The sequence below is a fragment of the Watersipora subatra genome, chromosome 8, assembly GCF_963576615.1.
Source record: "Watersipora subatra chromosome 8, tzWatSuba1.1, whole genome shotgun sequence".
NCBI lineage: Eukaryota > Metazoa > Bryozoa > Gymnolaemata > Cheilostomatida > Watersiporidae > Watersipora > Watersipora subatra.
This window is the reverse complement of record NC_088715.1, coordinates 55,688,498-55,831,689: the sequence shown is the minus strand read 5'-3', so window position 1 is coordinate 55,831,689 and position 143,192 is coordinate 55,688,498. Positions and strand designations below refer to the sequence as shown.

At 35.3% G+C, this 143,192-nt stretch overlaps 4 protein-coding genes across 5 annotated transcripts in view; 1 reads left to right on the top strand and 3 right to left on the bottom strand.

The window, feature by feature from the left end:
• LOC137401586 (multidrug resistance-associated protein 1-like) overlaps nucleotides 1-20,229 on the bottom strand; it is a 61,019-nt gene extending 40,790 nt beyond the window's left edge. Inside the window, exons 1-8 of the mRNA XM_068088015.1 lie at nucleotides 20,091-20,229; nucleotides 19,803-19,938; nucleotides 16,802-16,999; nucleotides 9,700-9,843; nucleotides 9,263-9,397; nucleotides 8,097-8,219; nucleotides 6,627-6,823; nucleotides 2,513-2,675 (exon numbers count right to left, since the gene is read on the bottom strand). Coding sequence (XP_067944116.1) covers nucleotides 2,513-2,675; nucleotides 6,627-6,823; nucleotides 8,097-8,219; nucleotides 9,263-9,397; nucleotides 9,700-9,843; nucleotides 16,802-16,999; nucleotides 19,803-19,859 — 1,017 coding nt within the window. The 5' untranslated portion in view covers nucleotides 19,860-19,938; nucleotides 20,091-20,229. The remainder of the gene's footprint in view (nucleotides 1-2,512; nucleotides 2,676-6,626; nucleotides 6,824-8,096; nucleotides 8,220-9,262; nucleotides 9,398-9,699; nucleotides 9,844-16,801; nucleotides 17,000-19,802; nucleotides 19,939-20,090) is intronic.
• An 11,094-nt stretch (nucleotides 20,230-31,323) lies between these two features.
• On the top strand, nucleotides 31,324-32,010 carry LOC137402753 (uncharacterized). Its single transcript, XM_068089259.1, has one exon. It carries the CDS (start codon nucleotides 31,324-31,326, stop codon nucleotides 32,008-32,010), a length of 687 nt encoding a protein of 228 aa, XP_067945360.1.
• Nucleotides 32,011-57,313: 25,303 nt separating this feature from the next.
• Nucleotides 57,314-104,299, bottom strand: LOC137401603 (glypican-5-like). Of its 2 annotated transcripts, XM_068088034.1 has the most exons (11): nucleotides 103,971-104,299; nucleotides 83,849-84,025; nucleotides 70,125-70,325; nucleotides 66,646-66,815; nucleotides 65,956-66,072; nucleotides 64,840-65,061; nucleotides 64,174-64,400; nucleotides 62,677-62,697; nucleotides 61,598-61,706; nucleotides 61,154-61,328; nucleotides 57,314-58,324 (listed from the first exon to the last, which is right to left on the bottom strand). In XM_068088034.1, the coding sequence occupies exons 1-11, from the start codon at nucleotides 104,137-104,139 to the stop codon at nucleotides 58,089-58,091; spliced, it is 1,824 nt and encodes a 607-aa protein (XP_067944135.1). In that variant the 5' UTR covers nucleotides 104,140-104,299; the 3' UTR covers nucleotides 57,314-58,088. The 2 variants fall into 2 exon arrangements, with proteins under 2 accessions (XP_067944135.1, XP_067944136.1); XM_068088035.1 differs by lacking the exon at nucleotides 62,677-62,697.
• Nucleotides 104,300-106,344: 2,045 nt separating this feature from the next.
• LOC137401776 (cytosolic non-specific dipeptidase-like) lies at nucleotides 106,345-138,358 on the bottom strand. The gene is made up of 12 exons (XM_068088259.1): nucleotides 138,311-138,358; nucleotides 130,474-130,597; nucleotides 122,995-123,246; nucleotides 121,226-121,387; nucleotides 117,402-117,475; nucleotides 116,977-117,051; nucleotides 116,504-116,637; nucleotides 113,248-113,358; nucleotides 112,494-112,665; nucleotides 108,479-108,564; nucleotides 108,113-108,279; nucleotides 106,345-106,714 (listed from the first exon to the last, which is right to left on the bottom strand). Exons 1-12 carry the CDS (start codon nucleotides 138,340-138,342, stop codon nucleotides 106,667-106,669), a joined length of 1,437 nt encoding a protein of 478 aa, XP_067944360.1. The 5' UTR covers nucleotides 138,343-138,358; the 3' UTR covers nucleotides 106,345-106,666.
• Between the last annotated feature and the right edge of the window lie 4,834 nt (nucleotides 138,359-143,192).

Here is a 143,192-nt window from a genome sequence, read left to right as displayed (position 1 = left end):
TATTGCACATCAAGTTGATATTGCACATCAAGTTGATATTGCACATCAAGTTGATATTGCACATCAAGTTGATAGCGCACATCAAGCTGATAGTGCACATCAAGCTGATATTGCACAGTAAGTTGATATTACACATTAAGTTGATAGTGCACATTAAGTTGATAGTGCACATCAAGCTGATATTACACATTAAGTTGATAGTGCACATCAAGTTGATAGTGCACATCAAGTTGATAGTGCACATCAAGTTGATAGTGCACATCAAGTTGATAGTGCACAGTAAGTTGATATTGCATATTAAGTTGATAGTACATATTAAGTTGACATTGCACATCAAGTTGATATTGCACATTAAGTTGATATTGCACATCAAGTTGATAGTGCACATCAAGCTGATATTGCACAGTAAGTTGATATTACACATTAAGTTGATAGTGCACATTAAGTTGATAATGCACATTAAGTTGATAGTGCACATTAAGTTGATAGTGTACATCAAGTTGATAGTGCACATCAAGTTGATAGTGCACATTAAGTTGATAGTGCACATCAAGTTGATAGTGCACATCAAGTTGATATTGCACATTAAGTTGATATTGCATATTAAGTTGATAGTACATATTAAGTTGACATTGCACATTAAGTTGATAGTGCACATCAAGCTGATATTACACATTAAGTTGATAGTGCACATCAAGTTGATAGTGCACATCAAGTTGATAGTGCACATCAAGTTGATAGTGCACATCAAGTTGATAGTGCACATCAAGTTGATATTGCACATTAAGTTGATATTGCATATTAAGTTGATAGTACATATTAAGTTGACATTGCACATTAAGTTGATAATGCACATCAAGTTGATATTGCATATTAAGTTGATATTGCATATTAAGTTGATATTGCATATTAAGTTGATATTGCATATTAAGTTGATTCACTCGTAGCTGCAATACGTGTGAGCGCTACTCTCACTACCACTATTGGAATCAATCAAATTGTAAGTATGATAATTTTCATTTTTCGCCCCACTAATTATTGACAAAGCTTATGCATTCAATTCATGCTTTCTTTGATAACACCAAAGATCGTTATCCAAACAATAACGATTGAGTACAAAGTAGTAGAATAAGAAAAGTGCTTAGGGTTGTTGCCTCTTGGTTACAAGAAGCTTGGTTTACCATCAATAAGAATCCTTGGTTATATTAACATGTTGCTCAGAACCATACACTTAGGGGATGAATGAGAACACAGCATTACCAGGCTCCAGTGCATAAATGCCCTAATCTATAGCTCAAACTCAGCCAAACTTTAAATGTTCCCTTTCATTTCCACAAATGACTAGATCCAAGGCAACTCGCGAAATTTAAAAATGTTGAGGCAAAGAATGATGATTCTTTGCAAAAAGAGGGTACAAAGTTGATAGTGCACATCAAGTTGATAGTGCACATTAAGTTGATAGTGCACATCAAGTTGATAGTGCACATCAAGTTGATATTGCACATTAAGTTGATATTGCACATTAAGTTGATATTGCACCTCAAGTTGATATTGCACATTAAGTTGATAGTGCACATTAAGTTGATAGTGCACATCAAGTTGATAGTGCACATCAAGTTGATATTGCACATCAAGTTGATATTGCACATTAAGTTGATATTGCACATCAAGTTGATATTGCACATCAAGTTGATATTGCACATCAAGTTGATAGTGCACATCAAGTTGATATTGCACATCAAGTTGATATTGCACATCAAGTTGATATTGCACCTCAAGTTGATATTACACATCAAGTTGATATTGCATATTAAGTTGATATTGCATATTAAGTTGATATTGCATATTAAGTTGATATTGCACATTAAAGTTGATTCACTTGTTGCTGCAATACGTGTGAGCGCTACTCTCACTACCACTATTGGAATCAATCAAATTGTAAGTATGATAATTTTCATTTCTCGCCCCACTAATTATTGACAAAGCTTATGCATTCAATTCATGCTTTCTTTGATAACACCAAAGATCGTTATCCAAACAATAACGATTGAGTACAAAGTAGTAGAATAAGAAAAGTGCTTAGGGTTGTTGCCTCTTGGTTACAAGAAGCTTGGTTTACCATCAATAAGAATCCTTGGTTATATTAACATGTTGCTCAGAACCATACACTTAGGGGATGAATGAGAACACAGCATTACCAGGCTCCAGTGCATAAATGCCCTAATCTATAGCTCAAACTCAGCCAAACTTTAAATGTTCCCTTTCATTTCCACAAATGACTAGATCCAAGGCAACTCGCGAAATTTAAAAATGTTGAGGCAAAGAATGATGATTCTTTGCAAAAAGAGGGTACAAAGTATACAATCCAGAGGATTGGAATTTTGTTTCGTGTATTTGCCAAAGCAGTGAAGCGTATTGGGCGAGCCAACAAAAGTAAACAGACTGAAAGAGCTAGCTGGAATAAAAAGGAAACTACCATGAATGAAAAGCGAGCAGCTAGTGCATTACTTACCACTGCCACAATATGTCCGTAGTGTTTTGCTACCACTTTGAGGAGAGATAGTGATGGCCCTTTAGGCTTTTTAGGCTCTGGGGCTATTATAGCCTCAGTATCATCATCTGTTTCATTGACCACCAGTGGGGCGACTGGGTGAGCAGCCTTGAAAACTTCATTCCTGCAAGGAGAGAAACGTATACAGAAGCAGAAGTGCTGCAACAAAAGTTATAATTTTTATCAAACTTATATTCCGTGTTTGAATCATACCCTACTAAAATTCCAGAGCAGCATATTATTAGGAATGCGTGATAATTATAATTTGAAGCAATGAGTTTGGAAACCGCACCAATAAACTTAACTGTATTTACGTGCCACAAATACATGAATTGAAAGCGTTGTCAGCCCGTGAAAGAGTCATACTCGGATGTAATCTAGATGGAACTCAGGGTTAATAACAACTGTTGAATATCATTTCCCTATTAGCCATGACGAGCCAGAACCTGAACAGCCAGTGTCCGTCATTGGATTGAGCAAAAATCTGCGGAGCTTATTGGAGTTTCTTTGGATAGCCGAGCTTATGTGCCAAGCAATAACACTCCTACGCGTATGATGAATGCTATTATGTTTTATAGAATTATTGGTATTTAGTGCAGCTCTATTGGACAAGATTTACATTGAGGTCATTAACTTTTCACTTAACATTTTTCAATTATTAGTACACATCAGACTGGACATGTGACTATATTTTTTGTAGTTAAAATTCAATTTAAAGATGTGGTTGCGTCAAAAAGGTCGATTTAATGAAATTAAGACCAATAAAAGGCTAAAACATCAGCTACAATTTGATGTCATTTCTGTCTTTGTAGACTAACCCTGTCCAGAGACATGCGTTTGAATGAGGCCATCTTTTAAAAAGCTCAGATTCTAGCGGGTGCTTCATTCGTGACGTAACGAGTGATACATATGAAAAGAGTTCACGAGCGAAAAGTATAAAATCTCTTCATTAGCCAATCATCAGCACAAAATTTTTATATAGGTCATATTAAATATTATCGCTTGTAAAACGGGTTGTCTGTGATTTCGAAGATTCTCGATGTTAGGGATTTTACTCTATTACTAGTCAGTTATGCGCATCGTCTCGTAGTAGATTCTAGTAGCTACGCGCATCAACATCGATATTTAATTTACTGCTTTAATTGACATCGTTAATTTACTGAATTACTGCATCGGCACGTTTTATTGACGAACAACAGAATTGTAACCATGCTTAGTTCAGCGAAGGTGACTCAAAGTTTTCTGAGCGTCAGGTGATTAAAGATTGTGGCAGACAGGTTATGGTTAGAGCTGACAGGCATCAACAGCGTTATGCTGCAGAGAAAGATAAGAGAATGGAGGTAAATTTATCTTTAACTTTGAGTATCTTTTACATATATTCCAAACTAACGGTAATAATTTTAGTACTCATGGGTAAATGAATTTTAGTACTAATGAGTAAAATTATAACTTTTTGCTCTCCACGAATCATCGTTTCATAACTTTTTAATTGTTTCACAACTTTTTATCGTTTCACCTAGCTATAACATTTGGTTAAATTTTCTTTGGCATTTTTAGTTAGTAAATTAGATTGATGATTAAAATTTATGTTCATTTCTCCCTAGTAGAAAGTGAGGAACATCGACTGATCAATGCTCATCTTCAACTCCCAGAAAGCTTCAAATTGTTGGCTTTGCATATTTATGCTTTTATTAATTATTTATTCATTTTTAAAATTACACTGGCAATCTATCTAACTCTCAAATTGAAAGCTCTCAGTAGATACGCGTTAGAACGACATATATATGAATGACATTTGCTTTATTGTCACAGGATGTTTATGTGGTTCACTAGGGGAGCAGTCGTGTCGGTCTTGAAACTCCCATAAATGGGAAAAAGAGACACGAATGTGTGCTGCACAAACCATAATATGTTTTGTTTGAATTTGCTGCAGTAGATTAATTTGTCCTATTATATGAGCTGAAACTATGTGAATGGCCACGACTTGGATGAATGGTGTTAATAAAAACTTTATGCTGCGACGAAAAATTTTTGGCTTGTAAAAGTTATATAATAAAATGATATTGTTGAAGACAATGCAAAACATGATTTGCAGAACATATTGAATACATCATAGCCCCGTTGCTATCTGTGCTGAAATCTTCTCTGATAGATGGATTTATTAAGTGTAATCACAGCTGTATTGGCAGGTACTTCTGCATAGCTCGACTCAACTCCAACGGACTAAATAATAAGTTCAAAAAATTTTATGCTCCACCCTAGTAAGTGAAAACAGCTGAGTCCAAAAACCGCTAACCAGGTGCAAAAATGGCTTTAGTAATCCTTTGCCAGAATAAGTGGGTTAATTGATTTCAAAGAAATTGATGTTGTTTTGCATTCCCTATTTCAGTCAACTCATAAAATCATTTGTTTTGTACTTGAATTAACTAATCAAATGTGACCAGTAAATTTTTTCTACAAATTGATACTGATAATGACTAGATAACGCTGACTATACATGACTTTTTGGGATGCAGTTGGTTTCGCCATATATTCAAACATATTATTTCCAAAGATGGCGGCATGCTTATTTTATTTAGTAGCTAGTTTCCAGTGTGTGTAGCAACTGAGAACTTAACTGATACAAAAGCCGCGATGAAATAAGTTAACTCGACGACCTAATTACTGTAGACCGGCAGAATCGTAATCGGTACTCAGATGTTTACACAGCATTTAGAGAAAGCTAATATGACAAGATTTAATTTCCCCTATTTGAGGTGTTTGAGACATTCATAATAATGTATCTGTAGCTAGATTTAAAATTTTTCCTAGCCAACATGAGCAAATGCAAAATAAAATATATGCCAATAGAGCCGCGTAGGACTAGACTTATCGCAATAGCTGATGTGAATACGAGAGATAGAGACAGGTTGTATCACTCGTTACATCATTTTGAGCAAGTCATTTTGGCCTGAGAATTTTTACCGCAATCAATTTTTTTCGATTTGAATCTTCAAATATCTTGACAATGAGATCGCCTAACACAACAAACGAAATATCAACAAATAGACAAAAAAAATACTTTCTTTTAAAATCAACTCAAATTTGGCGCAACCTCATCTTTAAAAGCTTTATGATTAATAAACCTAAGCAAATACATAGATTTGACTATGTGGGAAGATCAAATATAAGATGCAAATTCCAGAGCTGGTACGCAGACGGCTCTGTAAACGAAAGATTAAGTTTTAGGTTCGTTTAAGTCTTTGCATCAACATATTCCAATTATGCGCTGTTTGAAGAACAACTTGTCATCAGAAAGGACTCCAAAGTATTTTATTTGGTTTAATTTAGAAAGAAATGCCGACTAATCAGAGAAGATCGCAGGTCATAAAATTTGATAAATTGTAGTTGATTGTTGTCCTGAAATGTCAGTAAGTCTATGAAACAAACAGCCAAGTGCATTTTATTTAGTTCTCATTCTATTTAGTTGTTCATAGCTATGATTCACAATGTTAGTGGCTCTTGATTTGGGGGCATTTATATTTAGATTTCTAATAGCAACCGGTGTTAAAGGTTTAGTTTTTAACCAAAATTGCATTAGAATACAAACTGCGCATTAACCGCCCGTGCTAAATTTAAACGGCTGTTCTTGATAAAAAGAAATATCACAAGCACCAGTTGAAATCTTCAAGAATTACGGATCCTTTAGTTGAATGATATATGGAAGAATAAACTATAAGAAGCCTTCAGAATAAAATATTTAGTTTCTGGATGAAGAAAAACCCTTAAAAGATCAAAATAGCGGTGAATGTCTAAGAGCTTTATGATTGGACTCTTTCAATGGCTCGAACAATGGCATTGTTTTTCCTGTTCAATGGCAGCAGTCATGGCAGCAGGCATGTGGCATTAAGTACATGCCCTGAAAGGGCAAATTAACTGGGCATTAATCAACTGGACATTAATTTGGTTAACTGTGACATTCACCAAACAAAAACTATGGGTTCAGATCTGGAGTGTGATCCACATTTCAGTGGTATTGAGGGAGAGGTCTGGGTAATAAAATGGCAATACAGCAAATATCACAGGTCCTGGTTACCTGTGTCTCCAGTCAGCGACAGCTGCCTTCCAGTCGGCCTCGAAGGCGGGTAGATGGCCACTGCTTATGTCACGAGGCCCGAGCTTCCAAAGGTCAGATTGTTCAAGACTTTTCTTGTAACCAAGGACAACAGTCGGAGTGAACCAATCATATGTGATGTAAGCGGAGAAAGAGCCAAGGAACTCTGGACATGTGTCCTGCAAACATGGTGATAACCTCAATCGATACAAAAAGCAAGTCGAATTGGAGGCTTCCACTCCTCTACGATCATCAGCTCTTGTCATTAATAATAAATATATGGTGTGGTAAACCGTAAAACAATTTAATTTGTAATGAGACGTAGGCAAAATGAATAATCTAATCCAACAGTGCAGCAAACACGTTATTCGAATCAAATCAGGGCAAATGCAAGGTAGGTAAGCTTGGTTCCCATATCGATTGCGAGACCTCGGCGGTAATCTTGCGCAGCAAAACGCTTGCGACGCTATGCTCGAAGCCTTCTGTTCACATAAAGCTGCATCGCTAATAATCGTATAAAAAGTGTTCGCTTGCCACACCGTTTCAATAATGGTGACTTTCACCTGTACAGACCATTTTGGGATGGTTTTGCCTGCGGCTCTTCGCGAAATTTGAACAGCGCTAAACTCTTGCGTTGACCGCCGGCAACCTGAGTGGTACTGGGCGGTACCCGACGGGTAGGTTCACATTTCATCGCTGATAGCCGCACGGTGCTGTCGCCGGTGTTTGAAGCTTAAATGGGAACCAGGCTTAAGTAGCAATAACACAAACATACTTTCCTTCTCTGTTAAAACAAACTACATACTTAAAGAAGAACCTACACCAAAATTTAGATTTTATAAAAAATTATCAGTATTTTTCAATCCTTTGCGACTGTTTTTGATGTTTGAGGTGATCTTATTACCAGAATGTTTCAAGATTAAATTGATAAAACTTGATCGCAGTTAAAACGCTCAGAAGAAACATTCGTGACATAATGATGTCACTAGTTACGCTACTACCTGTCTCTCTTGTCAACAATATAGGCTATTGCGTTCAAGTGGTAGCGTTCCGCTGGTCTCTTTGCCGAAGTGCAACTATAGATGTCATCACTGCACTTTCGTTTGAATATGAGCGTTCAAGTTTTTACAAGTTTAATGTTTAAACTCCTGGCAGTCAGATCACTTAATACATCAAAAACAATCGCATGTCGTAAAAAAATACGGATACTTTTTAATAAAATCTACTGGTTTTGTCTAAGCTCATCTCTAAATCTAAATATAGAAAATAGATAAGGAGGCAGTCTGGAGTTGTGAGCAAGTGTATTGTCCTGACATAGCTGAGAAACAAGAAATGATTAGGTTGTTATAAACGGTAGGCTTCCAAAAAGGTCTCCAAGACCTCAAAATCTAGATGGTCTAAATAGATTGAGAACTAGTTTGATTCATATAGAAACTGTACTGTGGTACACACCCTGAATCTCTCTCTCGTATCCTCGCTAGCATCCGATATGCAGGCCATTATGACCTCCACAAGCACAAGAGTAAAGTAAATGATGGAGATGGTAAACTGGGCTGTATCCTCTACTTCCTTTACCTACGATATGCAGAGGCTAGTTGTGTCACCAAAATCTGAATAATGATGAAAGGATTTGTCTGGTGTTCGTGAGACGATATACATCAATAATACAATTATCAATCAATTATACATCAATAACTGAGAAAGTCAGCATAAAGACGAGATTTGAAGTGCTAAGATATGGTTTATTATGATGCTGATCAACATATCATCACTGCTCCCTGTCTGCAATAAATCAGAATAGTAATGACATCGCACAAAAAACCTTAAAACGGTTTATACGCTTGAAATTGGTATTCTCAATCTATAGATCTAAATCTCGGTGTTTGTCTTTTTGTTAAACCCTGTGTCCAGTCCTGTGTCTAATAATAACAATTAAAATCTAGGGATGAGAATATCCGCACGGTACAGGATTTGATCTCAGGACCTTCAGATCTAGAGGCAGCGAACTTAACCAGTAAACTACACGGAACACAATGGATTCATTGGTCATTACATTGGTTAAGATATTAATGCTCTTGCTTGGGGTTAATAACTAGCACTGTTGACTGTAATGATTGTTAAGCTGGCCCAAAACACGGGAATAGTTTTAGTAAAGATTTTAGTAAAAATCTAGCTTTCCAGGTAAGTTACTCAAATTCATTAGGTAAATATTCTATTACCCACGCTACTCTATGAGACATTCATGACATTAAATTCACTATAGCACCAACTTTCAATTATGTTTCGACAGCACGGTCAACATTTTTACACAGGAATTTGTTACATTGGTTAATACATCATGGCAGTATGCATAATCAAATCTTTGACAGATTATGAACTAATGAATGTTTGCAAATTATGCATGATGCTTCTCTCGAGCTAGAAGCGTCTTTTCAAAAGTTACAGCTACTATAATAAGTATCATTCAAGTTTTAAAAACAATACAGGAAGGAATATAATATATATAATATATATCTTGAATAAATCTTTAGAAATACATGTAACTTTGTCAGCAAAGGATTGATTAAAGTAACAGATAAGCAGCCTGTTTCTGTCCACATCCACTGGAGTTGTCTTACCTGGGTGACATGAACTATTTGTGAGTATAGCGGTACAGCCGAGCCCAGTGCCCAGAGGCACCAGTATATCCAGAGAATCCCACTCGTAAACTGACCCCTCACCCTGTAGTACTGCACGAGGAGAGCAGCGACCAACTAAAAAATAACATAGTTTCAGTTTGTTTCTCACCAAATAATGGGTTTTTTATTACATGTTTTGTGTACATATAGTGTGTTATGACATATACCAAATTGGACTGTTTCTCATCTCACATTTTTGACAGCAAAGGCCAATTCAGCTCTACCTTACCAATAAGCAATTAAGGCGGCTACCGTTTATGACCAACTGGACTTGAGGGACGGCCTCTCAAACTATGAGTGATGAGGGGCGTGTCTTAATGACTGACTGAGTTATAGCCAGTGACTATCTATAGAGATCCACTGAGTAGACAGCTTACCATAGTAACCGCACTGAGTGCAGAGGTGAGGTACGCCACCGGAGGAATGTAGAGATAGCTGCTGGTGTCAGTATCAAAATACCGCACAGATGCCGTGTAGCCAAGGTCAAACAGTGAAGCGCCCGCTAGTAGTACGGCGATTATCTTAAAAGAAGAAGACAACAATTAGGAGCACAGGCTATGCAAGGAAGATAATCTTTACTATCATGAGAATCGTGTCTGTTCGAAGCCAAGGCTAAAAGAGTTAAAAGAAAAATTTCCCGACATGAGAATAGAACCTGGGTATTTTGATGCCAAGCCTAGCGCGCAACCATCTGTGCCACTTGATCATCTTCCAGTCTTAACTGAATAGGCTAATTGTGCACATACTACACATGACGATCATTCACGGCGCAGGAGGCTGTCAGCGTTATAGTTACAAATAAACTTCATACCTCATCAGACAGTCGCTAGGGATACTTATTCCTCACAAATTGAACTTTTTGTGTCAAGGAAAAAAAGAGACAATTTCCCAGAAAGCTATATTTAAAAATATGTATTTTTTTAAGACTAGCTATTTAATTACATTAGCACATGACTAAAAGAAAATATGCAAACAGGAGACAACTCCTAAAGTGCATTAATGAAGCCTACCATTGGAGGAGAAGGGTGTGCCAACCTGCAATACAATGGGTATAGAATAAATGCTTTCTCAGCATAAATGGCAATGAAATGTTCTTTTGTTTACATATAAATAGATATTCATATATAAATGTCTATATATCTACCGTATAAATATATAACTTCATTTCAAATAAATGGTATTAACAAAATATTAACAATTATTAACAAATATCTATTGGTAACAGAGTTGAAGCCGCAAGTGAGCACCAGACTATAATGCTGAACCTGGTACAAACACTATAGGAAGTATCTGCAAAACACCAAAGCCTATATTGATGGAAAATAACAGGAGGGGAAGCCATACTTAGAGCAAAGAAATAGACATGCAAGGGAGATAATATTCATCACCAGATCGATAGAAACAACATGTCGTACATTATAGAAAAACAGGGTTAATGCCAAGATTACCCGGATATCCCTCAAACATACTTCTCTCGAGTACACACGAAATACATCTTGCATGAAACATGCATGCAGAGAGCGATAATTGAGGCATACACAAATCCATAAATTCAGAGTTATCCTCCCATGTACCTCTAAACGACATAACATTAATGTTATTGATTAGTCAATAAATTCAATACAAGGATTCTAGCATCAACTAAGCACACTTGTTATACCGTAACGTAGCTGGCTATTGTCAGTTACAAATATTAGTTGTTCGTAAAGTATTTCAGACTAGATATTTTAATGACACACCAATACATGCCTATACAATAACCAAGCAACAGAACTGCTATGATTCCATATTCCAGTACCGTCTTTAGTGCTAAAAGCTCAATCGACTCGTTCATTGCTAGAGTCTCGCTCTCTTGTTAGCCCATCGCAATAAAATCATCACAAATACAAAACTGACAGTAATATTAATGAGTTTGTATAAATTTGTATTGAAACGAAAACCAGAATGACAAAAAATTGTTTCAACTTTGATAAGATAAAATAAATCCGTTTTAGATAATTTAGATCCATTCCACATAATGCACGGATTGCAACTTGTGCTAGGCAGGGCAGCTGTCAACGATGCACTGACACGTAGGAGCATATTAACTGTCAGCAGACCATATCCAACTCGGTTCTAGTGCGGTAACAGTTTTTTACCTCGTACAGCTTATGGCCGGAATAAAAAATCAGTTTGACTTAGAACAAAAATAGATATTTTTATATTAAATGCAAATATTATTATATACTAGTACAAGTACCCTGGCGGTACTGTGTGTTGAGAGAAATAGGCGTGTGTAATAAATATTTGCACAATCATTCTTGGTTGTGGCAAGGTGATCGAGTGGGGCAGATGACATTTGTATATTCGACTTCGAGTTTCATGCCGAGCGATATTTTTTCTTAAAGCTCCAAGTGTTGCTTTGGACAGACAGAGTTCTTAATTATAGCAAAGATTGTTATTCTTACTTATCAATTTAATTAAACTAGGAAAATGTTCAAACCTTGATTTCGACAAAAATGCGAGCTACACTACAATATTTAAATGCGTTCATCATCTCACACAATTTCTATACTAAAATATTGATTAAAAACTAAGCCTATAGTACTACAAATTACAACACAGTGTTTTATGGTTTATCTCTATTGCTCCATTTTGTTTCTTCCATAGTTGCTGATGGGTGAAAAAAATTCATTAAACTGAAAGTTAAAACTGAATTCTAAAAGTGATTCCGGCGTAGCAATATGAGTAGTACGTCGGCCAGTAATCTTTAATATAACTAGAGGCGTGGCCTTCTGTTCGAAAAAACTTTGAGATTAAAAAGATATTGCTTTCAATGGGATTTGAACTCTCAGCTTTTGACTTGGTAGACTAGCGCTCGGCAACTGCATCAATCACCGTGCTGCATTTCATTAGTTATTATGCCTGACGATCTCTCACGAAGCATTCAACTGCCAGGGTAGTAGTGAAAAGCGTCATCAAATTGTGGGGTGCCAAATAATTTGGGGTCAAAGTAATTCATATTGATGCGATATAATTGACGCGTCCATATTGACCCGATTCCGATCCAACTTCGTTATTGCCACCTTTACCTCTCCAAATCAAAACAGAAACTCCTAAACTTGTGAGAAACAGACGATTAAAACCCAAACAAAGAATGTGTACCCCACTACATACACCCTATGCGGAGGGAATCTAAAAAGTCTGATAAGGGAGACCGTAAACATTACGATGCAGTGAGCAATTCTAGGTCATGAATAGCTTTTATTAAGAATGATAAACTGTTTGCAGAGTCGCACTAGTCTTGGCTCAGGTGGAAAGGTGACGCTACGCTTGTGTGTGCACAGTCAACACAAAGCAAATATAACTTGGATCAAATACGGTAAAATCTGGGTCACCTGAAATAAGCCAATACCGGATAAGTGCTAACACTGACTATAGAGAATTATGAAAACTGTAATAATTTGCAAGGGATGTGATGGAAACACCAATATGTATAAAATATATTTTTATAGAAAAATATGAAGTTCTAGATTGCTAAAAGGATTTTAATTTTACTATCAAAAGAGGGTGATGTTTACTTTTCAGAACAATAAAGAGAAATTTCCAATTGCTCAAATATGCTTAATCACCACAATGATTGGCACTCTGAATTCTGGACCATTCTACAGAATTCCTTGCAAAATTCCCTTCTACTTTACTAACCACTAATCTGCAATTACTAGCGATCATAGGACCTTGTGATAGTTGAACTAGAATTGCATCATGCTCAGTCATTTTTATTCTAATGCATGATTGCTCGGTAAGGAGGTCTTTTACTTTTCAAAAATTCTTTGCTATAATACTGTACGTCGTATTGCGAAAATGTGTGCAAGTATAGACTGTACTTGCCAATAAGTATAGCAAGCACTGACAGCATCTGCCAGCGGATATAAAAAATGTAAGGTACATTTATAGATGGCATTAATCAAAGGTGCTTTTGGATTGGTTAATATCAAAGGTACCCATTCGAGGTACACATCATGGGTTTGTCTTTCAATCGTGTATGAGAAACAGCAACTTCATTCTGATTGTTGTACACGAAAATCGAGTTTGGTATGGTCTTTTGACAATCGACAAACTCACAAATAGCGATACATCAGTAAGTGTTTACAGCTGGAGATCTTTATAATTGGTTCAATTTCGGTATGCCACAAAAATGATCAAACGCTTTCTGGATTCAATGTATGCTAAAAATATTCTGATGAATTCATTCGCCAATCATTGATAGAGTATTTACCATGTCAACTGCAAGTCAATGAATGGGGTGTGTAGAAGATAAATTCTAGTTGATGTATACATATGGGACGACTGATTGCTGCATGTCCCATCTGATGAGATTCTTTGTATGTTGCCTCGAGTACCAAAACACGCATATATATGGTTACATTATACCAATGTATTCTTACTAATATATGGGTGCATGTGTATATAAAATGTATTAAGAACTATAAACCTTGAAAACTATTTATTGCTTAAAGTTTCATGGTTGTTACCATTCATCAGGTATAACTGAAACTTCAGTTATACCTGATGAATGGTAACAACCATGAAACTCGTGTGCGTGTACAAATATAGGTGCACAATTATATGTGCATACAGGCGCGTGTACATAGATGTGAACATAAGAGTGTAGGCCTACATATATATATATATGCTTACGCATAATTATGTATGGACATAAACATGTTTGGACATATGTGTGTAAAAAACATGGATATAATGTACTGTGTGCATGCCATATCCAAAGGCAGAAGGTAATAAAACCACTCGGATTTGGTTGGGAATGAAATGGTTAATTCCGCAACTATTTAAAAATAGTGAATATAGTGGTTTTTAATAGATACACTCACAATATTTGTTTACAAGGAGTCCTAGCCTTACAATAGGTTTTGCAGCACTTGGAATTGTAAAGCTAGACTGAGTTTTAATACATTCTCCAAACGCTTATCAAGTAGTACTCATAACTCTCAACTACTATTGACTCGTACTCGCTACTCCCGACTACTATTGACTAGTACTCGCTACTCCCGACTACTATTGACTAGTACTCGCTACTCCCAACTACTATTGACCAGTACTTGCTACTCCCAACTACTATTGACTAGTACTCGCTACTCCCAACTACTATTGACTAGTACTCGCTACTCCCAACTACTATTGACTAGTACTCGCTATCCCAAATACTATTGACTAGTACTCGCTACTCTCAACTACCATTGACTAGTACTCGCTACTCTCAACTACCACTGACTAGTACTCGCTACTCTCAACTACCATTGACTAGTACTCGCTACTCTCAACTACTATTGACTAGTACTCGCTACTCCCAACTACTATTGACTAGTACTCGCTACTCTCAACTACTATTGACTAGTACTCGCTACTCCCAACTACTATTGACTAGTACTCGCTACTCCCAACTACTATTGACTAGTACTCGCTACTCCCAACTACTATTGACTAGTACTCGCTACTCCCAACTACTATTGACTAGTACTCGCTACTCCCAACTACTATTGACTAGTACTCGCTACTCCCAACTACTATTGACTAGTACTTGCTACTCTCAACTACTATTGACTAGTGCACACTATTACTTCTTGTTAGCCTTTCTAGGTAAATCTGCATACTAAGCAAGATTAATGAACTATTCAGCTTGTTTGTTTCATCATCAAATCACCAGGATTGGTTCAGCCCGGCAAAGAGACACGTGTGACACTGGAAAACCCTGAGTCTAGAAATAACACATGTGAATTGCATGGTTGCTCTGAAAAACATTTAGGAGTGACATTTTTGTTTGGCAGATAAAATACATCAACTAAAGGCAAACACATTTGGGCCGAACAACATTACATAATGAGCGTTGCCAAATAACAAGAACTATGAATGAATCGATGCAAGTAGCGAGATTCAACTTCAGAATAATATAAACTGATTGCAAATGAATATATTTATTTTGTTCTGCATGATGGCGTGTAAGTATTTATTTATAGGTGTAGAGCTGAGCCTATGAAACATAAGTGGCTAATTATACAAGTTGAACATGTGGAGGATTATGTTAGGCAATTAAAGGTTGGTTCACACTGTATCAATGTATGCTGGCGTTGATGCCACAATACTTCGGTGATCATCGACGATAACAATGTTCAAACTATCACAAACCCGTCCACATTTGCATCAGCAAATACTTGGTGATGCGTAGTTTTTTTTTTTTTCCGCGAAGCAACCTCGATGTTTTCGCGTGCTCAAATCAAATAATAGGCCCGCAGCAACTATCATAAATGGAAATAAATAAATCACGCTATCCATGACCGTGAATTACTACCGCCGAAATGGTTCACAATATACAGTCTGTCGTCGATGCTCGGTAAAATATGGGAAAGTTTGACAGCTGCAAACTTCTCCGGCATATCCGCATTGCTTCGTCGATGCTATCGGCTCGGTTCACATAATCGATGATGAATGCCGAATGAAAAGTTTTTCAAAGCTTCCTAAAGAAAACTTTGTAAAGGCTGGTTGGCACTATATCGCCGAGATACGGCGACATAGTGTGAACCAGCCTATAGAGGTTAGAAACTGCAAAACAATTCAATTTTGCATAGTCATTGATGTCATCATGCTTTGCAAGTACAGTTTGTCACACATAAACCACCGACAAGCTGTTGATAAGGACGATGGCTGGCTGCCAGCAATGCGATTAGCAGAGCACTAGATGGAACAACGGCTTATCTTCACTCATAATTCATGCGGCTTTTCTGTACAGTATGTTGAACAGTGAACAAGTAATGCAGTACTAACACAGAGTAGTTCTGTAGGCCTAAATTCTATGCATTCCAGAGACCATCCTTCATACTAAATAAGCCTGTAAATCAGTAGACTGTATAATGGAAAGTACATTCATCCCTTGAGTACTATTCACGTCTTGGCAGAGCCTCAAAAGCAACCAAGAACCATCGACTTTATAGTGAGTTGCCACATGAACTCAAACCAAAGAGTATCGATGAAAAGCATTTTCAGCAGACATACAGCAATAATGTACAAAAAAGCAGAGATTGTATGGGCTAACATTAAATGATCCAATGGCAATTGCCAAAAAATCGTTGCCATCGCAAAAAGTAACATCTTTTGTCTGTTTTATTTTCCGATTTTACATGCTTGTGATTTCATTTTCAACTGATAGACAACATGAAAAGCTGATAAATGAAAAGTAACCACCAAATTTGTTACTAATAAATGACACATCCGATTGGGCTTATCGTCTATGTCTTAACATAAAAACACAGTCGACTGATGATTTTTATTTTTCAAGGGTTTAGTTTGAGATGCGGCGCCTGCCTTTCAAAAGAAAATTTCTAACAACAAAATATTCTAAGCACTATACATTACCTAGTAAAATTAGTTCCAAAAAGACATACCCGCTCTTTCTCAAAACATAGAGACAAAGGAAAAATTACATACAGATTTTGTGGCTGTAAAGCCGGTCAGGTTTTGTCTGAGAGAGTTGTCTGCAGATGCAAGATAGTAGAGATAGAATGGCAGAGTTAGCCAAAGGAAGCCACATGGGACCCATGATGTGACCGTCTGCTGGAAGCAGGTGGTGAAGTCCGGCGCAGTGTTGTTTCCCTCTGCTGTCGTGTTCCACGTTAGAGTGGTATTCTGTAAATAAATATATTACTTCGTTGGCAATAATTTCATTCTGGAAAGAAATGTTTTTTTTCAAATTATACCACACAGCAATAATAAAGCAAAAAAAAGGTAACAGCTAGCCACTAAAATCAAACAAATGGCTTTCTCTGCTAACAGAACAGATATTAGGTGGAAGATTGTTAAAGCAGCTAGCAATGATATTTTTAAAACAATTGGTACATGTTTTATGCAATTGGTTCATATCCTGTAAATCAAGGTAGCAATAATATTACAACAAACAAGTAAATATGGGCAAACTTTTTATCAAGCGCATCAACCCTAGCAGGTAGAGTTGTTCATGGACAACAGATTGATTTACAAATGATGGGGCTTTCAAAGATAGGATTTGCTGTAGCATTGCTTACTTTACTGTGGATATATACTCCGTAAGCTTGAGATGCAATTGTTGTGATCAATTCGTCTGATCACATGCTTATACCACTGGTCTATAGCAGAGTATTTAACCACTTGAAATCTTGGTCAGTATGGAAGAACTAATACTTGGTCCGTTAAAAACGGACAAACGTACAGTATGCACAATTTTACCGATTTTGTGTTGGCGAGTGTGACAAAGCTATTTTACAACTGTTTCTCGTCTTACACCAAACCAAGTTTGTCGGCTGGAAGCAACTCTAATAGCGTCCTGGTGTAAACCGCCCAATTATGTCTATTTGACCCTAACAGATCACTTCAACTAAATCCACATGAATGGTTAGCTTGTTGTTTACACGTAATGATTTTGACAGCGAATGATCATAGATTGTCAAGTTGCTTACAGAACCTTCTAGCATAAACGGACTTTGCCCAAACATATTGATCACTTTACAAGGCTATCAGCAATTACTTCAGTAAATATTCACAGAAATACAACTTTCCATTGATGAGAGGTATCTTTGTGCTAGCTAATATTCCGGTGGCCGGAATATTAGCTAGCAGACTAATCAGAGTAACACTGGATAATCTGAACTCGGAGAAGCCCAACATCTAAACCTTATCAAGCTTGGATCACATTATCTTCTAGAATATTCTTGCTATCGTATACTGGACTTAGACATGACCAAGACTGACTGCTGGAGTTACATCATCATTATTCAGTTGTCCCTCTCAGACTATGTAAACTAGTCAATAACTGAGACTAGGTCAGGCCGATACAGAATAGTTTTGTAAATTGCTATTATATAACGGAGAGACCAGTTGTTTGCACTTTGACAGAATGGCTGCATTTGATTTAGCGTGTTTACTTGGAGCTGTCGTATTTACTTGGGGGCTGTCGTATCGGCATTTTTTACATGGGTAACAGCGATCAACTGAGAGTTATGTAACTCAGCGCTTAACACTTCTCGACCCAACGTTGTAGCATCAGATTATTAGCTCATAGCAAAGACAATATCTACAGATATATCATGTCTGTGTTTAAGAAAATGTCGCACCAGTTCGCATGCAAAGCAGCAATACCCCACTTTTTCCAGCAACCACATCCTACTTATCAGTCGCTAGTAATGCTTGAAATGGCTACAAGTGTCTGCGTAGTTGTGAGCGCAGTTGTGATAAAATGATAAATGCAAGACGGGCTACAGGCACTGGCAGAATGTTTGTAATCATAAAAACTTCACCAAAATTAATGTTAAGAGTTTGGTTTTAGACTACTTTGCAATAAAAGGGACCCTAGATAAGATTCAACTGGAAAAATGTATACAAATGTCAAGGCTAATTTTAGTAAATAATAGTGAAAATTAATAAAGGGCTGTTCATGCTGATAATGTAAGTACCAGCTCTCTTCCTAAATCATGTCTTAACGGTTAATTCTGTTAGCAGGTTTTTTGTTTTCAAGAGCTGTCGACAATGATAATAATAATAACAATGAAAACAGAACTCTAGTTTAAACAAAACTAACACAATAACAATAATAATAATAATTAAATAATAGCCAAAATAAAACTAGAGATTGCGTTATCAAAAAATAGCAATTTTATATAGAGTTGTAGCGAATGCTTGATCACTTTGTGTCACCAATCACAAGGATATGATGCCCCTCGCAAAAAAGGTAAACCTCGAACATATATGCTTTAAAATTCCCGCTTGTGCTCCCAATCCTTGAAACTATAGCAGTTAGTTTGGTTTTGGCAGCCCATTGTCTAGTTGACACTCATTGTGGAAAAACTATGCATGTTACACTGTTGTGAAATTTGCAAGGAACTCAATCCAGTGCATCAATCATGCATTTAAACCAAATTTGAGCTACGTAAGTGGCAAAGACAAAACTAATGAGAGACTACTTTATTGCTTTGAAGTAATATATGCTTATACAATCGGTAAGTGTGTGTTATGAAGCAGTTGCAATCTCGAGTGTGTATCAGTTCTTTGTGATGTGAAAAGCTTAGACATCTAAGGAATATGCCAAGAAGTATTCATTTGTTTGCTTGTCTATGATGAATATTTCTTTAGCGTAGTACACCAATAACCAAACTCAACACTTCAAAAGATTGGATTCTTATGACACTACTACATAAGCACATACTAATCCCTCTCAACCTTTCGTAATGCTAATTTTATTGCTAGTTGTCAATTTGCAAGACCAGCCCTGGAAAAGAACAGATTAGTAAAGAAATTATTGTTTTCCTTATGCTAGCTGATGATAAAACAAGTTGCAGTTACAGTCACCATATAACGTCCCTTTGCAAGGATGGTCGACAAAACATGATTATGCATAGAATATCTAGAATTAGTTTGTTTATGGCCATGTTGAACTCCTATTTAGGACTGCAATACTCACCCAAAACACTGAACCGCAAAATGCTGTAAAGCCATCTTCAAGTGTCTTCTGGTCCATCTTAAGGTCGCAGAGGAAGGTGTTTTAATAAACAATGTTTATTCGATCCAAGTCATGTTTCGAATACGTTGCGTGAATGCTGCAAGTAAGAAAAAACGTATAACCAATTTTTAATCAACAGTGAAGAATGCATAGACACTCCTATAGACAACAAAGTTGTAGACAGTCTTGTAAATTGAGCAAATTGTCACGAATCTACCTTCGTTGTATTTACCGCATGACACTACTTACACTAGAATGTTGGGTGTGTAGAAAAGTGGACTGCGTCTTGCCTTCAATTATGCTCTTAAATACCTTACTTCGCGTTGTTCTTGTCTGCAAAAGTAAAGCACTGAATCCGAAATCGCCGATTGCTATTGAAGATATTCTAGCTCAGAATCTGACCGCTTCGCGATCCAGTAACTCACGCTGAGTGACGATAGCCGCTTATATAAGAGGATGCCGGTTGCGTCGCTACTTCTATGAAACCTTTCAGTGTTCGTCACGTGAGGGAAAGGCGACGGATTTTACTTTGGTTCCTAATCAACCAAATAAGTCGTTAAGGTCTATTTTGTAAACCTTACGATAAATCTTAGGCTATAGTGGCTATTCGTGCGAGGATTTTTCAAAGATTTTAGCATTTCTGCGTTGCAAAGTTCTGCGCGTTGTGGTCTTAGTATTAACTGCTTCACCGTTGTTATATAGTCAACAAACTGATCATGGCCTTCATTTGCCTACCCCCAAAATGCACAAAGTTTGATGTATTCAATTTTTGTCATTACATTATATGCATTTTATGCCTCGTTTGCTTTCATTATGTTATTATTTTAGAACTGTAAAAAATTTTCAAAAATATCCTCTTCATTTCAAGCTGCGCGCACGTGTATGTTTTATATCATTTTAATGAAACTAGATACTGGTTGTATTATCGGTGAATTGCTATTTTTCTACGATCTTTTGTGTTAGACAAACATGTGATTGTGAAGTTTTTAGGCTTCATAGCCACACTGCGGTTCCTGATTGCTCCGTAGCATTCATTTTTCCATACATGGAAAATAACATAAAAACATTCAAAATAGAGCTCTTTGTTTTAGTTTTTGTTTGAAAAATACAGTTAGTTTGACTGAGCTGCGAGCTGACACAAACTTTTTTCACTGTGAAGAGAAGACAAGATAAAAGGTTAGATCTCTTTGTAACGTGAAAGCAAGCAATGCCATGGAAGACTCATTTGTTTTGTTTTAAACACATGCACAATCCAAGAGAAAAAACGGCTTGTTTGTCCCAGCTATAAAAACCACTGCATTATTCAATTCTTTCTGGCCAAGAACAATCGGAGACATTCGTGACAAGCCGACAACTATGTAGAGTTGTAGATGAGTGAGGTACTTGCAGGTGTATTTTACTTATTTTTTCCACTGTTTTACCTTTAATCTAAACTGCAAAATATTACTAATACAAATACTAATTAATACTAAAGTGTCATGATGGTCAGAAAATATATGTATAGTTATGTAGTACGTCTTAAAACAATATTTCAAAGCGATTGCGTCAAAAAGGTTGGTCACAGCACAGAGTTTCGACGCTGTTGCCTCATTTTGAGGAGTTTAGTGGAAAAATTTCTGATCTGAGCATAAGCCATTATTTGTGCATTGAGCTATATCAAGAGCCTATAGAACCTTATTTTAGTAAAAGAGGCATTATGTTAAAATAAATTTCTTTACAATTATGGTAACCCTCACAAGTTACACGATGTTCTAGGTAAGAAACAAAAACAGTAAAATCCGGTATGAGCACTCACTGCCAATGGAGTGCTGCATTAACGTGTGTCTACTTACAACAGTTGCAGCAAAGGCACTGTCTTTCTTCCACTTATTTGTATACTGCCCAATTCAATATTCAATAATACTACCCAATCCACTGTCTTTAATCACTCGCCATAACTGCCGCATCCATCGGAACTGCTTTGTCCTCAGACACTAATATAGCCTGAGGCCCACAATTCCCATTATACAACATATCCTTTCTTTTTTTTTGAGTCACACCATAACTGCCAATGAGCCCACATAGTAACTCATCTTGCTTGTGACCTTGCTTGCTTGTTACCTTACTTTGTTAGGGTTGTCTCCATAGGCTCTGACTTTTCTGGCCCCGGTCCACTGCCAATTATACTCTCTTCTATAGCGCCAGCACCATCGCCAGTATGCTCTCTATTCTGCATCACCCTGACTACTGACACCACCAATATCTCTTCAGTTACCACCATCACTACCAATACTTCTATCATGACCACTGTCACTACCAACACTGATTAGCCTGGAGCCTGTTGGTTTTGTCAATAATGACTCCTCAACCTCATCTTCTATCTCTTCTGTTTTAACCACGCTCTCCCCAATGGAGGCAGGTTTGACAGGCATCTCGTAGAGAAATTCCTCCTGGGTCATACCCCACTGCACAGGAAAAGTTCCACAGAGCTAGGTATTGTTATAGGCCCAGACCTATCAATCCCAGCCTGGTCCTTGACTGGTGCAGGTCTACTACCGACGGACATCCTCCAAACCTCGGTTAACTGCTGTATAGCTAACCTGAATGCCTCGGCATTCACCCACCAGGTGGCTATTGCCTCAAACTTGGCTTTCAGCCAAACCATTTTCTTCTCGGACTTCCTCTGTACCTCTTTTTTCTCTCTCTCAATCTCTGCTATATTTTTCTCTTAACCATCTCTGTTCAACATTCCATTGCTGAACACCTCAGCTAAAAAAGAGCATACCTTCCCAAACATGGATACGGGTCGAGCTATTTTCTTAGCACCTTCACTCATTTCAGCATGACTGATTTCCCTATTATGCCTCATTGACACTTTCATTTCACTGGTTTCTTGGCCTGTCCTCTTTTGACTCCCAATCTTGCCACCGCTGTCTTTGTGCTGGTTTTCGATGTACCTCTCTATTACTTCACTTCCTCAACTGGTTCTACTAGTCCATAAATTTCGACCTGTACAGCTTTTTTCAACATTGTTCTCCTTGTCAGACTTATTTCTCAGGCTTTGCAATTTGACATCATCTGAAACATGGCAACTTAACTCGGCGGTAGTGGGTCTCCACAAAACAAGCTATGTAGTTTAATACCACTAACCGCCTTAACAGGCTCAACATTGCTTTTACATAACGCATTTACAACAGCCAATAATTTCGGCTTATTCAACTCAATTATGCCCAAAAAGTCTGTTCTCTCTCTTTTCACCACACGAACCTCAGCATCCATAGACCTGTGTTTCCTTTGCACTAAATGTTATTATTAATTCAAATTCATGATTTTTAGTTGGTTTTCTCAGTTTGTATTAATTGTATCATTATCAAATCATCTGTTTTGCTACGATTACAATCTTTTTACAGTTTTAGTTTACATACTTGCTATTTATTCCACAAATGCATTGATTTGTTGTCTTAATTTATTTCAATTGCTTTAAAGATTTTTTCCAACTTTACTACATTTTTCTTGATTCTGATTATAACACATTAATTTATAGGAGTTATGAGCTCTTACCTTGCATTCCACAATCATTAAATAGGATAAAATAGGTTTCTTTTCTTTATTTTTGACTTGTAAATTATTTGTTTCAATTAATATTAAATCTTCAATTTGATCTATTTAAAACAACTTTGTATGAATATTGCCTATTTTTTATTTAATATTTATTTTACTATGGATATAGTATATTAACATGCGCAATTTCCTCTCCTCAACAGGCTAGTATTGAGTTTATTACACAGTGCTCACTTCGTGTATTAGCTTCCTCATCTTTCCTTCAAATACAATGACTTTCTGATTCGTGATTGAGTTCACATTTTGGAACAAGCATAGTTACATTGCTACTTTACTGTAGGCCTACTATAGTGTAAGAATATAAGTATCAGCTATTCCTCACTGTCTTATATTCAATAAATAATTATTACATTTATAAAATTTTTATAAGTTTAGAAGTTTATTATATAAGTTTGTAAAGTTCGTTTTATTACTTTTTTAGAGTTGCATTTTTTAATCATAATTTTGAATATAGTTTTTAAGTTGAAACATTGTTAGTTTTCCTATCGCTGTTATTATCAGCTAGTTGGTTTCCAATCGTCCTTTATTATTATTTATCAGTTAACCATTTTTTCAGCTAGTGCCCTAATACTTTTCAATTAAAAAATACTTCCATATTCTAGTTATAGTTTTTTATTTTAAATTAATCAGTTAAACACGTGTGTTCTTGAAAATTACTCATAATCTAATGCCACCAAAGAAAGGAACCTGCAATCATTCACCTTTTGGGTGGTGTGTTAATGACATATGTCTACAAATATTCAAATCCATAAATAAACAGCTTCGTATAAAGGTTAAAACACTAAATTTTGTATGTATTAAATAAGAATTAATTTTCTGTGCAAAAACGTTTTTATTACCCGAGTAACACCGGGTTTTCATCTAGTCTGTCAATAAAGGAAGCATAACTGTCATTAGCCAAAATTCTTAGCATCAGAGACATTCTGGCATTTTTGTTTCTCAGCTCCATGGGATCAATTTCCAAAAACATTCTCACCCCCATAACGCTCTGCTTACCTCTCATGCCTGCTATAAATCTAACTGCCTCTCTAGACACCATCCGGTGATTATTTCTGGTATACCAATTAGAGCGTCCTAGACCTAGCGCCTATATTCCAGTAGTGGTCTACACAGAGCGAGGTATTCGATCAGCCTTAGCACCAGAGCGTTAAACAAACAAAATCTGAAACGGTTCATTTTGTAGAGGTCAGAGCAAACTGCGTCATAAAAATCGTTTGGCGTTTTGTCAAACACTAACATCTTACTAAACAACAGAAATTTTGTTTATATAATTCGTAAAAATTATTTCCTCATTGGCCGACAACTACTAGAGGTATGTGTGGTTCTTTAAAGTGCAGTATAGATGTCTATAGGAGTTGTATGAGTCATATTTACTTTATCAAACATACTCGTTAAATAAGATAAATTATAATAAGATGGGAATGAAAAGATATGTTTGAAAACATTACTCATTTATTTCCTAAATTTTATTAAATATTGTGAAGAATTTCATAGAATATATCTTATTTGATCATGTGATTTACGTGCTTGACTTGACATTTGACAAACTCAAAGTTATATTTATTCATTAGTAAAAACATTTTAAAATTTTTAACATTTTAAACTTGTAACATTTTAACTTTTCTCTTGACTTTCGTGGTTTACTTTAAGGTCAAATCTTCATCCATCTTCAATTAGAATCCTTCATTTCGTGGATGCCTGTGTGGGTAGAAGTTCATGGAATGAGCTTACTAGAAGGCTGTGCGTTTAGTTCCAGTACCACTCACTCTGAAAATCATAAGGCGTGAGGTAATCGCTATTACACGATTATATCGTTTACACGATTGCCAATATCTTTTCAAATGCAGACAATTTTCAAATTGTCTATCTTAAAAAACGCCACCCAACAATTAAATCGCCATATCGTGAAGCTCTAGTTTTTATTCAAAGGCTTGTCCAATGAGAGTACATGCTCTAATACTCTACCTGATAGGGCACGTAACATGTATTATAGTTTGTGACTATGGCAACAAGCCTTAGAGAGAAGTTACTGGGAGCTCCACCAGCCTGTCAGGCGGCTAGAGAGGATCTGAAATACTGTATACTGGAGAGTGATTGCGTCAAGAAGGTCGGTCACAGCATCATAATTTTCAGAATTGTTTCTTTACTTATCGACGTACGATTGTAAGCGGGTCTTATGGTCACTGCAGTTGGATAGTAACAGCCTCATCTCATCAACTTTAATACTCATAAAATGAATATTTTAGTAATGTTTTTCTAAAGCGCATTTTGTTTCATAGCTTTTATCTCAAATCAATTCATATTGTTGGCGTAAGGTCATGTGTTGAAATCAAATATTATCAAAATAGTTAGCAAATTCACTCATTCACAATGTCTACGCTTCAAGAAAAGTTTACCGTAGTGCATCTTTACACGGAGGAGAACATGACAATACGAGAAATTTCAGCAAAATTAAACATCCCAGATTACTGTGTTAACTTTGGGATGTTAATTTTGCTGAAATTTCTCGTATTGTCATGTTTTCCTCCGTGTAAAGATACACATGTGTAACATGATACAAGGATGCAGATGCATAAACATTGTGAATGAGTGACATTCTCTCAACAGCTTATAGCCAATTTATACAAAACTGGCCAAATTGAGTATTCAAGTTACGCAACAATCACGGATAACATGCCTTGAGAAGATACCAAACCTCTTTTGAAGTTCATTCAAAACTTTAAAGTGAATCTGAGAGATGAACTAATCCTCCAATGAGTGAGTTGGAGTAAACCTCTTAAAGTTTGACTCACAATGAAAGTTGTTTGGTAAATGGAGAGAGTATTAAAATATTCCTTTGAAACAAGATTAGTTGGGTTCCTTAGAGTGTAAGGATTCTATCACTACATAATTATGCATAGTTACTAGGTGTTAAACTACTAAAACTTATAGAAAACATATTAAGTAAAAATTTGGCGATTCAACAATTGCGTCCCAACTATTTTGTCCGGCATTCTATATAATATTTCGATGTTTTTGACCGAAGTGTTGGCATTGGATAATTACTATGGGATTCTATATGACATTTTCGCTTTACGATGCCAACACTGGAACGAATTGATATCATATGGGTCCACTGTACTGTGAAGATGTCTTAAAAACTTGTAACAGGAAAAATTAAAAGTAGAATTTAGCTGACATTATGGCAGCACCCGTAAGACTTATGACCTTATTAACAACTTTTCATCAACCGTAAAATTTCTTAAAATATCACCATTCCTTTTTAATTGAGTATAATTTTGAATCTCCACGCTTGTAGAATTCGGAGAAAACAAAACATAAATCAAATACTGTAAAAAGTTTTTTCACACTCTTTCAAACGTGATGTTTTAGAGCTAACTGAAGAGGCAATGATTGCAGTACACTGAGTCGGATAAAGTGCGTATATTTGGTATGAATAAAAAAACAAATAGTCTGAGAAGCTATTGCTGCTGAGAGGAAGCTGTATAGTTTTGTCTATTTCTGAGACTTCATTATTCATTTCTATGAGTTGTTGTTCTATCAGCAGCCATTTTTTATTTCTCAGTTGGTTAGAAGGGCCTTCGGTATTTCATTAATATCTCAAGAACTAGTCGTCCAATCGACTTCAAACTTAATAATCATAATGAAAATGTAGTACCTTACGCTTAAAGCGACCAAGGTTTCATAATTCTGCGTAAGTCGGAAGAACAAAAAAAACGAAGCAACACTACAAGCTAAGTTTACTCAGGCGTAGAATTGGATGGGCAAACAACTCCCGATTTACTCCCAACATAAACAGCTCTCCAAATTATGTTGGGCTCCAAAGTATTAATGGCACAGAGCGATGGCAGTTTTACTCGTAATATTTCTAACGCCGTATACATATGCAATTCACAAACTTGTTGACTTGGTTGCTTGTCAGATGAAGAAACCATCAAGTCCATAATTTTCACTGCGCTAGAATGCAGCGTTTTAAAAGGTTCCTAGTTTAAAAGCGCGGTTGTTATTTTGCTTATTAAAGGAAAGAGTCTAAAGGTGGGCTGCCTTGGCATCAGTGAGATTTTAGGACAGTTTTGGATTTCCTACACGTAGCCATAGGGTTACGTGTGACAAGATAACATGGAAACTGTGTTGTAATATCTCATCGCTCAGTTCCACATGTATACATGAATTTGAAGTTGTCTTCTACTTGCTGCTTTCATCAACATGCAAATGGTACGGTAGTTACTCTATAGGTTAAACATGAATGAATTCAATCAAGGCTTTTTAGTATACACCGTGTGCTTTTTTTATACAACAAGCGGTCAGCTGTTGTAGCCCAAAAACCGAAATGTTTTAAGATCTCAAGCCGTGATTTTTGCTGATGAGTATTTGCCACAGCTGCTTACGTATCATCAATGAGCCTTACTGGACTCAGTTGTTGTTTACAAGAATTAGGCAAAATCTATCATCTTTCTCGTAAGTGTGAGGGTATCCAAACTCCTCACATAAGGAATTCGGAATCACAAAATTAGCTGTTATAAGACTAGTGTCATTGCTGTGTGTTTAGTATAATCGGCATTGAAGACCTCACATTGACAAAGATCACAGGCTAGCTTATGATTAATTCTATAGTTGTGAGTTACATATAGGATGAACATTTGAGATTATATAATTTATTCACCTGGTTTTCATACACAGGACAAGTACACACCCAACCAGTGTCTGAAGTCACAGGATGGTGCGGTTTTGCCGCTAGAGTGCGCCCAGTTAAGGGTCGCCTTCTTCGAGTGCAAGCGCTCTATAATCGACATGAGAACTCGGTTTAGAGGAAGGAAGGGTGACACTTATGAGGACGCCTGACAATTATATTTACTATTTATTTAGGCAATCAAGATAGTGTCTTTCTTATTCTATGCTTAGCCTTAGCTCCAGTTCAAGGAAGCATTATTCACTGTTCTGGAAACGCAAACTTGTTTCATCCTGTTTTGGCAACTTGACATTCTTGTTCGGCCGCTGCCAAGGTGTAATAATAACATCACATTTTTATCAGTCATGTTTTAATTACGGAGTTTTCTTCCTTCTGACATCAATTATATTCATTTTTTTAGTTTTATGCCTTAACTACATGAAACATCGTCTTTGCTCAGAGTCAAGCACCTGCCTGTTGAAAAATTTCATGTTAGTTGTTAAATATTATCAAAAACTAACTGTCTCATTCTTTGTACTAATTATATTATTGTAAATTTATAAAAATCTGTCCTCAAAAGATTGTAAACATAGCATCTTTATATATCAGTTATATTACCAAAATATTTAGATGATCTCTGACCTTTGGCATTTTAACTGTGCAAAGTGAATGGAAGATGTCATTGTGCGCACATTGATTCTTAGCCTCGCTTCTAAAATTATTCAAGAAAAAAATAGAAGTTTCTCGATTGAAACAACTCCTTTATTTCATTATTTAAACACCCGTTTTCTGGCTGAGAGTAATGTTTTACAGCAAGCTCCATCACCAAGAGTAGATCACCAATTATTCTCTTCAATGATCAGAAAGAGAATGTATTTAAACGGCTTCATCAGTTTGTCGAGTATACCCTAGGACACATGTATTCGCCTCATCTAACTTTCGCATTTTCGCGGAGTCATTCCCTCGCGAAAATTTCATGAGCGAAACTAAACTATCATAACGAACGATCGAAAACGTGAAACTAAATAGCTTTGTTCATTGATAGTCCAAGAAACAAATGGCAGCAAGCGATCAAATTGCATCATCGATATCGTCCACACAATTCTACCTGCGGTTCACAATTACAAACTAGTCCCAAATTGAAAAAAATTTTCTTGCCAGTGAACTGAACCTGAGGAATCTAATTATGTTTGTTCCAATGCATTTATTTTCATATTACTATATTCACTCATCAGAGCTGCGAAATTAGTTGCAGCGAAATTTTTCTCTGTATGCTACTCACGAAACTAAATACTAGCGAAATATAATGTCCTAGGGTAGATAAGGGTTTATCTTGTTTGCGCAAGATTGCAGTTTGCAAAACTTTGACCTCCAGTGTTGCCAAATATCCTGCAGAGTGACACGTTTACACATTAGAGGTTGATGCTAGCTTATGAGAAGTGTAGCCAGAGAATATTACAAAGATTCTGCATTAGTAATTGTCATATCTATATTTTTGTCAAACCAATTTTAAAGAAGTTGTCCCTCAGTTCAACCATCAAGCAGGGATGTCTATATACTCCTCATATTACTACCTATGGAATATTTTGTAACAGTATGTGGATGGAAATATGGATAACTTAGCTTTTCTCACATCGCGAATGCAGCTGGAAATTGTGTGTTTGTCATATAGATAGATAGATAGATAGATAGATAGATAGATAGATAGATAGATAGATAGATAGATAGATAGATAGATAGATATATAAATAGATAGATATATAAATAGATAGATATATAAATAGATATATAGATAGATAGATATATAGATAGAGAGATAAATAGATAGATATATAAATAGATAGATATATAAATAGATAGATAAATAGATATATAGATAGATATATAAATAGATAGATATATAGATAGAGAGATAAATAGATAGATATATAAATAGATAGATAAATAGATATATAGATAGATATAAACATTATTTACATTGGTCAATGCTGTTTAGAGCAAATGAAAGAGACAAAAAGCTGTAGAATTAAGGAAAAGGAAGTAAATTGTAGAAAGTATAGTAAAGTGTAGAAAAAGGAAGTAAATTAGGTGTATTGAAAGCGAAAGCTCTTTTTGCATAACACTGTTCTACAATGTGAATTGGTGCAATGTTGGTGTCTGGTATAAGATGTTGTGTCTTTTTGGGGAAGTAGCAATGCAATAGACGGTCAGGCGGATTAGAGATACGATTAGAGTATTTTAAACAACAAATATTGAAAAAGACATTTAGCTCCTCAGCATTAAGGCCATTTAAAAGGCTGTAACTGTCCATATCAGGTAGCATAGCCATGAAACATAATTTTTGAAATCATTCTAGTTTTTTATTAGTTTTTGATACAAAGGCATCAGCTTGGAGCAGCATAAGACAAAATGGACAATGTAGGATTTTTTGTAAAAGATTGATAGACCCTTTTTATTTTACACTTAACTTTCTGAGCTGAATTAGAGCATGAGTTGATTGTCTAGTTTTGGAGATAATAAAGTCGACATGGTATAAGAATCATAAATTATTATCTATTTGTATGCCCAGAAGATTGACTCTGTCAGTATTTTTAATCTTAATGTTGTTTATGGTGATAAAAAGGCTGCAAGCAGTTTCCCAGATGATAAAATTGTTGGTTTGTAACTTAACAGTATTTGTAGTATATCCCGGATGTGACGTCAACCGAATATGGAATGACAGCACATGCTCAATGGAGGGGGTTTTTGGATACTGGCGGTTAACTTGTATGGACGTGCACTAAGCCTGGATAGATACTTATAAAGGTATACTTACTATACAATACTGCATGGTGTCAGAAGTTGTGAACCTACTAATACAAACAGTCACGGATAGTGTTTGAATTGAAATTAGCTGCAATAATTGATTATTGATACTACTAATAGGGTTAAGTTGGTTTGCTGGAACCACTTAGAGGTAATATCATAGATTGTAATTGAATTTGCAGGAATTCATAGGCACTTGAAATACTCGTAGGTGGTTTGCAGGAACCATTTTGATAAATTATGGCGGAGGCAAGAGACGACAGATTTGTACAACGCCTGGATTTTAAGGACAGTAGCAAGTTATCAGCTTCCTGGAAAACTTTTAAGTCCCAGTTTGCAATAGTTAAGATTGCTAAGAAGTACTCCGAAATGACTTAGGAGGAAAGGATAGCAAACTTGCTACTGTTAATGGCTCCTGACAGTGTGAGAATTTATGATCAATTTACATTTGATTCTTCACAGACAGACAAAAAGAAAACTCTAGTAAATGTAGTAAAATTCTTTGACGCACACTTTGAACCTGTTAAAAATGTCATCTATGAATGTGTCAAATTCAATGACATGAAACAAGGAAGTTTGTCGACCCACCAATTCATAACAGAGGTTCAAACACAGGCTGACAACTGTGACTATGGAAACATGAAAGATGAGCTTATCAGGGATAGAATTGTTGTGGGAGTTAATGATCATAAACTGAGGGAACACCTAATTGATATTGATGATCTTACTCTACATAAGGCAATTCAAAAGGCTAAGCAATATGTCACGCACCACTCTTCAGTACTGCAAATGAATAGTAGTTCATCAGCAAATGACAATCTAGATGAGGTTAGAACTCGCCCTAGACATTTTGTACATAATAAAAATGAATCATCGGCCGATCGCAGGAGTAAATGTCAATACTGTGGCAGAAAACAGGCACATTCTAAAGACAAGTGTCCAGCTAGGAATGCTACCTGTTTTGTATGCAAGCAAAAAGGCCATTTTAGTAAATCTGCAGTGTGCAAGGGACGTAGTCTACATAGAAATGCAGACGAAGTGGTAGATGAAGAGCATCAGCTAGGTGGACTGTATCTAGGATCGGAGTCAGAATGACTAGGCATTGACACTTTAGACAATAATGTTATCACAAAGACACCCAAGGCTTGGTTAGTTAATGCTAAAGTAAATAAAACTCCAATAACTTTTAAATTAGATACAGGTGCAGCTGTAACTGCCATACCAGATTTGCTAAAATATTGTGTGTCAAGATTAAATGTCACAGAGAAGGCACTAAAAGGTGCTGGAAATCACAATCTTAAAGTTCTAGGCGTTTCCAAGGCTAAAATATCAGCTGGTTCATATACCATACAGGAAGATGTATATGTAGTAAAAAACTTGGTGACACCATTACTTGGTAAGCCAGCAATATCAAAATTAGGACTTTTGAACCTGTTAGACAATATTGAAATGGAAAATGATTGGATTTCTGAATTTCCAAAGCTCTTTAAGGGACTAGGAACAATGGAGACAGAGGCAAGAATTATTTTAAATGACTCCGTGTCACTTTTTGCACAGAGTGTACCGCGAAGGGTGGCAGCAGCAAGGAGACAGCCTTTACTGCAGGAATTGCAGAGGATGGAATCTCTTGGTGTCATTGAGAAAATAGAAGCACCAACTGATTGGTGTGCGCCTTGTATTGTTGTGCCGAAGAAAAATGGAAATATAAGACTGTGCATTGATTTCACAAAATTAAACAAGGCAGTAAAATGAGAATTTCATCCATTACCGAATGCCCAGGAGACGCTGAGCGAACTGGGGAATTCTAAATTTTTCAGCAAGCTTGACGCCAATTGCGGGTATTGGCAAATGAAGTTGCATGAAGAATCTCGAAAGTTAACATCCTTTATTACTCCTTTTGGAAGATTCGTCTGCAAACGTTTGCCTTTCGGTATCAGCTCTGCTCCTGAAATATTTCAGAGGGAGATGCAGAAGATCTTGAGTGGCTTGGAAGGCATAGTTTGCCAAATGGACGATATTTTAATTCATGGTTCAGACAAGGCTGAGCATGATGGAAGATTAAGAAATGTAATGCAAAGACTACAACAAGCAGGCGTTACTCTAAATGACTCTAAGTGTGAGTATGGTAAGAAGCAAGTAAAGTTTTTGGGTCATGTTATCGATAAGACAGGGATACATGCAGACCCAGAGAGGTCTAAAGCTATACTAAACTTTCCAACACCAACAAACAGAACGGAGTTACAGAGGTTTTTTGGCATAGTGAACTACTTAGGGAAGTTCTCTCCACTTTTAGCTACAAAAACAAACCACTTGCGTCAACTATTAGGAAAGGATGCAGATTGGATATAGGGGTTTCAACAAGCTGAACAGTTCACAGAACTTAAAGAGATCTTGTCCTCAACACCAGTTTTAACTCCATATAGTGTGTCAGCTGAGACCATGATAAGCGCAGACGCTTCAGCTTATGGTATAGGAGCAGCTATACTCCAAAGAGTTGAAGGTGAATGGAAGCTGTTGCATATGCTTCTAGGGCGTTAACCACTGCTGAGAAGAGATATGCGCAGATTGAAAAAGAGGCGCTAGCAATATGCTGGGCCTGTGACAAATTCCACTACAATGTGGCAGGCAAAGATATTGTGATCGAAACTGACCACAGATTGCTGTTAGCTATTCTAGGAGAGAAGGAACTTGCCAAACTTCCGATCAGGGTTCAAAGGTTCAGACTAAGGATGATGAATTACACATATAAAATCACATATACTCCAGGAAGGAAGCTAGTTTTGGCTGATGCCTTATCTAGATCTCCAGTATTAAGTGAATGTGTTGTCCAGGAGTTGAAGGACTCTGCAATGGTATTAGAGTTGATGGACTCTTTACAGATTTCACCTGGAAGACTGAACAGAATAAAAGCAGCAATGCTGAAAGACAATGTCGGAATGATGTTGCTGCAGTTTACCACTGATGGTTGGCCATCAAGCAAGTACTTACCAGAGATAGTACAACCTTTTTATACGTTCCGAGACTACATAACAGCAATCGAAGGAGTACTGTTTTATATGAACCGAGTATTCATTCCGGAACTAGAGAGAGAAAAGGTTCTCTGGGAAATTCACCAAGGACACCAGGGTGAAACCAAGTGTATAAGAAGAGCAGCAGAAGTCGTCTGGTGGCCAGGTATGTTCAGGGAAATTAGGGAAATGGTCAAAGAACGCTCAAAGTGTGAAGAGTTTTGGAGGAAACCAAGGGAACCTCTTAAGAGCACTCCATTTCCAGAACAACCATGGTTGAGATTAGCAGTAGATCTTTTCGAAAAAGATGGTGCTAATTACTTAGTGGTAGTAGACTACTATAGTCGATATATTTCCGTGCATGAGTTTAAGGACTCAACAGATGCCAGGAAAGTTGTACTGGAATTAGAAAAATTGTTATGCATGATCGGGATACTGAACACCATAGTGAGTGATAATGGTCCGCAATTCATTGCAGACAGCTTTAAGAAGTTTGTTAGTAAATGAGATATTGAGCACATCACGAGCTCCCCCAAATTTCCCCAGAGTAATGGAGAGGCGGAGAGGGCTGTCCAAACGGTGAAAAATCTAATGAGAAAGAATCTCAATATACAGGCAGCACTGTGTGCTTATAGAGATACACCTTTTGCCAATGGATACTCTCCTTCTCAACTACTATTCAGCAGATCGATGAATTCGATGGGATTGATGACTGGAAAAAAAGTTGATGTGGAAAGATTGAATACATTTGAACAAGACAGAAGGGAAAAACAAGCATTCAATTATAACCGCCGACATGCTGCTAGAGATAGGAGCCCGATATGTATTGGTCAGAAAGTAGTGATGAGAGAACCACAGAAAGCAACCACACCAGCTTTAGTAGTTGCTGCACAAGGACGGGAAGTAGTAGTAGAAAATCAGCAACAAAATCTAATTAGGAGAAATAGATCACAAATAGCTAGAGCGCAAGATAGGTTGGAAGATAATGCAAGTGAAACTGAGGGAGTTCCAGAAGTTCCTCCAGCAGCTACAAACAAAGAAGTTGAGCCACCACTTATAACATCGCAATCAGAGAATGTCGTATCAAGTCAGAGCAGAGTGGCGGTTCAACGGAAAAACTCTTTGCCTCCAACCATTCAGTGTAAAAGCTTGTTGCCTTCAACAACTCCAGAACCAGCAAATATGGCTAAGCGTACTAGGTCTGGGAGGATATCTAAACCAGTACAAAAAGTCAACTTATAGTAGATGGTATTAACAAATTTCTTATATGATTTAGATATGAAAACATTTGTGATAGGAAACTCCATTGTGAGAGGATTGTTGGATCCTGAGTGGGAGACCATCAGCTTGAGTGGAGCAGACTGGGAAGATTCAGAAATTTTCGTATGTTTTTAATAATTGTAATAGGTTCGAGAATTCTATTGTATACATACACATAGGCCCAGTGAGACTTTCTGAACTTGTTCTTAAAACTGGTCAGGTCGAGTGTCACCTGCGTAGTCGCCGAGAATTATCCAAACCAATAGGTCACATTTTTAGAGACTGGGTCAACTTACTAACACCCTACAGAATACACCCAGTTGTGGGCACAGTTTATCCGATGTGCTTTACACGGTATAACAGATATCGGGGAGTACATATTGACTCTAGATGAAAAACTTATTTTGATTCACTGACAAGAAGAATTAAAGGGATGTCGGTAGTGGAAAATTGGGGTATAGTTGACTTTAATGTCAGCAATGATACGATAACACCGTACATGCATAGGAAAGTGTATACCCGACGAAGAAGACGATATGTATTTAGAGATGACTTTCTGACAGACGGAGTACATCCAAGTAGCAGAATTGTTAGTGACTGGAAATCAGAAATACTTAGGGTGAATCAGATCAATCAGGAAACCCTAGACCTAGATGGTCATCGTCAGAGTCGATGGAGGTCTGTGTAATTGATGTGTGGGCATCAAACACCCAGTCTCATTGTAAATAGTAATTAATATAGTGCACAGATACTGATTGTATATAGTTAATATATGTATAGACACAAACTGTAAATTTAGTACTATTGAGAGTGTAGGCACTACTCATAAACCTTGTACATAGCGTGGCCATACAGTTTTTAAAAAAAAGAAAAAAAAAGCGTAATGTTATGAATGTATGTTGCTTTTTGTTAGATTTGACAATTTGTTGTGTCCGTTATGTTAAATTGAACAATTGAGTAGATGACGTTGTGTATTACTGTCAGACACGTTTAAGTAATAAGCTTAGACCGTATGCATTCATCAATGGATTATGATACTGCTGCGGTCTGTTGTTTTGTTTATTGCAGGTGTGTTGGCACCTGTGGAGGAGACGGAAAATGGTCTTAGAGGGAGGATGTAGTATATCCCGGATGTGACGTCAACCGAATATGGAATGACAGCGCATGCTCAACGGAGGGGGTTTTTGGATACTGGCGGTTAACTTGTACGGACGTGCACTAGGCCTGGATAGATACTTATAAAGGTATACTTACTATACAATACTGCAGTATTCAGAGACATAAAGTTCTGTTTACACCAAACATGCATAATCTGATGCATGCTGTGGTGGTTTGTGATGAGTATAATATCAATATCAATGTAATATTATAATAATACTATTAATTTAGTATTGTTTGACTCAGTGACCGACACTCCATATTGCAGTACAGTGTTAGACAAGGTAGTGCCACCCGCATAATTTATATGATTCACTCTTTGCTTGAGGTCATGCACAAAAACATTCCATAATTAAGGATCCAAAATGGTTCCTTGGGTACTCATCTTGCAGTGTTCATATGATAGTAGAGCCTCCATATTTTATTCTTTGTATATCGTATTGAAGAAACTTTTTACAATCTTCACCAGGATGCTTTGGTACCAAGCGGGAGCAGTTTTTCCACAGCTACATCAGACAACATTTTGTCAAAAGCCTTTCTGAAATTTAACAACAAAGCTTGTGTCACCAATTTGTATTCACTATTGATATCATGGCATATATATCAGACTAGCTATGCCACCCGGCATTGCCTAGGTAATAGAAAAGTCTTTGGACAGAAAATTGACTTGTATTTAACATATAACAACATTTGCCATTCTAACTTTCAAACTACATATCATGAGAAAAGTGTTTTGTCTTATAAACAATGAGAAGTAGTGAGAGTTTTGCTATTAGCCAGTTTAATAATGTGAGCGAACCGCTTCTCGTGACGTTATGCTATGACCTGCGTCATACTACGCAAAGCAGGTAAGTATTTGCTCTAATATAATGACTTATATTGGCAAGCTAACAATTTGATTTCTGTAGTCTAGCGGGTAAGGTGTCAGACTGGCAAACGGCAGGGTCCAAGATCGAAGCTTCCTCGGTACGGAATATTTATTCCAAGACTAAGATCTGTAGCCGGACAATCAATCCTACAAACATACGACAAACTTTAAGAAATATATACATGTATATAGATGTGAACTTGACTAGAGCATATGTAGTTAATTGGGTCAAGATGTGACCCAATTGGTTATCTAGTGTAGGAGGACCTTCTACAATGAGATGGGAAATTTATTCCAAGACAGAGCAGAAGAGATATTAAGTATTTGACTTTATTTCCTGTATCTCTTCAGCTTTTTCCAGAATTCTGTAAATATATCATTTTGAAGAATATCCTACTATTTATGATGTCTGTCATTGAAACAGCAAAAAGATGGGCATTGTTTTTGCTTACCTCTCTGTTTTTTCATTTGAAGGTATCAATTACATCTAAATGTTAAACATGTAAATATTTAACTACATATAGGATGTGTGTGGTCTTTGTGGTGTGTGAGCTATCCCTCAAAGATCGACTATAATATACTGCTTAGCTTGCTGCAAGCAGACGTCGTGTGCCGTATTGTCTGAAAGGCTCTGTTCCACAAACAATGGCTCTATGGTCTTGGATAGACATGTCTGAGTCCAGTGGCAAAAGAACCTCGATGACTGGAGACATGCCCAGTGGTAGAGAGCAGTTTAGAGAGAGCGGTTGGATATCATTTCTGACACCACTGTTGGCCTTTCTGGGAATTGAACCCTGATATGTTGTTTGATGTGATGTACAATAATGTACAATAAGAATACCAGTATTATAGCAAACTGGGTCTTGAAAGATCTTCACTGATGTATTGATCTTAATTTTGCCATGACACCGTCAAAACTAAAAATAACAATGCTCAACAATTTGCAAATGCGCAATTTATAGGCATAGAATACGATTGAAAGCTGACAAAGCAAAGGTACATGCATATTCATAAAAATGCGCCAAATGACACGGCAAGACATTGAAAGATACTAACATTATCTCAAGCAGGAGGATCGAAAAAGAAAATAAAACGAAACATACTCTCAAAGCACTTCGCCAGCCAAAGTAACAAAATTTGACCTCTCTCTACTGAGGCTCACCACAAACTGGGCAACAGTCCAGGGTTTGCTTACAAAAAACTTGCGTCTAGCACACTGCCGACGTGTTAGTGTGTGCCAGTTACAGATGTACCTTAGTCAGCAGGTCAAGCATACTTTAATAAGAGCTGTTTGTAATTTCCCTACAGCTATAACCTTTCTCATATAAAAGATAAACATTGGCATGGAACAGACTTCAATAATAATATTCATAATATGAAAAATACTAAGAATGTTATCTGAAAAAATAATAATATTAATGAAGTGAATAATAAGGAGACAAAGGGACTGATATCGGTTGCCCAAGATCAGGCACTCCCCAGTAAGAACCACAAAGAGTCTATAATGAAGGAACAGGGAGATGACAGGGAAGTAAGAAGGGGTGGATGTGTTGAGTAAGGAATGAAACAGTCGTGCATATAATTAATGGGTGGGAGAAGCTGTCACAAAGCGAATACAAAAAAGGCATGGTCATATGGCTTTAATCACACACTGAAAACTATGCAAGCGCTATGAATTCCAGAAAAGTAAAAACTATTACGGGTCCCAAGCTCAGCGGGGATGGATAATGACAAAGTCAAGATCATTTGGGGAATTAAACATTCTCACTGGCAGGGTTACCAAAGTCTGAAAATTTCATTCTGTGGTGGTCGATAAGTCGAACTCGAAGGCTATAATTATTGATATACGTATCTGTGGTAATATCTGTGAGCAGACAAAGAAACCATAAAAGAAGGCAAGGTATCAAGACCTGGTAGTGGAACTCATCTAGGTGTATAAGGTGAAGGCAAAGTAATACTGATAGTGTTTGTAGTTTTCGGATCCACATACCAAATTACAGATCGGATGGCGCTCTTTGGAGTTGAAGTGAAGAAATTCGGTATAGTTCAACAAGTAGCCTTGCTCGGATAGGTGAATATACTCCAGAAGGCCTTTTTTATTCAACTTAGTGAAATGTGGGGGATGGCAGAAGTACAGACCATTTAATGCTGTGACATTAAAATAAAGAGCAACAATGATAATAATGAAAATAAGAATTTATTTAGTATTTTACCCTCAAAATCTGCTAATTCATTCCTATTATCAGTGCTAATCCAGGCAGCTTCCATCTTTTGCATACCACTGCATTGCATGAAGTATGGCTTACTAAGTCTACTACTTACTGCTATACATCTTCTATTAGAAACTGTCTATTATACATGTAAAATCACCATTTCCTTATTTTTGATATCCCTAGTAGTTCATGAACTAACATTTTTCAAATACTAGTCTGAGGGTTGTGCTAGTCCAGGGGTGACCAAACTATGGTTCATGGGCCAAATGTGGCTCACTTGCTTATTTGGAGTGACCCACTTGTTTGTGCTAACTTTTGCGCATGAATTGATTCTTGAAACTCGCTGGGTTTGTTCTGCATAACTTATGTGCTGTATAATTATTGTAATCATCCAAAACTTCTGCATCATACAACTAAATTTTTTGCCCATATATGTTTATACATGTATTAAGACTATATAAATACTGTACTCTGCATTGCATCAGCATGTATTAATTGTGTTTCATCACCTCTTCCTGCATGAGTCATTTGGTAATGCGCTTATAGCCATACATGTAATTGCATCAGCATTTCATTGGTTAATAAATTCTTGTAGTAATTTGCCGACAAATCAGTTTTATTTTATATACATGTACTTCTATTTATCTGTATAGGGACATATCGATAACAGATAGCGCAGAGAAAAAGCAAAAGTTACAGCTTACTATTCGAATTTTTAATGATGACTGGACGATGGAGTTTCTTTTCACACAGCGTTATGCAAAACCTCAGTGCTTGATATACCATGATACAGTTGTGTTATCAAAAAAACTAACTTTCAGAGACACTACAATACTGAGCACAGAGAGAATTTTGATCAAATGTTGCCGCCAGTTTCTCAAGCAAGAAAAGGTTGAAAGTTTAAGAATGACAATTATGTCAAAGACTCTAACGTTATAAAATATCACTTCAATGGAGAAGAGACCTACAGAGGCTTACTTATGTGCGTCCAAATCGATTGCGAAGCAATGGCACCATACAGTCAAGCTGATCTAGGAAAGTCTTGCAAGTTGGAAGTCACAAAGACAGTGTTTCCTGACAAAAAGACATTGTTGACAAGCTGTAATCAGTCCAGTTATCTCGGCAAACTTTTACAGATGAAAGAGCTGATGACCTGGTAGGCTGACTACAGGCAGAAGAGCATAATGCACAATATTATTTGTTAGCCTTTGTGAGTCAACAGGTATTTTAGATGTGGCACAACTAGCCATATTTATCAGGTAAATATATTTCTGTCTTAATGATTGGTTACGTGAAAATACAATTGTGATGTTATCTTTATCGACATAGTTATGAAATGCAAAATTTTAAATTGCATTGAATACAGACAGCTACATCATATGTTAGCCGATTGTAAAATGGAATTTTTGTTTTTTATATTTAAACGACCTTGGTTTGTAGATACATTAATGGTGAAAAATTTGTAGAAGAATGATTAACTATTAAAATTGTTGGCATTGGAGGCACGACAGGATCTACACTACATACAGTTACTTTGGAAAAACTAAGAGAAGCGGGACTGTCTCTTACCCTCGTGTTTCTGCTACCAGTTATGAGGCCCCAGCAATAACTGGCAAGCACTACGTTTCCATGACGCGCTTGACACGCATCATGGAGATTTGGAGTTGTGCGAAAATTGCGTTACAGTTCGAATTAAGTACTTCTATGGACATTCGCATGACTCCGGAATTGACTCCAGCACCTTGTTAAAAAAAGGTAAGGATTTGTACGATATAAGGTAATAACTAGCGACGCAGTTAGAGATGCACGTGTTAGCGACGCAAGCACCTACAGCTCGATTGAGAAAAGACGAACAAAAGAATTAAAAATGTTTAAAATGGAATAGCTGGCATGTAATGTCAATGCGCAACATTTGCAAAAGCTATCTCCATTATTTACAAGCATGATGGATTTGATAGAGTTTTGCGAATCGCAAAACTCGCTTAGCTTGCGGATTTATGCCATTTCCATGATGCAGTTAACTCGCAGATTGGCTCAAATCTGTGAATCATGCGCTTTGTGGAAACCTAGTGGTTGAGCTGAGATTGTTCGGGTGATTGACAGCGAGTCAGCCAAAACTGCTAGCCTTTCATTGCATAATTCATTAAACACTAATATGCGGTAAGATCAATGGAGATTTGTCATGTTGATGACAGATGCAATGAAAATGGTTTAAGGAGCTTCTCCCCCACATCAATCTGTGTTGACTCAGTAAAGAAAATTCGCTCAGCAGAATATGGCAGTTACGAAAAGACTGGTTGCGTTTCTTGAACCACGTGGTTCAAGTGCTGAGATATTTGTTAACATTCGAAAAAGTGAGGAGCGCATGGCTGATATGGCTTTCCTGGTTGATATCTGTAGCCACCTTAACACACTCAATTTGAAACTGCAAGAGAAGGACAAATCAATAGTTGACCTTCATTCATCTGTGAAGTCATTTGATTTGTAGCTATCATTATCCACATGTGACATTTGAGCAGATATGCTGCACTTTTCTTGCCTCAAGTTATTGCGAGATAAAAGGGAGGAAATTGATATCCAACGCTACTGTGACCATATCAACAACCTGAGTCAGGAGTTTTCAAAGCGTTTCAGTGACTGACAAGATAGAACGGTTACCTTATAAAAGCGTTTTTGATTGCTAGAATATATGACGATTGGGCATTGGCCATAGGGGAACTTCCAATTTTCTTGTTAGTGGCTGCCATGCAAATGAACTAAGTGGCCTACTTGCTACAGAGAATGTCTTGGCCCCAGAGTTTTGGACCAAGGCTGCAACAAAGGCATTGTGTCCTAACACGTCTCAACAAGCACTTTGAGTGGGTACAATATTCTAATCAACATATCTATATATGCAAGTCTGCAATTTCCATGATGAACCTTATAAAATCTAGGCAACAATCTGTCGTCATACAAAACTACTTTCATCAACCAATAAGACTAACATGTATCCATATGGAACCAGACCACAAAAACATTTTGAGTGCTAAAACCCATCCTAGTCATTAGAATTTTGGTATAAGCCCATATTTTGTGTGCACCACACTAGTTTATCTATAATTACATATTTTTGAGGTATTCACATGTAAATACATCATGTATAGTAATTTATATTCTGTTTGAAAGTACAAGTAGAATAAATATTGTTCATTACTTATGTCACACTATTGTTTTACAAGTGAAAATGCATGTAGTTATAAAAGCGGAAAACTTCTGGCCCCCCTAACTGTTTGATTTCTAAAATTTACCCCGATTTCTAAAACTCCCTGTGCAAGACAAAGTAGTACTTAATTCAAAGGAGTTGAAAGAAAAGAATGCAGTTATATACCTATACAAAACTGGATTAGTTAACTGTAATTTCTTGTTGAAATAAATGATAATTTAACATCTACTCGTTTATTAAAAGTATTCAAACACTTTTGCTAATCTATATATATATACATCTCAAAGTTTGCTGTCATAATCATCTGCTGCCGTTCGCTGTCCGTCCAGCTATAGCGATTAAAATTCAGCAATGAAAAATTTGCATCACAGAAGGTTTGATCTTGGAACATCCCATTCACATGGCAACAAGCTAACCCATTAAGCTATACCGGATTCAATGGATTCATTGGGTGATATGAGTCATTGTCAGGGTTAAAAGACGCATAGTGCAACATCACTAAAGCTTGTTCTCACTGTTGTTATTAGTAAGTTTACCGATACGGATACTAGTTTACTCAGATTAGCATATGTAAAATAAACAACCTGCCACTGTTTATAAGCTGTTTTTAATACTGGTGCAACATCGGGCATTCGGTTAGTCTTTACTATAATGAGAGTCATGTTCATCTGTCCAAAGCGGTTGGCAGTTGGAAATAGGATTGCAACGTATGGGATTCAAATGCGTGATTTTTAGCATGGTAACAACTACACAATTTGACTGCACGCTGGCATATATATATACATGTATATATATATATATATATATGTATATATATATATATATATATATATATATATATATATATATATATATATATATATATATATATATATATATACATGTATATATGCTCTATCTAGTTATCCCGTTAATTAGTTATGATAAGTATTTACAGGCTATATATCAAAGACAACTAGAGAGCACATTGACTCACCAAAGTACTTAGGCTTGCGACTTGTTGCAGGGCTCGTCGGTACGTCTACCTCTGAGTGTTGTCCAACTTCAAGTCTGTGGAGTTCACTGAGATTGGAGCTGCAGGTTTCTTATTCTAAAATCAACCACTCAGAGGCAGTATCTAGAAACTGGTAGGCTGTCTTTACCCTTATTTGAGCCATAAGGGATCCAATGCTGTGTGTCTTTCAAGGTTAAATTATTCATTCTTACATCAGCATTGGTTCCGTTGAAGTATGTATAATTAGATGGTAATACTTAGTTCATAGGATATGCCAGTCATGAATCGTGGCTTTTGTTTCGGAAGGGTAACTGCGTTAGCTATAGCCTACTATATATAATTTGTAGTCCTTTGTTTCTATGTGCTAATCAGGTATACTAATTTTGCACATATCATATATATATATATATATATATATATATATATATATATATATATATATATATATATATATATATATATATATATATATATATCTTCACAGTCTGCATTGATCCTAGATGCAGACTGTGCAAAGATGCACCCGAGACCATCCAACACATCATCAGTGGATGCAAGCAGCTAGCAGGAAATGCATACACTGAGCGGCATAATCATGTCGCAGGTGTTGTGTATAGAAGTCTATGTGACGAGTATGGCCTTAATAAACCACAACACTGGTGGGAAACTCCTGGTAAGGTCAATGAAAATGATCGCGCTAAGATCCTCTGGGACTTCTACATCCGGACTGACAAGCATGTCCTAGCAAACCAACCAGATATAGTGGTGGTGGACAAGGAGAACAAGAGAGCTACTATAATAGATATAGCAGTACCCAATGACTACAATATAAACAGCAAAGAAAAGGTAGAAAAATATCTCCCTCTTGGAGAAGAGATTGAAAAATGCTGGGATGTAAGAACAACTGTAATCCCAGTAGTCATTGGGGCACTGGGCGCAATAACAACGGCGCATAAAATGTGGCTTGCCCAAATACCAACAGCAATCAACTCAGGTGAGTTGCAGAAAAGTGCGCTACTGGGAACAGCTAAGATCTTGAGGCGAGTGCTCAAACTCCCAGGTCTCTGGTAGGAGACCTGAGTTAGAGCAGAAACTACCACCCATACGGGTTAGCCGGGGTGAGGAATCAATATATATATATATATATATATATATATATATATATATATATATATATATATATATATATATACGGGACAAATAGTGCAGTTGGTGAGGTAGTGGGACAGTGATCATTGGGTCCTAGGCTCATACCCCAACCACTGAACTTTTCTGGCAGGTCCTTTGACAAGACCCTTGCCTGTATATTGTCTACAACCTCTATGATGAGTGCAATAGTTAAAGCCATGCCGGCTCGAATGTTGCCCAGTCCAACAAGGGCTGCGCTGCCTTTAGCTGAACCAGGACAAGGCAGTGAAAATTGGCTACTGGCTCAAAAACGGATGAGTGCTCAAACTCCCAGGTCTCTGGTAGGAGACCCGAGTTAAAGCAGAAATTACCACCCATATGGGTTCACTGGGGTGAAGAAACAATTTCTTTATATATAGCTTGTTTTCTGTTGTCTGTTTGTCTATTCTCAATAGAAACAAACTTCCAATTAAACAATTTGCTCAAAAATATACATGTGGTTTTTTTATATCTTTTCAGGTTTTAGGCACAAAAATATTTTGAAGTCATTAACCCTAAAGGGTCTCATGCCCAAAAATGACACTTTTTTAAATGAAAATGATACTAAATGTGGTTTAATAAAAAAATGTTGGCCAGAATGGGGAGTTAAACCCAGAACACTCAGCTTACTATACTAAGGCTCTAACAAACTCAGCTCATCAGTCACCTATCAAATCTTCAACATAATTGTGCCATTTCCTTCAGTAAATTACCTATTTCAGATTCTTCAAGATACTTCTAGAAGCTTCCCGAAGCTCTCACATTTGCGGCTTCATTTATAGTTTTTGGTTGAATTCCTATTCCCAAAGTCAGTTTTACCATGTTCATAAATGAGTTTCAAGGACAACCCCTCTTGTCGCTAGACTACATTTAGAAGATTCCAGCTTCTCTCAAGGTCAGATGTAGGTCAGATACCCTATAATTGAAAATTCAAAGAATCTATTAATTTATGCACTGGGAGAAAAACCAAAAATATTGTTCATAAGGAAGTACATACAGCCTTGGATTCACATCTTCAAATATCATTTTAAGTTTCATTTCAATAGAAATTATGATTTTATAGTCAGATTAAATTGTTAATTGTATTAAAAATTATTGTAGAATATGACGTGGTTGATGAATAAAGTTGAAAAGTAAATCATAACGAATTTCATTTCATAAAAGTAATCCGGGCAGCACTGGGTATTTCTGCTGGTGTAAATAATTGGATGTATGGTTATTACATCTGAAAATATCTCACGACGCACGAGATTGTCTGGGTACTAATTAATAATAATTTTTAGATATCAGAATGTCCCAAGAGGTTCTCATAGCTATCAGCTATTAACAAACTTTTAGGTTATCCAGATAATTGTATTCAGATAAATGCATTTAACATAGGTAAGTGCATTTAAGATAGGTAAGTGCATGGTTACCATAGGTAAGTGCATGGCTACCATAGCCAATCATGAAAAAATATGCCTTAATTGTGCAAATGCTTCCAGATGTGGCTGAAAAAAAGCATTTTAATTTGGTACTGTTCGCAGGCTGCATGTGTACAAACACACAGAAGTTCTATTTTATATACATTGTACATAGAGTAGCATTCACCAATATTAGATTTTTATATATTTCCAAAAATAAGCTAATGGATGAAAATGAGCTATAATTTTATATTGATTAGAAGAATACCAACTAGGACAAAATGTAAGTAATACAAATAGAAGTTTGATAAAAACATTGATTAATGTTTTTTTGTATATCTAGAATTGAAGTGGCAGCATAGCCTATGCTAATAAATATTAAAATACTTAACGGCATCGACTACATTTCTCTCTCTTTGCTAATGAACTCTATCTGCTGCCACTTCGTCATACATTTACCTGCTGCCACTACATCATACATTTACCTGCTGCCACTACATCATACTTCTACCTGCTGCCACCATATCAATCTCTAATAGTCGCCACTGTATCAAACTGCTATCTGCCGCTACACTTCCAGATACTGTTTCGATTTAAAGCAAAGGTTTGAGCATGAGCAAGTTTTTGCTAGTGCTTATCTGGATGCATTTAAATCAGTCGATTGCTGATTATCATTCCTTCTACAATGTCACTCGTTTAGAACAACGTCCTCCGTTAAACAGCATCTATCTGCTACGTTTAGACGTGGAACTGACAGCACCAGTAGAGAGTGGCTGGACAATATTAATGCGACCTTGCTGTAGAGCCAATGATATGTCGATTGAGGTAGGTGTATAGAGCCGATGATATGTCGATTGAGGTATGTGTACTGAGGATCGTGTCTCCTCGATTTCTTGTTTGGTTTATGGCAAACTTTGGAATAACTATGAAAGTTAGACTAATGGGTACACTGGCAGTCATGTGCATCAGACGTGATCATCATGTGTAATAAGCATGCGCATAATGTGGCCGAGTGGTGCAGTGGTTAGCACGCTTGTCTGTAAAATGAAATATGTGAGTTAAATTCTTGCGTGGAGCAATTTTTTCCTAACGCTCCTAATGTGGCTTCGAACGGCTCCTATCACAGAAAATATTTATTTATTTACAGAAGTCAGTAATAACCTTTCCGTATTTTTAAACTAATATCTTGACAGTCTAGTGTGCTGTGAGACATCTTCACGCCTTCCGATAAAGCACAGAGAATAAGTGTCTTCACAGTCATTCATATTTGGCTGTTTGCAAATCCTGCCTGATGAAATATTTTTTCCAACCCTGAACTGTGAGTTCAGATAGACATGACACTTATTATAGTAAATATCTATAGATGAGGACTAAAGTACTTCAGTGTGTGTGAGAGCGTTCTAGCGTAGGTACGTCTCTCTCGTCTCATGATTTTATTCGACGGTTCGGATGAGATATTCACAAGTTTTCTTAGGAGGGTACTGAAATGGATTTTTAATGTCTAGCTCAGGTTTTCTGTCAGAGTTGTCTTCCTTTACAAAGGAGACAACTCTAGTTTCCTGACATCATATTTATGTGACTCAAACCACCAATCTACTGATGAGCTGCCATTTTAATTACTGAATCGCAGCTGCTTCTTGTAATTCAGTGCTATTTGTTAAAAAATACACCAGATTTCTCTGCAACATCTTCCACCGTTACCCTTCTTTCAGACTAGACAAGACAAGATCATTTGCTATTTCAATCATGGTAAAGGCTATTACATCAACATGTTTACCTGATCTCGCCTCATCATATATATTTATCCTGCCTCCTCTAAACAGTTTTGCCCATTTGTAGACATTTTCTGGCTAAAACTGTCTTCTGCATAAACATTCGCTATTCTCCAGTAAATCTCATTTCAGCTACCAAAAAATTGATAACTGGTCTTGGTTCAATTGTGGAGCATGTAAATGTATTTTGATCAGCCATATTGACAAACCTCAACAAAGGATCATACGACCACATAATCTCAAAAAAAATAAGTGAGCCTTCAGTAGAGATTACACAAATATAAAAAATAGGCCTTAGCTAAAAATAGATCTTTTTTTATAAACAAATTCACCAAAATTATTGAACGGCACTCGTATGTTCTCACTCACTGTAACTTATTGGTAACTCTTAAAATTTAAAGCTCTAGTTTCATATAAGAAAATTATAAATGTTGACTATTAACAACAATAAACAATTACGCCAATAAAACTGATAACATATTAAATTTGAACATACGTACTTTCATATGCTGATGCAACTATGCAACTATTAATAATAATATTTTATCAACCGGTTCATAGAGGAAGTTATGAGCTTACTGTGATAGAATCAGAGCAACTCATTGTAAACTTTTAACTTTATATTTATGCCTCACGTGTGAGAAAAACAGCTAGACCAAAACAAGCATTTCTTCAAGCGCACTTGTACCTGATACGTTCCAGGTGCGTTCCAGATTTGTATCTGATGCATACCTGTTACCTACCAGGTACATACCTAGTATGTATCAGGTATGTATCAGGTATGTACTAGGGAGGCTACATATCTGGTACATACCAGGCATGTTCCTGATACATACCTGATATGTACCTGATACGTGCCTGTTGCGTATCTGGTGCGAACCTGATACATATCAGATATGTACCACGTATGTACCAGATATGTAGCCTACCTGGTATGTACTAGGTGTAGCAATAAAATATTTTGCTTGTCTCCTTCAATCAGCTTTCTAGCTTTATACACTATAAGAGTGTATTGAATGTTTCTATTTCTAAACTTGAGGGCATAGTTCTTTAGCCCGGGCTTCATGCAATTCATGAGAGAGCAATGCAAACTCGGGGCACAAAGTTTCTGAGTCATTGGTGATCCATGTTATTATTTCTGCCAATGAAAATTAGCCCCGAAAAACTACACTTGTGTGATAGTGTGCAGCCAGAGATTCTTTAAGATCGAACAGCTCACCAATCGAGCAAGTAAAATTTCCGATCTTCTGATCATGAGTGCTTCTCATTTCATCTTAGACCAGACTTTGTGAAGAACGAGACATAAAGTCATTCTAATGGAAGCAAGTGACTGAACCAATTGCTGATCTGAAACCAGATCACACAACTTCTGCATTATTCATACATCAATTTTATACCGATATCTAGACAATTGTTTAATGTTTTGCTATTATTAATAATGTATTATTTGTTCAAACATGCTTATTAAAGATGAAGCATCTGCAAGTGTTTTACTGTGGTATAAATTTACTAGCATCACTTTCTACTTAGGCCAGTAATATTGAAAAAGACAAACATGCCCTATTCTGCAAATACGATCATTTTCGTTTTACCTATGCTTGTAAGCCTGTCTAGGACTATGAAGCAATCCTCGCTAATCGAGTATGATGTCTGCAGAGGTTGTGAGTGTTTTTTAGAAGAGTCTTACTGCACAAACAATGGCTTTATGATCTTGGCTGGACATACCTGGGTCTAGTGGCAAGGGAGCCCCAACGACTGGCGACATGCCCAGTTGCAGAGAGCAAATTTGAGGTGGGATGGCATTCCGGTAACCACCATTGGCTTTTTTGGGAATTGAACCTCCACCTGTTGCTTGTAGGTCAAACGTTTAAGACCTCTAGATTATGGAGGTTCTCTATTAATGCGTCAGCCAAGTTTTCACATTCACTTAGACTATGTTTTAAAAATGTCAATTGCTACCTCTCACAAGTTCACCATATTAGACTAACTCGTTTATGACAAGTAGAATTTGTACAGCTGATAAGTGTGTTACCTAGTAACGGAATGCTGTTTCAAGCGGTTGTGTGTAAATATCACTTTCCACAACATGTAGTGGCTTCAAAATTATCAGAACCTTCATTACCTTTGAGGAGAACGAGTTGGTTCACCGACTTCAATTATGTACAGCGTTTGATAGGAGTCCCATGTACATGCATTATATATAAATCAATCACAAAGTAAATAATTACAGAATAGTAATTACTACAAACTTACGATATAAAAATCCATAGATGTATATGCAAAATAAAATAAACCTACTCCTTGTGCTTGTTGTATTTGTGCTTCTGTGTGTGTAATTTCTATGTGCTGCGGGCACACCAGTCAAAGCTGGAAGAAACACCATCACTCAAGGCATTATTAGCGGTAGGACATAAGGTCTACAGCTACTGCAATCGCTAGTGAGTATAACTTTAGCCAGCCGGATACTCAAGGTTAGGGTTGATACTGTGTCGTCGATACTCAAGGCTAGGGTTGATACTGTGTTGTCGACACTCAAGCTAGGGTTGATACTGTGTTGTCAATACTCAAGGCTAGGGTTGATACTATGTCGTCGTTAATCAAGGCTAGGTTTGATACTGTGTTGTCGATACTCAAGGCTAGGGTTGATACTATGTCGTCGTTAATCAAGGCTAGGTTTGATACTGTGTTGTCGATACTCAAGGCTAGGGTTGATACTGTGTTGTTGATACCGATTATCCGATATACTGCTAGTATTTAAGCAATATCTAGGACTAGGACTGATACTGTGTTGTCGATACTAAAGCCTAGGGTTGATACTGTGCTGTTGACACTCAAGGCTAGAGTTTATACTGTGTTGTCGATACTCAAGGCTAAGGTTGATACTATGTTGTTGATACTCAATTGAGGCTAGGCTTGATACTGTATTGTCGATACTCATTGAGGCTAGGGTTGATACTGTGTTGTCGATACTCAAGCTAGGGTTGATACTGTGTCGTCGATACTCAAGGCTAGTGCTGATACTGTGTTGTCGATACTCAAGGCTAGGGTTGATACTGTGTTGTCAATACTTAAGGCTAGGGTTGATACTATGTCATCGTTAATCAAAGCTAGGGTTGATACTGTGTTGTCGATACTCAAAGCTAGGGTTGATACTGTGTTGTCGATACCCACAGCAGTGCACATCCTGCTGAAAATCTAAACTCTGCGGCATATATATTATATTTCCTAGTAGAATTAGCATCTTCTCCTTTGTTCGGCGATTGTTAAACTTCTGGCCCTTTGATTGGTTGTAGAATATAAGCAGCCATAATAGTAACAAGTTTTCTTATCTTTGAACAAAATTAATAAGCTACATAATAATATAAAAACTATCATGATATTTAATATAAAAATGTGGGAGTTGCCAGTGAAGTTGAACAAATGGGCGTAATGTTATTGTCGTCTTTAAACAATCATTGTTGGGACTTGTTGGTGATATTTATTTGTTGGGTATTGTTAGAGGTCTCTACAACAACAGACCCTTCGGTTTTTCGCATATACGCAAGGTTTTCTGCTCACTCCACCTGCACAATCTGATTACAATAGAGCAGGCTTTTTATTTTAATTGTTTGCAGAAAGCAAGAATCAAAATATATTTAAATTAAGACGGCAAATGATCTTTTGTAGGCTGCGTATCCAATGAGAAAGGAAAACCTAGAACTACAGAGGCACTGCGATCTATTGAGCTGTCGAAATTACATGACAATCAGTGATACGACAGGACAGTCAATTCATACACCTCTTTTTATCCTTTTTATAACGTACTCTGCTCGGTCTGCGTATTTCGAAGGCCCAGCGGTATTTGAGTTCAGTGCTGAGTTTGGTGCCCCTTTAACCTTAGCTTCAAGATCGACTACAGAGGGAGCCTCTACTGCAATGACTGCTTCACCTAAAACGAGTGTCACAAATACGAAAACGTTCTTTGATGAGATCACTGAACCTGTCGATAGAGCAACTGTTCATAACAGTCCTACTATTAATGAATTTTTAAAACCTCAATTATCGTCATCTAGTAGTAACCGTACTAGCAAACCTCTTTCACAAAATGACAATTTTTTTTCTACAAGCCGGTTAACTAATTCAAATAAATTGACCAGCAACTCTATACTAACCTCTGCAACCTTGAATGCTGACTCTAACTTTCATCTCGGCATGAATACTTCTGTGACATCCTTCAGATCATTGAGCTTTTTAAACAAGTTCAACAGAACACACACTACTTCAACGATGAACTACACCATAATGGTCACACCAGTTATTGGAAATGCCATAACTTCTAAGTCTATGAGTAGGGCTAACAGAAGCAGTAACGCCACTACTTCTGGTCATCTCGGTGTTACACAACATAATGCTAGTGCTGCGGCTTCAACTGCTGCTACACTAATCACGAGGTTAGTAGTAACGTCTTTTAAAATTAGAACTTGCAAAGCTATTGAGTCTACCACAACAACTCACAGCATTTTGGCTACCTTAGCTAAAACCAGAAACATTACAGCGAGCCCAACTTCAACCTCTAAACCCAATACATACTTATCTTATAAAATTTTAGTGCTAGTGTTTGTTTTCTTAGCAGCATTAGTTCTACCTTGAACACAGAGTTGCCTGAACACAACTCTGATCAATTCCCAACCCCGATTGTAACAACTCCGATTGTTCCTGAACTGATCAGTACCACAGAATCTAAGAACTCTCTTGGCAGATCTAAAACTACTCCCTCAAGAAAAAATAAAGGTTAGATATGAAGTTCTATATTTTTATATAGATTTCGTTCTGGTTCAGGAACAAAATAATTCAATTATTAAACACTACTTGCAAAAGTCAGTTTTATGAAAATCAGTTTGATTTGTGATTAAAGATAGCAATTTATTATTTAACTTGGTGCTCTTGAAAAAGTTTTCTATAGTACTCAATTGCTAAGAAACTAAGTCAGCCTTCAAATGCTTTTGTTTTAATTATATTAAACAAAGATATAACACAACCAACTTTAGCGAACTTTTTCTCATAGCAGAAAATTAACTTCATTAGTCAAAATGGAGCCTTTGAGGCAGTTATCTATTGATTATCAAAACTTTTAATATGTGGTAAGTCATTATGTAAACTATGACACCATATTGTTAACCTGCGCTGTAACTCTCAGACCAACAGCTTAATAAGAATGCAAAGAGTTTTGTAAAATAAGCTTATATACTACCTTGTTGAATAGTTATCTCTCTCTTTGCAAATGCCTAATTTATTTCTAGTATGAGTCTTAAGATATAATGACAGAACATTATTTGCTTAAAAAGTGTTCGCCGAAGTCTCTTGTACACATTTAAAATTTAAAACTTAATTTAATTTAAAATTTGAGAAATAGTATAGGGTGTCCCAAAATAATATATACACTCTTTGACTCTGAAAAACCAATATAATTATTTTTCGATTTCAGATCTGATTGAAATTTCAACTTTTATAGAGATTTTATTGAAATGTCTGAACATACTGCAGGTCCCTGTTTCACGAATTGTAGATAACTTTGAGAATCCTGGGATGTTCTTTTTTGTGCTGAATGTTTCTTTTCTCTTACACTAGATGCTCCCATAGTTCTTGAAGTTATCCATAATTTAAAACTTGATGATCTGTCGCCATAGAATCTCAATCAAATCTGGAATTTGAATCAAATTTGAAATCAAAAAGTTTATTATCCGTTTAAAGTCAAAAAGTGTATACATTATTTTGTGTTTTTGTTATAGTCTGGATTATTACTCTGTATAGCGATTATCAGAGGTTCTCATACGACAAAAATAATTTTTAAAATGTTTGCTAGTTGAACATGCAATGAAGGCACAAGTGGCCAAAGCATAAAAACTTTACTAATCGTACATAAACTCCTGGTTCAAACATCTCCATTATACAGTCTCTCAGCAACACTCTCTCTTTCTCTCACTCTTTTACACACGCACCCTAACACACACGCACCCAAACACACACGCACCCTAACACACACACATACGCATACGCATACGCATACACATACACACACATACACGCACACGCACACTCTCACACGCGCACACACGCACACACACCTCCTCACATGCACATACTCTCATGCGGATGAGCACTTGCACGCACTTGCGCACACGCGCATGCCCTCTCGCTCTCTTTTTCTCTCTCTCACTTTCTTTTGTTCTCTCATGTTCTCTCTCACTATCTCACTATCTCTCTCTCTCTCTTTCTCTCTCTCTCTCTCTCTCTCTCTCGCTATCTCTCACTATCTCTCGCTATCTCTCTCTCTCCGCGAGTGAGGACACACTTGTTTGAGTGAGATGAGTTCCTTAGTGTTGTGAGTGGAAGTTGAAACGCAATATGAGCTGTGCTAGGCAACATGAGTTTTAGTAAATAGCCAATGTATCTGGATGTCTTCTGACAAAGTCAGCAATTGTGATGCCAACAGACTAGGATTTTACAATCTACACTGGGAGTTGCCTGCACTACTCACTGGGAGGTTGCCTGCACTACTCACTGGGAGGTTGCCTGCACTACTCACTGGGAGTTGCCTGCACTAAGCACGAGTATTTTGTAAGTTTATATACAACTTCTAGACTTGCAAAACGTAAAAATAACATCTCAGAGTAGGAATTGATGCAGTCAAACCTTTACATATAGAAATGGCTTGTTCTGAGGTATGAATGTATGTTGAAATTATTATATGACGAAGTAAAAATTCTTGCAGGGATACACTATGATACATATAATTAGTTTTACAGCTTAAAAAAACCATCAATCACTTTCATAGATGCTGCAGACAATAACACAAATTATATTAAAATATATAGAATATATTATACACATAAATCTTATTTAATGATGGTAATTCGCTCTACAAAACTTGTGAATAAATGAAATCATTGTTAGAATGGTTAGGCCATTTTTTCATCATTCAGCAATGTGGTATCTTTTAATTTTGAAAGAGGTTTACAAGAATTGAATTTAAAAATAGTTTAAAACTCCACTCAGGTGTAATCCTAGACAGCGTCTTACTAATGCAGAAAGATGCTGAGAGAGAGATGAAGTGAGAATTGCTGTGGCCTTAACCAACTTACCATACTCTCGTGATAGCACGATGTTAGGATCAAGCGTGTACTTCCATCGTAATCACAAGAGATTTGTGCTAACCGAATATTATGCAGTTTTAAAGTTCATCATTGATCCGATTTGTTGTTGTTAACCAAGTTGTCATTAACCGAGTTCTCGCTAAGTGAGTTGTCGTTAACCGAGTTCTTGCCAAGTGAGTTGTCGTTAACCGAATATGACCAGTGAAACAGCTAAACATAAAAGTAAATTATGATTAGAAAACTGACTACGTCAAACCTTAAAAATGCTTCAACAAAAGTATAGGCCTAAGGCTAAGGCTTTAGAGGTTGGGATGATAGAGACACCAGACCGTACTCATACTTAGACCGGATGAAGCTTAAACTAACTTAAGTTATATATTTTTTATCATTTTTATATATTTTTGTTTTAATTGTTATCCACCTTTTTTACCTTCAACTATACTACAAGAATTTTTGAAAATTGGTTGTTAAAAGTTATTTTTAGTGTAGAGCAAAATATTTGCTGAATTTTTTTATCATTTGTTTAGAAGTTTGAACGTTGAGGCAGTTATAGAAACAGACTTGACTGTATCAGCAAAAATTTTATCTCGCTCAAACACTGTCGACTATATTTATTTTAATTACTATTTTGTTGATTTTACTGTCATAACAAAATTTTTGTAAAGGTCATTATACCAAAGATATAATACTTTAAAATCTCAAATCATGCATTTTTCATAATTATGAAAATAGTTCAGAACCGAAATTTCACATTATTTGCACTTATGACCTTAAAAGTCGGTGTGAATTCTCAAATTCGATTTTTAAATAATGAGAATTCCGTGGTTAACTTTAAAACTCTCGCTTTATCGCTTTAAAAATATCGCTCTCTGTTATATATATAATACTACTCTGGCAATTTAGAGATCGTCAGATGTGTCGACAAAGCACAGAAAATAAGTAACTGAGTAATAATTCAGAAACACTCTAAGGTGATCTATTGGTGAAGACGTTGGAGTGTCGATATACCGAGCTGAATGTCACGGGTTTTAGTCTCATCGAAAGCTAGCTTCTGTCTCAACCTCAAACCTTGGCGACAAATGGATGAATGGTCAGACACACGTATGCTGATACGTGTACTGTCGAAAGGATATATTTTTGTTTTGCTTAGTTTTAGATGTATGAAAATTTTTGAGATATTTTTCCTTTGCAGAATAGACAATAAAGCTCAAAAGAAAATGCAAAGAATCAATGTTAGCTGGCATTGAAGGTGTGCGATCTCCTTAACTTATTGTAAAATTACTGTATTCACGAACCGTAAACTGAGTGCAATTCATTAGCTCTTTCACTGCCGCATTAAATTCCGACCTAATGATTATTCTGACCAAATTAATTCAAATGGATTTTGGAAAATCCGATATACTGCTAGTATTTAAGCAATATCCAATAAATAAAAACAGACATCGTTTTGTTGTAAAATGCATCTTATTTAGAACAAAATTTTCTACAAGATAAATATAAAATTGTTCAGTGAATCCTATTCACGCAAAATTTCTGACGCTTTTTTTGCGTTGATCGAACGAGGTGGGTTCCTATTGTCATGACGAAAGCAATCTAATTTTCCCATTTTAAAAACTAAGTAGAAATTTAATTGCCATGCCGAAAGATTTTTTATTGGTTACACGTGATTGGTAACAAGGTCGTTCCATTAGATACAAAATTTGATTGGTTTAGCTAATGTGCGGGAGTCGTAATGAAAAGAAAAGTAAAGCCCTATTGATTAGTCGATACATCGGCTTACTGTCTGTGGCTACTTATATTACCACGAAAGCCGATACATCGGCTTACGGTAGCAGAAGAGTTAAAAAAACTAAAAAACTTGTGAATACGAACCTAAAGTACTACAGTTGCTGTACAAACTTGAAACTAAAAAGACAACTTTAGTTTTTTTCTATTTGAAAGGGCCAAAGAAGTGAGTTTAGGAAGACCTTTGGATAGATCAGGAAATTTACATGTATTTATTGTTTATAGAACATAAAATTTCTATAACATAAACATTTCCAAGTCTTAGGAGTGTCTACTGTATATGGGATGGAAATTAGATTTTAACTGTTGTCAAGGCAACCAGCTAAACATAGATATCAAATTGGTTTGTAATTACTTGTAAATGGTTTGTAAATGGAAAGTGTTCAGTATTTTAATCACCATGCTACAGTGGAGTTTAAAGTGAGGCAGTTTGAGGTAAGTTTAGACAATGTTAGTGTATTTACTAGCAGATATAGAAAATATGATCTACAACATTAGTCAGACCAAAATGTATAGCGTACTTGGTGGGTGCACACAATAGAAAATTTATATGTCTCAAAATACGCAAAACACAAAATATAATAATTTATTTTCATCACGGCAAATCGATAAAAATGATTGATTTCTTAAAGAAGTGCATACAAGTGTAAATGTTGAAGTAACAGATACTAAATAATTTTTACACGTAGTAACTCGCTTGTTAGTGCAGTATATGTACATAAGCAATGAAATAATTAGGTGAGAGTGCTTAGTATACTTGGATTTAAAATGGAATTTTAGCCCAAAATTTGTGTGTTCTGTACAGTCAGCTTAAAATATAAAATATGGTAAGTGTCAGCAGGTAGGAGGCTCTGAAAAGCCTAGAAAAATGTGAAAATGTGAAAATTAAGCAGGATTACATCCTAAAAATACAATAAACAGAAAATAATGACACTCAAAAATAAAAAGTTAGTGTCATGATGTTGGCCGGTGATAACAAAAGATAGTCTCACACTGTGGTTTGGCAGGTAAACTTGCAGGTAAATTACTTGATCTGGTCAAGTATCAAAACATCGCAATATATTGCACAACATCATAGGTAAAGGCGACTGGTTCTTATTGTGTTTAGTTAATGATATTGTCTGCAGTTGCCGCTCACTCGGATAACTCTACTGATATGTATAAAACTGACGCATCTATAGATGCATTCATAGATGCATTCATAGATGTCTCAGTGCTTAAAAATAAAAAGGACTAGAAATGAGTTCGTAAGGATTAAAAGAGTTGAAAATGTCAAAGGTTGAGCGCTGGAAGCTGCGACATTTTTGCCCTTCACTGGAGTGTCATCAACTGGTGGTGCCCTCGATGTTCGTGCCAACCTTTTAAGAGTCGTCTGTTCTTTTTCAACTATTTCTATGCTGCTGTCTGGGTTACCATTTTGGTAGATTGTAGACAGGCGGCTGGTGACTGTAACAATGATTGGGTTTTACTAGAAATTGCAAAAGGTTACTTAAATATTGACCAATAGCTTTTTTAACAAACTGAAAAGTAATTTTACAAGTTATTACTATCATAATTATGTCTATCATATAATTTTGTAATACAATAATAGTATAATATAATATAATGCAAGTATAATACAATTAGATAACATGTGATGAGGTTAAGTCATTTTTAATAATTTAAATCCTTTCATATTCTTTCCAAGACAATTTGTGACATCACAAAAAATCAGTATTTCCTTAATGTTGAAGTTATTTAGTATAATAATATTTCAAGGTTTAAAATTATGAGATTATTGTGGAAAATTAAAATTTTAAAGTCAATAGAAAGGCGTTTAAAAGTTGCTATAACAAATACTACCTAGTTATATAAACCTTCCAAATTAATCAGTGATTACGCTGCCAGAAATCTGTTACGATGACATTTTATAAAAAAACGAAACAAAGAGCTATGTTAAACTGAGCTTTATGAGATTGTTATTGAGGAGACAACTCTTTGGTTCATTGTTATTTTTTACACATGATAATTTAGGTTAGCTCAATTTTTTCCGTTTGCCAAATAAGGAAATTTCCTCAATCGCAGAGTACATTATAGAATTATAAAAAGTACAATATAGATTAAGAGAAAGTACAATATAGAATTATAAAAAGTACAATATAAAATAATAGAAATTACATTATAGAATAATAGAAAGTACATTATAGAATAATAGAAAGTACATTATAGAATAATAGAAAGTACAATATAGAATAATAGAAAGTACATTATAAAATAATAAAAAGTACAATATAGATTAAGAGAAAGTGTAATATAGAATAATAAAAAATACAATATAGAATAATAGAAAGTACAATATAGAATAGTAGAAATTACAATATAGAATAATAGAAAGTACAATATAGAATAATAAAAAATACAATATAGAATAATAGAAAGTACAATAGAGAATAATAGAAAATACAATATAGAATAATAAAAAATACAATATAGAATAATAGAAAGTACAATATAGAATAATAGAAAATACAATATAGAATAATAGAAAGTACAATATAGAATAATAGAAAGTACAATAGAGAATAATAGAAAATACAATATAGAATAATAGAAAGTACAATATAGAATAATAGAAAATACAATATAGAATAATAAAAAGTACAATATAGAATAATAGAAAATACAATATAAAATAATAGAAAGTACAATATAGAATAATAGAAAGTACAATATAGAATAATAGAAAGTACAATATAGAATAATAGAAATTACAATATAGAATAATAGAAAATACAATATAGAATAATAGAAAGTACAATATAGAATAATAGAAAATACAATATAGAATAATAGAAAGTACAATATAGAATAATAAAAAATACAATATAGAATAATAGAAAGTACAATATAGAATAATAGAAAATACAATATAGAATAATAGAAAGTACAATATGGAATAAGAGAAAATACAATATAGAATAATAGAAAGTACAATATAGAATAATAGAAAATACAATATAGAATAATAGAAAATACAATATAGAATAATTGAAAGTGCAATATAGAATAATAAAAAATACAATATAGAATAAGTTGCAAAAAATCTTAGTGTATATATACATTTTATTGGCATTGGTAGTCATCAACAAAACGATATTTTTTATTACGTGCCAAAAAAAGAAAAGAAATTATAAGACAGAAATGGTGGATAGAAATAGGTGGATTCTCTGAAGAATTTCAAGAGATTAGCTTGGTTTCTACGGCTGTAGTATTTAGTGCTACTACCGGCAGTTGAGAGCTTGATGCGTTTACTTTTCTAACTCTATAGGATTATAGTGAGTAATAATAGAACTAACTCCTTTTTGAAATTAACGCTAAAACAAACACGAATCAAAATTACACGGCTATGTTGTCAAGGCAACCAGCTAAACATTGACATCAAATAGGTTGGTAATTACAACGCATGACCAGTCATTGTTCACCTGGTAAGTGTCCATTGGTTTAGTCACCATGCTACAATGGAGTTTGAAAACGAGGCAGTTTTCAGGTATGTTTACAGAATAGATAGTGTTACTGTACTATTTACTAGCAGATAGAGAAAACATAATCTATGGTGTTATCCAATGAGTGTATGGAGCAAAATTAATATCAGTGATTATTCCTTCAGCCGGGATTCAGAATGAAAAGAAGTTGGAACGAAACATTTTAATTGAAATATTTATAACCAATACCTCGATAGAGTGCTGACTTGACCTTAAAAATGATTTAATGTGTAGTTATGTGTAATATAAAATTGAGTGAAAAATAAATAATATTTTCACACAGTGATTTTAAAACATGACCTTCCACAACTTACTGAATGAGATCCAGATATTGCATTTTCTGCACCTCACTGAAGAGTAGATAGAATTTGTAAGAATAGATGGTACCAAAGTTAGTTCTATGTAGATATGTAAATATGGAAAATTATGCACTTTCAGTATAAACAATATGATGATGCGTATAACATTTATCTCTATGATTATGTGTTTTGAAAGTACAATTTTAAGCGTTTCTTTAATTTAAACAAAATAGCATCCAATTAATGACTTTGAAAAAAGTAGCTAAAAGCATAGCACAAATGCTATGAGGCCATCATGGAGGTTTGTACTCACAGACTTAAGACTTAAACGCTGCTTCGATCTGCTTTTAAGTTTTTATTTATTGAGGTCAAGGTCGAGACTTTGTGCATCAGCTAATGGGAAACAAAGTATTTTACTGCCACCAACTTGTGCAGTTCAGAGACATGGCTATTACCTGAGTTCTGGTGGTATTCATTCTCTAAATTATAAGGTCTTCTCGTAGGTACAGAATCTCCAACATCTCCTTGCTCGTCATCTTCTGGTTCATCATCAGCCATATCTCCAGAGCCGGAGCCTTCAAAGTCATTTGTGTCTTGTGGCTGTTCTTTTAAAAATATCTTAAGAACTTCCTGCAAGCAAGACCAAAATGATTAAGGGATTTGGTGCCAAAGTAATTTCTTTTTTTTATTTATGTAGTTTGATTTGTTCTATTAAATACCTTCCTCACTAATCAAACCAAATACTGTCTGTATGGAAAAACTGTTTTTATCAGGCTAGTAAATTGAATCATCCAATTACAATGCAGAATCACATAACTATGTAATGTGATTGGTCATTCAATTTTAGTTTATCAATTTTTGATCTGAGTATATTTAGAGAAAGAAATGTAGTAGCTTACAGTTCGAATTTTTTTGATTTGCAGTATGAGTTCCGAGACTTCCTGATTCTTCTCCGGGTACGGAGCAAACTCGTCAATAAACTCCAAGTACTGCTTCTTCTTGTTTACTCTGATTACAAAAAGAAAGATTTTCCAACTAAAAATTGTATTAAATTATATATAAATAATATTTTATATTTTATATTATATGTATATAATATTACATAATACAATATGTAATATTATAATTAGTTAATATTTTTTTTAATATTATTTAATATAAAATTGAAATAATGTATTTAATATATATAATGTATGTATATATAATATATATGTATATAATATTCCCTATGAAATTTATAACATTTTAGTAAATATTATAAACAAATATGTTATATATACTAAAGTGTTATTTAATAAAAAATTAAAATAATGGATAATATTGAACAATTTTCTAAAAGGTTTGTTATAGCATTTCAAAAGAATATCATGCAGCATTATGCATTCATGAAAAATATTTGTAGTGTCATAACATTTATTAAGGAAAGAAATTAAGCCTTAATAAAAATTATTTTGTATCGCAATTTAATGTGTTAGTAGTCTTTTGCTTGTATAGATTTTCAAAAACTCACATTGAGTGCTAGTTAAAGTTTTATCTGAAAGAAATCTGATCAGAACTCGAGATGGCGTTCTGGAGCTTTGGGTAAGTAATAGCTAGCTCGTACATTAGATAAGAATTGACAATAAAACATGGATTACTGTCAACTTTGCATCATTTATAAGCATATTCATGAGCAAGCAATTCCGAATTCAATCAAATGATAAAGTTGTTAGAACAATATAGTTTTACCTGAGCAATGCAATAAAAACATATAAAGCTACAATGCAAAAATAATTCTTATGAGAAGATAACTCTCTAAAGGCCATAAAGCACAAATAAGCTTAATATAGTATTTTATAAGCAAACATATTTAGGCTACCAAAAGTCACTAAACAATATAAGTTTGCTTTGCTGTTGGAGTTGGTAAGAGACCGAGTTAGGACAACATCAAGCATGCAAATGAATGCAAAGCAAAGTTTTAACCATGGCTGCTACTTACTCATCCTCAATCAGTTCAAAACTGCCAAAGAGATTGAGCGGTCACTTGCATAAATCTTGAGGGGCAGCATTGCAATACCACATTACACAGTTTGATAGCATAACACATCCAAAACAACTTTGTATACACAAGCGAGTTCCTTGATTCTTGACAACTTTCCATCGACTGCGACAGCACTTTAGAATAACTTTTTTTTGGACTGAACAGCATTTTGAAGCTCTAAGCTTGGAGAACTCAATAAAAAATCAGATGAAAATCAGAATATAGTAAATAATTTTTTACACACTCTTTTAAAGATGTGATGTTTTTAAAGGGGATAGAACCTGACAGGGTGTGTATATCTGTTATAAATAGAAAAATAGATAACTTTAGTGTACAGCTTTTGTTGCTGAAGAGAAGCAGCTTTGATAGTTTTGTCCATTGTTTATTTTCATTACTAAAAATTTCAATCAATATGTCATTAGAAACAGTTGTTTTGTCTGTTGCCATTTTTATTTCTTTGTTGATTTGGTGATAGCTCAATAACTAATAGTTTAATCAATTTAAAGCTTTGAAATTATACTGTAAATATATACCACAAAAAGTAATCAAAATTTTGTAACTCTACGTAAATCAAGTTTGAAACTTAGGAGCCTAGTTTGCTCGGGCGTAGGATCAGATAAAATAAATTCCCCAAATTATCTTGAACCCAGGCTTTAAAGTGCTAAATGGTGGCACCAAATTAAACCCAATCATAGAATTTAAAACATATATATTTGAAAAATAATTAAATGTTGGCTGCATCGCTTAGATTTACGTAACGTAAGTAAAAATGGCAAAGGTAACGTGACACCATTGCAAGTGACCAACTAAAAGCTCGCTTTTTCAGATGTTCAACACTGCAAAAACAACAGTGCTTATGATACTAGCATCTTTTTAGTAAATAGTTTCAAATTTTGTATTACTCTTATGAGATATGACTAGTTTTTCACCTGGCTTTATATAATTTTTAAATAAAATTTGAAAAATGTTTTTCTTTAACCTTCAACATAGGCTCTGCTTTTTTGCACAAGGAATATATAAATTTCAGATGGGCTCACCACAATTGTCAACACTGATACTTGAACTATCGCCTGGCCTATTTTTCTACTTACAGCTTGAAGCCTGATCTTCATACACTCAAAAGTTGAATACATAAAAAAAGTGGAGAAAGCTTGCCAAAAAAATTTTTGTTGCTCTCGAGCAGATATTGGGCCTGAATATTTTTTCTGTAGACTTATACATTAACAAATGTTAACCCTTTTTCTCGTCCAAACCATATTTACGTATGACTCGCCTAAAAAAAATCACTGTTTATTTTATGACCTATGCAAAACATATGAAAAAAAACTTTTTCTTCTAAATTTTCTTTGCTGAAACAGCCTGGCTTGAATTTATGTACCTTTCCATCAGCCTTTAGATCTACAAAGAAGTGTTGGTTCTATTTTTTTCATAATATTATAAATTATCTCCACATACCTTTCTGTTAAACCCTCCCAGCAATCAGATGAAGTTGCCAGTTCATCAGCACAAATGGATGAATGCAAAGTTGTAAAAAAGCCTTGAGTTTTTAATTCAAGGTTAACTACAAGTTTGCGCAAGTCTCCTGTGAAGTCTCCTTCATAGCTTGTGGTCTCTGGTTTTTCCCAAATTTTTATTCTGTTGTTTGTTGGACTCATCTTGGGTGTCCCGCAGACCGCTTGCAACTGTGGTGAAACAAGCTATGGCATAAGCTAACAAACAAAAAAACAGTTGATGTAGATCAAATGTTGAAAATATGAAAAGGAAAATGTTGTCTCCTAACTAGGTGAAAAGACAATTTGTACATGTAACTGTATTTTTCAAATTGCTTTTCCTCAAAAAACTATTTTATGGCAATGCTAAAATGTTTAGCTTTAAAAAGAAAAATTGGGATTTCGATTTTTGCTGCCAGTTCTGTAATGAAGCACGTTATCCTATTATCGCTTCTATTCTATTATTTATTTATCTCAAAATTTATTTCAATCTCTATTCTATATTTTAGTCTCTATTCTATTCTCTATTTTAGTCTTTGCAGACTCGCTCACATTTGGGTATATGACATTATGTAACAAAGTGAATTTCTTAGCCATTTGGCATTGAAGGGAATTACATAATGAACCTCACCTGTTTCTTATAAACTGGGTAGCTTACAATAGCCTCATCTAGATTTGATTTAAGTTCAGTGTGGAAAGAGTTGAGCAAAGTTTGAAGCTCGACACGAGAGAGAATGTATTCGGCCAGAATTTTCACGACCTTCCTGTGATACTCCCAGTTGTTGCCGAGTTTGACAAGTCGGTCAAGGCAGACAAGGAACACATCCTCACAAAACAACTGGCAAGGTTTCAGCTGTAAAACAAAGGTTACAAGAAATTGAGAAACATGATTGGTTATGTTCAAATTGCGGTCTGCCTAATTCCTGATGGCGCATAGTTGCTTTCACTGTTACTGTTTGAGGCCCCTACATCTCAGCCTCCATGATAATGCTTAAATAAGACATCTCATGGGTTTTTTGGGAAAGTACTGATTTTTTAATTGCCTTCTCCAGCCTTTCTGTCAGAATTGGTCTCCCTTACCACTTTCAGACCAGACATTTTCCTGACATAACATGGCAGAGCTCAAACCACTGACTGCAGAGTTTTAACGGGGCTCTAATTCAATTTTGTGTTTGATCACAGGTGTAACTTGGCACTGGATGCTCTTACAGACATCCCCTAGCAGGGCTCATACTACTGCCCTACTGCTTAAGATACTAGTGTATTAACCACAGCTCCTTTAGCTACACTTATTACATTCATTTTATTATTAACACCTTTATCATTGCTTGTACTACTTTTTAATCTTAACATTTCGGAGTTTTCTCCCTATTAAACGTTTAGTAGCCACAACGGTACAAAGTTTCTGCCACATAGAGTGAATAACTCCAAATAAGAAACAATCAAACAAGTCTGTTGTGTACACTTTCACATAAATGTATAGCAAAATATTAGCAAAGTTAAAACAATAAAAATAAAAATTAATGGTACATAGAATATAATCTTTGCAGGGTAAACCTCTGCATGCATTAGATTTTTTCAGTTTTCCTTGAAAATCTGGTTTCAGCAAGAATTCACTATGCGAGTCTCAGCTTTGGGCACACAGTTTGGAAAATGGCATGATTTTCTTTACACACATCAAGCATTAGACACACCCATGCAGCATGCATGCAAAATTTAGTAAGCTGGTACTATATTACGGCCTTACCTGCGTGTAGCCATAACACTTCTGACAATGGTTCAGCTTGACAAGATCCCGAAGGCAATGGTCAGATACCTCAAAGTCTCGAGTGTAATACAACGCCTGAAATGTTACTTTCATAGCCTACAAAATACCGAAAAAATGAAGCATTTTTATTAAATCCAACTCATTAACTACTAATTTAGAGTTGCTGAATTTGTTCAAAAAGAAAAGACAACTTCTAATTGCCTAATCTTCAGCGTAATCTTTATTGTAATAAGAGCTGTGACCATCTATTTGTTTGTCTGAAGCCGCATTTGATAATTAAGAAAAAGTTTAATGAGACATGATTCGATCTTTCAACCTTCAATTCGTTCATCAAAACGCTAACACCTGCCCTAGTCAACCACCTTCCAGCCATTCAGAATAATTATATATATAGTGATTGCACCTGATTGCCTCACGACACTAGACAGCCAGGTTATTAGTAGTTTGTAATTAGCTAATTGGACAGATACACAGAAATGACATTTTTAAAAACAAACAATCGTGTTTGGTTAACCGACATGCAGCAGAGAGAAATATATTAAAATTTTAAACTATAAATACTGGCTCTGGGCATAAACCTAGACAAGCTCTAGATACATCGAAATGTTTCTGGATAGAATCTATGATTTCTGAGATTTCATAGAATTATGGACAGAATCATGAATTTACCTCTGAAAGGTAGCTTGATGCCACTGCTGAGTAATGCAGTGACGTGGCTTGGTTCTTGAGGGAAGATGGGAACGGTGAGGGACGTATTGCTCTTATGTTGTCTTTCACACAGGCTGCGTACTCAAGGTCAGGCTCTTGGCTGCTTCCCGGCTCAATAGCTTCTCTCAGAACTGCAGCAAAGTGGTCTATTTTTACAGCTAATACTAAATGAGATCATAGCTTTGACATCTCAAGTCCTTGTAAGTAGTATTGACACAGCGAATAACTCTTTATAAAACAGGAATCTTTGTAGCCGTAACCAAATTCAATTCTTTACTTAGACAACACACAGAATAGTATTTAATACAAAACCCTACATTACAACAATAAAAAGTATGAATCGTTTCAATGAATTTTGTAAGGCTGTAACTACATCTACAGTGCACCCCCGAGATACGATGTTAATTCGTTCCAGGGTTGGCATCGTATGGTGAAAAATTCGTATATCGGGGTATAGAGACCATTGTAATTAAACAATGCAAACACTCCCTGGTGAAAATCGTCAATTTTTTTCATAAAAATGTGTACATATTGACAATTAGCAGCAAAATAGTATGTTAACTTTAGTAATTATAGTTACCTACAGTAACTGTATTGTATTTAGTGTATTTTAATGGTTATGATCTGCAATAAAACGCAAAATTATAATGTGTGTACCAAATGCATAACGTACGGTAAGGAGTTCTTGCCTTCAAAAGGTACGCATAACATAAACTTTGAATTCACTTCAAGTAAGTTTAGCTTGCTAAACCTACACTTGAAACTAAGTTTTAGTATGTATCAACTTTTTATCACGAAATTTTATCCTTCAGCAGTTCATATCTTCACTTTCACTATAAACTTTAGCCTATCTGTTTGAAACCTTTTTCAACCTAAATCAATAAGGCCGAGCGATGCAGTTATAGAAAGCGGCCCCTCGCACACTTGACCATTTAATGGCTACCGAAAAGAAAAATAAAATTTTATTTTCTATACAGGACGTACATACCTTTGGAGTAACGTGGCTTTAGCTGGTACATGTAGCGAGTAAAGCAGAGATGAGGCAAAAGCGTATCAATGCTAATTATGGTGCTGTGCACTTGACAATAAATTTAAAACGTAATGAATTGGAATTTTTTAGTAGGCTAAAGGAAGTTGTCCATTCCTGTCCAATTCTACCTTTTCTACGAAAAAAATTGATGGTGCAATGCAGAAAATTGCTAGCTAGCGCTTGTAAAAGGATCCAGAGAATGTGGTACAGTAGTTTGTCTTGTATGAAATGTGCAAAAGAATCAATGTAACTATACATACAAAGTTTGTACGTATTTATACCCTAGGGGGGGACAGGGCTTTAGCAAGTTTCAGAAAGTAATGTGGATGCTTCAACTATCCTGAGTAGCTAGTTATATGAGTTACATACATACATACGATGAATTGTATTCACGTAGAAGATAACAAGCCCATATGCAAAGACATGGTTAAACAAGAGAATAAAACATAAAACCAAAAGGAAACAAATAAAATGACTAAAATATGAAAAACATGCCACACAAGAGATAAATAATATATATTATACATGCATTGTTTTAATGTACCAGTCCACATCAGTAAATTAAACACTTAAAATATTTCTGCGAATGTGGGGTTTTCCGTATCTTCTACATCCTTGCCTTTACTAAATGGTTGCTCCTTTTGAATGCTGATCGCGTGCATGACCTAGCTCATTCAAATCTTCTGTCGGAAGCTCTTTCTTGTGCTTGCTTTAATGGAGTTCTTGTTTTAATAATAATTGCAAATGCTGATTGGTTGCGATCATATTCCTTGACAATGTTAATAATACGGGTCCCTTCTTATTTACGACATCCAACTTCGTTGACATAGAAATCAATTTTCCTTCGTTTTGTAACGTTTGGATCGGTCTCAGATTCCATAGATAACGAATTAAATATAGATACTTGTAGTTATATACGTATGCTGACTTGAAAGTTTATAGCAAAAGCTATAATAACGCTATGAATATTATCTCTCGCTTGTGCATTTTACACGAAATTTTCCACGCGGATATGAGAGAAGTCGATCATCGTGTCTCTTCTAAACGTTCTAAGAATGTTTTCGGCAAACTATATTTCGGTGTCTTTTTTATTTCGACGTGTGTTATGAGCACACCGACGGCCAAATTTTAACTCGGGCGAAACTTTTCTCAAATTCGTATGGTGAAATAAAATTCGTATAGCGAGGTGAAGATATCACGATGTTTGACTTCGTAAGGTGAAAAAATCGTATATCAGGGTAATCGTATCTCGAGGGTGCACTGTACATGGAATTAATTCGAAATTTTAAAGTATAACTAAGAATTTCATTGGTTTGTGAAGATGTGCAAGCTATTGTCATATAAAGGCTGCTTTTTTATAATAACAAACATTTTAACAATAATTTGTCATCAAATGGCACAACAGCTACGGCGTTTGAATAAGCAACATTACAAAATAATTTTGCTATATTAATATACACCATAAACTTGTGTTTTGTTGAACATGGTAACTAGCACAAAAAGGGGTCAATTGACAAGACTTTGCTTTACATTGTTACAGGCCAACCAATCAAATGCTGAATTTGAGTACATTCCTTCAGAATGTACGGACAGAAAAGATAAAATGGAACGAAACAAACAAGCAAGTGTGACAATGGTATCAATGCTTTATAACAAACATATATGTATACATATATGTATACATATAATGTATTCATATATGTATACATATATGTATACATATATGTATACATATAATGTATGCATATATATATTTGAAGAAAATATTAAGAAGAAAGTAAACATTTAGTAATTGCGCCACAAATTTGTTTTGTGCGATGCAGTACAGACAGTACAATGTGATATTCGTGATATTCACACTGCAAACAGTACAACTGTGTCATCAGTCGCGGTTGTACTAAAAAAAATATATATATACATATTTTTTGTTACATATAGTACAATTACATATAGTATGTGAGTATAAATTTATATATATATATATAATATGTATATAAATTGTATATAATCTATTGGTATATCATATAGTATATTAATATATTTTAGTATGTAATATACTAATATTAATATATATTATTCCTTTATTGGCATTATTATAATTATTTGGATGATTTAACTTTGGTGAATGTATTTTTATTTTATAGATTTTTCTAACACTCGACTATGTTTTTCGCGATCAAGAGATTGTCTGTCGCGTTTTGGTGTTAAATATATTCACTGAGAAAAATGATAGTATTGCGATAAGTTTTAAATAATGAAACAACTGGCCTCTGCATAATAAACCACAGCTGCTTTACAAAATCGTTAGTAACAACAAAAGTACATGTAGATGTAACGGAGTTGTGAAAGAATCTCAAGCCTTGGAGTTTTCCCACTAAAACCAAAGAAAGGGTAGCATAACTCCACTTACCATAAACAAATATATTGTCCACAAGTGTATCCATGGCGGTGAATATGCTTGTTTCTCTGTCATACGAGATGAGAATTCTTTCCAAAACTCCGTAGAAATCAGCAATATGCCCTTTGCCGCTTTCATGGTGCAAGTTATAGGCATTTCCCAATTCATACTCGGTCATTCGTTTCGAGATGCCAATCATTCTTTCAAAGTGATCTATAAATAAAATACCATGAATTTAAAACCTAAGGAATTTTAGCTGCATAGCTCAGTCATATTAGGTTATAAGCACTTTGCTATTTAAAATATTTTGTATCATGCAAATACTACCCTTTTCTATCCAAATATGGACTACACCATCAGACTATATATGGCAATCATAGAGCAATTCCTACCTGAGCTGTTCTATTAATTCCTATTTCGTAACACCAGCATACTGCATTCACCATCATATGTTTCAGTTTATGAACTTCTTGTTACTATAACCTTCAATTCATCATCACAACTCCTCCACAGTACTATTATATATATAATTTATTTATTTAATTTATTATATGTTAGTATCAGATTATCAACTTTTAAAACATGTTTGTTCAGCTTAATAATTCTGTCTTTCCATTCATTTTTGGCATGCAATAAAAAGCATCATTTTTTTGATGATCGCTATACCAACAAAAAGTTATACTCACATACTATATGTAACTGTTGTTATATAATATCTGTGATTATACTTTGGTTTTATTATATATAACATAATATATTATGTTTAGAAAGCTTTTAACTAAGTTTGTCCTAGCAGTTGATATTTGTAAAATTGACCAGTCAGATGTGGTCATACTAAGCGTTTAATAAAAGCATCCATTTTTATCAACAAATTAAATATAAAAAATCAGATATTTAAATAAACCCCATTTGATGTTGTTTTGCAATATGTTTTTCTTTTTTTTTAAGTGGAGTGCTTTATTTCTGCAAATATATCTGACTGATGCTATAACAAAGCATGATTTCTTGTTCCATTACCAAATAAGGTAAGATTTGAGTGCATAGCGCTGAAGCTGTATAAATAATAGATAATAATAAATAATAATTCTATTCAAAATTATCTTTTAGATAACGAAATATGTTTGCATTTTTATTATTCTGCTGAAAACCGAATAGCGATGATCAGTGAGGAGAAAAAATGTCTTATTTTTTTAATGTTTTGACAGAGAGTTTCAATATTGTTACATCATCGAAACTACATTCAGCATTGAAATCTTGAACAGCGTGTTGTCTAAACATTTGTTTCAGGATTAACATTTGACAGATTTGTATGTTTTAAGAATAAAATAAGCTTTACAGACAAAGAAAATTAGTAATAGAAAAAATAATTAATAAAAGGATTTGCCTGAGCATGTGACAGCATCAGCAACTAAGCACAATTATTGATGAGAAGGCAGCTTTTGATGTTTTAATTTAATCTATGCCTTAATTAAACATAATTTTATTCCTTTATTGGCGATCAAATATTTTTAAACAGAAATGCTCTCCACGTTATGCCATGCAAAAATAAAGAAAGTGCAACAGTTAGCCAATCAAATCAAATGAATGGTTTGACATATCGTGTGTAGAATACCTTTCTCTGTTAAGAGAATAGATATTTGGGATTATAGTTTACTAAAACATATTCAGTAATAATAAATAACCATGCATATCAGACTTTGGCAAATAACAGAATAAATACCCTTAATTTACACATCGACCAAAAAACAAAATCAAAAGCTGCTTACTTTAAACAAATTTTCTGATTATGATCTTTTGCAGCCAGTTAAGGGTTGCTATCATGGATTTTTACAATCTAATATATCATACAAACATTAGTTTAAGATGTTTTTGTCTAAGTAGCTGCACTTTGCCTAGGGCAAGAAAATTGATTTTAGAATAACCCCGAGAGCAGAAAGATATCCCAACAATCCTTTTCTGTAAACTGTATCTTTTATTCGAGACTAATTTTGTTGTATTTCCGTAACGTCAGCGATTACTTCCAGGTCATTAAAGCCTCATTAGCGCAGATCATTAGCGGTAAAAACAATAAAGTTGTTTCTCTTTAAAATGGATTCCTCAGCAGACAGAAAAAGTCAAAAACAATTCAAGAGATAAAGACAAAGCCAGCTAATCAAATAAACATAAGTATGGCTACTAATTAGCAAACACAAAGCTATAAATACTTCTCATCGTCTCAGATCGATATCTTAAATTATTGGGTAAACACAACTCATCCTAGTGGACAATTATATATATTGATTACTAATTATGCACCAGCCTAGATATCTTCAGCCTTGCTATTGTTTTTTCTATGTGCAGCCCCATTAGAGAAACTCCTACTTAAACTGAGAAAATAATTTCAAGGTTTCGTAACTCCCAACTGGGTTACAGGAATATTATATGTCAATCCTAGAGGAATCCTTTTAAGGTGCATATGCAAAATCTCTTCTTAAGAAAGTTGCTCTAGGGTCGAACACGCTATTACATGACATTTGAAATCTTTTATCATCTTTCTAGATAATGCCAAAGGAGCTTTTAAATAGCCTTTTCATTGAAGACTTAGAGCTTTGTGCATTTTAAAAGGCAAACAAAGGAACATTTTCTGGAAATAAAATATGTTTGATAAAATGCCGAAGGGTATGCGTTACACGATACGCTTTCAGGTCAATTGTATGGCTGTTTGATACCTTAAACTTGTCTATTTGTGCATCAAACATCTCAGTATTTCGCTTGTGTACACATTGAACAAGTCAAATTGATAGTATCATTAATTCTGTTAAGCTCAATTCTAGATATAAAGCGACAGCAAACACGAACTCTGCAAACAGTGCTTAATAAATTCATTGAGATGCCAACTGTTGGCGACAGCAATTGAGTGGCAGCAATTGTTTGTCAAACTGAGTTATCTTAACATATAAATTTAGTCTTTTCATATCAAAGCAAAAAGTTTGCACCTACACTGCTCAAAAAGATCTCTCATTAAAAGCTTTCAGCACTTAAAAGAACCCTGATAACCTTTAAAAGCTTTTTATTTCCTTTATACTAAAAAAGCTTTTTTAATGTTTTCACAAGTTCAAGTATTTTATATTGTTTTATGCAAGCAACACTGCAGCGATCCTGTTTCTTTTCAGACATTTTTGGTCTTGATTTCAAACTTGTTGTTTTTTTAAATTGCAAGCTTGCAGATTATTTATAAAACATCTTCTTAAACCCGAAATATATGCTTGCTGATAATCAATTTATAACTTGTAAACTTTCGCTTTACATCACATTTTCATATATTCAGATTATCATGACAATAAAAGTGTTTTTGTTAAAATAAATTATAAAAGAAAGCAGAAACATTGTACAAATAATAGCCGCTTGAACAACAAGTTTGTAGAAGACAGTCGACGGACATTGAACAAGCAGCCCGCATTTTGCTTGCAAACTTACCTAAGAAATTGGCCTATTTAGTTAATGAATGGGAACTTGTGTTTACTCTTGCTGTATTGTTTCAACCAAAATATGAACAACAGCGATAGACTGAGTGAATGCATCATAGTGCAGGTATTACCATTTTGACGTCATCTAGACAATAGAACGCCCAAAAACATGTGAAAACCAATATAAACATAACATATATTAGCATTATGCAGCATTATATCTAGAACAATCTTATATTATAAAAATTTCTTTTTTAAATACTATTGATTTCCTATCTTACTAAATATCCACACGGCCTGATTTGCTTTTATTATCATTAGTCATTGAAATCAAGTTAAGATCAAATCGGCTACAAGACGTTATCCGAATAATAGAAATAGTAATAACTAGACCTTGATCAAGATTATCCGAATAATATTATCAAGATAACATTATTTAGTTACTAGTGATACTGAAACGGCAAACGAATACCTTGTTCAAAAAGGGCCGGCAGTTAGCGCTCAGAACAAGGTGCTCACCAGTTTATTTACAAAAGGTCCAAGTTAGTGCCTTATCATGAGCAGGAGCGGTAAAAGTCCTTGAACCCGAATACAGCGTCGAGGTGGCCAGGTTATGCTTGTAACATGAAGAAGTGAGATAAACTCAGACGTATCAGCAACATCAAAGTTGAGATTTAAGAAGTAGCTGTGTCAAGGACTGCCAATGTTTGTATTGCGATAAGCAACCAGGGTGAATACAATATACAGTGTCGTGTGACAAGTCACAGCTGGTCGCTCCTTCTCCGATCACATACCATGATTTAGTGAGACTTGTATATAACTAGACATGAGTCTTGGACACACTAGATAAGTTTCTTATGTTTTGGTGTAGATAAAGTAACAATTGAAGGTGAATTTACACCCTTGAAGTGATGCAAATAGAAATAACATCAATATAGAGCTAAGACATCAAGCTTTAATTTGATGTACTTTCTGTTTTTGTAGGACTACCCAATCCAGAGATGTAATAGTTTGAATGGGATCTTTGCTTGGAGCACCCGTATTCGAGTGAAAGTGTGATTATGATGTCTATAGTTACACTTCAGCAAAGAGACCGACAGAATGAGATGCGTAACGCTACAACTTGAAGGCAATAGCCGATATCAACTATAGCAACGATAGCAGCTAGCGACATCATTTCATGTTTAATTTTCTTCCGAGCAATTTAACCGCGATCAAGTTTTCTCAGTTTTAATCTTGAAACATCCTGGTAGTCAGATCACCTCAAACATTAAAAACAATCACAAATGATAGAAAAATACTGATAGTTTCTGATAAAATCTACTATAAGTAGAGCAAGTTCACCTTGAAGGCTTTATGTGGTTAGTAATTTATGTTAGTAATGCAGTGAAGGGAAGGTCAATTTAAAAATGGCTCAACAACTGGAAGTTTTACAGAATTTTGTTGTTTTTGATATTATGTTAAAGTCCAGATATAAAGCGACAGCAAACACGAAATCTGCAAACAGTGCTTAATAAATTCATTAAGAGGCCAACTGTTGGCGACAGCAATTGGTTGGCAGCAATTGTTTGTCAAACTGAGTTATCTTAACATACAAATTTAGTGTTTTCGTATCAAACCAAAAGTTTACATCTACACTGCTCAAAAAAATCTCTCATTAAACCTTTTAGCTCTTAAAAGACCCTGATCACATTTAACACCTTTTTATCTTTTTACCAAGAAAGTATTTTTTAAATGCGGTCATTTTAAAAAATTACACTGAATTACTCATTGTTTTGATAAACATAGAGGTTGCCAGGTAACCTATTGTTGCGGATGTTCCGGAAAATGTTTTTGAAGTTATTGAGTTAACTAAAAGCCTTTAATTGTCGAACTAAACTATTGGATTACTGGTGAAGCGTGTTAAAACATAGACTGTTCCTCGTGCAGACAACTCGAAGCTTTCAGGAATCTCTGCTTATTTCATTCTATTCATTGCTGCCGTAAACAAGAGACTATTTCCGTGCTTGACTATTTCCCATCTGTTAGGTTTTTAGAGCGTAGTGCTGAATGGATGACAAGAGTCGTGAGCAAATGGAATAGGCATATGGCACTTGTTGTCGATACGCCGTAATAGAGAGAGATTTCCAGCTACTTGACCTGTAATCCCTTTGTCTCGGCTATTTGTACAAAACCTTATAGCATTAGCATATGGACCTGTTTGGTTAATAATAGTCATAATGCTAAGTTACAATATTGTTTCAGGCTATCTATACCTCCATAAGCATAGATCCTCTTATACGGCAGGAAGTCTTATAGTAATACTGAGTCAAGGTGGCTAGATTTTTTAAATCATTATGTTTCATGATGCGGTTATGTTACTCTCAAATTTTTATCGAATTTCACACGCTTGCGAAGAATGGAAACGACACTTGCGAATGATGTGCAATAATATGCCGAAATAGCTATTCCATTTTAGTCATTTTCTACTCTTCAGTCATTCAAATTTCAATTTGAGCAGTTCAATTCAGAAGATAATTCTCAAGTAGTAGTTATACTTTTCATCAATTCCCAGCACTCCATTCAGATATGAAAAGACATTTAGATTAATATCTCTGATAAAAGAACTCAATGTGCAAAATCACATCGCTGAAAAAGTTCAGAAGAGGCAAGAGATTTTCAAAAGTTTACCAGAGCAGCTTCATAGGAACAGAAGCTACGAACAGCTGTAAACAAATGGAAAATGCTAAAGTGACAGAATTCCTTCAATTTTTTAACAGAAGTCAACAAGGTCATAAGGTCAACAAGTATAACAATTGAAACACTTATCACACTGTACCACCTCACACGCACAATTCTAGACACACATAATCTGAACAATGGAAACATAGTGTATAAGTACATTACAATTAGCTTAACACATTCTCCAGGTTGAGAGTAGCTAGTCACAATTACTTATGAGGCTCTCAATTCTTTACGCTTATCAGATGTGAATTTGATGTCATCAATTTGGCAAGAACTTTAAATCAATATTGTTCATCTTTTTTATTATTATATCACTTCATTTCTATTTTAACTTAATTTAAATTCACCTCCTTGTGTATCGGTTCATAATAAATAATTTTGCAGGCTTTACATTACGAAGTTTAGCATGCACTTAAACTAAAATCAAAAATCAGGCTCCCATATACATTGCAGAGTAAAAAAAATTTGGAATTGAATGAGAAAAAACACTTGCTGTGAACTTTGAACCTAAGGAGACAGTCAATCTAGTCTCATGCATTACATGTGACTTTAGAAATAAGAGAACCACGGCTATTGGTGCTAGTTTCAAGTATGGAACAGGGATTACTTATTTGAAGGTGGCCGCTGGTTAAAGCCTGTGTAAATTCATACAACCATCAGCATCTGTTAGCTTGTAACTTATTGGAGAAGATCGGTTGACCAGGAAGACTTAGTAAACAGATGGTTAACCTCGAATAATATCAGAATGAAACCAGCATATCTTCTAATAACAATAGATATGAAAGGTTTAATAGTAGCTACTCAGACTCTCTGGAGATGATTTTAATGGCGTGTGCTTATGTCGGCCAAATGGGCTTTTAGTAGAGAATATTTTATTTCAAGTCATGAACTATTGTAAACCTGACAGTAATGATTGAGAAATTGAGGCATATATAAAGTTGAAAAGAAATATTCAACTGAAAACATCACATTATATTGCTTAGTAATATGTTATGTTACATTAAATTGCAAAATATTTCACAATATTATAATTATATTATAATGTTATATAATATAGCTAAAGTGTTTAAACATTTCAGATTTGCAAAAACTGGTTGGCAGCCATCTCTGCTCATTACTTTAAAAAACTACCACCATTTTTGAAACTTTATTCAAGTGAAACGATATATTGTACTGCCGCTGCTTCAAATATACAGAAATATAAAGATGATAATCAATCTGCAGCTGACTGCCCATTCTAAGTCTTGGAGCCTCAGAAATCAGCCACAATTATATCCCTGGATCTCTACTGCAACTTATTTGGGTCAGAGTCAAGTTTCAATTTTAGAGGATTGCTGAGCATTCTTTCTAATAATCGCTGGATGGCTTTGATGTTTTGTAGACTTATATAATAGCGTAAAGAGCAAATGATCTGAAATGCACTGAATGCACAGCCATCAAAAACTCTTCGCATGATCAAGTTGCTGATGGCAACTATTTCAGTGTCAGGTGTAGACAGTTTTTTGTTGTTAGAGTGCGAGGGTAAGATTATATTTGGTCCTTTGATGTTCTGTTATTACTGAGTTGGGGTTTAGTTGACGCAGGAAACTTAGACAATTTATGAAAAACTTCAAATTACTGAGCGTATGATGCATATAATAAAGCAGAATAAAATAATATATAACTAAATAGCTTACAACATAATATATATAAACATATAATATATAAATAACATAATACGATGTGATACAATATACTATAGTGTTTAATATAGTAAAAGCGGGGTATGTCTGTCTGCTCAAAACCATGATTAGAGGTTTGAGAAAAGATTTCAGCATACTGGATTTGAACTGCCTACCTTCAGCATGTTCACCAACACTCCAATAACTCAGCTAATCAGCCACCCACCGGGATTCCAGAATAATTGTGTGTATAGTTATTACACTTGATGATTTCTCCCAGCTCACTAGACTTTCAGGATATTAATATAGTATGATATGGCATTATAATATAATGTCATATGACATCTACTGTACAGACATGTATAAATTTTACTTTGCCCTTGCGTGTTTGTCTGCCAGTCCTCATGAATTTTGTACATTTTCATATTTTTTATATATAAAATATATATATTTTTTTCATCTAAACTTCATGCATATGCTCCGTACCCTCCGCCACGTCGCTTAAAATGTTTGGTTGGAAAACTCTGTCTGGTTTCTGAGAATCAGCCCCTTAACTCTTTTGCTACTGTAAGCCGATGTATCGGCTTATCAATAGGGTTTCACTTTTCTTTTCATTACGAAGCCTACACATTAGCTAGACCAATCAAATTTTGTCTCCAACGAAACAACTTTGTTGCTAATCACATGCAACTAACAAAAAATCTTTTTTATAAGCAATTCCATTTCTAAATCTTTTCAAAACTGGAAAACCGGATTGGTATCGTCTGGCAATAAGAAATCCACCGCATTGGTTTAATGCAAAGGAAGCGTCAGAGATTTTGCCAGAGTGGGATTCACTAAACAATTTTATACTTTTCTTGTAGAAAATTTTGATCTGAATAAGATGCAATTTACAGTTAAAAGAAATCTGCATTTATTTTCAAAATATTTTATAAATACTAGCGATATATCAAATTTCAGAAAATCCGTTAATATTAATTTGGGCAGAATAGCGACTTTAGCGCAGTAGTGAAAGAGTTATACAGTCATCTGGGGCCATCTGATTGAAATTAAAAAAGGGCATTCAATACAATATACTACAACACAAAATGTTACACTGTAATTTAATAGAGTATAAAATAATATGAAACAATGCTCCCTACTACTTGAACTTATAAGTAATAAGAATATTCAATATTCAATATAGGAAAACAATATTCAAAACGTTTTGTTTGTACAATTGATCCAAGTGATTGCATACATTGTACACTAGTAGTGTGTCGTTTGTATCTTCTAAAAAGCTCTAAAATATGTTTTTAACATTTATTGTATTTTTAGAGAAGACAACGACAGATCATCAGTCTAATAGGCTATAGTATCAGCTTTATGAAAAAAGTTTACCACCTCTGACTCCTTATTATTAAATTGGATGCAGAGTGCATACCCACTTTTTAAACAAGCAACACCTAAATTATCTTGTTAATGACTTGTTGAGCAAACTTGTCAGCCTGTCTAGGCACTGGCATGCTCCAGACAACAAAATATTCACGTGATAAGGAGACACTCTAGGTGAATAGGCAAAAGTGAGCTGCAGACATGCTAACACCAGCTGCAACCTTTCAAAAGTGTCTCAATTTGATTTTTTTAAATAAACGGCTGCACTTGGAGAATGAAGTGCCCAGCTGGTGAATGTTTAATATTTCAACCATGCTGCGACGCTTGCACCAATTCATGCGAACAATGGGTGCTTGAACGGTGACATTTGTTTTGGTCTGCAACAGACTATTGAAAAACCATCGTGTATGATTCTACTGAGCTTTGAGTCAGAACTAGTTAGTCTTTCGATTAACCTTTGTAATTCACTGTTGTCTTTCAAACGCAAATTCAACATATTTTTTACAATCAAGTTTTTGTGTTTAATTAACAGACATCAAAATCAGCATATTCTTTTCAATCAAAACTTCTTGCTTTTTATTAGAAGATTTCAAAATCTTTTAATAAAAATCAACAAAAAAGTTTTTTTCTATCATAATCATCTTGAAAATTATTGTCTCTAAATGATTGCTGCTGTTACGGGCTTATTTCTTTCGGAAGTTTTACAAAATGCAAAATATTTGCACGGTGTAAGTCGAATCGGTATAAAAGTTGAACTTCCAAAAATTTTTAGTAGATTTTATCGGAAGGTATCGTTGTTTTTTATCAATTGCAATTGTTTTTGATGCTAGAAGTGATTTGACAGCCATTTTTTAAGATTAAAATCAACAAAACTCGATCACAGTTAAAACACTCAGATAAAAAGATGGGCGGGCCTAAATGACATTACTAGACAGCGTCTGCCTTTCTCGTTATCGATATCGGCTATTGCGTTCGTTCAAGTGGTAACATTATTTATCTCTATTTTATCAGTTTCTTTGAACTATAGCTATAGAACGAGCAACTATAGATGCCATCATTGCACTTTTACTAAAATCTGAGCGGTTTAACCCCGATCAAGTTTTATCAGTGTTAATATTGAAACATCCTGGCAGTCTGATCACCTCAACGAAACCTGCAAATACCTTGATAAATTTTTAGTCATTCAAAACAGCCAAACAGGTTAAGATATAATCAGGTGAAACTCGTGATTAGATTGTTAATGCAAACTATATAAAAACCTGAAATATTAAAAACAGACGGATGCAATGAAGCGGGGTTAAAAAGAACGCAAATGTAATTGTTTTGATTATATTCGTGTAGTTTTATACCTCCAGAATTAAATCTTTAGCATTAATCTGTAGAAGAGGTGAGTGCAGATAAAAATTGATTGTTCTTTTGAATAGAAGGCAAGAATGTAAACACTGTAATGAGTGCATGACTAATTGGCAAGTTGAGAAGAGACTATCTGTCTGTAGCTGATCATTTATAACTGCGGCAATGTACAGCAGGTGATAGATCACTATACGTGTATGTTTATATTATAAATATTAAAACTGTACTACTGTTGTTAAGATTTAATAGATGCATTAAATTAAACAGGTCAAAGCTTTTGATCTTGTTTAGGGTCTCGAAAACTTCCGCTACATAAAAAATACTTGTATGCGAATATGTATTTGATGATAAACTGTTTCGAGAATCATAATGCGAAAAACATAAAATCAGATTTAGTGTATTAACTAAAAATGTACTAACACAAATTTCAAACCTTCTCTGTAGTAGTGGGTATTGTCTATTCATAGGTAAATAACCAAGTATTTGCTATCTCAATCATAATGGAAAATAATAAAAAAATTCAAGAATTACCAACATGACTGCAATATCGATACTTAAATGGTCTGATGGGAGTATAGGTGTGTAGATGTAACGGTAAACTTACACCATTGAAGTGATGCAAATGAAAATAATATCAGTATAAAGCTGAGAAATTAAGCTTCAATTTGATGTAACTTTTGTTTTTGTAGACCTGCCCAGTTCAGTTTGAATGAGATCCTTCGTGGAACACCCACATTCAAGGAAAAGTGCTATTATGACAGCTATAGTTGTACTTTGGTAAAAAGACCAACAGAATAGAGACGAGTAGCGCTACAATTTGAATGCAATAGCTGATAGCTGGTATCAATATTGAGAGAGAAACAGGAGCCATATTGAGCACATTTTTTTCTTATGAGCGTACTAATCGCAATCGAGTTTGGTCGATTTCAATCTTGAAACATCCTGGCAGTCAGACTACCTCAAACATCAAAAACAATCACAAACCATAGCAAAATATTGATATTTTTTGATAAAATCTACAAAAATATATTATATGGTTTTCTACTATATAATAAACTCAAATATGCAGCTATGCCCACTCGGACTGATTTGGTTTCACTGATAATCACATACAAGCTAGTCACTTCTAAGTTGTATCTCAACCTTTTGATATTATAGCTTTGATATTAATGTCCTAACATGATGAATAATAAAGCAGTAATTGTTTCCTCTGTGATTCTGCAGCAAGCACCTGAACGAAACTGATACTCCTCCCAGTTATCCCATGTACGGTGTTGATAATACTTCAGCATTATGCTTGCTATCGCCTCATATGGCAAAGTAAATTTTTGATTTAATCTGATCCAAGTTGAGTTCACATTTTGGTCATTAAAAGTAACTCTTACTATTGTTTTCATCTTTTTCCAAAATTATTTTTATAGTAATATATAAACATGTAAGATGTGGAGTTATCCATAAACCTTTTAGCCAAAAGTTCGATGTACATGCATGTATGTAGAGGGTCGGCTAGCAATGAGTGCACAACACTAGAAGTATGTAGCTTTTTGAACAAAGGTGTAGCGGCATAGTGCAGCTAGATAGCAGGGAACGGCTAAGTAGTACGCAGCAACTATGTAGCATGCATTGGCTGCATATATAGCATGATAGCTTTGAACAGGTGAGTAACACAGAACGATTGTAAAGTATAGGGTTGCTAGGTAATATTGAAGCACCTCCTTAGCTGTATAACACAGCAGCTATGTAGAATAAAACAGCTTTACACCATGGAGTAGCTATGCATTGTTGTTCAGCAATATAGCATGGATCAGTTATGTAGTACACAGTAACTATATAGCATGGATCAGCTATGTAGTATTGTGCAGCTATATAACATAAAGTGGCTTTGTAGTATTGTATAGCTATATAGCATGATGCAGCTATGTAGTATTGTACAGCTACATAGCATGGAGCAGCTACATGTATATAGTATTGTACAGTTATATATATATTGAAACGCTATATAGTATTGTACATCTATATAGCTTGAAGCAGCTATGTAGTATGATACAGCTATATAGCATGAAGTGGATGTGTAGTATTGTACAGCTATATAGCATGGAGCAGCTAAATATAATTACACATCTATATATACATGGAAAAGCTATTAAGTACTTTACAGCTATATAGCATGAAGTGGGTTTGTAGTATTGTACAGCTATATAGCATGAGGTGGATGTGTATTATTGTACAGCTATATAGCATGAAGTGGATGTGTAGTATTGTACAGCTATATAGCATGAAGTAGATGTGCAATACTGTACAGCTATATAGCATGAAGTGGATGTGTAGTATTGTACAGCTATATAGCATGAAGTGGATGTGTAGTATTGTACAGCTATACAGCATGAAGTGGATGTGTAGTATTGTACAGCTATATAGCATGAAGTGGATGTGTAGTATTGTACAGCTATATAGCTTGAAGTGGATGTTTAGTATTGTACAGCTATATAGCGTGAAGTGGATGTGTAAAATGGAGCAGAAGAGAACTGGAGCCGTTACGACTAAGTCGTGCTCCATTATCAGGAAAGGACTGCCATTCACTGATAATAACTTTCACCCTCTCACACCAGCTAGCACCCGGACCTCTATTTGCTCTTGTCCTAAGATAATAAACCGATATGTATTCTCCTAAATACATACTCTTGCTTCTGTTTAAGTTACAGCACTACTTTGGCAAATATAAATGTAGAGCTCGACTAAATTTTACTATTGTTCTAACAAACACGAGAGCTTGTTTAAGACTTTGAAGTATGGATTACCAAAGGACCTGCATTTTTTCTATGCAAACAGATATCATAAAAAGTTGTTCACACAGTTCATTAAGAAATTAAATCGCATCTCAAACTAACATACGCTGCCAATCATACGCTGCCAATCATACGCTACACTGACTGAAATGACCCTAGGTCAGGATATCATACTAACATCCAATTGTCTTGTCTATTCAAGTGTGTTTAAAAATCTCAAAAATTGTGCAATTATTGTGTGTAAAACTGCTAAACTAAATTGCTTTTTTGGAGTTGTCTACTAACTTCTGAACAACATTCCATTTGGATTATAAAATTTCTTACCGCTTTATGTAACTTAAATTATTACATTTTTAAAAAATTTACCAGAAATATTGCAAATAGATACTCACGAGCGAGATATCTTCCAGGCTCCATTTGAGTGATTACAGGAGAGGTCTGGTCTGTTAGGATTTTTGTGTACTCCTCCTGAGCTAACAGAAGCAGTTCATTCTCCGTGTCATGCGTGCAACACGACTGACGTTGGGAGGCTGAGTGGTTCGTGAAACGGCATAGCTCAAGGCTTCCATCTACAAATTCATGCAGATGTGAGTTAAATTTGATACCCTGCGTTGAAATACATGGAAACTTAGTAATTTGGCTTAACTCAAGCTTTTAGTTGTTGTTTGCGTTAGTTACCAAAATAGACACAAAACTGGGTGAAATGAGGATGAGTTAAACTTGATAAAAGATTGTTCCTGGTTGGTTTTGGAAGGCCAGCCTATTAACTGCAAATCAAAATTCTTAAGGCTAATCCTAATCACTCCCTGTTTTTTTACAAAAATCTTCAAACTTCCTTCCCTGCCATGACATACATGTACTACACTGACTAGGGCCATGTTTAAAATCCAAGCATATGAACTGGGCACCTAATAGGCACCTGTCAGGACCTGTCACACTGGTGACCTTTTTTGAGAATTCAACCTAAGTCTGTTGTTTGTAAAACGCTCCAAACCACTATGGCAGCTTTCCATAAAGATCAGGAATGATTTTTTCAAATGCAAGAACTTGTACGAATGACTCAATGCGTCATTTGGTAAAATATTCTGCAGCTAATTATGCTCGAATAGCGTTTCACTGCCTGCACAGTCATCTGATTCATGTGTGTTTGCTCGAGTCTTGAATGACAATCGTGTCTCATGTTTGTTTGACGACCGAGCACTATGCAAACATCGTGATTGTGATTTGCCAACCTGCTGGTCTTTTGTTTTACGGCGAGCTGTATCTCGCGAAAATGGAGATAGGAATTTGGTACAAGCCGTACTATTTAGAATATGATTAGTCAAACAAAGCCATGAACTAGACTGAACTGCTCATCAATCAGAGTGATTGAACGCACATCACAGGAAACCAATTCAGTTCTGTTCCATAACTAGTTTAAGTTGGGAATGTCATTTATCTTTGCTTATGTTGAAGTTGAACCCGAGATGAAAACTGATTTGAATGCGCCGGCTCAGAGTTCGGTGTTCTATCTTGTAGTGTTTACAGATTACTTGCTCTCGACATGCTCATGCATGTTGAAAAACAGAGTAAACTAGAGATGACTTCATATTTTGTTTCTAAAGTTAAGATTCAAGTAATTCACTCATTCGGATAACCAAACAAACCAGGGGACAACTTGACATCATAAATAACTAAAACGTAAACAAGTGTAAACAAAGAATCTCCTAAAATCGCGGTGTTTAACAAAAAATAATTTTACACGCAAATAAACTTTCAATAAGCAGTCGATATTTTCATTTTTCAGATTTGTTATTATTTATTATTATTATTATTCTCATCAGATTATCGGATTATCAGATTATCGGATTATCAGATTATCGGATGACCATTCAATGTTTTAACAGTTTTATAGGAAAAGTACAGAAATAGTGGTACAACAGAAAATTTGGTCACAGTCGTGTCGTATGTACTATAAACAGTCACAACGGTGCTACTTACGATAAAAAATTTTGTTTTATTTCGTTATAAATAAGTTACAATCGTAGTTAATGAAATGGAGCTGAAAGTTTGAAATGATACTTTACAGAATTAAATAGCTTTTTTGTATCTGGAGCAGATGTAAACTAATATGTCTTGCCTTTTGGTGAATAGTACACAGGAAGTGCTCATAGATATAATAGCAAAGGAGCTGGACGAGAAATAGTTTATACTTATAGATAGCATTACCCTTTTCGGTCATTGTCTAAAATGCAAAACATGGTTATCTGATTTGATTAACGCTGCATCAAGGGCTAACGGCAAAAGGTTTGTCATTATATCTATAAAAAACTGTGCCCCTCGCTGACTGTACTAACCGCTGACCTAGCTTCACCCTAAATGAATTTTTATAGTATCAGTTATGATGTTTGCATGCCAGAGGGCAATACACTCTAGAACTGGGGTCGAAATCATTGGAGAGACAAGAAATTATAGATGCGATGTTATTCTAAGTAGGACAATGGACTGCCTCAGGGTTTTTTTCTCACTTCTCTCCTAGAACTGCACCCTCTAATCATATTCTCCTCCTACTTCAATAGCACATTACACTATCGCTCCTCCGGCTAAAGTTTACTAACTTTACTCATGAAAATATTCATATAGCGAGTGATAAGCAAAGGTCCGGTTACAAAATATTTTCAGGTGAATTACACTAAAGGAGACAATCGGGAAACATTGATGGATGATTATCTCATGCTGTGATTAGCAGAGATAAAATAAATAAAGATTAACAGCCAATCCCGTCAGAAACATGATACGACAGACAGGATTCTGATCAAATATTAGGTAATAGTCTGCGTTATTCATCGACTCTGAAAAAGCCCAACAACATATCTTTTATAATGTCACATCGCAGCATAATCATAAAAAGCACTTAGGCTAAATTGAAAATGTAAATACTTAATAATAATATTAAAATATATATTTTAATATATATTAGATATATATTAGAAAGTATTATAATATAAATATTAAAATACTTTCTAATTTGATGGTGTATTCTATCAAAAACTCACAATGGGACGTTTTCTGTTATTTTTTCTTTGCTATCTGATACCGAATTTAGTAATCTACTAAACGCTTTAGTTCCAAGTAGATATGCATATGTTGGGGGCATCAATACATAGCCCCTCAAACACCTCCACATCGGTCAGGTTATCGGTTGGAAGACTAGAGAAGACAAAGTAGACATACTGTAGTGGCGGTTTACTAGACATTTATTTCACGGAGACAATCTGTCTGAGAAGTGCAGGAGTCGAATACTAGTACTAAAGTGTACACATTTAGTTGTCCCTAATGTTTGACTTGTAAGAGCTACTGTGTAAGGCTGAAAAGGTACCAAGCCGTTTAAATCTAAGTTATCTCAGCATTGAAGTGTTCTCGTGAGACGCGCTGCAAAGTGCCAAAACTCTTTTGTGTCTAATGCTCTTACATAGTTGTTAGCAGTTTGCTGAGAGCCTAATCGCTAGCCGTTACCTATTGTGTACCCAAATGAAATTATCATTTTGGATGAGTAAACAGCGTTATTGAAATTGATCTAGCTCAGCGATGGGAAAGAATGGATGCTGAAATTGATGAAGATCAAAGAAATGAGTCTTATCTACCGTATATTCCCAAATCTATCTAGGCTATTGAACAGTGAGAATTTTAAATTTCAGTTAATCAGGTTTTCTTAACACATAACACGCAAAAAGAGTGCATTTTTAGACCTTGATAATTCAAACCAGTACTGCAAAATTTTCGCAATAATTTGTTTTATACTGTTAATTTTTGAAATGTTACGGTAGTTTGTCGTAGTGTTTAGCCAACGGTAGCGCGTGTATTGTTAGAGCGAAGACGAATAATGGATGTGAAACTATAGCGATTGGTAGAGCTATTGTTGCAGGTAGGCTCAGGAGGTCCTCCATAAGCGGGCTGTCCACTGACCACAGCAGTGATTTTATCTCCAGCTTCGGCTATCTCAAAAAGAATTTCAAGCCCTAGATAGTCGGCGGAGGTAATACTACCCCACGGGTGGATTGCAAAAAGAACCAGTCAAATCAATAAATCAATTGAAAAATGTGCTGCAGATTGTAACGCAGCTCAGGAAAGTGTCTGCGAGATAAGCGATCGGTATATAGGTTGCTTAAAGTGTCTCACCGTTTACAGTCTGAACTGTATAGATAGATTATCTCAAAACTATAATTTTATATTTTCATGTTACAAACAAACGGTTGCAAATAATTTTGCTAGCTATACGCTTGGGAAGCAGTTCTTTATTCATATATATATATATATATATATATATATATATATATATATATATATATATATATATATATATATATATATATATATATGTCATAAATACTAGAACTAAAGCCATTCTCCTTTCGTTGTTAGCTTTTTTCGTATTATTATACATTCATCGTGATTTTTACTATTTCTTATGTCTCCAAGCAGTTTCATCTTTGATCACGATTACGAACTACAGTAGCAGACGCTCGTTGACGAAACTGCGATACAAACTTGAAACTACCCCATTTTTCCTTTTTACGCGACGCAACTGGATAGTAGTCTACTCATTCAAGCTAAAGTTAGATGGTCTGGAATGTTCTGCAATATTCTGGAATGATCCAGGAAGATTTTTTCTCACATGGCATGCCTAGCATCTCGAGCCAATCTGTTTCGCTTCTGAATAATCCATGCATAGTGATTCACTACTGCAGAACTCTTTTTCAGCATTATTTTTACTAAATACAATATTTTTGCCAAAACATTGAAATATTTTAGTATCAAATATTTTTCCAACATTATGTTCTCATTGCCTGTTATACCAGACAAGTATGCTAGTAGACCTGTGTCACATGACAGGTGTGATAGGTATCTGCACAATTATCCTTCAATGTAGAAAATGGGTGCAGATTTTGCCAAAAATCCCGGGCGATCTTCTTGTCTCAGGCTCTTAGCGAGGCTTCGAACGGACGAACAGACAGATGAACAGACAAACAGATGGATGAACACAGCTCTTATTATAGTAAAGGTTTTCCTTATATGGTTGCTAAGCATGGGACACACATTTATCTCTATAGAAGCATGTATAATGTCACAGAGTGATGAATAATTAAATGAAACTATATTTTGATGATTCCAGAATATGTTTAACATCTCCTCCCATTCATCAATCGAATGCAAGAAATGATAGTTTATGCATAGCTGCGTTAGACCAAGTATCCAGAGGTTTAAACTTTCCATAGAATAAAGCCAAGGAGTGAACTGTTTGGTTAGGATGACACAAATCACTGTGAGAATGCACCGGAACTGGTTTTAGCTAAGGCGAGATATTTAACTGAACTAAGGTGGCTCCTATTGTATTGTAATGAACAGGCCTTAGTGAATTTGAAACGCAAAAAAGGCAGTTCAAAAAACATAAAAGAAGTGTTTGAAATGACTACGATTTCATCAATCCAGCTGAGAAGGTCTACTTAATATTATATGCCGTTTGTGTTTCTATGTTTTGGAGATTGGAATTTTCTGACAGCTTCCAATGAATAAAACCACAAAAATACAATGATAATAATCTTAGGAAACTTGACTTTTACAATTTGCTTTCTCAAATTAGCAAATAGGCTGAAGCTGCTGCCTTTTAGATAGCGGCTTCTGTTACGAAGTTAGTTTGTAGCCCCATTCTGCAAACTTTGAAGCTATCACAAAACTGGCAATAGATGAACTCTATAAGACAAGTAGTTGCTGTCAGCCACTTCCCGCCACTGTCGAGCTACTGTTGATCAGAAAAAATCTTTTTTGATTTTCTTTTTATTGGTACGAGTACCCTGACGAGCTGCTGCCTTTTAGGCAAATAATAAAATAAATCATAAGAAACTAAATAAATAAAAATAAGAAAAGATAATTAAAGCTGCTGCCTAAAATGCAGCAGCTTTAATTGTATTTTATTTATTTATTTTTTCTTTTTTATTTCAGTAACTGCTTCAATCTTTAAGGTAATGGGAGCAGTGTCTGTTCGAAACCACGCTTAGAGGTTAGAAAAAATAACGCATCATACAAGTATTGATCTCAGGTAGTCAGTTTTGCAGGAAGGCGCACTACCAACTGCACCACTTGACTACCTTGCAGTTAGCAAAATAATTATGCACACACTTATTACACATGATGGTCTCTTACGGGGCACGAGACTGCCAGGATACTAATATTTACTATAATGAGATCCGTGTTCGTCTGTCTGAAAAAATGCTTACAGGTTCAGAAAAACACTGCTTTTAAAAGGATTTGAACTAATGACTATTGAACTGGTAGACTGACAGTCTACCACCTGCACTAATCAACCACAGCACCATATTTTGGAATAATTGTGCCCACACTTATTCTCAGGGCTTTATTGGCACCCCTGATAATCTCTCACAGCACCAGGCTGTCAGGGTACTCGCACCAGAAAAAATAAAATCAAAAGTTTTTTTCTGACTAACAATAGCTCGACAGTGGTGTGATGTGGTTGACAACAGCTACTTGTCTTATAGATTTCATCTATTGCTAGCATTGTGATAGTTTCAAAGTTCACGGAATGGGGTTACAAACTAACTTCGTAACGGTTCAAGATAAAAATTGGGTTTCCTAGAAAGGAGGAAATGGAGAGATCGGTAGGCGACGTAGAAGGCAAGCTTGAATTAAAACCTTGAGATCAGTGTACTGCTGACAGCTTTTGGCGTTACGGCTGATTGAAATCAGCTTTGGTTAGTCTGGAAGTGGTATACCGCAGGTTGACATATTTTATGATATAATTATTAAGCTAGCTCTTGAGTCAGTTGAAGAAAAGTGCCGGCTTAGCAAATGATGACTGAAGTTAGCAAAAGTGAGCAAAATTGAGAATATGCAGAACAGTATCAGATATGTTACAGGATTTATGTTCAGGCATTTTCAGGCATGTAGTAGCTATGTCTACACCAAAATGGTATGCATAGCAAAATAACAAAAATGTATATGGGGTGTGTAATAAGGATTTGTTTAAGCCTGGTTCTCATATCGAATGCGAGACCCCGGCGGTAATATCACGCAGCAAATCACTTGGCAGCAAATGTTTACAATAAGCTGCGTCACTGGTGATCACATAAAAAAGGCCATTCCGTCTCTTGCGTTGATCACCCACAACTACCAGCGGTACTCTCTGCGTAGGTTCACTTCTTACCGCTGATAGCCCTGCGGCGCTGTTGTCGGTGCTTGCTGCGTATACGAGAACCAGGCTTTAGTTCTATGTTTATCCATCAACCTGCAGCGATACCTGGCCAACACCGTAATTGTTATACCGATTGATTTTTAGCAACTTCAATAAATGAAGTTTTTAAAATGCACAAGTCAAGTGATCGATTATCATAACATACAAACATTGAAATCTTTACTATAATAAGAGTCATGTTTGTCTGTCTGTTCGACTGTGTGCTAGAATCCATGATTGTTGGTTGGAAAAAAGATCCCATTGTAGGTGGTTCCAACCTGCAACATTTCGCTTTGTATGCCACTACTCTAAATACTTCACCAATCAGCTACCTTGCCACTTCAGGGAATAATTGCGCAGATAGTTATTCTCTGCACTCTATCGGCACGCGCACAACATTCTCTCACACCACACTAGACTTACGGGCAGTACTAGTATATATAAAGATCTTGGACCATGGCTATTGCTGATGCATCGCCATGCACACACCTATTTACTGTCAAATGATTCTATCATTTCTGGCTGTTACGTACCATCGCGTGGCCCCATCTACCGTAATTCTCTTAAAATGTCAATTGACTTCCAAACAACGCATGTGACATCTTTATTTAATGCCAAGCTTGTTAGCTGATCTCTAGAGCTGGTCACTACAAAGATTTGCCATCTTTTGATGCAGTTTTTTAGAAGTTGAGAGAGTTTTCCAGGCATCTTGAAGACCTGTTTTGAAATTTTAATTACTGTTCTGTCTGTGGTTTGTAATGTTTAGCATACAAAAGCAATTAAGAATGTCCAAGCTGGACTGCTGGGGTGTAACGTATCATCTCTATCTACAATATAGTCTAGGTGATCAATAGATTCAATATCATGGAATAAGACATTAGCAACATTAATCAAAGCTTCATTTAGTTTATGGTTTTGCTGAGCTGATTTGGCATGTAGTGGACATTCAGCTCAGGTTTTGATCTGAAAACTTGTGAAGAATAGCTAGTAGCTAATTTTTAGGAAATAAGGCTATTTATTTACTAATCTGCCTTATGCATAAAACAATTCAATTCATATCAAACTTGCTGTAGATTGAGTTCCTTGTTTATGCTTGCACATGTCGAGGCATAATCCCAAAAAATAACTACAACCATATTACTTTTATGTCATAGTCACAACATATCTCTGTTGTTAGCTTTGAATATATATATTTTTTTAAACTTAAGCCTTTAATTGGTATCTACAAATAAAATTTATTTATTTTCAAAAATTATTTAATAAAATCAACTTCGCCATTGTTTACACATCCGCGTAAACGGTTTGAAATTTTGGGCCAGTTTTGTCCAAAATTCACACGCATATTCTTCATACTTTTTGCCAAGCTGCTAAAATATTAGAACTCAAAACTCTATCTGGTTGCTGTGAACCAGCCTCTCATGTACCAACCTGCTGACTATCTGATTTAAAGTGAAAAACATCACGGACTTAGCCTGGCTAACAGCCAGTGTTTGTTAAGGGAAATGAATAATTTACAAGTCGAACTTGTCTGACATAATTATTTTCATTATTTTTAATCACCTTAATTATTTTTTATTTTTATACCTTTCATGATAGTAATTATTATTCATAGTTGCTATCCAACGGCTCATTTTAATGCAGGCAGAAGACTATGTAACCTGGAGATAATTTGATGCCAAAAATATAGTCAGTTCATCCAACTTAATAGCGAGTTTGTGTCTAATTCCTTTGTTTCTTGACCTTAAGGTAACAGCAATTCATTCCTGTCATTCTTTATGTTTAGCCATTTTATTATGATAATCAATTTGAAGTTTCAGTTTTAAGTTTACACTGTCGTATCAAATGTAGTGTATCTTATTGTATTAAATTATTTTGAGCCATATTAAATTTGTATGAAAAGCTGGAAAAAAGGGTTCTGAATCTATATCTTCTATTATTGTTCGTTACTCTAACAGTTGAACTCGATATTACCAATTCCATTTATTCAACTATCTATACATTAGATGGTTTAAAAAATGAACCCTGCTGAACAGACTTCCTCAAAAAATTAAAACTTTTGTGTTATGGGTTGGTTCAGCAGTTGAAAGATTCCATAAAAACCTATTTTTTTAAGCACGAAGCACAGAAAATGCAGAACCAATGCAACTTTTGTTTGTTTGCTGCCTGAAAACAAATTAAACACTGCCCAAACTATTTACACTAGTTTCACTACAAATGGAAATCATAGTAACAGATATGAAGCCATTCGGTGGCTTGGTGGGGCTGATTTGATTCATCAAGCAATTACCATAAGCTATTAAACACTTCCTTTCGAGTATCTGTCTCACATCACCCTCTAAGCCAGCCACTCGCCACGCCCGGCAGGTTTCTGTCAGCGCACTCCCTTTTCACTACTTTCAAATGAAGAGAGGGTTGCAAGAATAAGCCAGAGTAGCATATTGTTTTAATTCGAAGTGATAAAATCCAGAAACAAAAGACCCGAGTTATAGGGTGGCTGCTGCATAAATTGGAACAGGAAACTCTAGACACGCTTTTATGCTCTAAATTAGCTTATTTTGGTTTGATATCGTCTTCCTGCGATACACTCTTAATGAAGTAATTAAAGTTCCTTTAGTCGCCTAACAAAACATAATTATGCATTCGTCATAAATAAATACGTTCAGTGTCTCTTTGCAGCTTGTTGTGCATTTGATTGCCGTTTTGTGTCTCAAAAATGAACAATTGAGACGGATGCTAAAATCAGCTTCTTCCAACAAACAGCTCCGACTTTACTCAATGGCAGATGAAAGGCATGAACAAAGCTTTTTAATCACTTGTTAGAATTTAGAGACTTGGTGTGAGCTTAGTTTCAGAGTTTCAGACCAATCATAAATCAAGTGATCTATAGGACTTTTTAGACACTGTATAATGGGAAAGGCTTTCAAGCAGAAATAAAAGTACTAGGCTACCACCGTGGTTTTAAACAAGCATCGTGGTTGATGCCATGGAACAACCAATGGCTGTTTTAGTTGAAGTTAGTAAGTGATAAATTAATTGATATTTTAAACTCAATGTGAAACTACCGGAACCTCCTACAAGTTGTAGGCTACAACTCGATATACAAAACCGTAGTGAAAAATGAAGGAGTTTTTCAGAATTTTTTGGCAAAGATGAATACCTAGCTTTTATTATAGTCTACTCCTTAAATTATTATTATCTGTACATTGCGCATACACGAAGCGATACTTTTTAGTGTTGCAAAGGAAATCCATTTTTACACTTCCCCTAAATGAAGTCTGATCTTAAGGAAATCGATTTTTTGAAAGAGACCACATTTAAGAGAATGGCGTGACATTTCTACTTTATTTCACAATTAAATGCATTTGCTTTATTTTCATAACCAAATAGTGTCAAAAATGTCAATGATCTCAATTGCTATGGGGACAAGCTCCGAGGTTGGACATTTCTTTGTGGTCTCTTCCATAAAACTCCACACCGAAATCTACGGCTGTTGATATAGCAGGAAGACAGCTGTATTAGCATTGATGGTTAACTAATCAGCTATGGTCAGAATAATTAACACCTCTATGAGTCAGTAATCAATTATATATTACAAGTTTCTATAGCTAGAACTCTGTGCCCTCGTACACCTTACCACAGTTCAATCTTATCAGAAAAGAATCTAAAAACACACGCTGCCATTTATAATACATGAATTTACAGTCGTGATTGACTGAGCAACTACCAACACAACGGTGCACCTAATCTAACAATCTAACAACTCCTCCTTTGTACTCAGTAACACTGTACTAGTCAGCTGCGCCTTGGCTAGTTGCCATTTTGACGATCTCAGAACTTTGGCTAACGTGCTGCCAAGAGAGTCATATATATTTGCAGCCATGAAATATTGCTTCCAAATGAATAACAAATGGCTAGATAGTGCCCATAGACTTCAATATCATGCTTCTGCTATAACATACCATAATATTTCTATTTGAACCCTACCTTTATTTGAACATCACCTCTAATAGAACACTAATATAGGGGAAGGGCTGAAAAATACAGCTCTTTTGTGTTCAAATAAAGGTTTTACAACAAGTCTAGTTGTTGACTTAAAGTTGCAAAATTTTGACCAAAACAATGAAATAATAAGCCAAAATATTTTACACATGAATGTTGCAAAAGTTTAATGAGCAATAAAACAACCAGATATGTTTGGTTGAGCACTTTCACCTACCAAGTGCTTCAAGATACAAATATTCATCTAGTTTCTCTTGGTTTCTTAATTTACAGCTAAAGAATTTGTTATGTCTATGTCTATGCTTGCTAGAGCTCATAAAATCAACTCAGTATAAGCATTGTATATCATATTCATACCTACATGTATGTATCTATCGAAGATTATGAAAAACACCAAATTTAATTTTTGCTCTTCGACAAGTTAGAGGGTCTGTTACTATAGCTTTCTGTAGGTTCCAGAAAAGTGTTACTTCAATGCTTCAAGAAACAGTACATAAATTTATTTCAGTGTCTTTTGGAAGTCATTCATGTATTACTGCGTTTTTCAAAAACATATTACAAGCCGATCTGAAAACTGACTTTTTACAAAAGGAGGTTGATCGTGGACACGGAGATATGTTTGTCACGTCTCTAACAACCAAACTCCAAACAGTGTTTCATAAAGACTGCTTACCGACAACGTGCTGTCGAGCTTCATGGTATAAATGCACTTGAGAGGTTTTTAATGCTGAGCGAACATTCTCAACATGCAACAAAAACACCATTATAAACACGCTTGAAGTGAGTTGCTGGTGATGTGAATTAACCTATATATATATTTACCTATAGTTATAGGCAACCGATCACACAGTTGTCGGTCTACTCCAATATGCCTGCACTCATGAAAAAATAGATTAAAATTTCGTTTGCTCATTTTTGTGCCACGGTTCAAGAAAAAAACTATAAACACAAAATTGAATTAAATATTACAAACTGGTACAAAGAATAAAATAAACTTTAATTACTATTGTTTAGTCGTTTTAATTTTTGATAATGCAATAAAGCAAAATATAGCGATTTACATTATCTAATTTCAGTGTTTCGACAAATGAGGTTCAGATTTATAAAAGCACGTTGCAGTCCGAATCGGTTAGATCACAGAAAACCAATTGCTCTCTAACCATTTCCATGAACATTTCGTTGTAGTTACGATGCAGTTGGCCAGATCTTTGCTTAGATTAACCAATCAGAGATGTAGATGCTTACTGTTTCATAGTAATGCTGAAAGTAGAAGGATGTGTTTCGTTATGCTTATGTTTATTTATCTAACCTCTTGACCTCATGACCATTATGTTAAGGTCATTAAAAATAATCTAATTAAAAATACTGGACATGCTGAATATTTCGATTGGGTTAACTTTGCTAAATTTTGGTCGGACTCAACAAATGGTACGTTACAAAATGTTGGTTTAATAGATAAATTGCATGCTAACTCCTATTGTGATTTTCTGTAAAAGTCTAACAGGGAAAATTAAATCTTCACATGGCGCTGACGTTCAAATAGAGTCTGGCGTTGTATTTTTCAAATGGCTCGTCAGAAAGATAATTTAGCCCTTTCACGGCTGAGGCGAATGTCGCCTGTATTTTGCCCTCAATTTCCGGTGGAGCGATATTAAACCTGGTGTAAGCGAACACAATAGATAATGATGCTTATTTAGATCATACCTCCTAAAAAACTCTCAATAACTTCCTAGTGTGTTTTTTATATTTCTACTGGTTCATTTCTATAAATAAAACATTCAAATCATCGCCACAACAGAACAGCTGAGCTAACTTTCACTGATCACATCAACTGTTAGATTTTTATGACTAGCCATAGGAGTGTGATGAAAACAGCTGTCTTGTGTGACAAATAGATGCTGCCAAGTGCCCAATTAGTTAAACATCAAACTATCCTACACGAGAGTCATCACTTTAAGGTCACTTCAGCGTAAGAAAGTCGAAAAGGTCTGTTCAATGTTCAGGCACCTCACTCCTTAGACATACTCCTTTAGGGGTATGCATAATGTTGCTACTGTTACCTGAGTATTCGTGACACTCAACAGAGAATCAGATAGTAATGATGATCATAATGATCAAAGCCATAAATTAAGTTTTTATAAGCAGAGTTTTGACGATTTTGAAAAGATCCCAATATTATTCATTCTTTACTGTTTAAATGTTTAAGATTTTAGTTCAAATCAAAACACTTGTCATTTTTCAAGTGGGTTGGATAGAAAGTTCAACCGATTTTACTGTGAAATCAGCTACATGTAGTTGGTAACTAACTTGTTCTGTTAAACTAACTACTACAGCTACCCTTCAGACTTTATAGTGGTAACCATGGTTGTAGTTCATTTCAAGAAAGATCAGCCTCCATCACCGATAAACTAATTTTATGACCTCTACTCAAATTTATCTGTAATTGATGATATGGAAGTTCAACTTTAAATGGTGAAGACAGCCTACTTTGTTGTTGAAAGAGAACTTCAGTCTGATTCAGAATAATTTCTGGAAGGCTACACCTGGCGCTATCAATCACCTGGTTTTCACTGACCACATGTCTATTCTACTATCTTGTTGTCTCGTTAGATTCGGCCAATTTCTTTTTATGTTCATGTAGTTGACCCGCATGAAGTCACGCTCACACCATCCAGTGGTTGTTGTGGGTTGTACCTCTAGATTGCAGCTGAAGTTGGACTGTGACATTTAAAAAAAATCACATGATTGCATAAATTAAGTTCAAGAAATGTTAAAGTACGACTACCGTTGACAAATCTGGTTGTGACACTATAACACTATGAGAGTTGAGGGAATCACACTGATGTTTGTTAATGATCTTTGTCATTGTAGTTGCTAGTAGCTTGTCTGGCGATGCTCAAGATTGCTTCCATTTTTAATCAGATGCAGGGGGTGTTTAAAAGGCTGGTTCTTAGACAGCAGATGGGTTTGAAACCAAATAGTTTAGCAACCTTGAGAAAACGCATGGACCATATTTGTGGAAAGTTTGGATGACATCAGCTAAAACGTGTGAAAAGGCATACTACTTATGCTGACTAACATATGCATCACATAATGAAAAGTGGGTTTTATCAATATAGATTAAAGTCTCTCAACTTACAATAAATTTAAAAATGACAGAAAACAGAATGATGATCCTGATTATTTATATGAACAATAACTGCATGTTCTTGCTTCAAATATGACCTTGATACTGTTTCTTTGAAAAATGAGGACCAAGTCGGAGTTGATTTCCATACAGTCAGAGTAGATCAATCCAGTTCTATAACTAGTTCACCATTTTAAACACCAGTTTCACCAATCAAGTTCGCCAACTACTAAGCTACAAAGGCCCTTCTAGTTGTTTATCATTATTGATTTATGATATATTTGACATATAATGACATGTTTTATTTTTTGATATATTTAAAAGTTCCATATAAGTACTTAAGGCTTAAATTTTAAATTTCTGTAGTCAACGTTTGATACAAACAGGATATCTCTCATATCAGTTAATGGAGAGAATCAGTAACTTTTTAATGGCCCTTTCATATAATTCTTCAAAGGATACCTTCAAAGAGAATGCCGTCCTTTGCAAGGTCAAATCTTTATAGTTTTGTTTTTGCACCTGAATTTAGCTTTATTAACTACATGGACCAAAAATAGAATCTTTAAGCTGACAACTTGGGTGTAGAATGACCTCTCACTCTGGCATCTTGAGCTGTTTAATCCGGTAGTAAATTAAACCAAACTTATGACCAAAAACTTACCTGTCCTATAATAGCAAAGTAGAGTAAAACTATCTTGTTTTTTAATAGTTATTCAAGCAAATTGTTTTCAAAACAATTTACAGATGATCAATGCTATGATTGGCTACATCGAGCTTATAAATTAAAAATGTAAATTATTCTGAATTTATAATCAAGTCGACTGTATATTAAATATCTGATTAGAAAGTTGGTAAATGATTATGATTATTCCCACTTCAGAGGAATACTGTTCACATGATATCACCTATTGTTAAGGTCCTTGGATTTGTCCTCAACGACATCTAGATAGTAGGCTACAGATAACTAGCAGAAGAAATTGTTGCATAATTTATTTATTCTATTTCCAAATGCTTCCAGATATCGAGTAGTCAATGAAAAAAGATCTGGATGTTTGAGAACCTTAAAGGGTGCATGATAAAGTAAAAACACAGATTTAGCTAAGTTTCCTCAAAGAAGATATTTCCAATTAAAAACTGAAGCAAAGGTGAAGGTGAAATTTTGAGCATATTTGAGACTTTTTAGCTAAACTCTGTGGGTGATTTGATATTGATTTCCAAAATCTATCAACTTCCATTAAACGATCAACTACATGATCACCTACACGGATCATCGTGACATCGGAGAATCATCGTGATAAGAGATTTCAAAATTTAGCTGACACGCTACACCGTCTGTTTTAAACATTGATTTATGATGGCCTATTCAGCTATTAACTGTTGAAATACTTCATATTTCATAAACAAGTGTTTCTCTTTGAGTCGATGCCAAAAAACTCTGTTCAGAGGTATGTTGATAACTCTAGCTGGCAACATCTACTCTCACTCCCGTTCACTAAAATATGACGCTAGTCAAAAGGTGCGAACTTATAAAGCAAACACATGACGTTTTACATTACATCATGTTATTATTGAAATTATTAACTTTCCTGTGTATTTCTAGTCATTTTATTACCATCAAACAACTGAGTTCTTTTTGTTATCAATTTTGGGGCTACAGGTTTATATAGACAGAACCTCAATCTGAACATTATCTAGAACTTTTGCATTTCTGCCAACTTATATTAAATCAATTTTGCGTCCGTCGCTGTTACAAGTTGATAACAAATTAATCATTTGAACGGAATAATTCCTGATGCAAATCCTGTTACTTCATGAAAAGGTTGGTCAAGTGGCTGGCAACTTGAAAAGTTTTTGCAAGAGGTCTGCATCACTCTCTTTCTAATTAAGGGTGTCACCTGTTTTAGTTTATGTATCGGTATCGCCTACCAAAAACCTACAAACATGGAAATCGTATGCTTCCTTTACTTGTTTGCCAATTACTAAACTGTTGTTTGTGTTTTGATGTGAAGACTAGATGGGAAAACTCAACATACATATAGAAAATGGAGATTGCCAAATAGCTGCGGTTATGCGCAGTGTCGGATTCAGCTGTTTTAGTCTGATGACAACTATAGTTTTATTTTATCAATCAAAATTTTAGCGTCACAATTTTAAAATTTTAATTTTAATTTAAAATAACATAATTGGTAATTTAACAATGTTTATTATCAATTGCTGTGTCTTCCAATCTTCTATAAAATGCTTAAACAATTTTATTTTGTTTACTGTTAAATAATATAACTACTTTTTCATATCACTATATAGCCTGTTATGTAGTTAGTAAAGTAATTGCTATAATTTGTAATAAGCGACTCTCTTTTAAAAAGCTTATTACTTAAATCAGACACCCAGAATTTCTTTATCAAACAGAAATGGTATGACTTGCTAGCCTTGGGTCTAATTTCTTGTGAAGTTGTCAATAACGGGGTGTCATCTGTCATGCGCAGGAATGGTTTAGTTTTTATTTCAGTAATGTAGATGCAACTGATAAATTAAGTTTTGTTATTAAACGATCTATTGTTGGCAATTTAGCGCAATAGACAAGCAAATGTGTCAGCCAAGGCAATCTCTCTCTATACAATAATCTACTTCCTGTGGAAGTACTAGACTCCTTTCATTTGGGTTGATAGAAGAAAATGATGGCATGCAATTTCCAGGATTGTCAGCGAGCTGATCCTGATGATATGGCATGGCGACCTTCATAGATTAGCTAATCAAATATTTAGTAGTCATTATTTTTATAATAGACAAAACTGATTCAACTAGAAAAAAGAGTGAGCGACGCCGTGTAGGTGTCGCTGGCTCCGGGTCGCTGATAGTCTTCGTCATTTTGAATAAAAAAATTCTTTGAGAAATGATACCTTCATTGTTAAAATGATGTGAATTCTTCAAGTCATTTAGTTTAGCAAAAGTTTGTCTGCAAAAGTATCCTTATCAAACTATCGGGAGCCATCTAAGGAGAAGAAAACGTGTAAGTCTAAACCGAAATTGAATACTTTTCTTTGCCTATCGAGCAAGACGTGTTGTAACGACGTTGTAATGATATTTAGAGCTCTCAAAAGCCTCTCAAATACTAAAAATAAATAAAACTTACAAAAATATATTAAAAACTATATTTCTTTAAAAGCTTTTCTACAATGTATTATCGTCAGCATAAAACTACCTGGCAGTCACACTCTGACCTTGACCTTGGCAGCCAACAAGCTTTACCAGAGGAAACATTGCAACAGAAACTAGGATCTAGACAATCTTAACGACTACTATGATTTATAGCAACTCAGCTATATGTAAAAAGCTTACACCAGACGTTTCATTTGTATTCGCAGTCGAATGAGTCACTGAAGGAATATGCTATATAGAGGACCAAAAAACCACTTCTTTTGTGACTCAGAGAAGTCACTCTTCTTTATTAAGTAGATCGAAATGATAAACCAGTAAAAGAATAGCATGTTTGGTTTCACCTGGTTGCAACTTTTATAGAATTATAACAGTTGTATTTGTGGGTTTATTAACACTTTAGCTGCCGACAGCAAATACATGTATGTGTTCTCAATTGATTAAAACATTCACGAGTATATCTTTGGGCTCAAATCAATGCAGTTAAATTTTTAGAATGTGTTTGTGCATCTCAGATTGTTTATACTTATATATTTGCAATAAAATGCAGCATAATATATTCATATTATATCTTAATATAGCATAATGTAGTTATCTGTAAATGCAAAACACCAAATTGATCTTCATTTAAAACATTTTGGTTTTAAACGCTTCTTGTCTGACCTGCTCATAAGCCTGGTAGAACGAGATCAACTTCTTCACAGCTGTGTAAATTGAATGGATTGATGCTGAGGTAAATGAGGTCGCAAATTGGCAAGCAACTTTAGATTTACTCACTAAATAGAAAACAAAACTCATAAAGCTTCACCAAGATTCATCAAGTTTTGCCTTACAAAGTTACAACTTTCTAAAAATAATTCTGGCAATACGATTTTGCAGCAAGTAACTTATAAAAGTTGGTTACTTGATCGAAACAGCCATATACACGTAATGTTCTTTGTAGCCCAGTTGCTACCAAAACATCAGCTGTATTCGAAGGATATGCTTTTTATCGCAGCTGCGGTTTAGGTTTATGCTGGTAGCTGGACTATTAAGGTGTACGGAAATGTTTTAGAGCGAATTAAGTTAGCATTGAAATAAATGAAACTATTTTCGGAAACCAGAGCAAAACTAGCTTGGCAGCGGGCCGCATACGAAGATTTGAGACCGTTTCTTAGTAAATACACAGACTTCTTAGGTCTTTGTAGCGTGCAGTCATTGCACAAATAATAACGTGAGTGATTCAACCCAAATCTTGTCTAAAACATGTCGAAGAACTCAATTTATCGGATCGAATAAACAACTAAATTTTAAAACTTACATTCTGATTCCCGATAGCGAATAATGGGTCGACTTTATACATGAGTAATACTTATAGTAATGCAATTTTTGTTTTAAAAGTACCTATTGACTTACAAATGAGATTAGCGTTTGCATGAGTATATACGGTATTTAGAAACTAAATATCTCTAGTAATCCTAATCTCTTGGCTCTCTAATTGTAAAGAGCCAGGAGACAGATATGTGACCGACATACTCTCTCACCGAACTTATTAGAGGGTTTCACGTTGCTGGCTAAAATATCACAGACATGAATTGGTGTATGAGAGATAAGGTGTCAGAGCATGAAAGGCATAATAAAGCTAATAGTGCGGAAAGCTCACACATGGGCGGCCATCTTTGATTCTGTACCAAGCAGACGGACCGTAACCTAGCAGTGGTTAGGACAGATTTAATCATAGGAAAACAATGTCAAGTAATTAATAATGGGTTTAGAAATCTTATTGAATGGTAGGAGGGCATCTGTATGCACTAGAAAACCTCAAGAAAAGCTCATAAGACAACCATCGCCTTTGACTGAAAAATTGCTTGCAAGGATAATAGCGAACTAGACACAAGTATCTGAAACGCTGGCGCAACGCTGGCACGCTGTGGCGTTAACCTGGATATGTAATCAGTTTTATCACCACTCTGCGACCTTAATCATTACCAACAACAAATATTATTTCACTCTAGGGGTCCTGGATCTGGGAGAGCTGCTGCCTCTTTTCTCAGCTAACCGAGGCCTTCTAAACACAACTTTCAGCAAATGAGCAACAAAAAATCTAGTGTTGCTTATCATCACAGCTCCTTCACAACTAACAAAGTAGATGCAGGTTTAAAAATTCAAAGAACTGCCTTGATCTTTGCAAATTTTCACTGTGTGGGTCTCATTTCCAGCACGGAACGGTGCAGGACAAACACAGGTTCATGAAACAAACGCAAGAAATATAACTATGAGATAATTTCTACAGTGTGAAAAGGAATTAACAAGACTTGTGCATAAATGATTTGATCAAGCTAATTAATTCAGATGGTACATTTTGCGAGAAGTTGATTGCCGTACGCAGCGGATAGGATGGGTTGAACCTTTGCAGCCGTCAGATGAGATAACATTCCAGCAGAACTTGGCGTAATAATTAGCTTCTACACACATAGAGCTATTAGCGAACAATTGTTACTATGGGCAACAGGCCCGAGTTACTAATTAAATGTCTTCACATTGCCTATAAGGTAAGTTACAGTAGTGGCAATCACATATTTGGCAAGATATGTAATATCCAATTTATCGCTAACTACAAAAATGCTTGAGTTATCTTGAAAACTTAAGTTTATCGTTTGATGAATGTAAATGTTAGGTGAACCAGGCATATGCAGAGCTAACAAATCTTTATACTTCAACTTCAATAAGACAGTACTTACTAAAATATATTACCAACCGACTAACAATTTATTTTCCTAGTTGAAAAACATGAAAATTGTATTAATGATCATAAAAAGCTCATCAAATCTAGCTTCTACATAACTTTTTATAACTATGAACTAATTGTCATACTAATGGCATTGCGAAACAAGTGCAAGTAAATTCAATTAGTTCACCAGGTAGAGTTACCAGTTCTCTTTCGTCGTTGTACTAGAAGCTCAGATGAACTTTGAAAAACAAGTGAAACTGGGTATCTTTTGTAAACCAATACTCTCATACCACTTACCGTATTCTGGCGCAGAAGTTATTGTTGCCGCTACCTTCGGCTTGTCAACTTGAAAGCTTTCCTTTACCGCTTCACATGCTGGTGGAGGTACTATTTTACGCCCTTCAGTTAAGATTGCCACGGCAGACAACAACAGTAATAGAGAGCAGCATTTTTCGTAAGTTGTCATTGTCTCCAAATATGACTTCACTATGAGCCAAAATGAAGAGCAATATGTATTGTCGTTAGGAGAATAGTTGTCTAATTTCTTGGCAAAGAGTCAAGGTGATCGAGCTTATGTCAGAATAATGTTTAGCTCACTGCAGCTTGTCCAACAACGGCCACCACACTACCCCACACAGCTTTAAATGGATACACAGAAGCAATCGTGTTATACACGTGCTTGTCTAGAAAATAAACAATAGCTGGGGTCACATGACCGTTGGGCTGCAAAAGCAGCCAATCAAAGTGTGCAATAGTGGAGGCAACTCCAAAAATACGTTTCCCTGTATAACAAAAAATCCCAATGTGATGGTTTGAATAATGAATGCGAGTGAGACAATAACTCCATACGAGCTCTGGGATAAACCCAAATAACCTGCTGCAATAAATGGTAATAAATGAGTAGGACTTTTAAAGATAAACTTACACAAAATTTCAGTAGATTTTATTCAAAAAGTATCAATATTTTTTATTATTTGAGATTGTTTTTGATGCTTGAGGTGATCTGACAGCCAGGATGTTTCAAGATTAAAATTGACAAAACTTCATCTAGCTGAAACTTTTAAAAACTAAAACTTGTAAACGTATAAACTTGGCTTTTATATAGATGTACATTTTCTGTACTTTCTGACCATTACTGGGTATTCTAATACCGCTATTCATATGTATCCATGGTGATATGCACAACTTCCCTTGTTTCTATTATTGATTGAAATAAACTCTTTCTTTTAGTGCAGATAAGACAATTCCCACAGAATCTAGTTGGTTTTAAGAGCCACTCAATAACACAAACTTTATTATCACGAATAGATTGAAGCTCTTTATAGTTTTTGTTTTTCCTTTTTTCACAGAACCAATAGCATTGCAAATACGGTCCATTGTAAGTTGAACACTTACAATGAAAGTAAGACACACTTGAAGTAGGAAGCATTCACAGAGTTAGAGTACTTCAGGGCAGGCAAAACTATTAAAGCATTAAGCGGTTTCTTCAAAGAGTTCTGTAGCCAGTTTTTGTTATCTGATTTGGCATTCAAGTGCTGATCCATTGAAGTCAAGGCATATGGTAATGACGCACCATGTACCAGGTATTAGTACAATGAGAAATCTTATAAGCTCAAATATTAATCATTGTTACATATCGATATCATATTTTCATTCAACTTTTTCTGACAGATCTAAGCTAACAACTGGGTCATTACTTCCATCTAATGCATGACACATATCTACAGGAGATTAATCATATGTTAGGCTCTCACTCCAGCATTCACACCAATTACAGACACAAATCAATGAACCAGTAAGCATTTTCAGTCTAAAAAACCTTCAACAGAGGCCACCTAATACAGCTTACAGCTCCCATCGGAACTGATAAAACAGCGATATCAGCTGTCATTGAGCAGCGAGGTTTTCACTAAGGTTTCACGCAGTAATAAAGTAGCGACACGTCTCCAAATGGCACGGCAGTACCTTCATAGAAATAGCAAGGTTGTTGAGCGTCGAACTCTTAGAAAATCCCGTCGCTATTCCGTGTGGCTGTTTGGAAACAAAACAACCGTCGCAACGACAACGTCGCACTTGTACATGAGCGCAATGTGCTGCACAACTATCACTTTACTATAGCACCCTATGGAAAAACGATCTGCGTGTCAGCCCGGCGCAGCGTTTAGGCACTGGCACCACTACATTATCGCTGTATAGAAACTCAGCATTGCTCTAGCTTGCTTAAACCTTATTGGCAACTCCTAATGGGGAAAAACAAAAACAATTTAGACACTTAATACTCGTAGCTTGAGCATCTTTGGAAGCCATTTCAGAAATATCAATCTTATAGAACGCAAACAATTCATTAATTTAAAGCGATGAACTGTACATAATTACGGTGAAAAGGGAAAATAGATTAGTGGCTAAGTAATATAGACAACTAGCGAATGGTCAAAGGAAATCGACAAGGATATGATGTCTTTCAGAAAGCTTTGTAAGGTCTGAATAGCGACGACATATAATGTGTCAACACGTGCCGCTATTATAAGATAGTGACATCTATTTTATGAGCTTTATTACATGGTTGGCGATGCATAACAAGTGATAATAGCTTACAATGGACGTGTATATGAGTGACAGCTGTGGGCAACAGTTGACAGGATTTGCAAGTGCTCTCACGATATATCTAGCATTTGCTTAAAAATTACTGTTTTATTGCCAGACACAGATATAATGAAACTTTGCTATAGGTATTATGCAACACATTGGACATTAACGCAAGCATCATCCCACCAAGATGCAAAAAGTGTGCGATAACAATGAAGACATATTTTAATTAAATTTAAATACTTAAAAAACATCATGATAATTGACATGACAATTGCTTTAGATAAGATAGAGTTGGAGTATAAATGTTTATGTATATCATGTAAAAAAGATGGTGGAGACAACCCTGATGGAATATGTCATTTCTTTGCTTTGTGCGTAGACAGCGCCCTTGTAATTTCCTCCTTTTACTCAAGTCTGCTGACTTCCTTGAAATAGGCTGCAGCCAACTTCATCTAGACAAAATTGAAAGAGAGTTATGCCTTATGTGTACAACTTCTCTTTCCAGCCCTTCCATCCCAACAGGACACAACTCCGAGTAGGCCCACTGTGTACTGACATTATATAGGTGAAAGTATTATATATATAATAATATCCTTGAATGAAACACTTTTTTTCAAAATATATGATACAGTAAAAACTATGACGATGTAAATAATCCGTTCCGAAAACCCCTATATATACGTTATAGAGATTTGACATTCTACTAACAGTAAAATACATTTAAATTTCCTAATATGTTCCATGATCGGCCCTTCAGTTAGAAAAAACAAAAACATAACTTTTCAATTTAATGACTGTACAGTAACTGTAGTGCTATCGGTTTGTATCAACAACTTTTCTCTTTTTTCTCAGCCTTTTCATTTGGCGAACGGTTCAGGATTACGGTAATTTTACATTAAGTTAACGGGGCACGCCCTCAATGACAATTCAAACCAATTTTTTTTAACATTTTTTCAACGCAATACAAAGTCTATACTGCAAAGAAAATAAGGCCAAATATTGTATACACATAAAATAAATCAAAACAAAAGTATATATTTACTGCAATGAGAGCGGTGTATGTCTGGCATGTATTTGTTTGATATGTCTGTCTGTCCAAGGCTAAAGGCTAAGGTATAAGATTGCTTTCAACCAGATCAAAATCATGACATTCAGCTTGGTAGACCAACACTCAAACACCTGCACCAATCGTCAGCCTTGAGGTGTTTCTGAATAATTGTACAGCTACTTCTTCTGTACTTTATCGACACACCTGACGATCTCTCACGACACACTAGACTGCCAGAGTACTAGTATATGTAATATATATTACTATAGTCATTAACTCTCCAGAGTGCAGCAAAAGAGAAAACAGTATTTTCAGGCCAACTAGAGAACTCTCAACATTAAAATCAAAAGCAAGAAGTTCAACCGACTTGACGCTTTACAGTGTATCAAACTTTTAACATAATACAAAAGCATAAAACACAAAGCAAAAACTTTACATAATCTCTCCACTTTAAGAGGAATTTATGGAAAGAAGGTTTAGGTTATAGGAGTGTTTACTGTATGTATGTATGTATGTATGTATGTATGTATGTATGTATGTATGTATGTATGTATATATCAACCTACTCTATTTGATGACAAATAAAATAATTTGTTTGTAATAAAAAGTTTGGTAACAGAGTGTGATATTGTATACTTATGACATAAGTTGCGTCTCTATCACACGTCATATAAGGAATTGTCTGTTCCCTACCCTTATGCATCTATATGAATACTTCTATTGAGCATTTAACATATATAAGTTACATTAGGAGTTGTCTACCCTTCAGATACACAAATCTACTCCGTTTGAGTCTACTTACCCCATTCATATAATTCTTCAAATCAAACTTTTCATTCTGAGAGTGAGCTCCATCATCACTTAGCCCGAATGGGAGAAGAATAGTGTTCTTCCCCGTGGCTTCTTGAAGAGTAAGGGTGACTGGGATAGACCCCCCTTCCCTTGTCATATCAGGCTCCATGCCATGCACTAAAGATTTAGTGATACAACGCAATGGGTATAACAATATAAGCAGAACATGAAAAGTTGTTAGAGTTGACCAACTGAGCCTAGCAAGAGAGATCAACATCTACTCAATATTTGTGGCAGAGTCTTGATTACTAATCGACCATGTTTATACCACTTAGTGTTCAAGCAAATATGTGGAACAAACAACTCCAACTCTCACCGGTATAAACGGCTTTCTTGGCAGCCTCATAGTGAGGATGATCAAATGGGCTGACCCAGTGCCTCCCTCCAGTAATACTTACACACCTAAAATTAAATAAAAAATTGAAATTATGTTCAAAGCATTACCATGAAAAGATAACTCCAAATCATATCAAGCTATACCAACTTTTGTCAAGCTTTGTAACCAACTAGGACAGTAGCAGAGTGAAAAAATTAACATGTGATTTCATTTGTAGTTGAATCGGGAGTATTTATGTTGAAATTGATTATATGTTGGTTAAAAGATGTGATTGCGTCAAAAAAGTTGATCAAATCAAATTAAGACCAATAAAAGGCTAAAACATCAGCTACAATATGTCATTTTTGTCTTTGTAGACTAACCCTCTCCAGAGATATGAGCTCTTGAAAGAGATCCTTTTTTGAAATGCTCAGATTCAAGCAGGTGCTTTATTATATATTGAATAGTATATAGTGAACGATTCAATATATAATAGTCCACGAGCGATAAATATAAGATCTTTTCTTTAGCCAATCATCAGCACGAAATTTTAATATAGGTCATAATATATATTATCGCTAGTAAAACGCGTTGTCTGTGATCTCAAAGATTCTTGACGTTAGAGAATGTACCGATTAAACGTGTTTTATTGACGAACTACACAATTTGAAAATAGCTTCAAGTTCGAGCGAATGTGACTCGAGGTTTCTGAGCATCAGCTGGTAAACGATTGGAGTAGACAGCCTATGGTTAAAGCTGACCAGCAGCGTTATGCTGCTGATGAATATAGAATGGAGGTAAATCTACCTTCAACTTTGAGTCTCGTAAATATTACCTTCAGTTTAGTATATATATACATGTATATATACTAAAGTTAAGTAATATTTTTATAATCATGAATACATATACTAATTAATAAAATAATAACTTTTTTGCTATTGCCAATCGTTGTTTTATAACTCATCTATCGTTTCACCTAGCTTTAATATATGATTCAAAACTTCTCTGGCTGTTTTAGCTTGTAAATTACATTCATGATTAGAAATTATTTTCCCTCCTCACTTGTAGAAAGTGAGGAAATTGGATTGATCAATGCTCATCTTCAACTTCCAGAAACAACGCTTCAAATTGCTAGCTTTGCATATTTATGTTTTTGTTAAGCATTTGTTCATCTCGTAAGTTTACACTCGTAATCTATTTGACTCCCAAATTGAAACATTACCGTAAATACACTAATTGAAAGAAATATCTATGAATGACATGTATTCATTACATTTGTTTTATTGATTACAGGATGTTTATGTGGTGCCACAAGTGAAGCAGTTGTGTCAGTGTAGAAACTGCCGTACACGAGAAAGAGAGACATGAATGTGTGCTGCACAAACCATGATATGTTTGGTTTAAGTAATACAGTAATACATTTTGACTACAGTAGAGTAATTTTTCCTATTATATCAGCTGACACTATATGAGTGGCCAGAACTTGGATGGATGCTTTTAATAAAAACATTTTGCTAATATGAAAATCTTTTGGCTTGTAAAAATTATATAATAAAATAATAATGTTGAAGACAATACAAAACATAATTTGCAGAACATATTGAATACATCATAGCCCCATTGCCACCTATGCTGAAATCTTGTCTGATAGATGGATTTATGAAGTGTAATCAGAGCTGTATTGACAGGTACTTTTGCATAGCTCAACCCAATTTCAGCGAATCAAATATCAAAAGCTACTCAAAACATTTCATGCTCCACACTACAAAGTGAAAGCAGGTGAGTTGAAAAACCACCAACCAGGCGCAAGAATGGCTTTATTAACCCTTTTGCCAGAATCGATGGGTTAATTGACTTCCAAGAAATTGACGTTGTTCCACGTTCACTATTTTGGTCAACTAATAAAACCATTTGTTTTGTACTTTAAAGCACATAAATTACATAATTTTTTTATTGTATATTTCAATACATCAGAGTCTTGGCTTTCGAATGAGCCTATATTCAATACACAAAGAATAATAGAACTATGAAAAACGGGGTGTCAAAAGTACGTCCTGCAAAAAAAAACACTTGGTTCAGGTACTCAAAATGTGGCGTCATAATTCTCATTTAGCCTTAGGTCGTCGATCCCTTTCGCTGCCATTGAGGCTGCGTTTTTCTGTGACAATCGGTGCTGTTAAACCCGGAGAGCGCCAATAATAAACTAAGATTCTAGATAATCAACAATGCCCTAACGCCCGACCAATACAAACACATGTTCTGGGTTAATTAATTATGCTTCAATAAATGTACTGTCGTTGATAAAGGTAATGAAATCACATCGATTAAATTATGACCTGCGGTTGCGAACCGCACTTATTCACTATGTTTCCATGATGCGCAGTGCTTCGGAGTTGCGCTATCTCCGAATCATGGAAACGGCGTCTTCGCACTGAAATCACTGCGAAGCCAGTGCAAATTCGCAGCAAGGAAACAGCGACTGCGCAGTGGCTGCGCATAGCTCTCAGGCCGTGGAGACGGATTCTTCGAGGGCCATAAACTAGTACAAAGGTTGTCCTGCTAATCTTGTTTTTTTTCTATTCTTCCGATCTTCTTCCACCTAAATTTAATTATGGTCTGCATTCACGAGGATGATGAGGTGATTACTTTCCTGGACTTTGTTATCGATGCCAACACTTTTCGAAAAATAGGTGGCAAGTCCTAAATTAACGTTTAAATAGTATATTACTTGTAAATATACTATTAAATATATAAATCTTAAATATATTACTTTGTAAAAAGTGTGTTAAGGTTTGTAAAACCTTAACACAGTCTGAAGTACTTATCATAGAAATAATATGTACATGGAGAACTAATGACACCGATTCCTTTGTTCGTTCTCTGGAGTTGTCCTACCTTCGCCTGCCACTAGCGTCATTATCGTCACTTTCATAGTTGATAAATAAGCGGTAAGAGCACACAACAACGAATATGAGAATTGTGACGTCACAATTTGAGACTATGCCAGTAAACTTTTTCGCGGTAGAGCTCTGGGGAAATCCTATAAACACCAACCATAAAAAAATGATGTAATTTATGTGCTTTAATTAACCAACTAATCAAATGTGACCAGTAATTTTTTTTCTACAAATTGATACTAATAATGACTAGATAATGTTGACTATACATGACTTTTTTTAGGAATGCAGTTGGTTTTGCCATATATCGAACATATTCTTTTCAAAGATGCGGCTTGCTTATTTATCTAGTAACTAGCTTCCGGTGTGAGTAGCAACTGAAAACTTCGCTGATACATTTTTAATTATCCTTATTTGAGGCGTTTGAGACATCTACAATAATGTATCTCTATCTATTATAGATTTAAAATTTTATTTTAGCAATCATGAGCAAATACAAGACTTTTATCACAATAGCCGAAGTGAATACGAGAGATAGAGACAGGCTGCTTCACTATATACATCATTTTGGGCAAGTCTGGGCATATCTTTTTCTTCCGAGTGTTTTTACCTGATCAATTATTGTCGATTGTAATCTTCAAATATTTTGAAAATGATATCGCATAAAACAACGAACAACATCTCAACTGATAGACAAAAATCGATACTTTCTGTTAAAATCAACTAAAATTTGACGCAATCGCATCCTCAAAACTATACTATAGAATGACTAGAAATGGCAAACGTGATAATGAACAATGGACACCAGGATTGGTGGCCTTTGTGAATAATTCCTTCAAAGCTATCTGAATGGATGATAGTTTGTAAAAGTAATTCGTTACGAAAACCCTAAATCAAACATTTTTTACAAATGAACTAAAATTGAGACCTAAGTTCAAGACGCAACAAAAGTTCTATCATTCTTGCTGAAGCCCTTTTCCAAGTATAACCCAAAAAGCTAATTCAAACATCATTAAAATTAAAAAACTCTACTGGTCACAGCTAGAGAAATGAAGTTTATAGGATATAGTTAGCCGATGCTATACATAGAGGAATATCGAAGTAAAACCTGAACTCACTGCATATCATTCGGTGACCCGCGGACGGCCCACAAATTAGCAACATGTTTTTTCACGAGCTCAGCTACTCTCTCAGGGGTCATGTCTGGAACAATGCGGATAGAGAACTTCCCAATGACCTTGGATGGAATGACAGTTTTAAAACCTGTCTCGTAAAAGGCTCCCTCGATACCTGTAGGCCATTAAATTGTATCATCTTGTTGTTCAATAAAATAAAACACTTGTGCATAGTGAACATCGAGTATTGAGACAGCACAGTAACTAACAGAAGATAACTAGTAGAAGAAGGTACTAGTAATATTGATATCAGAGAGAAAATCTTATTACTGGATGGAATAAATATCTTAACCAAATAAATGCAATGACTCTGGTTAGATTTAAGTATCACAGTAAGTTAGTTGATATTCAACTCGCTCTAAAGATATCCTTGCGCTGTAGCATCGCTCCTTTGAGAATACAATGATCTCTCATCACCTTTGAGTGTCACTTTAACTACGTCAACAACTTTAACACTTCAATAATGCAAATCTATTACGAGTGACACAGAGGAAGGGGGGCAAGGTCAACATAAATTCAAGCTAATTGCCTGCAAGCTTCTTAGATTAGAAACGAGGACTATCTTCTGTTTATCATAAGTGATGGTTGACAAGCTTGAAAAACATTTTAAAAAAAAGTGTCTAAAAATTATTGCCAATTGTCAACATGGAAGGTCAGATAGAACATTTCAGAATCTATTAAATAGCAAATGACTCACCATGCAGACTGAGACTGGGGAATCTCCAACGATGTTGAAGCACCTTCTCTTTGCTGGGGTGCATCAGCTTGTTGGCTCCAACATCTTTACGGAAGTCCTCAACGTCAAACTCTGACAGATACAAGACAAGAGTTCAGTTGAGGAAACCAACTTGCTATTGGAGAATTAGACAATTATAGTTGACAAACTCGTATATGAATCCTTTTCATCTTCATTTCAAACAGCAATGTTATAACAAGAGTAACATGGTTCTTACCTAATAATCACAAGTAATAAACGAAAAGAGATTGAGTTTTTTCAGAGGGTGCAGAGTATACATGTACTAGCTGAATGCTTGGCGTTGCACAGGTATTAAAAACAGCTTAGAAACAGTGGCAAGTAATGTAGTTGCTATTGGCTTAATTTGAGTAAGCTAGTATCTATCTTGCTAAACCTACTAATAATAAAAACCATGAGAGCAAGCATTAGTGACGTTACGCGTAATGCAGAGTCGCTCTGCATATTTTAACCCAAATAGTGACTCCTATCACTTTACGAATCCATTGCATCTCGAGTAGCTTAATGGATTAGCTTGTTGCCATGTGAAAGGGATGTTCGGGGATCAAATCTTCTGGTCTACGGATTGTCATCTCTAGATTTTAATTGCTATAGCTGGACATACACCGAACGGTGACAAACTTTGAGATTTATATATAGCAATATGCCACGACACACAGCTAAGGTAATACAGGACCTATTCCCAATCAGATCTATTTTCTGACAGGAACACAGAGTTGTTGTAGAAAGTAATCTATTTTCTAACCCAAATACCTACCAATAACCCCCAAGTGGTCATGAGAAGTATAATTGAGAGTTTGAGTGTGAAAACGATTTCAAAGGACCAGCAAAAAATTGCTACTGATCATTACCATCATGGCCAAGGTTTTTGACTGCAATACAAGTTTAGCTCTGTATGCTCAGAGGGTTTTCAATTTTAAAATACAAAGAGCACATTCTACAATCAGAGTTCCGTGTGAAAGAATGTGCTGCTCATTGCGAGCCCTTCATTTAACCATTACAAGATTTCCCTGATAAAGCTTTGTGGGTCAACCATTAACCTCCATGTTTGTTCCGCACCACTCACTTCCAGCAGTCGAGGAATAATATTGGAAGATCAAAGATGTTAATTTTTCAATTATTAACATATACACCAATTAGTAGCATAGATGTACCAACTACTAACATAAATACACCAATTAGCAACATAGAGATGTACCAGTTAGTAACATAGATTTACTGGTTAGAAACATAGATGTACAAATTTGTAGTATAGATGTACGAATTAGTTACATTGATGCGCCAACTAGTAACATTTAAATACAGTAGACGCTACTACAAAGCAAATAATCTGTTCCTGGATTGTTTAAGTTGAAGGCATTTTACATTATACAAACCGTAAAATACATGTGAATTTTCTAATCCATTCTAAGATCTTTCTAAACTCTCTCCATTGACCCTTTAAAAAAGTAAATTTAGCTCTTTTAATAAAAAGACTACAGTAACTGTAGTATTACTAGTCTGTATAGACAAGGTATTTACTTTTTCTCACCAATTGCACTCGGTTTATGGTTCATGTAATTTTACAGTTTGATAAGGGAAGCGCAAACCTCTTTTTTCATTTTTTCTCGACAGTAAGGTCTATTCTGCAAAGGAAAAATATACTATATGTAGTAAGAGCAGTGTGTGTCTGACCATGCGTCTATTTCTCACCAGGGTTCGAAGTTAGGAAACATCTCTTTCGACAAGAGTAAAACTCGTGACATTCAGCTTGATATATCGACACTCCGTCTGCACTGCACTAATAGATCACCTTAGAGTATTTCTTAATTATTACTCGGTTGTTTATTTATTATTATTTTATTTTGGTTATTTATTTATTATTACGCTTATTTTCTGTGCTCTGTTGACACACCTAACGATCTCTAATGGCGAACTATTACTGTAGTTTGACAGGCTACTAGCAGATATAGCAAGCCCAATACGTCGTTTTATCTCTCAAGTGTGGCAAGAAAGACAGCGATAATTTTTAAGGCTAACCACTAGTTTCTCATTATTGAAATCAAAATTGAAAATTTGCACCGACTTGACACTTCACGATATATGGAATTTTTAACAATGTCGGAAGCAACAACTTCACATAGATTATTTACGTTATCTGGAATTGACATTATAGGAGGTATACGATATAGGAATGTCTGTATCAATTAGTAACAAAGATGTACCAATTAGTAACACAGATGTACCAATTATTCGTAGCATAGAAGTACCAATTATTCGTAGCATAGAAATATTAATTATTAGCATAGATGAGCCAATTAGTAAAATAGATGTACCAATTAGTAGTAACATAGAAGTACCAATTATTATCATAGATGTACCAATTAGTAACATAAATGCGCCCATTAAGGAAACTGATGGCCTGCTGCAGCAATTAAATTCAATAAAAGGTAAGATAAAGTTATAAATAGGAAGAGGAATAATTGGAGTTGAAACAGGAATAACAAGATGGAATCAAACCTACGCTATTCCTAGTAACTAAAGATTGACAGCCCGAGACCCTTATTTTATGGAATGTGGGACATGCGCATCAAACTTGATAAAACGCATATGGCAAGATTTTAGGTTTGTTTTAAAAACGCAACTTCTTGAGTATCAGGTCGACTGCGTGTGATAAAACCTTTATCAAACATTCAATTGTATTTGAGCAGAATGATGTGCTAACAGAGTACATATGTTCAAGAAACAGTCTTGTGGACATTTCTCACGAGTTTTTACTGACTTTTATTGCTTCATGATGAAAAGATAAAGTTGAGAAGTTAACATGAGTAGGTATGTAGTTTGTGACTGAAGAGCTAAATGACACTTCTGGCATCTGGCAGCAGGTGGGTTGAAACATGATGACACTTCTGGCACCTGGCAGCAGGTGGGTTGAAACATGATACTTTGTTAAACTCGAGTACTAAAACTGACTTCTAGCCAACAGAAAATTTAAATCATTGTCATATGAAATGCCACAAAAAATTTCAGTTTGAAAATGAATCTATGTCAAAAAATTTTTTTTTGCTTCCAACCAGAACAGTATTTCTTATTCTGCATGCAATATGGATCAACAAATCCTATAAAATTTATTTTAAGAATTTTAATAAATAACAATATTTAACAAATGCTTTCGCCAATTATACTCTTGACACAAATGAGATGATGAGAAATAACATACCAATAGATTCATAAAGCTTGGCCTCCTCCGGAGTGAGTGGAGCCACATCATCGTAGAGACCTGGTATGATAATCTTCCCGTCCTTGTCTACCAGGTTATCCATAATGTATATCAGATCAGACATGGCCTCGTGCCTGCAGTCATTATATTTACATAGTTAGACTCTGAACTCGTAGTACCAAACAATAGATTTATCCACTAGTTGCCATAGTAATATAAAATCATCAGACAGTATACACTAATTAGCCTCTCCCCTGCCACCATAATGCTGTGAAAGTAGTTCCATTTTCATAGATGTACGCAAAGAGAAGTAACATGTTTTTGTCTTATGATTTACATGTAACCGTGTAAATCATGAGACAAAAAAGTTAAAAGAAAACGTCATTTAAGTAATGACTACTAAACTACAATAAGACTTAAGACCATAGAGCTACCAAAACATTCCCTTCTACAAATCTATAGAGTGAGCTTACACACTGCCTCCATATAGCCCAGAGTGTAGGTCCTTTGACGAGCACTGTATCTCCACTTGGAATGGACAGATGCCTCTGTGTAAACAAATAAATAAAACAACTACTTTAGGGTGTTGGTGTCACTCAGCATCATGAACAAACCAATTACCTGACATGGCAAGAGTAAAATTTCAACTTGATCAACGTGCAAGGGTTGTATGTATAGGTAAGTTTGCCTAGTGTTCGGTTGAGAGATGTGGAAAAATACAGAAGTGAATGGAAAAAATAGATATGAATAGAAAGAGATAGTAACAGAAAAAGTAAGATAGGAATACGCATAGAGATATAAATCCCGGAGAAAAGCGAGAAGAGAAAGCATTAAGCGGCAAAATGACAAAACCTTTGAGTACAACCGATGAAAAGATATGTAACAAAATGAGACTAACCTGAGCCCATAGGTAATACAGGGCTTCTTTTTGCCCAGCCAGTAATTATCAGAGATGCAGACATAATCCACGCTCTACAAATGTTAAGACTATATTAAAGACTGATTTATTGGCAAGTTTGCTAAAGAGGCTACAGTAGCTTTTGGATTCTCTGCGCTACATAGAAGGATACATACAATATAATATGAAAAATCAATAAAAAACAATGAGAATTCATTTAGTCCTACGTGTATCCACAAACTTAGAGTTACCCTCTCCTGTCATTTTCTGGTATGCATAACCAACACAGTAGCAGCTCAATAATCTCAAACAAATCACTAAGATATTTCTACCATACACCAAACACATTTGGCATGAAATAAGCATTTGTTTGTCAAACCTTAAAAAATGAAACTTAAACACCAACAAATTAAACTATTCTTATATATATGTGCTTATCCAGTTAAAAGAGTTTATCTGGTGAACAGACCTTATTCGGTGAACAGACCTTATCCGGTGAACAGACCTTATCCGGTGAACAGACCTTATCCAGTTAACATACCTTATCCCGTTAACAGACCTTATCCAGTTAACATACCTTATCCAGTTAATGGAACTTATCCAGTTAACAGACCTTATTTAGTTAACAGACCTTATCCGGTGAACAGACCTTATCCGGAGAACAGACCTTATCCAGTTAACAGACTTTATCCGGTGAACAGGCCTTATCCAGTTAACAGACCTTATCCAGTTAACAGACCTTATCCGGTTAACAGACCTTATCCGGTTAACAGACCTTATCCAGTTAACAGACCTTATCCAGTAAACAGACCTTATCCAGTTAACAGACCTTATCCAGTTAACAGACCTTATCCAGTTAATAGACCTTATCCAGTTAACAGACCTTATCCGGTTAATAGAACTTATCCAGTTATCAGAACTTATCCAGTCTCCGCATACCTCATATTCTCTATCAATTCCAAAACTATTCAAGGCTATTCCAAAACTAAAACTCCTAGCATCGTAAGGAATAAGCCGTCAAAATCAAAATACAACAATTCCTATATATGTGTACCCCAATACCACAACCTCCTCGCTTACCAACCCCATAGGCGTCTTAATAAGGACCCCAAAAATATTTTTTATTTTTGGCCACTTCTCGAGGCACAAAATGAACCATGTGAAAAGTACAGTAAATGCGTGTCATATTACGCCTATATGTGTGCAACAAGGTTATGCGTGTGCAAAAAATTTTAATACAGTCAAACATGGATAACTCGAACTTCACGGGACCGAGCGAAAGTGTTTGAATTATCAGAGCGTCCAAGTTATCAGAGTACTGTCACAAGTCCATGTATTTACTTATTTATTAGTAGATACATGTACATACACAAACTATAATATAAATCAAAAGCACAAATGGCTTGTTTCAAATTAAATGCTTCTAATGTAAAGTTTAAAACGGTTTTATCAAAAAGTATAGAGAGTTTTCTATCACTTGAGATTGGTTCATTGTTTGAGGTGATGTTATTGCCAGGACGTTTTTTAGATTGACATTGGCAAAACTTGATCGTTGTTGAAATGCTCAAAAGAAAAGGCATCTTTTTCTTTTGAGCGTTTTACCCACGATCAATTTTGCCGATTTTTCTTGAAGTTTATGCAAAGATTACCACCTCACTTTACCTCGCTTCCGAAGGGCGATCGCTAAGCGGATGTTTGGTATAAATCAAATTTCACCAAACCTTTAGAAAAGTCGTTGACAAAAATATTTTGCCGATGGTAGTAATAACGACGCTTATGAATTACGAAAAGTTGAGGTTTACCTCTATGGCTTGGAATAAAGTGATTTTCTAAAGCGATAACAACCGTTTCGGTAGCCGTTGGGCAAAAAACAGTTCAAGTTAACAGTGTTGAGTTCGAGTTATCTATAGCAATTTATCATTACGTGGGAACGGACCAAAGAAACCGTTTGAATTAACCATGTGTTCAAGCTATCCGTGGGCGAGTTATCCATGTTTGACTGTATTTGCAAAAAGTTGACAAGCCATGGCGAATCTACTGACTTATATTCAGGACAAAGTCGTCGTATTGTTACATTCATGAGCCAATAGGAATTGTTTACCCTTTAAATTATTGCAGGTGAGAAACTGAATCCTCACAAACTAACAACTAATTCAAATGAGTAGCCTCAATTGTCATTAAAAGTCATTACTATAGTGATGTTCCTATGTGTTAATAGTATGAATGCTGACCTATATAAGCTGATGCTGTGTGTTGACCTATTTAAGCAGAACGTCTGTCTATGATAAAATTTAGAGTGAACCTACGCAAACACTGTTTTAGATCCAAGTGTATATCGTATCTCAATCACATTTTTACCAAGTAATATTATTTTTATGGTTGTATATTTTTATTTTATCTATCTATTTTTCAGTCAGCATCAGTTTTTTATGAACATATATACAAACATTTTTATTTCTCTGAGACGCACACACGAAGAGAGTGCTACCAGGCGTTAGTACTAGTAATGACCTATATAACTGGATGCCACTGGATCTCCCTCTTTATATTCCTAGAAAGAACTAGTAATGTTAGTACTAGGTGTTGGTACTTGTAATACCTATTTAGTTTGAGGTCACTGTGTTTTAGTACCACTAATGACCTATATAACTAAATGTTACCAATTGTTAGTACAGCGCATCCTCAGGATACGACTTACCCTGTTAAGATTTTTTCACCTTACGAAGTGGAACATGATGATTTTTTTTCACCATACGAATTCAACCAAATTTTCATCCCAGTTCAAACTTGGCAGTCGATGTGCTTATTATGTACGTCAATATAACAAAGGCATCAAATTGCTGTTCGCCAAAAAATATTTTTACGACGCTATTTTTACGAATGAGGAAAGATGACTGATTTCTCTCAGCTCAACAATTCTCGTGTGTAAAAAGATAATATTTTCTCTTCAAACCAGTATCCAAGTCGGAGTTGCGACCCCTTGATATAGAAAGTCTAGTGGTCAAACAACTTCCCTTAACCTGCTAACAAAAATCCACTTAATTACGAAAACAGCATCGTTAAGGTTTTCTTGCCAAATTAGATTGAAAATGTTTTAAATAGGTCCGCTCAAAGTGATAGTGATAGTGAAAACGAAGACCGACACTGATAAGTGATAAAAGTTTAGTGATGAAAAGTTGAAATTCAGTAAAATAGTTAAAAATACAGTAAAGTAAACTTATTGAAGTGAATTCAAAGTTTTTGTTGTACGTACGTCTGTCTTGAAAGTAAGAACTTTCTATGGTACGTAGTACTGTTCATAGCAGATTGTAACACTACATTTTAATGCGGATCATAAACAATAAACTCACCGAATATAATAAAGTTATTGTAGGCAACTATAGTACCCTAATGCAGACATCTTTGTTACTAAGGTTAACATACTATTTTGCAATAGCACAGCACTTATAAAAAAATTTGACGATTTCATCACCATGCGATGCCAACCCTGAAACAGATCAACATTTTATCCTGAGGGTGCACTGTACTACTAATGACCTATATAACTAGATACTACCATGTGTTAGTACTATTATTGACCTATAAAAACTAATGCTACCATCCCTTAGTACTACTGATGACCTATATAACTTGATGCTATTATGTGTTAGTACTGCTAATGACCTATATAAACCGATGCTATCATGTGTTAGTACTACTGATGACCTATATAACTTGATGCTATCATGTGTTAGTAAGCCTACCACTAGTAACCTATAACAATTGCTACCACATGCAATAATTAATGGTTAGACTACAAAGAGGGAAGAGCAAACTAAGAATACCTTGAAGAACTCTGTAGTCTCCTTCATCTTCGCAATGGTTTCCTCGAGGCCCTCGGAGCCTGATTCCTCCATACCTTCGAAGATGAACTTGAGGTTGACTGGCAACTCTATTCCAAGCTTTTGGTGGGTCTCAATACAATTGATCCAGGCCAGGCAAGGACCCTGTCAAAGAAATCATTGCTTCCTTCCTTCTCATTTGCTTTACAAAAAGACAAATAGAGTCACTTTAAACCCTAAACCTTATTGGATGGAAGAATATAGAGGCTATAAGATAAAAATTGCCGCTGGGATAAGATAGATACTGTATATAGGAACAGAGTCTATTCGTCATCCAAGCTATACCAACATGACCATACGGATTCCCAATATGAGTCAATAGATATTTGGGGTCGAGTTAGATTTGCTTCCCCTTTCCAGGTTTATCATACAAATATTGAGAAGTGAAGACCATTGAATTAGTTAATTAACAAGCATAAAAGTTAACAATTTGCAAAGCAAAGGTGTTATATATTATATATTGAACATGAAAAATTTTAACATAAAAGAACAAGCACTCAGTGATTGATGGTTTACGCAGATAACCTCACCGCGATACATGAGAGACAATCAGAAATGTAGTACAACTTGATACGATTTATTATCTGTAAATATGAAACTTTACGGTTAATTACGCCCACTCATCAGAAACAGCAAAGGTGACATTTGTCAGGGTTGCCACAATTAAAAACAACCTGCAAGTAGTATTCAAAATATATCGGGAATTGTAGCTGTAGTGAATCCTATCCTTCATCTTGTTCTCACAAACAAACCCATAACTCTTTCAGCCCTTCAGTGTTCAGCTTAAACGCGAAACTTTGCCAAGTATAGTTTCCTGTTTGCTATTTTCCATGTTAAAAAGCTTACCAACCTTGTCTGTGTAAGTGTGTTAGCAGATAATTCAAAAGCACTCTTTAATTTGTCTGCTATAAAAGCTCATCTCTTTACAAAATACAATAATTTTTGCATAGATAGAGACCATCGTGCTGTGCAATATTTTATAGCTGTGCTCTTCTGCAGATGGATCTCTGTTGGAGGCCATGAATTTTTTATAATCAAAAGATCTAAATCGGTGGTTCTAAGCCTGGGTTTGATTGAACCATAGAGGCTCGGTGCGTCAGTCACAGGTGTTCAGTAGTTCTCTCAAAGTCAACAGCAGAAGTTACACTATTTTGCAAAAAGTCATGTCTTTACGAAAAAATATATAAATTGTTGTGAGTTCTTGCTTTGTATTGGCTTTGTTCTTTGAACACAGTCATACAGAGATCATTTTGCTAAAAAAACCTATTTTATTTTTCAATAAAGGGTTTGGTGAAAGAGCATTAGAGACTGGTAGGGCTCAGTATGGCCAACAAGGTTAGGAATCCCAGATCTAAAGCAATAAAATCAGGCAGTATTATTTTGCTGCGCAATAAACATCTTAAGAATCGAAATTAAGCATTTTAGTAACATAAAATAAAATGAACACATTTTCATGATAGCTGAAAAAAAATTCCACTTTTGCGAATTAGCATTTAATATTAAACAAACTTGATAATGAGCCTACACACAAATGTGAGACTTTTGAACAAACATGATAGAAGAGCAATCACAAGAGAGTTGTCTACTCTTATGGTCTACACGCTGCTATAGTTAAATATGCGATGCTACTTGTAGAACTGTATATGGGTAGACGACTCCCCAGCCCATTGACATATGATGCTAGTACCACCCAGTATAGCAACTACACTCACCTTATCATCAGTAGACCCTCTTCCATATAACTTTCCATCAATCTCCTGAAGTACGAAAGGTTCTGTATCCCACCCATCCGACTTTGCTGCAGGCTGTACATCCAGATGTCCATAGATCAGAATAGTCTTTTTGGACTTGTCTGAACCGAGATGAGCAAAGATAATTGGAGGAATGTCGAGCTCCTGTCCATCAGGAGTTGTGTGCTTACCGGGTTCCACCAGCTCACAACTGGCTCCGAGTCCAACAAGCATCTGCAGTTGATCAAAATGTATTGCCCTTAAACATAGGAACTGCATGGCAAGGGCGTATGATAATCATGTTCATATGCCGATACTAAAACCATGAAGATGGAACGGCTTTTGTAAATGGGATTAAAAATAATAGCAAACATCTGTTCACCTGTCTATGTGCAAATGTCTATGCGCAAATATTATTAGGAAAACGATTGCCATGCACGGGAATCAAACCCAGATATTCGGTTATTCCCGAATATTCAAACCCAGATATACCACTGCATCAATCGGCCACCTTGCAGCACCATAGAATAATTATGCACATAGTTGTTACACATGATGATCTCCCACGGCTCACATGACCACCAGGATATTAATTCGTTTAAATCCACAAGTCAAAGAATTAAGATAACTATTCGGGTTCTTAACAAATATTATGGATAATCAGATAGTATTTTACCAAATCCATATTATGGAACTATGTAAGAAAACATAAAAAGTGAATTATTAAAATATTAACCAACAAAATGAGGCTGTCGTCGATAACCTACCTTAGAAGTGCTTTATAAATTACCTTGGACACACAGAAGTGTAGCTAATACCCAAAGAGAAAGACATTTAGTTACTAAACTTACTTAAATTTCTATTTTACTCCGTCTATATGCTTGTTTTCTATTTAAATTTCTATTTTACTCCGTCTATATGCTTGTTTTCTATTTAAATTTCTATTTTACTCCGTCTATATGCTTGTTTTCTATTTAAATTTCTATTTTACTCCGTCTATATGCTTGTTTTCTATTTAAATTTCTATTTTACTCCGTCTATATGCTTGTTTTCTATTTAAATTTCTATTTTACTCCGTCTATATGCTTGTTTTCTATTTAAATTTCTATTTTACTCCGTCTATATGCTTGTTTTCTATTTAAATTTCTATTTTACTCCGTCTATATGCTTGTTTTCTATTTAAATTTCTATTTTACTCCGTCTATATGCTTGTTTTCTATTTAAATTTCTATTTTACTCCGTCTATATGCTTGTTTTCTATTTAAATTTCTATTTTACTCCGTCTATATGCTTGTTTTCTATTTAAATTTCTATTTTACTCCGTCTATATGCTTGTTTTCTATTTAAATTTCTATTTTACTCCGTCTATATGCTTGTTTTCTATTTAAATTTCTATTTTACTCCGTCTATATGCTTGTTTTCTATTTAAATTTCTATTTTACTCCGTCTATATGCTTGTTTTCTATTTAAATTTCTATTTTACTCCGTCTATATGCTTGTTTTCTATTTAAATTTCTATTTTACTCCGTCTATATGCTTGTTTTCTATTTAAATTTCTATTTTACTCCGTCTATATGCTTGTTTTCTATTTAAATTTCTATTTTACTCCGTCTATATGCTTGTTTTCTATTTAAATTTCTATTTTACTCCGTCTATATGCTTGTTTTCTATTTAAATTTCTATTTTACTCCGTCTATATGCTTGTTTTCTATTTAAATTTCTATTTTACTCCGTCTATATGCTTGTTTTCTATTTAAATTTCTATTTTAATCCGTCTATATGCTTGTTTTCTATTTAAATTTCTATTTTACTCCATCTATATGCTTGTTTTCTATTTAAATTTCAATTTTACTCCGTCTATATGCTTGTTTTCTATTTAAATTTCTATTTTACTCCGTCTATATGCTTGTTTTCTATTTAAATTTCTATTTTACTCCGTCTATATGCTTGTTTTCTATTTAAATTTCTATTTTACTCCGTCTATATGCTTGTTTTCTATTTAAATTTCTATTTTACTCCGTCTATATGCTTGTTTTCTATTTAAATTTCTATTTTACTCCGTCTATATGCTTGTTTTCTATTTAAATTTTTCCTAGCCTTTCCACATTCTCTTGAAAAATTGCAATATTTCGAGAAACATTCAGTCAAATACAAACTGACCTTGGTTTTTTGGCCTAATCCGTTTCCAAAGGACGTTTGAAAAGCGTTTTATTTCAATTCTAAAAGGATTTTCCGATTAGTGATAATACAAACGGTTTGAATCTGTACCAAAACCGGAAATGTCCAGAAAACAACTTTTTAGAACATTTTCACATTATTTTACACCATATATTGTATATTGGAAGAGCTGGTATGATTTAATGTGCATGGAATTTCTCTTGAAGAATGTTAGTAGACTAGGTTAAACTGAAGGTGTATGGCTATATCTGTAGCAATTCGTACCCTGACCTTGTTTCATCAGATTGCATTGTTAGATAAAACAGTTGAAAAATAAATTTAAAATTTTAAAATTTAAATTAAATTTTATTTTCAAAATATATTTAAAATTAGAGAATATGTAGTGACTCTTCTGGCAGAGACATTTTCCGTAATTTCAATTCAATGCTCACAATCATCAATGGCATAGATACGTTTGCTGTAAGACATCCTAATGAATTGAAATGCATGACAGACACAGTACTTCCTTGTTGGTTGAACAGCATGGCAGTATAAAGGCCCGTTCACACTATCGCTCAAATCGACGTTCAGCGATGGGCTGTGGGATGCGATGACGTCATTTTGCGATGAGCGGTCAACGCAATCGCTGCTAGCGACGATGCGATGGACTTTCAACACGTTGAACTTTGACACCGATGATCGCAACTATCTGCATATTGATTGGCTGTTTGCGGACGACATCGAATACAATTTCAACAATTGTCATGGTCAAGGTCATTTAGCAAGCATGGCGAACAAGTATGCCCGCGACGAATTAATAATAAGCTATGTTAAAGATTATCCATGTTTGTACGACTTCACGTCACCCTCTTATAAAAAATCCAAAAGCATTAAAACCAATGCGTTTAACCAGCTAGCTGCACAGATAAGCCAGCAGCTCGGCAAAACTGAAGATGGTTAGTACACAAGTATTGTCTGCGAATATTGCTTTCACCAGATAATATATAAAATCATTAAATATTTTATTTTGAGTTTGGGCTGTTGCACAAAGGATATAAAACAGTTGTGTATGGTACCCCGATACTTACTATTATTCATGCTGTTAATATTTTGCAGGTATCAGTATCCAAAAGCGTTGGAAAGATATAAGGGATACGTTTTCCTCGTACGTGCGGAAAGAAATAAACGCCAAAAAGAGTGGCAGCGGGCGAGGACCAAATGTAACATGGCCACTATGGGAGCACCTTCAATGGTTGCGAGATTACAACATAAAAAGATTGTAAGTTAATATATATCGTTTATTTTTTATAAGTTTCGGTTTAAAAAATTGTGGCCATTGTTTGTAGTTCAATTGTTTTTCAACTTGATTATAGGACACAGAGTAACTACCAAACAATGTCACAAGCAATAGATGCCCCTTGCTCTGAATCAGCTCCAATAGAGAGCATTGAGTGCTGTTCCACCTCAGCCTCCTTAAACAGCCCTCCTGCTGCCTCACCTTCAACTTCACAAACTATGCGAGATATGCCACCTACTAAAAGAAGGAGGCCTGCAGAAACGGCCGAAGATCCATTTCAGTAAGCATACGTAAAATACTAAAAGTTGGCAAGTATGCGTAATTTATGGGATCCTTGTAATCGAACTCACATGCACAACACTGTCCGATTTTACAGATTGCAACTCCAAGCAATTTCTACGAGAGTACAAGAAAGAATTGCGCGAGAAGAGCAAGAAAAAGACATAAGTTATCACTTTGGAATGGAGGTTGCGGGATACATAAGAAAAATGACACCATCAAAAGCACTCCGAACAAAAATAAAAATCATGCAAGTAATCGCTAATGAAGGAGTTGATGGAGTTGACAAAAGTGATGATGAAGCACATCCAGCGTCATATTTAAATATGCTCAACTCTAACTAGAATATTTTATATACATTTATATTTAGGCAATAATGATGGGACAATTAGATTTATTTGATGCCAACTACACATGCACATTTGCTCTTATTAAAAAATTCTTTGAATTAATCGATGCAGTATTTTCTTGGCTTTCAGGTAATCTAAAATTTACTGCTTTCAAAATAGTAGTTCAGGAGCTGTGATAGGCAACATGCATAAATGATGGGACACCACAAATGTCCCATCATTTACACATGTTGCACTTCATAGTTTCGGAACTATTATTTTGAAAGCAGTAAATTTTATATGATTTGAAAGCCAAGAAAATACTGCATCGATTAATTAAAATGATTTTTAATAAGAGCAAATGTGCATGTGTAGTTGGCATCAAATAACTCTGAATGTCCCATCAGTATTTATGAACACGTTTATTTATTCAAGGAGTCAACTATATAATAATATATATATATATAACGATATAAAATATTAACTGTCTAATTTGTACGGTGTAAAACATGATGCTCTTGATAATCAAGCCTGCCGCTGTTGCAGTTAAAGTACTGCATAAAAGAGTTCCTCATATCGATTGCATAAGTTGCTGAATTCCTAGGTGCAGGTTGTCTAACTTCATCTAAGGCCATTCCTGAATTTCTCCATAGGCCTAGCTCATCATCTGTGTCGATGTATCCTGTTGGCATATAATGCGCTGGTTCACGACTCTGCAGCAGATTGTGCAGCACGCACAGAGCACGCACGATGGTAGATACCCTCTCTGGCTGTCCTATCATTGTTCGCTGAAGAACACGCCATCTAGAACTTAGTACACCTGAAACATTACAGCATACCTTGTGAAATCATGTTATTTCAAGTTAATAACTTATTTTTTCCAAAAACCAAACAAAAACTTTAGGTGGTAAAAACTAGCTTACCGAAAGCATTTTCAATTGTTCGCCGAGCTCGAGAAAGCCTGTAATTGTAAACCCGTTGTTGATTAGTAATTGCACGTCCAGGGAATGGTCTCATAAGCCATGTTTTTAATGGAAAGGCTTCGTCACCAACAAAGCAATATGACAGTGCATTTGGGTATCCTTGGATGTGTTCGTCTCCAGGTATTGCCATGGTACCTGCGCATTGACACAAATATTGAACAATTACGTTACATTAATTATATTAGCAAACATGTATTCGAGGTTGCCAATTGAACATTACTGCACATCACCATCTATGTAGCATAATACAGCATCTTCACATTTTCTTTCATACCGTGTTTTATATACTTGCCATTCATAAGAGCAGTCCCAAAGGAACACGTTTCGAACACACCAGCATCGCTCCACCGTCCAGCCTGTCCTACATCAATGAGTGTAAATTTTAAATTAGCGTCACATGCTGCCATTAAATTGAGAGAGTGAAACCCTTTATAATTGTAGTATTCTGAGCCAGCTGCTGGTGGACATTGCATTCTGATGTGTTTGCCATCAATGGCTCCCAGGCAGTGGGGAAAGTTCCAATGTTCTTCAAACCTGAAATAAAAACAAATCAACCCTCTCAGTTATACTTTTTTAATATAACTTTAGCTATACTTTTTTAATAATTTTAAGTTGAACATTCATTCTTGTCGCCTACCCACCCTTTGGCTATTCCTTTCCAATCATCAAGTGTTTGAGGAGGTTTCAAGTATAGTGGCATTAGGACATCCCACAGGGCATTGCAGGTTTCATGGATGATCATGCTTACAGTGGATTTGCCGATTCTCCAATGATATTTAATAGAGTTAAATGAGCAGCCTTCTGCCAAGTAGTGCAATGTCGCTGCCAGTCTCATATCAGCGGGAATAGATTCTCGCAGATGAGTATCCTGCTTTTCTATTCTATAACAAAATTTTAAACATAAATTCTACGTAATACTCATTTCTATAAACAATATTGCGTACTTAGGCGATTCGTAGCCAATAACGTTATAAACTCACCTATGCTTGATCTTGCTAAGAATATAATCAAATGTGTTCCTCGTCATACGAAAATATTGAAGATGGCAGTAGGCTGGATTGGTACCTCCTCTCAACTCTGGCAATAAATTGTAGTACAATCCTTTTTTTTTCGTTTTCCTACGATTTATTAACGGAATTTCCCAATACATTCTTTTGCTAGCTCGTTTATTAAGCTGATGCTGATCATAGCACAACATCAATGCTGTGAGCTCAAGTTGAACTAGTTCCCAAAACATGCTGCTTTCGTGATTCCGTGAAGATCTGCGTAATAATAAACGGCAAAAATAACAAAATCTGCAAAAATAACAAACGGACTCGCGATATCAGGAATGCTCGTTCGTAATTTCTATTGGTTGTTGGTAGCGATCAGCCACAGTTGATCGCTCGCAGTGTGAACACCTAATCGTTGATGATGACGTATTCACAGGCCATCGCTAATCGCTAAGCGTCGATTTGAGCGATAGTGTGAACGGGCCTTAAAGCAAGCACTAGTAACATATACACAGGGGCATTCACTCTATGACTTGAAGGGTTTTGCTCCTATGCACCCTGCTTGCCTACCACCATGCAGTCATGTAACGAGTTTTTAGATGCAGTGGATATTTAAAATAAGAGCTGCCTGAATCCGTCTGAAGCCATGATTGAATGTTTGGAGTAAAAAGATTGAGTTGAACAAGTTTCGAACTTGCAACTTTCAGCATGGTAAACTGACGCTCTAACAACTGTGTAAATCAACCAACTCGCTTGGTTAATTTGCACAATTTTTAGAAGAATTGTATGTATCCATAGTTTTTTTTGACATCATCAAGCCGTTTGCACATGCGCTCGGTCACGAAAAGGTCGCCATTTTTTAGAAAAGGATTGTTTTTCTTTCCTTTAATAGTACATTTTGGTGTTGTTTGGATACTATAATAAAAAAATTGCAAACAAAAGCATCGTTTTCAAACATTTATTGCAAAAGCTTCGTGTTTTTAACGATAAATATGGTCTATAAAGATGGCCGGCAACGATAAAATTACGTCACAAAAAATGAAGGATAGTTATTACACCTGATGATCTGTCACGGCACAGTAGACTACCAGGAAACTAGTACTAATAACAAATATGTCAATACAAATAATCTCTACTATAATAGAAAGTATGTTCGCCCAAAGCCATGCTTAGATGTTAGTAAAAAAAATGAACGGCTTTCAATTGGATTAGAACTCACAACTTTGTCTCGGTAGACCAAAGCTCTACCACCTGCACTAAGTCACCACCTTGCCATGTTTTGGAATCATTGTGCAGTTAGTTATTACACCTAAAAACCTTTCATAGCACACTAGACTGTCAGGTTACTAGCATCTATAATCAGACCCTCGTAGTAAAGTTCCAGTAGCATGAAATCAAACATGGATGTGGCGTCACATACTTACATCTCTCACTTCTTCCACCTGCTTCTTAATCTCTCCTCTCTTCTCTGGCCATGCAGAGACACTCTGGATGGACACAGCGTGAGCCAAGCGGTCAACCCATGTCTGCTGATGTTCATCTAGGTAACTGATAATATAAGAAATAGACGATTCAACTTGGAACGAAAGTAGAAGGGAGCCGATTAATTCTAGGTAAGTAGTAAGCTTCTGTGGCAAACAGAAAAAGGCTAAGCAACGAACCAAGTATACTTTTGATAAACCATAAATAAGAATTAAAGATTTCTTTAAATTGTACAAACTGTTAAAAGTGATTTAATTTGTTGATAACAATTAAGATATTAATTTTAGCAGATTTTATTAGAAAGTATCAGCGTTTTTCTATCATTTGTGATTGTTTTTGATGTTTGAGATGATTTCACTGCCAGGATGTTTCAAAATTAAAATTGACAAAACTTGGTCAGAAATGCTCAGAAGAAAAGTAAGTGTGAAATGAGTTGCTGGCTATAGTTGACATCAGGCTACTGTGTTCAAGTGGCAGCATTATGCGCCTCTATTTTGTCGGTCTCTTTACAATTGTAGACGTCATAATCACACTTTCGCTTCTTCTGGGTGTTTTAACCGCGATCAAGTATTGTGAATTTTAAACTTGAAACATCCTGACAGTCAGATCACCTCAGAACATCAAACACAATCGCAATTTGCAAGTGATAGAAAAATACCGATACCTTCTGATAAAATGTACAAAAATCTTATGCAAGTTCATCTGAATTCATTCAAATTCAAAGCTGAATTCATTAAAAGGGAATTACGAATGTTACGGAATGAAGCTATAATAAATAGCTTAAGATTCTTAGTTTTGAGTAAGGTTGAAGGAGGTGATGAATTGAACAAAAGCAGTACCACTGATAAATGATTGATAAAAATGGATAAAGATTTCTGTGCTACCATTTCATCGAGAGACCATCATTACGCCGTGAAGAAAAATAACGAGTTCTCAACCAATCAGAGACCGTTGGCTATAATTACTAGTAATAAATATAATAACTATAATAAACTAGTCCAGCATATATTTTCAGCGTGGATAATTTCATTTCAATATTGAAATAGACGGAAAAGAATTCGAAAGCATCGGTAGTTAAAAAACTTCGGGTGGACGCTGTAAGGTTGACTTGCAACAAAATTCACATTACAATTATTTGGTATCAAATTCACCACATCTTACTCCGCTGTGTTGTAGGTGCAAAATATGTGGAAATGTGATTACAAGCTCTTAAAAGCTCAAAAACGAACAGTTAATCGCAGCCATCATGAAAACCCCGTACGTTGGAATCCCTCTCAAAATGGCTCAAATTTGACGCAGTTGAACACGATGTGCTTGTTTACACTTTCATGCAACCTCATTCGTCAAAATATTTTTACAAATATGCATCACGCATTCAATGAAACCATGTCTACGTACCCTTATGCATCTATTTCATTATTATTGTAATGCTGTCACTTTGAGCACTGATATCTCAGAACCTAGTCTAAAAATTAGTTTAATATTTTAACCTTAGCTCGAAGGGGTGCATATCATCCTCTGATAATCATGACGAGCCTGTTGGTCACCTGTCATAGTAGAAAAGTGCTACAGAAGTTTTTCGCGCCATTTGACAGAAAATATGGGTCACATAATCAGATTATGAATAGATGATTAGACCAAGCTGAAACAAAACTGTAAAGTAGCAAGCATCTATATTTGATTCAGGCTCTCCGGTAGAACTTGAAGTATTTGTCATAAACCAGTGCCACGAGAAGTGTTATATTAAGCATTTTATTGGCCTTTCATTTCATGTGATAACATCACGTGTCAAAACAATAAACACTTTGAATTGAGTACATCATTAAAATAAAGGTATTCCAACCTACAGACGTTTTTTTCAACTGTTGGTTTTTGAGCTTTTAAGAGCTTGTAATCACATTTCTACATATTTTGAACCTACAACACAGCAGAGTAATAAACGGTGAACCTTTTGATACCAAATAACTGGAATGCAAATTTTGTTGCAAGTCAACCTTCAAGTGAGCAGCCGCGAGCTGGCTTATGATCAGTAGGTCAGTGATTGGAGTCACATAAGGACCATTGGTGGTGTTAGGAAAGGCATCCAACCACAGTTGCTCCTGTGCCGATCTGGTCGGGTAATCAGCGACTAAACTGGCTCTCTCATCTGTGCTCCAGCGTGGCTGAGGAGGTTGTTGGATCCAGCAACCCTGCAGGTCTAAAAACAAAACCTGACAAAGGGCGGCGGAGCTCTTCTGTGAGCCAATCGCCAGCTAGCTAGAGATGGAGTCTCAATAAAAACACCCAAAGGGAGGCAATGGTAAACCATGTTTAACATGTCAATAAAAATCATGGTTATAGGAAGTGGGGGGAACCTCCCTCGATGGTCGCTGATCGCCTCCGTTCTCGCGGGACATGGTATTAAGAAAGAGAGACAGAGAGACATAAGTAATCTATTAAGCATACGCGTAGATACACGTACCCTATTATACATGTACCCTATTATACATGTACCCTACTATACATGTACCCTACTATACATGTACCCTACTATACATGTACCCAAATATACAGGTACCATTGTACACACGTACCCTTTTATACACGTACCCTTTTACAAACGTACCTTTCTACACACGTACCTTTCTATACACGTACCTTTCTATACACGTACCCTTTTGTACATGCATCCTTTTATACACGTACCCTTTTATACACGTACCTTTCTATACACGTACCTTTCTATATACGTACCTTTTTATACACGTACCCTTTTGTACATGTAATCTTTTATACACATACCCTTTTATAAATGCACCCTTTTGTACACGTACCCTTTCGCATACGTACCCTTTTATACCCGTACCCTTTTACACACATACGCTTCTATACATGTGCTCTTTCAAACACGTACCCTTGTGCACACGTACCCCTTTGTACGTGTACCCTTTTGTACGTGTACCCTTTTGAGTTGGCATAAAAAGTGACTATCACCAATTGCAAATAAGTAATGAGAAATTTTTTAAGATTGCATGTATGTTTATTCATGAACATTGCACATCCATTCTACATTCCTCTTTTAACAAAATCAACTCAAATGGGTAATCGATTAATTAGAAAATAACCACCATAGCAACTAAATAACCCCTCCAGGTACCTCATACACACCCCTTCCAAGCACATTTTAAGAATACCCCCTAAGGTGCACCTAATACTCATATCCTACTGAAGGTATCTCATGCAAACACTCCCTATAGTATATATATATAAACCGTATTATATAAATTTAAATAATATATATATATTCATCACTAATATTTTCATGCTTGCTAAAAGCAACCTTCAGATATATTCATCTACATATATAAATGTGAAAGTATGTGTGTCTCTCCAGCTATAGCTATTATTAGAATAGCCTAGCTGGACAATGCTTAAAGGTTGACTTGCAATAAAATTCACATTACAGTTACTTGGTATCAAAAGATTCACCATGTCTTACTCTGTTGTGTTGTAGGTGCCAAATATGTGGAAATGTGATTACAAGCTCTTCAAAACTAAAAAACGAACAGTTAATCGCAGCCACACGAGACCGCCGTAGTTTGGATTCTCTTTCCAAAACGGCTCAAATGGGACGTAGTTGTACAAGATGGCTTCTGTTTATACTTTCATGCAGCCTCATTCGTCGAAATATTTTCACAAATATACTTCACGCATTCAATAAAACCATGTCTGTTGTTCTTACGCGTCTGTTTTATCGTCATTGTAATGCTGTCACTTTCAGCACTGATATCTTATAACTTACCATAAAAATTCGTATAATTTTTTAACCTTAGCTCGAAGGAATACATATCATTGTCTGATAATCATGACGAGCCTGTTGGTCACCTGTGATAATCGAAAAGTGCTGCAGAAATTATTTGCGAAATATTAGGTCACATGATCAGATTACGACTAGACGATTAAACCAAGTCGAAACAAAACTGTAAAGTAGCGAGCATCTATATTTGATACGGGGTCTTCGGTAAAACCCGAAGTGTTTGTCATAAACTAGTGCTACGATAAGTTTTATATTGAGCTTTTTATTGGCCTTTCAATTCACGTGAGAACATCACGTGACAAAACAATAACCAAATGTAACGACGTCAGATAAATAAACTGATTCTAATCTACGGCGGCTTTTCGTTTTTGAGCTTTTAAGAGCTTGTGATCACATTTCTACATATTTGGCACCTACAACACAGCAGAGTAAGACATGGTGAATCTTTTGATACCAAATAACTGTAATGTGAATTTTGTTGCAAGTCAACCTTTAAGCAACGTCATGGCGTACCGTCATTAAAATGCCTAGGCTTATTAACTAGCTTACTGAAATTTTCCATTGGCAATGTGCCAGGCTAATGGTGGTAGGTGAGCAAGTGGTAGGCAACTCTCATCACTTCCCATAGTTTATAAGATGATTTTTAACACCCAGGAAACGCCGGAAGGCACAGCTAGTATTATATACATTTGTATATATATATATATATTTCTAACTGTGTTCAGACAAAATTATTGTGTTCAAGTTGCAGCGATATACATCTCTATTTTGCCGGTCTCTTTGCAACTATAGACGTCATAATCCCGTTTTCGCTTGTTCCGAGTTTTAACGGCGATCAATTTTTGTCGATTTCCCGTGTAGGTTTCCCAGCTTTGATCACAACACCTGAGAAGTTGCATGTAAGGTAAATTGATCATTGTTGATTTGGGGTAAGTCGAGCATGCTCAATTTATTCCGGTATGTTCATGAATCCCATACTTATATAATACTATATGTATATTTCTATATATATTATATGTATATATATAATATGTATAGTATATATATTTTATTTATATATCCATTACTAATATTTTCCTGCTTGCTAAAAGCAGTCTTCAGATATATATTTATATATTTGTATATATACTATCTATATTATCTATATTAACTATACGATTGCCATAACATACTCATGTTGGTTAGCAACAACTATACGTGATGGTAAAATAACAAGTAGATCAAAACTTTATTCATTGAAACAGGAACAAAAACCAGAGATGAGATAATCAGCACTATTAATAGCTTTTCTATACATAACTTAAGTGCAAGAGACGCTGATCAATGAACTTGCTAGTTCATCGATCGGTTCACAATCAGTGTTCACAATGGCTATTGTGAACACCTTAGAGCAGACAATAGTTGATGACTAGCTTTAGCAATTGATTGTGCTTACCAATTTCTTTCGCTTGATAAATATGTTGACTCTAATAAATAATAAATGACTCTCAAATTCTTGCACTTACCACAGAAAGGCTGTATGCACAAGTACCTTAAGTACAAATTGAGAAAACTTGAGAAAGAACTAGAAAGTGAGATGTAATGCGTGTAAAAGAGAGATAGCCACTGCTATGGCTAACGTTTCCCACATTACATCTAATGATTTTTTATCCCTAATGAAGATTTTTAAACAATAGTCATCATCAGCAATTTTTATCTACACTCAATGCAATACAATTAGTGCAAAACAGTTAATGCATACCAATTAATGCACTACAACTGCTGAAAAAATTAGTGCATTACAATTGATAAACTACAATTGACATAATGCAAGTAGTGATGTACTAATACTGTACTAATTGTAAAGCATTGCAATTAGTGCATTTTAATTAGCATAATTCAATTAGTGCACTACAAACAGTGCTTTAGTAAAAGAACTGTCACAAAATTTTCAAGAGGAATCAATCATAATGTTTTCCTATTCTATACACTTATACAACTTCATTGACTATTGACAAATTTTCGCAGTATACTTTACAGAAAGATTTCCTTGTAAAGCTGAAGACAGACGAGCTAAGATGGGCTGACATGCTCATGTTCAAAATAATAAAGCAGGTAAGTGCAAATACTCAGGTACTAGACACTTTCTTAAAAAAACATCATGATAATATAGGTGATCATTAGAAAATAACATGCTCGTGTTTGAGCATCAATACGGGTGTTACAGTAATAATATGAGCAGCTCAATATCAAGGGCACAAGCTGTCGAGTGTTTTTAATGAAATGTTTGAGTATAGGTTTCATTGAAAACACACAAACAAACATGCGCAAGAGGTTCCCAAAAACCTATTTTGACAAATGAAAAATGGAATAAAAACGTTACAGACAGCCAGAGTTCAGTAAGAACTATAAATGTACAAGCAATGATTATATGAACAAGTGGAATGCATAGTTAAAGAAACCCTAAGTGGGAAAGTACGATGTTTGGTGAACTATATTAAGCTAGGAATGAAGTAAGTCATCCTACTCGAATGTATAGCTACCAGAACTAAGTAGTAGTCCCAATACTACTTATTGCACTTTTTTACCACATAATGAGCACAGTGCACCTATTGTTTGCAGACTTGGTATACCACATTCATGTAGGTGTAGTTTACCAATTTTTATTCAAAGCAATGCCGATTCCAGCAAAGTTTTGGCGAAACTGAAAACTATAAATAATTGGTCGGTATGCAATGGCTCATAACTGTTCATACAGAAAAACCTCTGTTTGAATGCCACCTCTATTTGAACGCCGCCTCTATTTGAACGCCGCCTCTATTTGAACGCCACCTCTATTTGAACGCCACCTCTATTTGAACGCCACCTCTATTTGAACGCCACCTCTATTTGAACGCAACCTATATTTTAACGCCACCTCCATTTGACCATCACATATATTTGAACGCCAGCTCTATTTGAACGCCAGCTCTATTTGAACGTCAGATCCAATTGACCGCCAGCTCCAATTGACTGCCACTATAGAAGGATTGAAAAGTAGAGTGCCATGGCTTTCAATTAGAGGCTCTATGGTAATTTACGCTTTTCGTGTTGATGGGCGTTGTGATCAGGATAAACAGTTATGTACATGTAATCAAAAATTGTTTTTAGATACATGAACTATCACTCTATGAAACCGAGATACCATCCGGAAATCAAAAATAAACTTAACTTTCATTGCGATTTCGAAGTGTCCCCCTATACAGAGGTTTTACAAATTAACTCGAACTCAATCGGTTGCTAATCAATCGATTGTTACTGCGACATGTTTTTTTCGCGACATGTTTTGCGCATCAGTATTAAACACAGATGTTTATTCTCATCTCCTCGTGCTAGTAAAAGTGACCTTTTTTTCCAAGAAACTTGGTTATTTATTGACAGTCTCCATTGAGTATAGATGTGAAAGTGAATCTTTAAAAGATTAGTGATATCTTAGATAAATATTATTATAATTTATTAATATATCATATAATAATAAATTATAATATAATAAACTATTAATAGTAATTTATTTATTATTAATATATTATATATTATAATAATATATCATACGTTATTATATTATAATATATATTATTATAATTTATTATTAATATATAATATATTCATTTATAATAATATATTATCATAATATATATTATTTATAATATATAAATATATCATCTAATAAAACATTAGATGATCCAGAATTCAGAAAAAAGTTATTGAAGTAAACTTCAAAGAGAGTACATTAACAACTCAGATGAACGCAACTAATGCAATGTGTTCATCTGAGAAAGCTAACCAAACAAGGACGTTGTGTGATTCAAATTTTAGTGATTTGTAACCAAGCATAACCTACTCAGATCACCCCAAAGTAACCTTGAAAACACTCATAAAGGCTGAATTTTTTGGGAAGTCTACCTTTTGGCATAGCAGTGCAGGTCAATAAAAATTGCAGATGAGCCGGAAGCAATGCAACTTACCGGAATATTTTGTTCAAATTTTCATCAGCCATTCTGATCAGCTCTACAATTGAAAGAGTTAGCTGTAACTAGAAATTGATTGACAGTATTCTGACTTCTGAGAAGTTTGAGATGCTGACTTATAAAAAGACTAGAATCAGAAAATTACTTTATTAACTTAAACTATTGATGTTAAAAAAGGTCATTCGATGAAAAGCTGTTATTGCAAATATGATGAGGTGTAAGAAAAAGTGTTTTTAGAGATTGCTAAATCACTTCATACAATGTGACAATCAATAACACTTAAAATGTTGCTGTTATAAAGTACAAGTATTACTGATAAGGAGATGAGTCATAGTGTCAAAGTGAGAAAACAAGCAGTTGTACTAGCAGACTGGAACTATTGGTGGTGTATTGACGAGACAGTTCACTAGCAAAGCAACAATGGTGTTTAAACATAAAAATTTTATTTTTAACTCAGAAATAAATTAAATATAACTGAGAAAACCTTGACAAAACCTGAAATTTTCAAAGTGAGTGTTATACGAAATTTCTTTTAATCTCACTTCCTGATTTGTTCATTTTCAACAACAACGACTTATTCGGCAAAAAATGATTTACACGCAACTCTTTTTCGTTTATAATTACCATTATAAATGTTAACAGGGCTAACAACAAGCAATTTATTATATCACATAAAGCCTCCTGCGATGTTATAGTAACATTTGAGAAGTCAAACGAATATTTATGAACTCAGTTAATTTAGGATATTCTAACAACTATATATTGTTATATAAATCTAAAAGTTTTAACCCTGTAGCAATATTATAATGGTGCTAGCGATTTTGCTTCTCCGAGTTTCTCTGTTGACTGCCCAATTACATCTAATAGAAAGTTACTTATACTGTACAGTTATACTTCTAGATATAAAATGAGTACAGACAACTATGAAGAGCCAAGATGACATATACTTTCAGCATCCATAAACAATAAAAAACTGTACTGCCATGTAATAATCGTTAAAGTTAAAATGCAGTCGCGAATGTATGTGAGAGAGCTGAGCGACGTATGACTTCCATCCTCCTAAACGTCTCTACATGTGAAACTATCTAGCACCACCCCTTATCCCACAATTCAGTAGTAAGGCCCAAAACCAATTTTCCATGAAAGTGGTGTCAAAGTTAATCTTTCACTAGTTTTATTATCTTGAAATCTACATCAATTGTGCTTTTGCGTGCACGCTTCCAGTTTGACTGAAGGTCATTCGGTTAGTTTGACGTCCAAGCTCATCGAGACTTGATAATCAGGATTAAAATCTCTAAGTACGTCTATTGGGGGTGACAACCAACATATTAGCGCTATATCTTCGTAACCATTGAACTCATAACCCCTGGAATGGCAATCACTAGACTTTTACACTCATAGCGACAAGCAATTTATGCGCCATATTGGAAAGTTATTCGCGTACCAACTACGTGTGCAAACAAACAGGGAAAATGACAGAAACGTACATGTTGAATGGTTATTTTTTTTTGGGTGTTACTGATAACTCCTCCTACACAACGTTTAAAGCACCTGATAGAAGAAAACCTATTTATAACATATGGAGTAGGATATAATATATCATAAGTGGATGTGAAATAGGTTTTAGTAGACCATACAAACTGATGTAATACACATGCATTAACACAGCAAATAACAACTGTTCCATTATATTACAGATTATATTACAGATGCATCACAATGGAAAAACTCTGCACATGAAATACGTATTTCATATGATAAAAACAACACATATGCTGCGAAAACAGAAACTTTTCAAGATTTAAGTGATAGTAGCTCATGAATGTATGATATGTATAATACAGTATCTGTAAAAGATGGAATGAACTACTGCAACAATTAAACAAAAATTAAAAACACACAATTAAGCTTATACATACACGTTATAGAAACTGTGTAAAAGGAGATTTGTATAGCACTGAATATTTAGCCAAGGTGCATCAGAGTTTCTTAGAACTAAATCAAATTAGAAATACCAGCACAACAGCTGCAGATGAATATTACAGTGATTACATTGTTACTAGCCTTTAAAAAGTACTATTTTAGTATTCTTATGCTGCAAAGATGCACCTTGCAGTTTGAATGTACGATTTTCAGCACAATGATGCTGTCAGAGATCATAAAACGACCGAATTAGGTTTCTCATAAATGAAGGACAGTGGTTGAATCTGTCGTCTGCCGTGTCCATAAGGTGTTTTCCAAGGCATAGCACATCACTAGATACTACACTACTGATAACATACACCGCACAATGGAGTGGATTTGGCTTTGCATTAGTACGAAAGTATCGATCTGCAGCTACCAGAATCCTGATGACACCGTTATATGGATGCACCAATCATCTACTGTTTTGTAGCTGAGTAGAGTATAGAGATGTCGGTAATGAATACTTGGCTTGGTGGTAACCAGCGACCGACTGCAAATATCACATTACAGCACTTTAGTTGGCTTTCGCACAATGTAGCCAGCTATTTAGACTTCGCTGTTACCTATAACAGAAGTTTGACATCTGAAATCATTGTGGGCCACACAAACTGATCAACTTCTGGAGTAGCCTGTATTGTGAGAATCTCATTTTGAGCAGTAACATTTTCTCTCTTACCAGCATCTGATTTTGCACCACATCTGCTGATAAGTTTGCAAAAGGAGTAACTGTAGGATTATTATTCCAACCACCTGAACAAAATCATCAATTATAACGATTACATGAAATCAACCAAAATGAATGTCTTATTTGCATAGAACATAATACACTTAAGATACAACAATACAGCTATGATCATGACTACCGTTGAAACCGGCAGACAAGACCTAAAAATAAAATAGGTCGAAATGCTACCATATCACTATGTAAAATGACAATGGGGCAATTTTCACTGGAAGTCATTCATACGAATCTTAACGCTTAATGGACATTTCTTTACCAAGCATGCAAATGGATTTCATTCACAATAATATTTCAACAGAAATTACAACAAACGAATTGTAGAAATACTGCAAAGGAGTACTAACCATTGCCACAGATGCATCTCTAGAGAGATTCACATCAAAACTTTCTGCTAAGCTGCAGACATTCATAAGCACTTGCGGGGGCAGCTGATGCTGTTTTGAGTGCTGTTTGAGGTTTCTCAACAATTTTTAGATATATCTGTTTCAAGTTGAACAACCTAGCAGCACTGTGCTTGACAATATTGTTTCGAATTCAATCATTGAAAAGCGCCATTCAACATTTTTAAAAACAAACCTTTAAATGACTGGGCAGAGTAAACAGTGTGGGCGCAGCATCTGATTTCAGTCGAACATTTTGGCCTGTTCTGTCAAAACATGGATCATTTAAATGTTCGCTGCAGACAAGTGCCCAAGGACCAAGCTTATTCAATTTTTTGCAGTTGCGATACCGTTGTAAATAACCAGAGTTCTCAGTTACTTTGTTTGGAAATCTAAAAAGTAAAATAAAACTGTTGTAGTTTATTAGCAACAGTAATAATAGTAGTAGTTTTATTACTTTTACCTCTTTACAGCCGGCATGTTATATCCATGTACAGAGGAACCTCGGTTCTCAAACACAATCCGTTCCAGAAGGTTGGTCGAAAACCGAGTTGTTTGAGATCCGAAACAGGTTTTCCCATTAGAATTAATATATATAAGTTTTAATCCGTTCCAACACCCTGAATGTTTACCTTTTTAGTATTTTATACATTATTCTATGCATGAAATTGCACATTAAAATGCTGACCAACACATAAAAAGCAATGTATATCTCAAAAAATGTTAAGCAAAATGGCAAAGACACAATTAACATAAACATAAATGTAACCCAGGCTAATCGTACGTTCGCGTTGTCGTAATCTTCCATACAAAAGATTACGCTAACATGAACGTGTAAAAATAAAAAAAAGATAAAGAAAAGAATTATGAATAGGAATTTTTACTCGGCTACAGGATGTTCTTTTCTCTTAAAATATCTATCCAATGACACTTGCTTCTGCCTTCTTTTTAGCACTTTTCAGAAGTGGTTCATGATAGTGTCGTTAAAGTCATTGATGACTCTGGTGGCTGCAGCTTTATCGGGGTGGTGGAGTTCGACGAACTTCTGTAACTCGGCCCATTTGCTACACATTTGTTTAATCTTGGACAATGCGAAAACAGTTGGTCACGGAGAGAGCGATCTACACCTGTACGCCGCTCAGCATCCCACCCTCACGTACGCACTCACGTGTCGTACCAGAGTTCAAACTCCGATTTTTGTTCAAACTACGAAGCAAGAATTTCTCGAATTTTTTGTTCGGACTCCTATTTGTTCGAACTGCGAGTCGTTCGGAAACCGAGGTTCCGCTGTACAACAATAAATAACATTAAATATAATTATGAATATAATTATTATATTGTAACTAAATAATATAAATAATATTTTTGCAGTTGATGGAATAGCACTGTGCACCTACATCCTTCTGTCTATTGCATAAATTATTAGTGGTAGTCTCAGTAGTCTGTCTCTTTGATTTAGCGGGGTATTCGGAATCTTCTATAGCTGTTAAATGTGAAACTATATTTCTTTTCTCAAATTAAATAATGAAATTTACCCACACACTTAACTCAACATGGTGCTGGCAGATTTTCATACTTGCGAATGACCTTGGCCACTTCAGGTGGTTTTTGAGTTCAATGTTCACAGCGTTATTTCTAACTAATCTGTAAAAACTCTCTGTAGGGTACACTTCGACATCGCAAGGAAGTTAAACTAGCTTTTGATCTCTGTGTGGTGTTGTTGTAAGATCTTGATGGTGATATACAGACGAGTATGAACAATGTTTATTCCTTAACAAGTGTACAACATACA

Coding starts and splice junctions, on each gene's coding strand:
- LOC137402753 (XM_068089259.1), top strand. CDS start 31,324: ATGGCTCCTGACAGTGTGAGAATTTATGATCAATTTACATTTGATTCT.
- LOC137401603 (XM_068088034.1), bottom strand. CDS start 104,139: ATGACAACTTACGAAAAATGCTGCTCTCTATTACTGTTGTTGTCTGCC. Junction 66,816..70,124: donor GGACAATATATTTGTTTATG/GTAAGTGGAGTT, acceptor ACTTTGCTGCAG/TTCTGAGAGAAGCTATTGAG. Junction 62,698..64,173: donor TGGGAGGGTTTAACAGAAAG/GTATGTGGAGAT, acceptor TCTCTTTGGCAG/TTTTGAACTGATTGAGGATG.
- LOC137401776 (XM_068088259.1), bottom strand. CDS start 138,342: ATGGCTGATGAAAATTTGAACAAAATATTCCG. Junction 121,388..122,994: donor GAGGGTCTACTGATGATAAG/GTGAGTGTAGTT, acceptor TTTCTTTGACAG/GGTCCTTGCCTGGCCTGGAT. Junction 116,638..116,976: donor GGGCTATATGGAGGCAGTGT/GTAAGCTCACTC, acceptor TAATGACTGCAG/GCACGAGGCCATGTCTGATC.